The sequence below is a fragment of the Aquarana catesbeiana genome, linkage group LG03 (genome assembly GCF_042186555.1).
Source record: "Aquarana catesbeiana isolate 2022-GZ linkage group LG03, ASM4218655v1, whole genome shotgun sequence".
NCBI classification, from domain to species: Eukaryota; Metazoa; Chordata; class Amphibia; order Anura; family Ranidae; genus Aquarana; species Aquarana catesbeiana.
Genome location: NC_133326.1, coordinates 690692134 through 690836312, shown reverse-complemented (window position 1 = coordinate 690836312; position 144179 = coordinate 690692134). Strand labels below are relative to the sequence as shown.

The window sequence follows — 144179 nt, the reverse complement described above, 5'->3', positions numbered from 1 at the left end:
GGGGCAACCCTTCCCTAATGTTAGGGGCAAATCGCCCCTCCACCCCTGCCCCCATGCTTCGGCATAAATGCCCTTTTTTTTTAAACTGTGATGGTGAAATTACCTTCTACAGAGCTGGAGTCGCTGATTTACGTATTGTGGGAGCAAACTCTGTTGCTGTCAAGATAAATAAATCCGCGCTGCAGCTGAATGGCTTACCTGCTAAGCAAATGATGGTTAACAATAAAACAAAGTAACATTACAGTATAACAGTAAGACATACCATACCTGCAAAGCAAATACAATAAAACATAGTAACAATAAAACATTTTTTAACGCAATCTGTGCCTAAAAAATAAAAAATATGCCGAAGCATGGGGCAATCCGCCCCTAATGTTAGGGGCAAATCGTCCCCCCACCCCTGCCCCCATACTTCGGCATATATGCTTTTTTTTTAACTGTGATGGTGAAATCACCTTCCACAGCGCTGGAGTTGCTGATTTACGTATCGTGGGAGCAAACGCTGTTGCTGTCAAGATAAATAAATCAATGCTGCAGCTGAATGGCATACCTGAAAACAAAAAAATGGTTAACAATAAAACACAGTAAACAGTAAAGTATAAAAGAATTACATACCTGAAAAGCAAACATGTTAAAATGTAGTAACAATAAAACATTGCAGTTAAGTATAGAATACAGTAAAAAAGATCAGAACAAATAGAGGGAGAATAGAGAGAGAGAGAAAAAACAATAAAACGACAACTATTTTTTAAATGTATTTATTTCTTTTATATATATTTTTTTTACTTTTATTTGTAACACCAACGGTTCGGTTGCCGGGTTTGGGTCTCTCAAAAAGTGATGGCATCTCTGTGAAATTGTATCCTAGTCTGTGCAGTGCTGTACCCTACGTCAATACTCCACTAGTGTGGTGTCACACCTATATCTGCGCTTATCCACAACATTTTCTTTGGGGGGGTCGTTAGGTAGGGGTACCAGGGAGGACATACGGAAAATGCCTCTCATGCAGCCGGCTTACTGCATTTGCGTTGGGAAGGTGGGGCACAGCACCGTCTGGAAACAGAAGGGCTCTGATGATCTCTTTCTGGAATTTAAGGAAGGATCCAGTTTGTCCTGAAGCTTTGTATAGCACATGAGCGTTCAGCAGAGCCAATTGGAATAAGAATACAGACACTTTTTTGTACCAGCATCTGGCCTTACGGGCAACTAGGTACGGTGCCAACAACTGGTCGTTGAGGTTCACCCCTCCCATATTAAGGTAATATTCATGGACAGAGGGGTCTCTCCACAACACCAGTCACTGTAGGAATTTGGACCGTTGTGTCAGCGTGAAGGGAGGACAGAATGAAAACATTCTTCTTATCCCTTCACTTCACAGCGAGCAAATTAATACACTTCAAGCAGGCTCTCTCCCCCAGCCTAAGATGGGAATCTACAAGCCGCTAGGGTAAGCCCCGGCGATTAGATCGCACTGCGCCACATGGGCCAATTTGATGATCAAACAAGTGACTAAAAAGTGGCACGCTCATGTAATAATTGTCCATGTATAAGTGGTAGCCCTTTCCAAATAAGGGTGACACCAAGTCCCACACAATCTTACCAGCGCTCCCTATGTAATCCTGGAAGTTCTCCGGCTAACTAACTCTTCCCTCGTAAACCATAAAACTATATGTATAGCCTGTGGCCCTGTCACAGAGCTTATACATCTTGACCCCGTATCTGGCACGCTTGCTGGTAAGATACTGTTTGAAAGACAAGCGGCCAGAAAACTTAATCAGGGACTCATCAATGCAGACAACTTGATCGGGAGTAAAGGCTGCAAACTGTTGGTTGAAGTGGTTTACGAGGGGCCGAATTTTGTAGAGCCGATCATATTTAGGGTCACCCCCAAGGACGACAGAGTTCATTATCATTGAAGTGCATGAACCGCAAGATCTGCTCGTATTGTGCCCTGGCCATGAAGGCAGAGAACACGGCCATATGGTGAATTGGGTCAGTGGACCGATATGACCGCAACTTGTTCTTTTTAGTTATGCCAATGAGGAGGGATAGGCCTAGAAAGGGCTTAAATTCGGAAACCGTAATTGGTTTCCATTCTCTGGCAAGGGTCAGCTGAACATTAGCAGTGATGAATTGCCCAGCATAAAAACTGCTTTGGTCCATAAGAGATCTATAGAGATCTTCGGTGAAAAACAGAGAATAAAAATCGTGACGTAAAATCAACTGTTTCCACCTGAATTCCGGGTTGGCCAGTGAATGGGGGAAGTACGGGTGCTGCAGAAGTGGTAGGCTCCCAATTAGGATTGGCATATTCTGCAGGAAGGGCACTAAGGGCACAACAGGCCTATCTTTGTATTCTTGATGGCAGCGGGACACTAGATGTGCTAGCCACCTCACCAGCTTGAACTGCACTTATGGGATGCGCCACGTCACCAAATGTTACTGCAGTGCTGGATGTACGACCAGGATGTACTAGGCCGCTGGTGCTTGCCAGTTCACCAGAAGGATGAGCGGCACTAGTACTGGCTCTCTGCTCCATACGAGGGACCTGCGGTTCTTGCACCTCAACAACAGCAGAACAACGGGGTCGGGTATGCCTGACCTTAGCAGGGACCACAACTCCGTCGTCAGAGCTATCTGTCATGGAGCCGCTGTCCTCTACAGGATTGTATTCTGAGCCTGAATCTGACAGATGAGTGACTTCCTCTTCACTATCTGTCATGCTCAGAAACGTGTAGGCTTCTTCACTAGTGTACCTTTGATTTGCCATTTTGGTCTCTAAACCAAACCAAACTGGTACACTAGTGAAACTCACAGGAAAAAAATCTCCTGGACTGTCAGCGATTCAAACGCTACCAAAAAAACTGTTTGTGATCGCAGGGATCAGGCCTGACTCTGCGAACGCTGCAGTTATGTGTTTAGTGTTTTTTAAGTGACAGTGATTGATCGATAGATACTGCACTTGGGTGGGCTGGGCTGGGCGGAGGGGCTAAACGCAGGTGCTAGCAGGTATCTGGGCTGATCTCGCTAACGCTGCATTTTTGGGAACCCTAAACTGCTGGGGATGCTAATATAGATCTGATCAGATCAGCTATTAATCCGTTCAGACACTATACCACTAAGGGAGGTGTATGCTGCGTGCAAGGGTGTTAGCGCTACTGGCACTAATATGACGCTGCCTGGGGCGACGTAGACCCTATCTCATGCTAAAACCTAACTGATATCACCCTCTCTCTGGGCGATCAGATTAAACCTTTATTGGGTAAGAAATGGCAGGTGCCCTGAAGCTATAAAAAAACAACTAACTGACCAGCGTCACCCATAACGTTTATACGGTGATCACTGGTGACGGGGTGAAAGGGTTAACTGGGGGGCAATCAGGGTGTTAAAACCTTTATTAGGTAATATATGGGGGTACCTGACTTTATAAAAACCTGACGGTGAAACGAATCAACTAACTGGCTAACTAGCGTCACCCGTGACACTAATACGGCGATCAGAAAAAAGATCTATTAGCGACACTGGTGACGGGGTGAAAGGGTTAACTGGGGGGTGATCAGGGGGTGAAATATGTGCCTAAGTGTACTAGTGTCAGTGTAGTGTTGTGCAACTTATGGTTAGATGTTATCTCTCCTTTCTCTGGAACGAAAAGACTTCCACGAGGAGAGATGACATCACTTCCTCCTGTCTGTGTTTACACTTACAGACAGGGGAAGCATTTTCATTCGTCAGGAGCGATCAGCAGGTTCAGGCCATGAATCATTGGCCTGGACCTGACGACGGATCGCTCCTGAAACGAATTTGAGATCGCGCCCCCCACCTGCTGGGAGGGAGGGAGGGACGTACAGGTACGCCCATTTGCCTGCCCGTGCTATTCTGCCAGCGTATATCGGCGTGCAGCGGTCGGCAACTGGTTAAACTATGATATAAAAACCAAATAAAAAATGCAATCTTAGATAACACACCACAATATGTGCTCATTAATTTATAATGTCCATAAATAAATGATGATGTGCAGCGTGGTGTGCTCGGTTCATACTGTGTTACTAGGATACTACTGAGGTGGGACATTTAACTAAAAACCAGGATGGTCCTAGTGTGCATGCCCTGATTGTGCGAATTGACATCACCCTACGGAGGGGGAGAATTTTGTGAGTGATGTAGCGCTGGTAGATTTTTAATCTACTGCTGATAGGTAAATTTAGTGGGTTATCTGTTTATGTGTAGTTAGATTTGCCTCTGTTCCAGCTTGGCTGAGTTGCGTGTAGTTTTGCACTGTGCCTGTGGGTGTCGTCACCATGGGTCGGTGTTGGAAAAGCAACATGTTGAAGTGTATAAGTGCTCCTCTGTCCCGGAGATAACTCGGTGGAGGTGGTCCTCTGAGTTGCATCCTGGGAGAGGGTATTTATGGGACAGACGCCATGTTTTGAGGTTGTTTTCCGTCCACCTGCTGGCCCTCCTGGCCGACAGGTATGCGCTAAGAGTACTACCTCGTGGTCCTCCGATCGGGAGGCCCACGTCGCTGCGGCGTGTGGGTGGGCCCAGAAGCCTGTCTGGGGCCTACCACAGCAGCAGAGGAATGGTCCTGGGCTGTCTACAACTGAGAAGATCCCAGGGGAGGACCCGTCATGGAAGGATCATGCAGAGTGCTGGCCTGGTGACTCAGTTGGAGGACGTATTCTAAAGTAATCCTACCTCATAGTACTGCCGGGTTGGCTTAAAGGTTCTAGTGCTGTGTTTGCTATTCACCGTAAACCACTACATCCTGTGGCAGAGGATTGTACGGGTTTTGTTCCAATCAAGTCTGTGGCAGAGACTTTTGTTCGTGCTACGTACTGGCTGCTAGGCAAGTGAGAGAGGCCTATCCAGGCAAAGATTCAATTCTACAGAGAGAGTATAATCAGCTACAAGCTTTCAATCCCTAGTGCTACATTAAGAACGCTAAGAAAAGGTATTTGAGCTTCCCTACAACTTTTCTTCTGCCTCTTTCCTGCTACTTCCTTCAACTCAAGTTTATTAAAGCATTGGAAAAGATACTCAAGTGTCCGGTGCCTACATTGTTTGGTGGTAAACTCAATGGGACCCTAGACCCGGTTCTGGTGAAATAAAGGTAACGAAGGTGACGGTAACAGCCCGCTTTAAACCAGCAGCTCCAGCGAGAGTTATTGCTACAGTGACAAAAGTGGGGTTGGGGGTGTGGGCCTCCCTCCTTCTCCATTTGTGTACTTTACTGTGACTGAATTTGAGGAGATGATGACCAGGAGCAGAGGTGGATGGCAGCTGGATGGGGCCTTCATTTCCAGACATGGAATAAGAGGTTTCCCTCCATCTCTCCTCCCTGGGCCAGGGCCCTTGACTTATGAATACTGTCCTGTCTACTACATACTGGCCTTCCTTCTCATACTGTCCTATAAGCTACAGTACATACTGCTACCTACAGTGCCTTGCAAAAGTATTCACCCCCTTGGCATTTTTCGTATTTTCTTGCCTCACAACCTGGAATTAAAATGGATTGTTTGAGGTTTTGCATCATTTAATTTATAGAACATGCCCACAACTTTGAAGATTTTTTTTTTTTTATTGTGAAGCAAACAACAAATAGGACAAAATAACAGAAAAATATGTGCATAACTATTCACCCCCCTAAAGTCAATACTTTGTAGCGCCACCTTTTGCGGCTATCACAGCTCCAAGTCACTTTGGATAAGTCTCTATGAGCTTGTCACATCTTACCACTGGTATTTTTGCCCATTCCTCCTTGCAAAACTGCTCCAGCTCCTTCAAGTTGGATGGTTTGCACTTGTGAACAGCAATCTTTAAGTCTGACCTAGATTTTCTATTGGATTGAGGTCTGGGCTTTAACTAGGCCATTCTAACACATTTATATGTTTCTCCTTAAACCAATCAAGTGTTGCTTTAGCAGTGTGTTTGAGGTCATTGTCCTGCTGGAAGGTGAACCTCCATCCTAGCCTTAAATTACGCACACAGAGTGGTACAGGTTTTGCTCAAGAATATCCCTGTATTTAGCACCATCCATCGTTCCCTCAACTCTGACCAGTTTCCCAGTCCCAACTGCTGAAAAACATCCCCACAGCCTGATGCTGCCACCACCATGTTTCACTGTGGGGATGGTGTTCTTTGGGTGATGTGATGTGTTGGGTTTGTGCCAGACATAGCAATTTCTTTGACCAAAAAGTTCAATTTTAGTCTCATCAGACCAGAGCACCTTCCTCCATACATTTTGGGAGCCTCCCACATGCCTTTTCGCAAACTCAAAATGTGCCATTTTGTTTTTTGCTGAAAGTAATGGCTTTCCTCTAGCCACTCTGCCATAAAGCCCAACTTTATGGAGCGTACGGCTTATTGTTGTCCTATGTACAGATACTCCAGTCTCTGCTGTGGAACTCTGCAGCTCCTTCAGGGTTGCCTTAGGTATCTGTGCTTCCTCTCTGATTAATGCCCTCCATGCCCGGTCTGTGAGTTTTGGTGTGCGGCCGTTTCTTGGCAGGTTTGCTGTTGTGCCATGTTCTTTCCATTTGGTTATGATAGATTTGATGGTGCTCCTAGGGATCATCAAAGATTTGGATTTTTTTTATAACCTAACCCTGACTTGTACTTCTCAACAACATTGTCCCTTACTTGTTTGGAGAGTTCCTTGGTCTTCATGGCAGTGTTTGGTTAGTGGTGCCTCTTGCTTGGGTGTTGCAGCCTCTGGGGCCTTTCAAAAAGGTGTGTATATGTAATGACAGATCATGTGACACTTGGATTGCACACAGGTGGACATCATTTTACTATTTATGTGACTTCTGAAAGAAATTGGTTGCACCAGAGCTTTTTATGGGCTTCATAACTAAGGGGGTGAATACATACGCACATGCCAATTATCAGTTTTTTATTTCTGAAAAATAGTTTTATGTATATAATTTTTCTAATTTTACTTCAACTTAGAATATTGTGTTCTGATCCATCACATATAATTCAGATTAAAAAAAAACATTGAACTAAAGGCTGTAATGTAACAAAATAGGTAAAAAGCCAAGGGGGTGAATACTTTTGCAAGGCACTGTACTACCCTGCATACTACATACTGCTTTGCCATCAACATACTGCCCTATTTACTACTTTCTGAAGCACCTACTGCTACCTTCTCCCATGTCTACTACATACTGTCTTCCCTATTCTGTACTGCCCCCACTATCCTTAAAGTGGAGTTCCACCCAAAAATGGAACTTCCGCTTTTTAAAACTCCCCCGCCTCCGGTGTCACATTTGGCACCTTTCAGGGGGGAGGGGGGAGCATATACCTGTGTAATACAGGTATTTGCTCCCACTTCCGGGCATAGATACCCGAGCCACCCGCGGGTATCCACCCCACTTCCTTTCCCGCTGTCTTTTGGGAGACACACAGGTCCCAGAAGACAGCAGGGACCAGTGGGATCGCGCCACGCGAGTCGCACATGCACAGTAGGAACCAGGAAGTGAAGCCGCAAGCTTAGCTTCTGTTATAAAAATTTGGAAACAGGTAATATTTCTCCTTCACTGATGTGCGCTGATGAGGCAGCACTGATGTGCATGGATTAGTTGCACTGCTTGCACTGTTGAGGCTGCACTGATTATCAGGACAGTGATGATCAGCGCCCTGATTATCAGTATAGATGTCCCCTTTCACACTGGCGGGTTCCTGGCTCTCCTCTCTTTATGCTGTGACAGCACGAGGAGAGGGAGGCTGATAGCTGGCAAGTGTATTTAGCTGTGATTGGACACAGCTGATCACATGGTAAAGGGCCACTGTGATTGGCCCTTTACCCCAATCTGTGATCAGCCATCATTCAGCGTGCTTGGCAAGTGGTTAGGGCTGCATTCACACCCAGGGCTGCTGTTAGAAGTCACGCTCCATACAGCCTATCTGACAGGGCCCCCCTCCTCCAAAAATATAAAAATGCCATGGCTGTGATGCTATGCTTCTCAGCCATGGCAGAAATGATACCCTTAGCGATAAATACCCATTCAATTTATTAATGCTGCTCTGCAAGTGCCCCACATTCACGTGCAAAGCATGCAGTTGTGGAGGGCTAGTGTTGGGTTAAAGCAGGAAGTGAGGGGGCAATATTAAACATTTGAACAAGTTCATAATGTTTTTAAAATATATTTTTTGAATTTTATATATTTTTTTTTTTAGAATTGTATTTTTTATTTATTTATATATATATATAAAAAAAAATATATATATATATATATATATATATTTTTTTTTTTTTAACTGCCCTGTTGGATGGGGAGCTTTGGTGAAATATCAGGGTTCTAAACAGACCCCTGATGTCTCACATTTGAGATAGAGAAAGGGACTGAGGACACAGATTCATCAGTCCCTTTCTCTGCAGCCTCAGTTACACCTGAACTGTACTGCCTTATCAGTGGGCCTCTTCACACTTCCCACAGTGCCTCCAACTCTATGTAAGAGGGATTGTAGTCAGTTCTAAAATAAACAGACAAAGACAATTACAATTAAGATTAAAGTGGTTGTAAACCCAAATAATAAAAAAAACCCTGCAAGACAAAGGCATAATGAGCTAGTATAAATAGCATACTAGCTCATTATGTATTACTTACCTGAGATCGATACTCAGAGATCGATACTCAGACCCTATACTGTTCTTTCCTGGTCCCCCTAATACTGTTCTTTCCTGGTCCCCCTATTACTGTTCTGTCCTGGTCCCCCTATTACTGTTCCCTCCTGGTCCCCCTATTACTGTTCCCTCCTGGTCCCCCTATTACTGTTCCCTCCTGGTCCCCCTATTACTGTTTCCTCCTGGTCCCCCTATTACTGTTCCCTCCTGGTCCCCCTATTACTGTTCTCTCCTGGTCCGCCTATTACTGTTCCCTCCTAGTTCCCCTATACTGTTCTCTCCTGGTCCCCCTATTACTGTTCTTTCCTGGTCCCCCTATTACTGCTCTCTCCTGGTCCCCCTATTACTGTTCCCTCCTGGTCCCCTATTACTGTTCTCTCCTGGTTCCCCTATTACTGTTCCCTCCTGGTCCCCCTATTACTGTTCTCTCCTGCCCCCCTTATTACTGTTCCCTCCTGGTCCCCCTATTACTGTTCCCCCCTGGTCCCCCTATTACTATTCCCTCCTGGTCCCCCTATTACTGTTCTCTTCTGGTCCCCTTATTACTGTTCCCTCCTGGTCCCCCTATTACTATTCCCTCCTGGTCCCCCAATTACTGTTCTCTTCTGGTCCCCCTATTACTGTTCCCTCCTGGTCCCCCTATTACTGTTCCCTCCTGGTCCCCCTATTACTGTTTCCTCCTGGTCCCCCTATTACTGTTCCCTCCTGGTCCCCCTATTACTGTTCTCTCCTGGTCCCCCTATTACTGTTCCCTCCTGGTCCCCCTATTACTGTTCCCTCCTGGTCCCCCTATTACTGTTTCCTCCTGGTCCCCCTATTACTGTTCCCTCCTGGTCCCCCTATCACTGTTCTCTCCTGGTCCGCCTATTACTGTTCCCTCCTGGTCCCCCTATTACTATTCCCTCCTGGTCCCCCAATTACTGTTCTCTTCTGGTCCCCCTATTACTGTTCTCTCCTGGTCCCCCTATTACTGTTCCCTCCTGGTCCCCCTATTACTGTTTCCTCCTGGTCCCCCTATTACTGTTCCCTCCTGGTCCCCCTATTACTGTTTCCTCCTGGTCCCCCTATTACTGTTCCCTCCTGGTCCCCCTATTACTGTTCCCTCCTGGTCCCCCTATTACTGTTTCCTCCTGGTCCCCCTATTACTGTTTCCTCCTGGTCCCCCTATTACTGTTCCCTCCTGGTCCCCCTATTACTGTTCCCTCCTGGTCCCCCTATTACTGTTTCCTCCTGGTCCCCCTATTACTGTTTCCTCCTGGTCCCCCTATTACTGTTCCCTCCTGGTCCCCCTATTACTGTTCTCTCCTGGTCCCCCTATTACTGTTCTCTCCTGGTCCCTCTATACTGTTCCATCTGGCGCTTTTCCTAGCAGAAGCGCCGACCCTGACAAAGTCTATGAAGCAGCTGAAGACAAGTTGTAGCTTATGGAAAACTAATACAAAACGTGTGATAAAAATTTCAGTCTGTAGTGGGAGGCCAGGCTGGAACTGTGAGGGAATGGGGACTGAGTCCTTGAGGGAACTAGGCTGAGTCTGCGTGGTTGTGGAAGGAGTCTGCGTGGTTGTGGAAGGAGTCTGCAGGGAAGCAGGGATGAGTCTGCCAGGGTGTAGGGGAAAGTCTGCCTGAAAGATTGGATGAGTCTGGCAGAGAGAAGAGATAAGGGAAGTGTCCCCCCAGACACCTACCTAGAAGATTTATCTCTTCTCTCTGGCAGACTCATCCCATCTTCCTGGCAGACTTTCCCCTGCAAGAGATAAAGGAAGTGTCCCCCCAGACATTTCCCTAAAAGACTTCTCTCTTCTCTCTGGCAGACTTATTCTATCATCCCTGCAGACTCCTTCCACAACCCAGCAATCTGTTCCCCTGACCTTCTTGCAGACTCGGTCTAGTTCCCGTACAGACTCGGTCCCCATTCCCTCACAGTTCCAGCCTGGCCTCCTACTCTCCTGCAGAAGGACATTTTTGTGACACGTTTTGTGTACGTGTTTCATAAGCTACAATTTGTATTGTCTTCAATTTAGCTTTTTCTTTTTTCTGGTGTTTTTGGTCTTCTTTTTCTGTATGGCTTTCCATTCATCGCTCATAAATGAAAAGCCCATGAACAGTTCCTGTTTCTCGCTACTAATGACTGCTCCATATCTCAGACACCTATACAGATTCAATGTGGTCTTCGTCATTTCTTCGAGGTCCTGAAAAAGAAAAAGAGAGAACAATGAGATTGATGAATGAATAGAAGAAATCCCTCTATGACCTCTGAGGGCCATTTCCCCACCTCTATGGGCCATCTAAGTCCATATGACTGTGAGATGTCAGATACTGGTCACCACTGTGCATAAGCAAGGATATGGATCTTCACTATCAAAGTTGTGCAAACTCCCTTCTGAAAGGTTTATATTTGTCCCCTTATTTCTCTTTACTCACTTCCCATGAGTCTTCAGATTGAGAGTCGTGGTGAGATCTCCCCTGAGGTCTGCCAGTGCACAACACATCAAATAACAGAGCCCTGTAACTAAGTGAAATGTACGTATGTATGGAGCTCTGTTATATGATGCTGTCATACACACTCAGGAATCGTGAGACAGCGCTGTCAGAGCTTAGGTGACTCCTCCCCCCGACTCACAAACTGATGAGTCAGATTCAAGTAAATTTAATGTGGGAAATAAAAATGGTGCACAGTTCTAATAAGGGAAGATGGAATATTCAACCTGCTTTCATGAATCTGGTCCTGACGGCTTCGCTTTAACCACTTCCCTACCGTGTATGGTCATATGACGGTGGCAGGAACCCTTTGTCCCTCCGGGCCGCCGTCATATGATGTCTTTTCTTCCTGAGCCTCTAGGGGGTGCGCGCGTGCGCCCGCCACGTCACTAGGCACCAGATGCGTGTGCCCGGCGGCCGCAATGTCCGCCGGGCACCCGCGATTGCCCGTAAACACAGCAGGACCGTACAGATCCACGTCCTGTCAGACGAGAGGAGACCGATGGTGTGTACCAGTACAGAGGAACACCGATCGGTCTTCTCCCCTTGTGAGTCCCCGCCCCCTACAGTTAGAATCACTCCCTAGGAAACATAATTAACCCCTCGATCACCCTCTAGTGTTAACCCCTTCCCTGCCAGTGACATTTACACAGTAATCAATGCATTTCTTATAGCACTGATCGCTGTACAAATGTGAAGGGTCCCAAAATAGTGTCAAAAGTGTCCGAAGTGTCCGTCGCAATATCGCAGTCATGATAAAAACCGCAGATCGTCGCCATTACTAGTAAAAAAAAATATAACAATAAAAATGCCACAAATTTATTCCCTATTTTGTAGACGCTATAACTTTTGCGCAAACCAATCAATATACGCTTATTGTGATTTTTTTTTTTAACAAAAATATCTAGAATAATACATATTGGCCTAAACTGAGGAAAAAATTATTTTTTTTAAAGGGATATTTATTATAGCAAAAAGTAAAAAATGTGTTTTTTTTTTCAAAATTGTTGCTCTTTTTTTGTTTATAGCGCAAAAAATAAAAAACGCAGAGGTGATCAAATACCACCAAAAGAAAGCTCTATTTGTGGGGAAAAAAATTATCAAAATTTCATATGAGTACAGTGTTGCATGACCGCGCAATTGTCATTCAAAGTGTAACAGCGCTGAAAGCTAAAAATTGATCTGGGCAGGAAGGGGGTGAAAATGCCCGGTATTGAAGTGGTTAAGCACAATGATTCATCTCAGAAACGTAATTTCTTCCTCTATGAACCCCCCAAAGTGTCATGATGGGCCCCAGCCATGTGTAAAGAGACTGGCTAGATGGGCCCCATGCACAATAAATTGTTACTTACCTTACGACATGCAGAAAATGGGGCGTGTGTCTCCCCTGCCTCCAGCTGTTTCCAATTTATTCCTCGGAAAAATCGGTGCTTCCGTATATTAGCAATATACACCTTTCGTTTTTTCTGGTCTTTACAAAGGAGCTATAGGTGAAAAAAGAAAACAGAGACATAAGATGACATTAATGGCATAAAAGTGCTAGGAAGCTGATTTATAACAAAGCACAAACCACATTTATAAAACACACAGACTCATTGGCTGAGCCTATATTTCTCTTTGCCTTGTCCCGCTGGGACTACTTACCTTGTTCAGAAAGTCCACTAAGACATCATCGGCACCGATAGGGTAACGTGGTGATTCCTGGCATATGGAAGCTCGAGGATTTCTTATATTGAATGGATAAATGCCAAAGGCTGCCTCAAATAACGTGACCCCCAATGCGAAATAGTCCACTGCTTTGTCAAATGGCTCGTCCTTAGATATCTATGGGAAAATCAGAGAGAGAAGGATCAGGACATGTCTGGCTGGAAAACAACAACATCATTTACAACAAGGTTCCTCCCAAATGTTTTCATCTTTAATACATTTGACCAGGGCCGCTGTTAGAAATCAAGGGGCCCCGTACAGCGTAACTGACAGGGCCCCTTGGCCCCGCCCACAACCCCACCCCTGGCTCCGCCCCTGACCCCATGCTGTCACAAAATCTGGGGGAATGGTGGCAGGAGCTGTAACATGTAACATGTTCCAAAAGGTGAACCTTTAAAGCAGTGTTTTGCCCCCAAAAAATAAACATTAAAAGCCAGCAGCTTCACATACTGCAGCTGCTGGTTTTTAATAAATGGACACTTACCTGTCCTGGAGTCCAGCGATGTTGGCACCCGCAGCTGATGTTTCCATCAGCTGTCGGGTGCTCCACCGCCATTGCGAGTAAGGGAACCCAGCAGTGTAGCCTTTCGGCTTCACGCCGGAAACCCTGCTGCGCATGCGCGAGGCCCCGCTCCTTTCTCCTATTGACCCAGCGGCCGAGGGAGGAGGAGGGAGCTCTGTGGCAGGGACTCCCGGAAGTGGAAAAGAATAGCTGATACCTTGTCCCCCCTCCTCCCAAAAGGTGCCAATTGTGGCACCGGAGGGGGGGAGGAATAAGATGAGCAGTTTTGGGTGGAATTCCGCTTCAATAACCATTATTATTCTAAACTTTTTACACCATTATAAAGCAGCAGAGATATCTTATTTTAGAAGTTTTTTGACAACTAATTAGCAGGGATGAGCTCAGGCGTGTTCAGACCATAGTTTGAACCCACCTTAGCTTTACCACCAGGAAGCTTTACAGCACCCAACCAATCATAACTGGATCTGAATGAGAGAGATGTCAGTGTTTTGACATCTGTGCCCATTCATTTTGTGTCCCCCCCATACACCACAGACTTGTGTCCATTTACATCAGGCTACCTCTCATCTGTCACATTTAGGTCTGCAAAAATAGAAAAGGGTGTTGTTTTCCTTTTTTTTTTTTGACCTGAATGGACACAAGTCAATTCATATCTGGACTCCTGTAGACCTACATGGAGCTTTTAATCAGGTCCACATCAGTGGCGGCTGGTGCTCAATATTTATAGGGGGGGGGGGGGGGGCGCAAACAAACTGAAAAATTAAGAAAAAAAAAATATCAATTGCGGCCACTGTGCCCATCAAATGCAGCCACTGAACCCATCAATTGCCGCCACTGTGCCATCAAACGCAGCTACTGTGCCCATCCATTGCTGCCACTGTCCCATCATACACAACTACTGTACCCATCAATTGCCGCCACTGTGCCATCAAACGCAGCTACTTTGCCCACTGGTCCACAGGAAAAACTGACAGCCACCTGATTGCAAAGCTTGGGTGAAAATTTCCTAAAGTGGAGTGGTTTGGGGGGTGGTAAAAATGCTGCTTGGCTGTGTGTTTTTACTGTCCCTTCCCCCCATCACGTGTGTAAAGTAGCATCTGACTATGTTGCTCATGGTCATTATCATTATGATGATCAGAGCACAGCAGGTGCTCTATGGCTCAGTGTAACATGCTGTGTGGTGCCGACTTTCTTATGGCTGTGCCGTGTTATAGTCTGTAACACACAGTACAGCCATATATTAAGAAAATTACACTGACAGAGCCATAGAGAACCTGCTGTGCTCTGATCATCATAATGACCATGAGCACACAATGGGGAGTGTGGGGACTGAGCCTCGGCCTGTGTGATATATCAGTGTGTAGGGGGATTGCTTGCTTGTGGACCAGCGTCGGGATTACTCTCAGTGTCTCCTTCAGGCTACAGCACGGCACTTACTGAGGGAAGGGAGCCGCATTAAAATTGAATCCATCCGCCGAGGAAAGCATACAGTGAGCACAAGGTACACTCACTATACAGAGCAGGGATTGTATGTTTCCACCCGAAAATGGAGAAAAAGTCCCTCTCCTTCTCTCACCTCCTGGGCCCCTCTATTAAACTGATGGGGCCCAGGAAGGTACTATATACTTTGCCAATGAAGTAGGTGCAGGTTAATAAAGTTTTTTAGCTAATTTGTTATTTTTAGCTGGAAATCTGCTCGAGCCCCCCCTGGTGGCTGGGCCAGATACAACAGGGCTGGCTGTACTGCCCTATCAGCGGCCCTGCATTTGACTTCATTTAGAAGCATCCTACTTCTATGTGTAGTGGTCACAAAGTAGCCATTACACACTGTCCAGACTCACCCCCTATGCACACAGAGCTAGAAGTGTCTGCCGGGCACAATACCAAAGAAGGAAAACCAATTGAAAGAAGTGATTTTTAGCCTGACAGACCCCCAGGACTGGACAGCTGCTGAGCCATACTACAGGCTCAGTTTTATCTAGAATTGCTTTGTGTATGGAGGTTCTCTTGATTTCTGGACAGACCTAATCTGTTTTTTTTTTGCTCTATGTATACAGGTTCTCTTTAATTCAGGTCTAATCTGGTTGATAATTGCCCTTTGTATGGACACAATGGACAATCAGATGATTAGTCTTTTACTTACCTCAGGGGCCATGTATAATTCTGAGCCAAACTCTCCAGTTCTCGTCTCGGAGCCAAATATGTTGGTTATTGCTATACCAAAGTCTGCTAATCTCACATGTCCGTTACAATCCAGAAGAATGTTATCAGGCTTCACACCACTGTGGAGAAAAAAAAATAGTCAGCTCTGCGGTTCAGATAATTGTCCCCCCCCCCCACCATATCCCAATATTATTGACCCATAGAGGGATCAACATTTACAAAACTCCCTTTCCTAGCACTGCCCATACACAGAATGATACAATTTAGGAAACAATCATATCTTTCATTTACTGATTTTACTACATGAGAAGTATGACCATTAACCACTTCCCTAGCATTGCATGAACCATTGTAGGGACGTTTATAAATGGCGCTTCAGAAGCTGTCAGACAGCTGCCTGGGCACGCGCCTATCAGGAAAAGTTTAGGTGAAGAGGCAGTGCAAAGAAGAGGAGAGAATTGTAAAATGATTGAAGTTTATAGAAAAGATATTTACCCGTAAATTACGCCTTTAGAGTGCACGTACTGCAGACCACATAGGAGTTCTGCTGCCAGACGTCTCATTGTGGGGAGGTCACATAATTTCTTGGATTCGATCTGCTTGCTCAGATCTCCCCCACTATAAATTTCCATCACATAGAATAGATGATCCTGAGGAAGGGAAGACAGGTTAGAAGGTATAAAAGAAAGTACTATGTTATAATTCTTTACCAAAACACACTACATGATGTCTATCCAAAACATCTCTCTATCTATCGCTATTGATCTATATCTATCTATATCCATATCCATCCATCCATCCATCTATCTAAGACAGCTACCTTTCTACATCTATCTATATATACTGTACATCCATCCAAACATATATATCCATCCATCCAACTATCTATCTATCTATCTATCTATCTATCTATCTATCTATCTATCTATCTATCCAAACGTAGACTTACCTCTGACTGGAAAGTGGCGTAGAGCTTGGTACAGTACGGTTGGCCCATAACCATTTGCATAACCTGACGTTCAGTCATGATGGTGTCCCGGTCTAGATAATATAGACGGCTCTTTTTAACGATCTTCACGGCCACCAGTTTGCCGCTATCAATATGGGTTGCCAGCATCACCTATAGGAAAGGGACAATTAGTACATCATCTTTTCCATGTTCTCTAGTTGTAACATCATTACTAGCCATTCCTCATGTTCTGAATTATCTTTCTTCCGCCTTTTTTCTGTCCTGCTGGATTTGTCATTTGTGGAAATATGACCAACTACTGTAAATGTCTTTTACACATCAAACAGAGCCACTGTTGGCCTTGTTCAACACAGCAGACTGATTCTCAGGTGCCATAACCCCCAAGCCACCAATCGGAATTCACTATGTAGAAGTCAGACTTGTACAAGGTGGATTTTGACTGGTTGCTGCACTGGCGGGCACAGTCTGAAGGTGGGTACACCTACAAGAAAATCAGGCAAACGATTGTCTGATTTTCCTCGATGTTTCACAGCAAGTCAAAATCGAGGATGAAACTAATGTATGAAAATCCCCGTACGACAAGAGGCTTTTTTTTAATTTATTGTTTATGATCATAGGCAGTATCTGATTTTTCTCATACGAAAACAGTACACTTTAAACAAAAATCGTTCTGTTCACCTACGAGAACATTTTTGGAGTTTGTCCCTTAAGAAATTTTTGTTTGGAAAGTCTGAATCAGATGTCAAAAGTTGCATACACACTATACAAAAATCAAACGATCATGCCTCATACAGAATGTTTCTTCCAATTATCTCAGTGTGTACCCCACTTGACACTTTGCATTAAAGCTGAACAGTGGGGTCCTTCTTGACACTGCAAGGGTTAATGGGTCATTGTGCCCAGGGAATTATGACTACGGTTATGTACAAACCTTATTCCATACTCCCGCAGGTTTCCTCTGCACAGCACGACTGCTCCCCCCTAAAGTCATCCCATATAGTGCACAATCAGCAGTCCTGCATTGTACGGGAGGATACTAAGGGTCATGGGACAGCAGAGGAGAGTGCCGGCTGCCTGGGATAGGCTAATGATATCACCTCAATCATCACCTCTTAGGAAAAATGATCTGTAATAAGACCTTACACTGGACCCCCTCCCTCCCCCGATCCCACTGTACCCGAGTCCCGCAATCCCCCCACAGTCAGACCCCGGCAAGCTGCTTCGGTCTTGGGATTTCAACTCCCCGTGGCTTGCTCTCCTCCCCTCACTGACAGGATGGGCTAGGCGGATTCTGATTGGTCAGTAGCACCGTCCATGTGACAATTAATGCCTCATACATGCTGAGAGACCGGTGAAGCAGCATCCCGGTGTGTGACTGCGGGGGATGGGGAGGGTGTCCAGTGTAAGGTCACCTTACAGATTTTCTATAAAGGTGAACTTACATTTGAAAATTTCCAGTGGAGAGCGAGATCCACTACAACTGTAACGTTCTCTTATATCCTAGGGTTCATCTTTAAATTGTTGCATAAAGGGTGTACTGCCCCCCTTGCTCAGTACATTATCCCCCTTCCCCTAAAGGCTGAGCTGAGCGTACATGTTTATGCTGCTCCTGTCATGTAGTCTTCAGTGTTAATTTAGACGATTAAAACATTTTAGTCAACTAAATTAATACTATTTTAGTCGACTAAAATATGACTAAAACTAAAACAATTGAGATGACTAAAATACGACTAAAACTAAAAGCCATTTTAGTCAAAAGACTAAAATGAGACTAAAACTAAAATGCCATTTTAGTCAAAGGACTATGACTAAAACTAAATTGCAATTACTGAAATGTACTGGAGATTTTAGTAGACTAAAACATAGAACATTTTAGTCGACTAAAATGCACTGGAGATTTAGTCGACTAAATACGACTAAAACTAAAACAATTGCAGAAGACTAAAATGGGACTAAAACTAAAATGCCATTTTAGTCCCAAGACTAAAATTAACACTGGTAGTATTCCATGGTCATAATGTGTCCCCCCTGTGTTTAAGTACTAATCTTTGGTCACTTACCGTCCCTTGGCTTCCCGATCCAAGTCTTTTATGGAAGATGAAGCTCTCTGGATACAAGCAACCTGGTACACGTGCTGTAGAGAGAGAAAGAGAAAATACATTTATTACCCTGTCCTCATACAAGTCATACTACTCTGCTTATTTCTATTGGCAATGAAGCCCCAAAAATAGAGAAAACAGCTAAACCGCAGATGCACTGCTGACCCTAGTTTCCAGTACCAGAAAGGCTATGCCCAGCATGGCTCCACTACTGTACATGACAGATGCCAAAATGCTGTATTGACCACGGCTCGACAAGAGTCTTGTGACGGGAGGCACTTTGTGCGGGTGTCCAGTGGATGCCAGGTTACCCTAGAAAGGTCAGAAAACTCCTGGTTCAGCTCCCCCAGCCCCTCTTATGAGTTACCCTGTGTGTATTAGGGGCATAGGGTGACCGAGAAAATGATGGACACTTAATGGCTGCTGAGAATGTGGCCTGGATTACTTCAAATGGGACAGTAATATTTGTCAGCAATATCCCTCAATAAATCTATGATGAGAAGTTGATTCCACCTTTTCAGACTGAGAGACTCATGCCAGATGTTAAAATGATCAGCAAGCCATCTGGTGGCTGGTGATCTCCTGCTATTGTCTGTTTATTAAGGTGTTATGTGTTTTCTGCTAAGCTTGTCTGTCCCATGGTTAATCGGTAATTGGGTCACCCATTGTTTGATTAATCACAACATTGTCTGGGTGGGCATTGAGTCACCTAAGCTGGTTTAACCAGTTCCGGACCACCCACCGCATATACTCTGCAACAGGGCGACCGGGCTGCGCAAAACCACGTACAGGTACATGGTTTTGTGCACACAGCTTAAGGGGGTGCATGCGCCGCTCCCGCTGTGATTTGACACAGCAGGAGCCAAGCGGCTGATCCGCCAATCATTCTGTGGAGAGACAGATTTGTCAGGGAGAAAAAGAGAAATCTTATGTTTCAGCTAAGCTGAAACATGGATCTCTTGTTTTCTCCAGTGTATCAGTTCCCTGCACAGTTAGTAGCACCTCCCTAGGACACATTTTACCCTTTGATCGCTTCTGGTGTTAACCCCTTCCCTGCCAGTGTCATTTATACAGTAATCCGTGCATTTTTTTTAGCACTGATCACTGTATTGGTGCCACTGATCCCAAAAAGTGTCACTTGGTGTTAAATTTGTCGGCTGAAATGTCGCACTCCCGCTAAAAATCGCTGAATGCCACCTAAACCAGTAAAAACTATAAAGATAAATAAAAAGCCCCTAAATCTTATCCCTATTTTGTAGATGCTATAACTTTCGCGCAAACCAATCACTATACGCTTATTGGGATTTTTTTACCAAACATATGTAGCAGAATACATATTGGTCTAAACTGATGTAGAAATTAGATTTTTTACATTTGTTTATTCAGAATGTTTTATAGCAGAAAGTAAAAAATATTGTTTTTTATTCAAAATTGTTGCTATTGTTCTGTTTATAGTGAAAAAAATAAAAACTGCAGAGGTGATCAAATACCACCAAAAGAAAGCTCTATTTGTGGGGAAAAAAGGATATCAATTTTATTTGGGTACAGTGTCGCATGACCACGCAATTGTCAATTAAAGCAACGCAGTGCCGTATCACAAAAAATTGCCTGGTCAGAAGGTGGGTAAAACCTTTCGGAGCTGAAGTGGCTAAGTGACTAGTTAATTAGCTCATGTTATGTTTCTGGTTACAGTTTGTATTGTTCAGGTAATATGATCAGGAGGGGACTGTTCTCTTGTGGGGTATAAAGTATGTGTCTGGGTTTCAATAATCAGTTCCAGATCTCATACAAGCTATTGTTGGCTAGTCTTATATGCTATGCAGCTATAATATCTGGTATCTATGTTCAGACTGGAGAAAGCGGTATACTGAGTTTACACAAGTTTGTTTGTTCTTTCACTGGCTTTATTTCCTCATGTCAGAGCCTTCAGCAAGGAGGACAGTGAGCAGCAAAAAAGTGACATCATTAAATGTCCATCCAAATCTGATAAGGCCAGCAGTCATAGGCAGAAAGGTCTTAGATCTCACACTGCAGATGTACAGCTATGAGATATTTTTTCCTCACCTATGTACTATATGACAATTCAAATTATAATAATACTTACCTTCTTTTTCCATTCTTTCCTTCTCCAGTCGAGAGATCTCTTCTTCCATCCTAAATTTAATTAAACGTTCCATTATCTCCTGTTTACGTATCTCTATTTCCTGCTCTCTCCCCCTCTTCATCTGTGCTTTAGCTCTCTTCTCTGCAGGCCTCTTTGCTTTCTCCTCCCTGCTCTTCTTCCTTGGAACCTCATCTGCCTGCTCTGTGGGGCACTCTGTATCCTCCTCTCCTCTCCTCTTTCGCGGTGCTTTGGTTCTCTTCTCTATGGGCCTCTCTTTCTCCTTTCTGCTCTTCTTCTTTGGAACCTCATCTGCCTGCTCTGCGGGGCACTCTGTTTCTGCCTCTCCTCTCCTCTTCCGCAGGGCTTTGGTTTGCTTCTCTATGGGCCTCTCTGCTTTCTCCTTTCTGCTCTTCTTCTTTGGAACCTCATCTGCCTGTTCTGCTGGGCACTCTGTTTCCGCCTCTCCTCTCCTTTTCCGTGGTGCCTTGGCTCTCTTCTCTACAGGCCTCTCTGCTTCTTCCTCTTTGCTCTTCCTCTGAGACTCATCTGCTTGGCACTCTGTTTCCTCCTCTCTTCTCTTTCTTGGTGCCTTAGCTCTCTTCTCTACGGGCCTCTCTAATCCCGCCTCTCTTCTCTTCCTCTGTGCTTTGGCTTTCTTCTCTGCAGGCCTCTCTGATTCCTCCTTTCTGCTCTTCCTTCTCTGAACCTCATCTTCCTGCTTTGTGGGGTACTCTGTTTCTTCCTCTCTTCTCCTCTTCCTCTGTGCCTTGGCTCTCGTCTCTACGGGCCAATCTGATTCCTCCTCTCTTCTCTTCCTCGGTGCCTTGGCTCTCTTTGCAGGTCTCTCCGATTCCTTCTTTCTGCTCTTCTTACTCTGAACCTCATCTTCCTGCTCTGTGGGGCGCTCTATTTCTTCCTCTCTTCTCCTCTTCTTCTGTGCCTTGGCTCTCGTCTCTACGGGTGAATCTGATTCCTCCTCTCTTCTCTTCCTCGGTGCCTTGGCTCTCTTTGCAGGTCTCTCTGATTCCTCCTTTCTGCTCTTCTTCCTCTGACTCTCATCTTCCTGCTCTGTAGGGGACTCTGTTTCCTCCTCTCGTCTCCTCTTCCTCAGTGCCTTGGTTCTCTTCTCTACAAGCCTCTCTATTTCCTCATTTAATGTCTTCCCTATTGCCTGGACTGCGGTCTCATCATAATTCTGCTCCCTGTGGAGCTCATCTAGTTCTCTGTAGAGCCTCATATATTCTTTATAAGGCTTTAAAATGTTTTTCCCTTTCTTGGTCATTTTCATGGTTATTGTCACCATCATTTGTACCTCAGCTGGTCTCTCCTGAAAGGAAAACTTTCGGGTGATTCTTGTAGAATCCACCATCTTTAATATCAAATAATATCTCACAATAAAAGAAAAGTGATGTAGCTAATAATAGATCCTTCTCTTTAATATTGAAACTACTGGCTATATAATGTTTTCACTGTTGTACAATGAATACTCAGGACGCACACAATTACAAGTCTGCTCACTGCAATCTCCAGAGATCAACTGACAGAGAGCCGCGCGCGCGCACTTATCTAGAGTTGTTTACTTGGCCGTTGGAGCACGCCTCTGTGACGTCACAACGCTGCAGCGTCTGATAGTCACGTGACCACGCGCACTTCTATGTCTATTCAGGTGGCCGCCCACGTGACTTCGCATTACTTCTATTGAAAACAGGGCTCCGCCCTCCCCCTGTACGTGATGACGTCACTGGAGAGGCGCGAACGCGCTGAGAAGCTGTGAGGAGAGGTGAGCGAGGAATGGAGGAGAACTGAGAGACCGTCCCGCCTCCTGTTCGTGGCTCCTCCCCCTTACCGGACCGCAAGACTTGTGAGAAGAGGGCTGACAGAACGAACCGGCTCCTCCCCCCTCCATACCGGACCGAGGAGAAGTGAGGAGACCGAGCGGGGAATGAGGAGAGACCTTCCCGCCGCCTGTCTGGTGCCCCTCACCGGACCGAGGAATGAGGGAGATGTGCGGAGACTGATCGGGGAGAAAACTGACAGGACCTCCCGGGACCTCTACCGTCCATACCGGACCGACCGGAGAGAGAGGTGAGAGATTCCCGCCCCCTGTCCGGGGCTCCTCCCCCTCACCGGACCGACCGGGGAAGACTGACAGAGCGAACCGGGACCTTCCATACCGGACCGAGGAGACCGACCGGGGAGGAAGGCTGACAGATTACCGGGACCCCTCCCCCTCCATAACGGACCAGGTAAGAGAGAGATAAATTACCGGCACCCCTCCCCCACCAGGACACCTCCATACCGGGGAACCCCTCCCCCCTCCATACCGGGGAACCCCTCCCCCCTCCATACCGGGACCCCTCCCCCCTCCATACCGGACCAGGTAAGAGAGAGATAAATTACCGGCACCCCTCCCCCACCAGGACACCTCTATACCGGGGAACCCCCTCTCCATACCGGGACCCCATACTGTGACCCCTCCCCCACTAGGACAGCTCCATACCTGGGAACACCCCCCCCCTCCATACCTGGGAACACCCCCCCCCCCTCCATACCTGGGAACACCCCCCCCCCCCTCCATACCTGGGAACACCCCCCCCCTCCATACCTGGGAACACCCCCCCCCCCTCCATACCTGGGAACACCCCCCCCCCCTCCATACCTGGGAACACCCCCCCCCCCTCCATACCTGGGAACACCCCCCCCCCTCCATACCTGGGAACACCCCCCCCTCCATACCTGGGAACACCCCCCCCCCCCTCCATACCTGGGAACACCCCCCCCCCCCTCCATACCTGGGAACACCCCCCCCCCCTCCATACCTGGGAACACCCCCCCCTCCTCCATACCTGGGAACACCCCCCCCTCCATACCTGGGAACACCCCCCCCCCTCCATACCTGGGAACACCCCCCCCCCCTCCATACCTGGGAACACCCCCCCCCCCCTCCATACCTGGGAACACCCCCCCCCCTCCATACCTGGGAACACCCCCCCCTCCATACCTGGGAACACCCCCCCCCCCCTCCATACCTGGGAACACCCCCCCCCCCCTCCATACCTGGGAACACCCCCCCCCCCTCCATACCTGGGAACACCCCCCCCTCCTCCATACCTGGGAACACCCCCCCCTCCATACCTGGGAACACCCCCCCCCTCCATACCTGGGAACACCCCCCCCCCCCTCCATACCTGGGAACACCCCCCCCCCCCTCCATACCTGGGAACACCCCCCCCCCCTCCATACCTGGGAACACCCCCCCCCCCTCCATACCTGGGAACACCCCCCCCCTCCATACCTGGGAACACCCCCCCCCCTCCATACCTGGGAACACCCCCCCCCTCCATACCTGGGAACACCCCCCCCCCCTCCATACCTGGGAACACCCCCCCCCTCCATACCTGGGAACACCCCCCCCCTCCATACCTGGGAACACCCCCCCCTCCATACCTGGGAACACCCCCCCCCCCTCCATACCTGGGAACACCCCCCCCCCTCCATACCTGGGAACACCCCCCCCCCCTCCATACCTGGGAACACCCCCCCCCCTCCATACCTGGGAACACCCCCCCCCCTCCATACCTGGGAACACCCCCCCCCTCCATACCTGGGAACACCCCCCCCCCTCCATACCTGGGAACACCCCCCCCCTCCATACCTGGGAACACCCCCCCCCCCTCCATACCTGGGAACACCCCCCCCCCCTCCATACCTGGGAACACCCCCCCCCCCCTCCATACCTGGGAACACCCCCCCCCCTCCATACCTGGGAACACCCCCCCTCCATACCTGGGAACACCCCCCCCTCCATACCTGGGAACACCCCCCCCCCCCTCCATACCTGGGAACACCCCCCCCCCCTCCATACCTGGGAACACCCCCCCCCCTCCATACCTGGGAACACCCCCCCCCTCCATACCTGGGAACACCCCCCCCCTCCATACCTGGGAACACCCCCCCCCCTCCATACCTGGGAACACCCCCCCCCTCCATACCTGGGAACACCCCCCCCCCCCTCCATACCTGGGAACACCCCCCCCCTCCATACCTGGGAACACCCCCCCCCCCTCCATACCTGGGAACACCCCCCCCTCCTCCATACCTGGGAACACCCCCCCCCCCCCTCCATACCTGGGAACACCCCCCCCCTCCATACCTGGGAACACCCCCCCCCCCCCTCCATACCTGGGAACACCCCCCCCCCCTCCATACCTGGGAACACCCCCCCCCTCCATACCTGGGAACACCCCCCCCCCTCCATACCTGGGAACACCCCCCCCCCTCCATACCTGGGAACACCCCCCCCCCCCTCCATACCTGGGAACACCCCCCCCTCCATACCTGGGAACACCCCCCCCCCTCCATACCTGGGAACACCCCCCCCCCTCCATACCTGGGAACACCCCCCCCCCTCCATACCTGGGAACACCCCCCCCCTCCATACCTGGGAACACCCCCCCCCCCTCCATACCTGGGAACACCCCCCCCCCTCCATACCTGGGAACACCCCCCCCCTCCATACCTGGGAACACCCCCCCCCCTCCATACCTGGGAACACCCCCCCCCCCTCCATACCTGGGAACACCCCCCCCCTCCATACCTGGGAACACCCCCCCCTCCATACCTGGGAACACCCCCCCCCCTCCATACCTGGGAACACCCCCCCCCTCCATACCTGGGAACACCCCCCCCCCTCCATACCTGGGAACACCCCCCCCCCTCCATACCCCCCCCCTCCATACCTGGGAACACCCCCCCCCCCTCCATACCTGGGAACACCCCCCCCCTCCATACCTGGGAACACCCCCCCCTCCATACCTGGGAACACCCCCCCCCCTCCATACCTGGGAACACCCCCCCCCCTCCATACCTGGGAACACCCCCCCCCCTCCATACCTGGGAACACCCCCCCCTCCATACCTGGGAACACCCCCCCCTCCATACCTGGGAACACCCCCCCCTCCATACCTGGGAACACCCCCCCCCCCCCTCCATACCTGGGAACACCCCCCCCCCTTCCATACCTGGGAACACCCCCCCCCCTCCATACCTGGGAACACCCCCCCCCCTTCCATACCTGGGAACACCCCCCCCCCCTCCATACCTGGGAACACCCCCCCCCTCCATACCTGGGAACACCCCCCCCCCTCCATACCTGGGAACACCCCCCCCCCCCCTCCATACCTGGGAACACCCCCCCCCCTCCATACCTGGGAACACCCCCCCCCTCCATACCTGGGAACACCCCCCCCCCTCCATACCTGGGAACACCCCCCCCCCTCCATACCTGGGAACACCCCCCCCCCTCCATACCTGGGAACACCCCCCCCTCCATACCTGGGAACACCCCCCCCTCCATACCTGGGAACACCCCCCCCCTCCATACCTGGGAACACCCCCCCCCCCTCCATACCTGGGAACACCCCCCCCTCCATACCTGGGAACACCCCCCCCTCCATACCTGGGAACACCCCCCCCCCCCTCCATACCTGGGAACACCCCCCCCCCCCTCCATACCTGGGAACACCCCCCCCCCCCATACCTGGGAACACCCCCCCCCCCTCCATACCTGGGAACACCCCCCCCCCTCCATACCTGGGAACACCCCCCCCCCCTCCATACCTGGGAACACCCCCCCCCCCCTCCATACCTGGGAACACCCCCCCCCCCTCCATACCTGGGAACACCCCCCCCCCCTCCATACCTGGGAACACCCCCCCCCCCATACCTGGGAACACCCCCCCCCCCTCCATACCTGGGAACACCCCCCCCCTCCATACCTGGGAACACCCCCCCCCCCTCCATACCTGGGAACACCCCCCCCTCCATACCTGGGAACACCCCCCCCCCTCCATACCTGGGAACACCCCCCCCCCCTCCATACCTGGGAACACCCCCCCCCCTCCATACCTGGGAACACCCCCCCCTCCATACCTGGGAACACCCCCCCCCCCTCCATACCTGGGAACACCCCCCCCCCTCCATACCTGGGAACACCCCCCCCCCTCCATACCTGGGAACACCCCCCCCCTCCATACCTGGGAACACCCCCCCCCCCCTCCATACCTGGGAACACCCCCCCCTCCATACCTGGGAACACCCCCCCCCCTCCATACCTGGGAACACCCCCCCCCTCCATACCTGGGAACACCCCCCCCCCTCCATACCTGGGAACACCCCCCCCCCTCCATACCTGGGAACACCCCCCCCCCTCCATACCTGGGAACACCCCCCCCCTCCATACCTGGGAACACCCCCCCCCCTCCATACCTGGGAACACCCCCCCCCCTCCATACCTGGGAACACCCCCCCTCCATACCTGGGAACACCCCCCCCCTCCATACCTGGGAACACCCCCCCCCTCCATACCTGGGAACACCCCCCCCCTCCATACCTGGGAACACCCCCCCCCTCCATACCTGGGAACACCCCCCCCCCTCCATACCTGGGAACACCCCCCCCCTCCATACCTGGGAACACCCCCCCCCTCCATACCTGGGAACACCCCCCCCCCTCCATACCCCCCCCCTCCATACCTGGGAACACCCCCCCCCCCTCCATACCTGGGAACACCCCCCCCCTCCATACCTGGGAACACCCCCCCCCTCCATACCTGGGAACACCCCCCCCCTCCATACCTGGGAACACCCCCCCCCCCTCCATACCTGGGAACACCCCCCCCCTCCATACCTGGGAACACCCCCCCCTCCATACCTGGGAACACCCCCCCCCCCTCCATACCTGGGAACACCCCCCCCCCCTCCATACCTGGGAACACCCCCCCCCCTTCCATACCTGGGAACACCCCCCCCCTCCATACCTGGGAACACCCCCCCCCCTTCCATACCTGGGAACACCCCCCCCCCCCTCCATACCTGGGAACACCCCCCCCCTCCATACCTGGGAACACCCCCCCCCTCCATACCTGGGAACACCCCCCCCCCCTCCATACCTGGGAACACCCCCCCCTCCTCCATACCTGGGAACACCCCCCCCCCCCTCCATACCTGGGAACACCCCCCCCTCCATACCTGGGAACACCCCCCCCCCCCTCCATACCTGGGAACACCCCCCCCCCTCCATACCTGGGAACACCCCCCCCCCTCCATACCTGGGAACACCCCCCCCCCCTCCATACCTGGGAACACCCCCCCCCCCCTCCATACCTGGGAACACCCCCCCCCCCCTCCATACCTGGGAACACCCCCCCCCTCCATACCTGGGAACACCCCCCCCCCTCCATACCTGGGAACACCCCCCCCCTCCATACCTGGGAACACCCCCCCCCTCCATACCTGGGAACACCCCCCCCCCTCCATACCTGGGAACACCCCCCCCCCTCCATACCTGGGAACACCCCCCCCCTCCATACCTGGGAACACCCCCCCCCTCCATACCTGGGAACACCCCCCCCCCTCCATACCTGGGAACACCCCCCCCCCTCCATACCTGGGAACACCCCCCCCCTCCATACCTGGGAACACCCCCCCCTCCATACCTGGGAACACCCCCCCCCCTCCATACCTGGGAACACCCCCCCCCCCTCCATACCTGGGAACACCCCCCCCCCTCCATACCTGGGAACACCCCCCCCCCTCCATACCCCCCCCCTCCATACCTGGGAACACCCCCCCCCCCTCCATACCTGGGAACACCCCCCCCCCTCCATACCTGGGAACACCCCCCCCCTCCATACCTGGGAACACCCCCCCCCCTCCATACCTGGGAACACCCCCCCCCCCTCCATACCTGGGAACACCCCCCCCCTCCATACCTGGGAACACCCCCCCCTCCATACCTGGGAACACCCCCCCCTCCATACCTGGGAACACCCCCCCCCCCCTCCATACCTGGGAACACCCCCCCCCCTTCCATACCTGGGAACACCCCCCCCCTCCATACCTGGGAACACCCCCCCCCCTTCCATACCTGGGAACACCCCCCCCCCCCTCCATACCTGGGAACACCCCCCCCCTCCATACCTGGGAACACCCCCCCCCCTCCATACCTGGGAACACCCCCCCCCGCCCCCCTCCATACCTGGGAACACCCCCCCCCCCTCCATACCTGGGAACACCCCCCCCCCTCCATACCTGGGAACACCCCCCCCCTCCATACCTGGGAACACCCCCCCCCCCTCCATACCTGGGAACACCCCCCCCCTCCATACCTGGGAACACCCCCCCCTCCATACCTGGGAACACCCCCCCCCTCCATACCTGGGAACACCCCCCCCCCCTCCATACCTGGGAACACCCCCCCCTCCATACCTGGGAACACCCCCCCCTCCATACCTGGGAACACCCCCCCCCCCCTCCATACCTGGGAACACCCCCCCCCCCTCCATACCTGGGAACACCCCCCCCCCCATACCTGGGAACACCCCCCCCCCTCCATACCTGGGAACACCCCCCCCCCCTCCATACCTGGGAACACCCCCCCCCCCCTCCATACCTGGGAACACCCCCCCCCCCCCTCCATACCTGGGAACACCCCCCCCCCTCCATACCTGGGAACACCCCCCCCCCATACCTGGGAACACCCCCCCCCCTCCATACCTGGGAACACCCCCCCCCCCCTCCATACCTGGGAACACCCCCCCCCTCCATACCTGGGAACACCCCCCCCCCTCCATACCTGGGAACACCCCCCCCTCCTCCATACCTGGGAACACCCCCCCCCCCTCCATACCTGGGAACACCCCCCCCCCCCTCCATACCTGGGAACACCCCCCCCCTCCATACCTGGGAACACCCCCCCCCCCTCCATACCTGGGAACACCCCCCCCCCTCCATACCTGGGAACACCCCCCCCCCTCCATACCTGGGAACACCCCCCCCCCTCCATACCTGGGAACACCCCCCCCCCCCTCCATACCTGGGAACACCCCCCCCCTCCATACCTGGGAACACCCCCCCCCCCTCCATACCTGGGAACACCCCCCCCCTCCATACCTGGGAACACCCCCCCCCCTCCATACCTGGGAACACCCCCCCCCCCCTCCATACCTGGGAACACCCCCCCCCCTCCATACCTGGGAACACCCCCCCCCCTCCATACCTGGGAACACCCCCCCCCCTCCATACCTGGGAACACCCCCCCCCCCTCCATACCTGGGAACACCCCCCCCCCTCCATACCTGGGAACACCCCCCCCCTCCATACCTGGGAACACCCCCCCCCTCCATACCTGGGAACACCCCCCCCCTCCATACCTGGGAACACCCCCCCCCCCTCCATACCTGGGAACACCCCCCCCCCCTCCATACCTGGGAACACCCCCCCCCCCTCCATACCCCCCCCTCCATACCTGGGAACACCCCCCCCCCCCTCCATACCTGGGAACACCCCCCCCCTCCATACCTGGGAACACCCCCCCCCTCCATACCTGGGAACACCCCCCCCCCCTCCATACCTGGGAACACCCCCCCCCCTCCATACCTGGGAACACCCCCCCCCTCCATACCTGGGAACACCCCCCCCCTCCATACCTGGGAACACCCCCCCCTCCATACCTGGGAACACCCCCCCCCCTCCATACCTGGGAACACCCCCCCCCCTTCCATACCTGGGAACACCCCCCCCCTCCATACCTGGGAACACCCCCCCCCCCTTCCATACCTGGGAACACCCCCCCCCCCTCCATACCTGGGAACACCCCCCCCCCTCCATACCTGGGAACACCCCCCCCCTCCATACCTGGGAACACCCCCCCCCCCCTCCATACCTGGGAACACCCCCCCCCCTCCATACCTGGGAACACCCCCCCCCCTCCATACCTGGGAACACCCCCCCCCCTCCATACCTGGGAACACCCCCCCCCTCCATACCTGGGAACACCCCCCCCCCCTCCATACCTGGGAACACCCCCCCCTCCATACCTGGGAACACCCCCCCCTCCATACCTGGGAACACCCCCCCCTCCATACCTGGGAACACCCCCCCCTCCATACCTGGGAACACCCCCCCCCCCTCCATACCTGGGAACACCCCCCCCTCCATACCTGGGAACACCCCCCCCTCCATACCTGGGAACACCCCCCCCCCTCCATACCTGGGAACACCCCCCCCCCCTTCCATACCTGGGAACACCCCCCCCCCTCCATACCTGGGAACACCCCCCCCCCTTCCATACCTGGGAACACCCCCCCCCCTCCATACCTGGGAACACCCCCCCCCCCTTCCATACCTGGGAACACCCCCCCCCCCTCCATACCTGGGAACACCCCCCCCCCTCCATACCTGGGAACACCCCCCCCCTCCATACCTGGGAACACCCCCCCCCCCCCTCCATACCTGGGAACACCCCCCCCCCTCCATACCTGGGAACACCCCCCCCCTCCATACCTGGGAACACCCCCCCCCCTCCATACCTGGGAACACCCCCCCCTCCATACCTGGGAACACCCCCCCCCCCTCCATACCTGGGAACACCCCCCCCTCCATACCTGGGAACACCCCCCCCTCCATACCTGGGAACACCCCCCCCCCCTCCATACCTGGGAACACCCCCCCCCTCCATACCTGGGAACACCCCCCCCTCCATACCTGGGAACACCCCCCCCCCCCCTCCATACCTGGGAACACCCCCCCCCCCTCCATACCTGGGAACACCCCCCCCCCCCATACCTGGGAACACCCCCCCCCCCTCCATACCTGGGAACACCCCCCCCCCCCCTCCATACCTGGGAACACCCCCCCCCCCCCTCCATACCTGGGAACACCCCCCCCCCCCCTCCATACCTGGGAACACCCCCCCCCCCATACCTGGGAACACCCCCCCCCCTCCATACCTGGGAACACCCCCCCCCCCTCCATACCTGGGAACAGGTGAGTGTCTGTAATGACTCCGTATATTTCTGCTGCCAGTTTGAAGCTGAATGACTCCACCAGCCGCTGCCGACCTCCGTCACAGACCAGAAGATCTGAGGAGAATGTGTCTGCAATACGAGGAGATCTACCCAGAATCTGCCGCCATCCGGGGCTACTGCCGAGGGGAAGACATCTATTCCAGGTAGGTGATTGTACTGTACTCTAAACCAGGGTTTTCTCAACTGTTCACTGACTGGCTCTGCCATACCGCCAGCTGCCACTACATACAGTGCCTTGCAAAAGTATTCACCCCCCTTGGCATTTTTCGTGTTTTGTTGCCTCACAGCCTGGAATTAACTTGGATTGTTTGAGGATTTGCATCATTTAATTTACAGAACATGCCCACAACTTTGAAGATATTTTTTTTTTTTTTTTTTTACTGTGAAGCAAACAATAGGACAAAATAACAGAAAAAGTCCATGTGCATAACTATTCACCCCCCTAGATACTTTGTAGAGCCACCTTTTGCGGCTATCACAGCTCCAAGTCGCTTTGGATAAGTCTCTATGAGCTGCTCACATCTTACCACTGGGATTTTTGCCCATTCCTCCTTGCAAAACTGCTCCAGCTCCTTCAAGTTGGATGGTTTGCGCTTGTGAACAGCAATCTTTGAGTCTGACCACAGACTTTCTATTGGATTGAGGTCTGGGCTTTGACTAGGCCATTCCAACACATTTACATGTTTCCCCTTAAACCACTCAAGTGTTGCTTTAGCAGTGTGTTTGGGGTCATTGTCCTGCTGGAAGGTGAACCTCCGTCCTAGCCTCAAATCACACACAGAGTAGTACAGGGTTTGCTCAAGAAAATCCCTGTATTTAGCACCATCCATCTTTCCCTCAACTCTGACCAGTTTCCCAGTCCTGACTGCTGAAAAACATCCCCACAGCATGATGCTGCCACCACCATGTTTCACGGTGGGGATGGTGTTCTTTGGGTGATGTGATGTGTTGGGTTTGCTCCAGACATAGTGTTTTCTTTGATGGCCAAAAAGTTCATTTTTAGTCTCATCAGACCAGAGCACCTTCCTCCATACATTTTGGGAGTCTCCCACACGCCTTTTTACAAACTCAAAACGTGCCATGTTGTTTTTTGCTGAAAGTAATGGCTTTCTTCTGGCCACTCTGCCATAAAGCCCAACTCTATGGAGTGTACGGCTTATTGTCAGCTTAATGCCCTCCTTGCCCGGTCCGTGAGTTTTGGTGTGCGGCCGTCTCTTGGCAGGTTTGCTTGTTGTGCCATCTTCTTTCCATTTGGTTATGATAGATTTGATGGTGCTCCTAGGGATCATCAAAGATTTTTTTTTTTTTTTTTATAACCTAACCCTGACTTGTACTTCTCAACAACATTGACCCTTACTTGTTTGGAGAGTTCCTTGGTCTTCATGGCAGTGTTTGGTTAGTGGTGCCTCTTGCTTAGGTGTTGCAGCCTCTGGGGCCTTTCAGAAAGGTGTGTATATGTAATGACAGATCATGTGACACTTAGATTGCACACAGGTGGACATCATTTCACTAATTGTGACTTCTGAAGGTAATTGGTTGCACCAGAGCTTTTTATGAGCTTCATAACAAAGGGGGTGAATACATACACACATGCAAATTATCAGTTTTTTATTTCTGAAAAATAGTTTTATTTTAAAAAAAAAAAAAAACACTTTAATGAATTTTAATGTAAAACAAACCCCAATATATAACACTGTTTTTTTTTTTTTTTTTTTTTTGTAAAATATAAAAGATGTCACCCATTTTATTTTCCATAGGCGACTCTTTAACCACCTCAATACAGGGCACGTACACCCCCTTCCTGCCCAAGCCATTTTTCAGTTTTCAGCGCTGTCGCACTTTGAATGACAATTGCGCGGTCGTGTTACACTGCACCTTAATTAAATTTTTATCATTTTTTTTTCCCACAAATAGAGCTTTCTTTTGGTGGTATTTGATCACCTCTGTGGTTTTTATTTCTTGCGCTATAAACAAAAGAAGAGGGACAAATTTGAAAAAACACAATATTTTTTACTTTTTGCTATAATAAATATCCAATTTTTTTTTTTTTTAACACATTTTTTCCTCAGTTTAGGCCGATATGTATTCTTCTACATATTTTTGGTAAAAAAAAATTGCGATAAGCGTATATTGATTGGTTTGCGCAAAAGTTATAGCGTCTACAAAATACAGGATAGATTTATAGCATTTTTATTATTTATTTATTTTTTACTAGTAATGGCGGCGATCTGCAATTTTTATTGTGACTGCGATATTGCGGCGGACACATCGGACACTTTTGACACATTTTTGGGACCATTCACATTTATACAGCGATCAATGCTATAAAATTGCATTGATTACTGTGTAAATGTGACTGGCAGGGAAGGGGTTAACACTAGGGGGCGCTCGAGGGGTTAATGTATTACCTAAGGAGGTGATTCTAACTGTGGGGGGAGGGGACTGACTGGGGGAGGTGACCGATCGCTGTCCCTATGTACAAGGGACACGCCATCGGTCTCCTCTCCTCTCTGATTACATGCACAGATCCACGCTCCTGCTGTGTTACCCGGCAATCGCGGGTGCCCGGCGGACATCGCGGCCGCCGGGCACGCGCACCGGGTCCCGAGTGACACGGCGGGCGCGCGCCCCCTAGTGGCTCGGGAAGGCGAGGACGTCATATGACGTCCTCCCAGAATAACAGAAGCCTCGTCCAGCCGTCATATGACGGTGGGCGGTGGCTTAGTGGTTAAAATGCTTTACAGGTTACCACTTTAGATTTACAGAGGATGTCTGGTGCTGGAATTACTGCCCATGGTCTGCCATTCACGGAGATACCTCACATGTATGAGTAAATCGCTATTTGCGTGCGCATGGGACCGACGTACTACCACGGGGGGGGGGGCGCCTGGGGCATTTTATATTTGTGTTTTGTTAGACCCCTTTCACACTGAGGCGTTTTTCATGCGTTTTAGCGCTAAAAATTGCGCCTGAAAAACGCCTCCCATGCCACCCCAGTGTAAATCCCCGAGGGCTTGCACACTGGGGCGGTGCGCTTGCAGGACGTTAGAAAAATTCCTGCAAGCAGCATCTTTGGGGCGGTTTGGGAGCGCTCCTAAACTGCCCATACCCATTGAAATGAATGGGCAGTGCTGCCAAAGCGCCTGCAAAGCGTTTAGACAGCGCCGCAACACGGGCGCTTTCAACCCTTTCTTCGGCCGCTAGCGGGGGCAGCTAGTGGCCGAAAAGCATCACTTAAACAGAGGCCCGCTTTTTTTAAAAAAAATTTTATTCATATATATATATATATATATATATATATATATATATATATATATATATATATATATATATATATATATATACTATCTCTATCACTTTTTATTCCTGTCGCTGGGAATGTAAACAAAGGCTGTGACAGATACTCTTTATAGAGAGGTCCAAAAGACCCCCCAAGTTCCTCATCTGCCCTTAAAGTGTAAGTTCACCTTTAGAGAACACGTATGAGGTGAACTTACACTGGACCCCCTCCAGTCCCGCTGTTAGACATCGGGGTCGCTGCTTTACTGGTCAAGGGATTCAAAATCCCAGCGGCTTTCTCTCCTCTTCTCCAGCACTGACAGGACAGGATAGGCGGTTTGTGAACGGTGCCGACCAATTAGAATGCCTCCTATACATTTTATGAGGCTCATTTAGGAGATTCTTTCCAATCCCCGGACCGGTAAAGCGGTGTCTGAATGTATCACAGCGGGTGATTGCGGGACTTCTGTACAGAGGGATGGGGAAGGGGATCCAGTGTAAGTTCACCTTACAGATTTTCTGTAAAAGTAAACTTACACTTTACTTGAGGACCGGAAGGTTTTACCCCCTTCATGGCCAGGCCATTTTTTGCAATATAGCACTGCGTTACTTTAACAATTGAGTGGTCGTGCCCTTTTTTTCCCACAAATAGAGCTTTCTTTTGGTGGTATTTGATCGCCTCTGCAGTTTTTTTATTTTTTGCGCTATAAATGAAAAAAAGACCGACGCTATAAACGAAAAAAAGACCGACCAAAAGAAAAAAAAAAATATATATTTTTTTCATTTCTGCTATAAAACGCATCCAATAAAAAAAAAATGTAAGAAATCTAATATCTTCATCAGTTTAGGCCAATATGTATTCTGCTACATATTTTTGATAACATCACAATAAACGTATATTGATTGGTTTGCACAAAAGTTATAGCATCTACAAAATAGGGGATAGATTTATGGCATTTTTATTTTTACTAGTAATGTCGGCTATCGGCTTTTTTTTTTTTTTTTTTTTTGTGCTGAGTGTCTGTGCTGTGCAGAATCGTGTATAAATAGGTGATTCTGCACTTCTGGGTAGGGGGCGGGCACACCGCTTCTGCTGTGATTTGTCACAGCAGAAGTTGATCAGCGGGTGCCATCCAATGGATGTCCGCCGGCACCCGCTGATCGTCTAGCAGAGACACAGGGTGGAGCTCTGTCTATGTAAACAAGGCAGAGCTCTATCCTGAATGGGGGAGGAGTGATGTATTTTCTTTCCCTGCAAAGTATGGAATAAAATCCTGCACATCCCTAAATAAAAGCTCCTCCCACACTGTACACACACACACTGGATAGTAGAGATGGGCTCGGCGGGCGTGTTCAGGATCCTAGTCCCAACCCACCTGCCCATCGATCCCGCCAGGAAACTGACACTGAACACCACCAATCACAGGCAGAGACACATTTCCCGGTCTGTGCAGCTGTGGACTGGGAAATGTCGCACTGCTTGTGATTAGCCGTGTTCAGTATCAGCTTCCTGGCGGGATCGGGCAGGTGGGTTGGGACTAGGATCCTGAACACGCCCGCCGAGCCCATCTCTACTGGTTAGGCTCACAGTTCCAATTCCCAGCCAGTGTCATTAGTACAGTGACAGTGCATATTTTTAGCACTGATTTACTCTATTCATGTCACTGGTTCCCACAAAGTGTCAAGCATGTCAGTGTCAGCTTGTCCACCGCAATATTGCAGTTCTGCTATAAGTCACTGATCGGCCACCATTACTAGTATTAAAAAGAAAAAAAAAAACATTCCAGTATATATCCCATAGTTTGGTTTACGCAAAAGTTATCAAATATACAATCAATGTACACTTATTGGGATATTTTCTTTACCAAGAAGTAGCAGAATACATTTTGGCCTAAATTTATGAAGAAATTTTTTTTTTTTTTTTTATTTATTTTTGTAGCAGAAAGTAAAAAATTGTGTATTTTATTTTAATTGTTTTTAATTGTCAGTCTTTTGTTTACAGCTCAAAAATGCAGTGGCGATCAAATACCACAAAAAGCTCTTTGTGGGTACAGCGTCCCACCACCACAAAATTGTCAGGTAACTGCTTGCCTACCAGGCTTTTTCTGGCACTTTTTGTTTACAAGTTTAAATCCGTATTTTTTTTTTTTTTGCTAGAAAATTACTTTCTAACCCCCAAACATTATATACCTTTTTTGTTAGCAGAGACCCTAGGGAATAAAATGGGATTGTTGCAATATTTTTATGTTGCGCGGTATTTGCGCAGCAGTTTTGAAAGTGTATAATGTGAAAGATGATGTTACGCGGAGTAAATAGATACCCAACATGTCACGCTTTAAAATTCCACGCCCTCGTTGAATGGCGACAAACTTCAATACTTAGAAATCTCCATAGGTGGCGCTTTAAAAATGTTTACAGGTTACCAGTTTAATGATTTCTCTCGCTCTAACAACCGCAGCAATACCTCACCTGTGTGGTTCAAATACCTTTTACATATACGTGTGCGACTTGTGTATGCATGCAGTTCTGTGTGTGTGTGAGCACGGAGGGATGGGGGCGCTTAAATTTTTTTATCACTTTTTCCTTTTGCAAGGAGAGTAAACATCCCTTGTATTAGAAACAAGGGTGACAGGTCCTCTTTGGGGGGAGATCTGGGGTTAAAAAGACCCCAAATCTCCTCTTTGCCTTTTTGAAAGCAAATGAGAGATTTTTGGATCTTTCGCTTTAACCACTTGCCCTATGGAAGATTTACCCCCCCCCCCCCCCCAAAAAAAAAAAAAAATGACCAGGCCATTTTTTCCAATATGCTCTGCGGTACTTTAACTGACAATTGCGCGGTCATGCGACGTTGTACCCAAAGAAAGTATTCCTTTTTTTTCCCCACAAATAGAGCTTTCTTTTTCTTTTCTTTTTCTTTTCTTTTTCTTTTCTTTTTCTTCTGGCTGTTTTTATTTATTGCGCTATAAACAAAAATAAAATTTTATATTTCTTTGCTATAAAACATCCAATGAAAAAAAAAACATTGAATTTCTTCATCAGTTTAGGCCAGGGATATGCAATTAGCGGACCTCCAGCTGTTGCAGAACTACAAGTCCCATGAGGCATGGCAAGACTCTGACAGCCACAAGCATGACACCCAGAGGCAGAGGCATGATGGGACTTGTAGTTTTGCAACAGCTGGAGGTCCGCTAATTGCATATCCCTGGTTTAGGCCAATATGTATTCTGTTACATATTTTTGGTAAATTAATGGTGGCATAAAGCGACATTCTGGTGGACAAATCGGACACTAACTGACACTTTTTGGGAACCAGTGACACCAATACAGTGATTAGAGCTTAAGGTGGAACTTCAGTCATTTTTTTCCATATATTAAATCTTCTGCTCTTGTTGTTTTAACTTTGGATAGTAAAATGTTTTTTTTTTTCTGCCAGGTAATACCTTAGCCCACTTCCTGCTTCTTGTCTGGTAAAAAGACTAGGCTTATGACATCATGTACATCTCTCTCTCTCACTCTGGTGAGAGTTCCAGGAAAGGAGAGGGTGAGTCATAAGAGGGCCAACAAGAGATTCAGAGCTGGAGGTGATCCTCTGTGTAAATCCAGGAAGTAAACAGGCAGCATCTTCAGCTGCCCACACTTAAAATGGCTGCAGACAGACTTGGTGGAGGGAGATTTCTCTCTCTCTATATAGATAGATATATATATCTCTTACACACACACACTATACAGTTGGAAAGCGGTTAAACAAAAAAAAAATAAACCTTTCTTCCAGCCTGGACTGGAAGTGACGTCACTCCAAACCTCCCAGGCCATAGAGATTATCAGAGAATGTTAACTCTTTGCCTATGATAGCAACCAGCCGCACTGCCAGATCGTTTCTCGGGCGAACCAGCGGAGACGGTGGGGGGGGGGGTCTCCTTGACCGCCACTTTGGAAACCGTTCCACAGCGGCTCATGAGCAGCTCAGACCGGTTTCCTCAGAAAGCCAGCTGCTTGCAGAAAAAAACAGTACCAGAGTTATGGCTGATATCTTCAGCCATAACCCCGGTAAACCACTTGCAACTTGTATATATGTATTGTGGTCGGCAGGTAGTTAAAGTAACGCGGTACTGTATCCCATAAAATGGCCTGGTCATGAGGAGGGGGGGGGGGGGGAGGTTAAAACCTTCCAGAGGTCATGTGGTTAATTGGTTTGTGTGAAAGTTCTAGTCTACAAAGTATGGGATATTACGGAAAATTGATCACACCTGATATTCTGACGACAGATCTAATTTCTTTAGAAATGCCAGGACAGTACAAATACCCCCCAAATTACAACTTTTTGGAAAGTAGACAGGCCAAGGTATTTAGTAAGAGGAATGGCGGGGTTTTTTTTGATGTCTTCTTTCTTCTTCCTTTTTTTTTTTTTTTTTGTGGAAAACTAAGGATTAAATAGTTTTTTTTTTTTTTTTTTTTTTTTTTCTCCCCCCCACAATATTTAGTTTATTTTCTACATATGGTCGCCAGCGCAGTACAGCGTCATGTGGTGGTTATCAGGAACACTAGCTGGTGACAGCATGTTAATAACTTTTTTTTTTTTTTTTAAACGCTTTCCTCAGTGTAGTTAAATGGTATTATCATTTTACTACTCTGGGGGATTTTATTTTTTTAATTTTTCATCATTGTACCAGCAAAGCTTTGCACTGTCATGAATGGGTCAAATTCATGACAGCTGTGATTATTAGTGATCTGTGATTGGCTACAGCTAATCACATGGTACAGGGGGATGTGATTGGCCCAGGTACCATGTGACAGCTGTAGGCCAATCACAGCTCACTAGCTCTAGGAAGCAAAGCTGTTAAGAATCAGATTGATTTATAACTAAGGATGAGCTCAGGTGTGTTTGCATCCACACGTGCAGATCCCGCCAGGAAGTCGCCACTGTTGAGTGCTAATCACAGGCAGTGAGACATTTTCCAATCTCTGCAGCCGCGCATCAGGACAATGTCTCACTGCTTGTGATTAGCGCTCCGCAGCGCCAACTTCCTGTCTGACTCTGCACGTGCCGTTTGCAAACACGCCTGAGCTCATCCTTATTTATAAGACGATCATCGCCCCAAATACCAGGATCCACATTTCACTTCTGGAAGAGAGAGCGGTCGTGTGTGCAGGGGTGCTGTGGTGGCACATAGTGCCACCGTTCCTTTTTTTTTTTTTTGCAAAGGCAAAATGACATGCCATACGGGTACGTGGCTTTGCCTGTATGTGCCGTCCGCAGTGAATGTAACGTGGGTGGTCAGCAAGTGGTAGTTAACTCTACATTTTGATTATTATCTATTTACCGACCCCGCAATTAATATATATATATATATATATATATATATATATATATATATATTATACTCATTTTATGTACAGCATCTCACAAAAGTGAGTACACCCCTCACATTTTTGTAAATATTTTATTCTATCTTTTCATGTGACAACACTATAGAAATTACACTTTTCTACAATGTAAAGTAGTGAGTGTACAGCTTGTATAACAGTGTAAATTTGCTGTCCCCTCAAAATAACTCAACACACAGCCATTAATGTCTAAACTGTTGGCAACAAAAGTGAGTACACCCCTAAGTGAAAATGTCCAAATTGGGCCCAATTAGCCATTTTTCCTCCCCGGTGTCATGTGACTCGTAAGGGTTACAAGGTCTCCGGTGTGAATGGGGAGCAGGTGTGTTAAATTTGGTGTTATCGCTCTCACTCTCTCATACTGGTCACTGGAAGTTCAACATGGCATCTCCTGGCAAAGAACTCTCTGAGGATCTGAAAAAAATAATTGCTGCAATACAAGAAGATGGCCTAGGCTATAAGAAGATTGCCAAGACACTGAAACTGAGCTGCAGCATGGTGGCCAAGACCATACAGAGGTTTAACAGGACAGATTCCACTCAGAACAGGCCTCACCATGGTCAACCAAAGAAGTTGAGTGCACGTACTCATACGTCTATTTCCCAGAGACAACCTCTGGATATGACGCTGAGTGCTGCCAGCATTGCTGCAGAGGTTGAAGGGGTGAGGGCCTAGAGGGTCAGCCTGTCAGGGCTCAGACCATACGCCGCACACTGCATCATATTGGTCTGCATGGCTGTCGTCCCAGAAGGAAGCCTCTTCTAAAGATGATGCACAGGAATGCCCACAAACAGTTTGCTGAAGACAAGACTAAGGACATGGATTAATGGAACCATGTCTTGTGGTCTGATGAGACCAAGATAAACGTATTTGGTTCAGATGGTGTCAAGCGTGTGTGGCGGCAACCAGGTGAGGAGTACAAAGACAAGTGTGTCTTGCCTACAGTCAAGCATGGTGGTGGGAGTGTCATGGTCTGGGGCTGCATGAGTGCTGCCGGCACTGGGGAGCTACAGTTCATTGAGGGAACAAAGAATGCCAACATGTACTGTGACATACTGAAGCAGAGCATGATCCCCTCCCTTCAGAGACTGGGCTGCAGGGCAGTATTCCAACATAACAACCCCAAACACACCTCCAAGACGACCACTGCCTTGCTAACGAAGCTGAGGATAAAGATGATGGACTGGCCAAGCATGTCTCCAGACCTAAACCCTATTGATCATCTGTGGGGCATCCTCATACAGAAGGTGGAGGAGCGCAAGGTCTCTAACATCCACCAGCTCTGTGATGTCATCATGGAGGAGTAGAAGAGGACTCCAGTGGCAACCTGTGAAGCTCTGGTGAACTCCATGCCCAAGAGGGTTAAGGCAGTGCTGGAAAATAATGGTGGCCACACAAAATATTGAGACTTTGGGCCCAATTTGGACGTTTTCACTTAGGGGTGTACTCAGTTTTGTTGCCAGCGGTTTAGACATTAATGGCTGTGTGTTGAGTTATTTTGAGGGGACAGAAAATTTACACTGTTATACAAGCTGTACACTCACTACTTTACATTGTAGCAAAGTGTCATTTCTTCAGTGTTGTCACATGAAAAGATATATTAAAATAGTTGCAAAAATGTGAGGGGTGTACTCACTTTTGTGAGATACTGTATGTTGCAGTTTGCAAGCGGTTTACCTTGAAGCCATCAGCCATAACCTGGGTATTGTGTTTTTTGTTTTGTTTTTTTTTTTTCAGCCGGCGCCTGGTTTTCTCATGAAAGCGGTCCAAGCGACTCAGTAGCCACTGGATTGGTTTCAGAAGCAGCGGGAGGGGTGTTTAGACAGCGTTTCTCAGGCTTACCATTTTTCCCGGCATGCCAGAGAAATGATCAAACGTTGCGGATGGCTGGTCACAGAGGCAAAAGGAGATGAGATTGTCTCTATGGCCTTGGAGGACCTGAGCGATGTCATGGCGTCACTTCTGGTCTAGGGCTGAAGTAAACCAATTTTTTTTTTTTTTTTTTTTTTTTTTTTTTTATACTATTTTTAAGCAAAAGATAAAAAAAAAAAACATTTGTGATCTTTTGCTTATAAAGAGAGATTTGGGGTCTTTTTGACCATAAAAGAGCCCCTGTCATCCATTATTTCTATTTCAAGGGGTGTTTACATTCCTTTGTAATAGGAATAAAAGTTAGAGACAGTGTAAAAATAAATTAAATAAGGGGAAAAAATAAAGAACCCCCATCCATTCGTGCTCACGTGCAGAAGCGAATCCATATGTAAACGACGTTTGCACCACACGTGTGAAGTATCGCCACGAATGTTGGAGCGAGAGCAGTAATTCTAGCGCTAGAACTTCTCTAACTCTAAACGTGTAACCTGTAAGTCTTTTTAAAGCGTCACCTATGGAGATTAAGTACCGTAGTTTGTTGCTATACCATGAGCGTGTGCAATTTTAAAGCAAGGTATGTTGGGTATCTATTTACTGGGCGCAGCATCCTCTTACATATTTAAAAACAATTGCATTTGAAAAACCTTCTGCTCAAATACCACGTGGCATGAAAAAGTGCAACGATCGCCATTTTATGTGCTAGGGTCTCTGCTAAAAAAAAAAAATGTATGTATGCATGTGTGTTTGGAGGTTATAAGTAATTTTCTAGTAAAAAATGATTTAAACTTGTAAACAAAAAGTGCCAGAAAAGGCTCGGTCTTCAAGTGGTTAAAATGATTCTCTCCTAAATGTGCACCGTATAGGAGATATTACACGGAGCAGCAGCCAATGACATCACCAGCGAATGCGCTCTGAAGGAATGGCATACCCGTACTGTTCCTTCAGAGCGCTGTGCCGTGGGCCTAGACTGCATGTGTGGGAGTGATGTCATCGCAGCTCGCCCATTCAAGTCGCTGAACGAAGACCGGGTGAAGATGGAAGCCTCTGCAGAGGTGACAGTCACAGCACATCGCTGGAGGGCTTTGTTTTAAGTTAAGTCATTCCTAATGTGCTAGTAGTATATTATGATATTGGCTCGCAGGAGGTAACTTGTTTTTTTTTTTTTTCCCATTTAAATTGGCAAACACCAATTGTTATAGGAAGGCGGGGAGGAAAGTTTCCACCTATGTAACCCTGTAATGGTATTGTAGGCCATGCTATATTGGAAAGAATATTCAGAGTCCATATTAACCAGTTGCCATCCACGTGATGTCATATGACGTCATGGGCTTGAAGTGGCTATAGCATCATCCAGATATCTTTTTATTCAGCTATCCATTCCCTACAATGTAGAGGCCATCTTAGCGGCCAATTAGCTGGGTTGCTTTTACAGGCAGCGGAAGTGGACGCCACTCCTCCTGCTGCCCTTCTCTGGGCTCTCCCGTGCAATCGGAAAGTTGGAGATCCGATCTGGTGGTGGCTGCGGATTACCACAGAGCTGGCTGAGGACCGGATGGTCCCTGGCCATCTCTATTGCCCTGGGAGGCCAGAAACGACATCATGACTTTCGGCTCTGGCAGATGTAAACACTGCCATTTTTTTTTTTTTTTAGCCCCTAGAAAGCAGAGATTAAAAAAACAAAAAAAAAACATTAATCTCATGCTTTCCAGGGTACAGGAGATATCTCCCAGATGTCGCCATAAAGAGGTCCTGTCATGCCTCTTTTCTATTACAAGGGATGTTTACATTTCTTGTGATGATAATAAATGTGAAAAAAAAAAAAAAAAGAAAGAAAATCGCGTTTAAAAAAAAAAAAAAAGTAAATCCCCCTGTCCCCTCGTGCTCACACGCAGAAGTGAAGGCATATATAAACAGTGTTCGCACCACACACGTGAGATATTGCTAACACCGTTATCATGAGAGCAATAATTCTAGTGCTCAACCTCCTCTGTAACTCTAAACTGATCACCTGTAAAAAAGAAGTCGCCTATGGAGATTTAGAAGTATCGTAATTACGCCATTCTACAAGTGTAAACAATTTTAAAGTGTTAAGATTTATTAAACTGTGCGTTAAAAATTGTGTTAGAAAAATCGCTGAGCAAATACTGTGTGACATAAATTGCAACAATCGCCATTTTTTTTTCCTAGATCATTGATGGTGAACCTTGGCACCCCAGATGTTATGGAAGTACATTTCCCATGATGCTCATGCACTCTGCAGTGTAGGTGAGCATCATGGGAAATGTAGTTACAAAATATCTGGCGTGCCAAGGTTCGCCATCACTGCCCTAGGGTCTCTGCCAAAAAATAAAAAATTGGAGATAGAGAGAATTTTTTTTTTTTTTTTTTTTTGTAGCCGAGTCCCCAGAGGCCTAATGGGGACTTCCCAGTTTTAGGGACAGCTGATATCCTTCTGTGTAGAGTGGGTTACAAGGCATGGTGGGTGTAATTCAAGGTAGATTGTTGGGCGCCAGACACTTCTTGAATGCAAAGAGATTTATTGTCTCTTAAACAGTACTGTGGGAGAGAGGGTTGGGGCCAGGACACCCTTAAAGTGGTTGTAAACCCACAAAAAAAACCTGCAAGACAAAGGCATCATGAGCTAGTATGCATAGCATACCAGCTCATTATGAAATACTCACTCACCTTAGATCGAAGCCCCCTCCCAGTACACTTCTCCGGCTGGCGACATCGCTCCCGGAGTTACTTCCGGGTATCGCAGGCTCCTGCGCTGTGATTGGCTGGAGCCGCAATGACGTCACTCCTGTGCATGCGCCGCCAGTGATGGCACACTAGCTGAAGCAATGGCACTAACGTGCCATTGCTTCAGTGCGCACGTGCCGATGACGTCAGCACATGCTGATACAGGGAATATCTCCTAAGCCTTGCAAGGTTTAGGAGATAGCCGGGGTAGCTACAGGTAAGCCTTATTATAGGCTTACCTGTAGTAAAAAGTGGTCTGTAAGGGTGTACAACCACTTTAAGTAGATGCAATGTTAATTGTCAGACTCTGAGACTTCTATAGGAAGACAGCCATGCAGGGAAAGGTATCTAGACAGACACCACATCTGCATTAATAGGAACGATGTCTCCTATGGTAACAGTTTTTTTTTTTTTTTTAACAGAGGTTGCAATGAACTCTTTCACTTCTACAATCTCCTATTGTAGAATTCCACTGAGCCCTCAGTCTATCACTACACTTACTGATCCCCTGAGCTCTTCCAATTTAGCACTCAGTATCTTCCTCAAGCATCACCTCCGTTTCACTGCTCGATCCCTGGCTTGGCACTCACAGATCCTCCATAAACTTCACCCTTGCTGACACGTTAGGTCCCTGGCTTGGCACTCACAGATCCTCCATAAACTTCACCCTTGCTGACACGTTAGGTCCCTGGCTTGGCACTCCACAATCGGCACCTCTGCTGTCCCGCTGACTCCCTGACTTGGCACTTGCTGAAGTTTTCCCACTTCTTCACCCTCCCCGGCTGCTGAGAAGTCTGCTCTGGTACTGGCCTCAGCTTACTCACAGTGGTCTCCAGTGGTGAGGTGGGTGGTCCCTTAGTGGCGACAGCCTTCCCTCTACCTTCGACCTGGCCGGCAGGACCGTTACTTCTGGTTGGACTACAAGCCCAAAGTCCCAACCCTATGCTGCTCTTTTGCTTCTGGATAGGCTATCAGACAGCCTAGTAGCCAGATGTCCCCGGGATAGGCCATAAGCCTTGGGCCTATCGCAAGATGCAGACATCTCAACTCTCCTGGCAGTCGCGGGAATCTCCTGTATTCAAGTGCGGGCTCCCGGACACCCTAGCGCGCGGGCTCCCGGACACCCTAGCGCGCGGGCTCCCGGACACCCTAGCGCGCGGGCTCCCGGACACCCTAGCGCGCGGGCTCCCGGACACCCTAGCGCGCGGGCTCCCGGACACCCTAGCGCGCGGGCTCCCGGACACCCTAGCGCGCGGGCTCATCTCCCGGCTGAGCCTGTCACTCAGTCACAGACAGAGCAGCCCGGGCGGCTGAATGGAGTACGGCCGCTCGAGCTGCTCTGTCTATGGCTGAGTGAAAGGAGGACTGAGCCGGGAGGAGGGGCAGCGGCGGGCTGGGCTGGGCTGGGGGCAGGGTGGCTGGGTGGCAATCTCCCCCCAGGCCGCTCTAAAGCTTGGTAAAAAGGCTGCACTCATGGCTGGGTAATGAGGGGCCAGTGACACACTGCACAGCCACCGGCTGCCGCTTCCAAATGCTGTGTTTGCAGAGCTGCAGAGGAGCGGTAGGAATACCCCTGCTGGAACTCTGGTTCCAGCCCAGGGACGAACATTGGGAGCCGGGAGGTAAGTGGTGACCGCTGCCTGGACAGGGTTAACGCAGGTCACGGCTGCCGCTCCCCTCCCGCTGTGCGCCCCTGACCTGTGTCTCCTCCGAGGTAGATGGCTGCAGGGCTGAGCTGTGTGTCTCTCGTACACAGCTCAGCCTCAGAGCACACAGGCACGGACGCGAGAAGAGATGGGCTCATCAGCTCCTCCTCCTCCTCCTGGGCCTGCCCCACCCACACTTCCCAGGCATGTTTGAACCCAGAAAAGAAAAGCTGCAGACAGTCTGCGCCTCAGGCTCCATCCTGGGGTGAGTAAGCTCACCCTCTGTCCTTCCTCCCAGTGTATAAAATGATTTTAAGGAGTGCTCTGTTGACTTTGATATGGGAGGGGAGGAGGTGGGACAGGCTTTGGTGAGCAGAGATCCCCTTTACACTAGGGCTGCAACTAACGATTATTTTCATAATCGATTAGTTGGCAGATTTATTGTTTCGATTAATTGGTTAATAACCTTTAAAAAAAAAAAAGTGTGGCGTATAATTTAGTTAATATGTAAAGTTTAAAAAAAAAGGCAATTTATTCTTAAAGCGGGGTTCCACTCAAATTTTTAACTTAATCTTACCCCCTTCAGTTAATTGCATAGATGTTCAAATGCCACACGAAATTTTTTTTTTAATTGTTGTAATTACCTTTATATTGTACTTTATTGTGGCACTTCCTGTCTCTCCTCCCATGGGAGTAGGCGTGCTTATTGCCTTTCCCCGGCGCCGCACTGTCTCCTGGGAGCTTAGTGTCAGGCTTCCCAAAATTCAGTGCGAGACAATGATCATGCGTGTGAACAAGCTGTGAATGAACAGCATTCACCGCATCCAGGAAATCAATGCTTGTGGGCTTCACATGCCCACAAGCAAGATGGAAACAGCCAGCATCACATTTTTTAAGTTATTCTTTAGTATGAAAACAGACAGAGGCGGAAATATTACACCCAAACTGTGAGTATTATTTTGGGGTTAGCAAAGTGTCAAAAAAAAAAAAAAAAAGATTGGTCGCCGGACTCCCATTTTAAATATCTCTATGCAGTGGTAAATATAAATAACCAACTATATGGTTAAGGAGCAAAATCTCTAATCCACTCTGAGAATAACAGACAGAAGAGATATACTGTATAAACTGTTAGAGAAGAGATATACTGTACATACTATTAAAGGGTGAATCTGATAAATATTATCAGACTCAGAGATCAAATGTCTTCCTTCAAAAAAAAAAAAATGTAATTTTAAGAGCGTTCGTTCAATTTTCTAATCATTATTGGGGTCAAGTCGCAGTTCGTTTTCAACCACAGTGACAGGATAATTTGGAAATAGAAAACTTCTTGGTCAAAGGAATTTTCAGACAGTGTATGTGGTTTTCATTCAGAAATTAAATTCATTTTAAAATCAGAATGTTAAAAACAAGTGAAAATATCAAACAATATTCTTTCATTCAGCGAATGTACAAGGATTTTTCATCTGAATATTCTCGTCTGAAAATTAATCCGTGTGGCCAGAATAAGGCTCGGTACACAGCTGGGCAGTTTTCTTTTGATCTGTTTCTGCGGTGCTTTTTGCTGTGCGTTGTGATTTTTGCGTACGTGAATTTGCAGCGATTTGCGTTTTTGCATTTTTTTTTGGCCAGTTTGTTGTTGGGCAGATTAAAAAACACAAATTGCTGCAAAAGCACATTAAATGCTTTTCTGCAGCTTCTCCATTGAAGTATATTGAACCAAAAAAGCACAGTTTTTGCGTTTTAAAAAAAGTCCCTGATCCTTTCCAAATACGCAGCGGTTGAATAAAGCACAGATGTGAACATGTCCCATAGGAAACCATGTAAATGAACTGCAGTGTGCTTCTGCAAAAAAGCACCAAAAAAAACACATAGATGTGAACCAGGTCTAAGACGTTTAGTAACATAATGGGGTTAAAAAAACTAAAATTAGCCCTTTATAGTACAAAAAAAAAAGCAGATAATCACTACTGTAAGGGGTTCATTTTTTTTTTTTTTACTGTAGAACTGTGAAAGTAACATCTACAGTAGCTCTTTTTGTACTATAAAGGGTTGGTTTTAGTTTTTTTTAAACCCATTATGTTACTGGCTGATTAATCGATTATGAAAATAGTAATCGATTAATTTCATAATCGATCAGTTGTTTCAGCCCTACTTTACACCAGAGTCCACAGCATTCCCTCTTAAAACAAGGTTCACAGAACACCCCTTACATCAGATCCCCCTTTAAATCAGGGTTCCCCTTTACATTAGAGTCCACAGAGCTCCCCCCTTACAGTGTAAGTGGAAATTCTGTGCCTCCGTGTCCTTCTCTGCCCCCCCGTTCTCCTCCGCGCCCCCCCCCGTTCTCTTCCGCCCCCCGTCCCCCGCAGCCGGCTCCCCTCCCCTCCTCTCCCGCAGGCTGTGGGGGGGGGAACTAGTAATTGTACACAGTGAGCGAGATCGCTCCTGTGTCCTGTGATTACTGAGCAGAGTAAACTGCTACTGAATACTCTGCTCAGTTTATGAATGGGCAGGAGCCTCTGTCTTCTGTTCATCTTTGGTGCTGAGAAAGGGACTGGGAAATGTGTCCTCAGTCCCTTTGTCTCAAAGGGGAGATGTCAGGGTTCTGTTTAGACCCCTGACATCTCACCAAAGCCCTCCAAAAAATATAAAAAAAAATTAAAAAGTGTAAAAAAATATAAACTGGCACTCTCCAGTATTAGTAAATCAACCCTGGGGGCGTGGCCTAGACATGGCTGAATGAAGACGTGTATCGCTTGAGCTCCCGGTCTCCGTTCGACTGCCCCGGTCTATTACACCATAATTCTGCAGCATGCCCGCTACTAGGAAGGGAACAAAGAGAGCAAGAAGCCAGAAGGTGAAAACCACAGAAGAGAGGGGGGAGAATAGACAGCTATCTTACGGGTTCTCAGATGCCCTCCCTTGCTGTTGAGATGACAGATCCACGCGGCGGGATGCGAGACTCTCTAAGCCCAAGCACTTCATCTGCTTCATCAGCTGTTTCAATTAACCCCGACTCCTCGTTGGTTTCCCGCACAGTTCCCGGACACCCTACACAACTACTTACTTTGAACATGGACTCAGATCTTAGAGCATTGCTTCACTCCTTACCAACGAAAGCTGATATAGAAACTCTTATCGGCCTTATAGAGGAGCAACACCACAAGGATTTTATTGAGATCCGACGAGATGTTCAGGCTCTATCATCTCGGCTGACCACAGGGGAAAGTTCTTTGGAAGCCCTGCAGCAACGAGTTACCAATCTGGAACTCTTTCACGATACACAAGCAGAGGCGAAGCTTCAGCTTCACATGGAAGAAATGGAAGACAGAAGCCGGTGTAATAATTTACGAACCAGAGGTCTGCCGGAGGTTATGGCATCGGATGACCTGGCAGAAACGACCGTAGCGATCTTTCGGAAATTAACCAATGATGCAATACCAGCCGACCTAGAACTAGACCGGATACATCGTGCTTTGGGCCCCCGACAGAGGGCAATTAACCATCCAGGGGATGTGGTTTGCCGGGTACACCACTATACACAGAAGGGGATTATTATCCGAAAAGCCTGGGAAGCAGGAACAGTGGAATTTGGAGCATCGGTGAAGATTCTGCCGGACCTTTCCAGGGCTACACTCTACAGATGTGCATTGTTGCGCCCGATCTTAGACATTGCTCGACGTCAGGCAGCTACTTACCAATGGGGATTTCCCATTTCGGTTGTCTTTAGGAAAGCGCAGAGCTCTTTCACTCTCTCCGCACACCAGGAGACTTACCGGCTTTTTATCTCTTTATGGATGTAGAGCCTATATCAGTTCCGAATTGGCTACAGTTTATACCGCAGCAGGGGGGCCGCCTGGGAACAGCGGTACTGGGAAGGAGCTCTCAACCCGGACTGCAAAGAATTGAGAGGAGATTCAGAAGGCAATCCCCAGCGAGCCCACGTGAGTCCTTATAAGTTGACTGAAAATGTATAATATGAACTTTTACTGCTTCTCCCCGATATTATCATTCCCCTTTGGTAGCGATATAATACCATCAAAAAAATGTTTTTGTGTTGTACCTATAAAGGTCCGCCCCCTCACATGTACAGGCTAACCTAAGAAGATATGAAACAGATCTCAGGACTATACGAGAGGTGGGCTCTTTTCGGTTTGCTGCTATGCGTATACTATATTTCAGCATGTGAATAGAGAAACCCGCTGTTAACGATGGAATGAAACGTTAGAGTCTGTATACTCGCCCTGTTTACAACGTGAAGGAATGGGGCGGTTAGTACTTTATATTTAGAATAACATCTAGAGATGGACTACGAGAGGGGGCTCAGGTAGAAGACTCGGGGTATAGGGGGGGAACAGGGTAAAGTTGATATTGTCTTGAACTCCCCCTTAACAGAGTATAAGTAATATATATATATATATATATATATATATATATATATATATATATATATATATATATATATTAAAAGAAACCGCGCTAAATAAACTTGAGTGGAAAGAGAATAAGTGTACATCAAATTAGTGAGTCCATCATACACGTCCAAACAGTGTCAGTTGTTATCCGGCAGGAGATCACCATAGGACACACATCTTCATCCCCAGCAAAAGTGACATCACCCTCAAATTCATCATAGGAAATAGTGTTGGAGATAGGACAGTCCTTCACCTTCAAAATAACTGCCTCTTACCAGCTCCCTTGATCTCTGGTCAGGAGATCAAATGTGCCTTTTGGCTTATAACCCAGCCACAGTCACAAATCGGGATAGATGTAACATCAGAACAGGTCCTCCTATTGTCTTAAATGACCCCCAAGCAGCTTATCCAATGGCCAGTCATATAAAAGAGAAAGGGGCTCCCATAGTGTAAAAATGTATAAAACGAGCCGGCCGGTGCTCTCTCTCTCCAAGCGCTATATATATATATATATATATATATATATATATATATATATATATATATATATATATATATATATATATATATATATATATATATATATATATATATATATACATACATACATACATACATACATACATACATACATACATACATACATACATACATTATATATCTATCTGACTGTGCAGGTCCGCATGTTACTTGGCAAGCAAGCTGCTTGGGGCGAGGAGGTTAAAGCGGTTGTATACCCGCTGAAATTTTTTATTTTTTTAACTCCTGTAAAGCAAAAGGCATAATGCGCTAGTATGCACCGCATACTAGCTCATTATGAAATACTTACCTTAGAACGAGGTGTCGGTATCTTCCCTGGTCCACGCCGAGGTAGCTGACATGTTGCCTCGGCGTGTCTTCTGGATATCGCGGTTCCAGCGCTGTGAGTGGCTGGAGCCACTTGCAAGGCAAGGTCCGGCAGTTGCCGGGCCTTTAGTCGAGAATCCCCTGTGCGCATGCGCCGCTGCAGTCAGCGGCTCATAGCAAGGGGAATATCTCCTAAGCCGTATAGGTTTAGGAGATATTTTTTTTACCTACAGGTAAGCCTTATTATAGGCTTACCTGTAGGTAAAAGTTAAAAAAAAGACTATACAACCACTTTAAGCTTTCTGCAGCTCAGTAGAGGTGATTAGAGCCAATGGAGGTTTCCCATTCCCTATGTATAATGAATTATACCATTGTGTCAGGGTGATGCCGGGTACCTATGGAGATCTGGAGCTAGAGCCTATGGCTCCGACCACCAAGGCACCGTGGTTGATAGAATGTTAAGACGTTCTTTCTCCAATCAGTATTTGCAGAATGTGGATTGGCACTATTTGGTATATAGTCACTTGTCACATTGCTTGTTACCACTTGTGGATTGTTGTTTGCTGTTACTTGGGGGTTGTCATATATTATGTTATTAACTATGTAATTTACTGAAATTTGCAGAATATACACTTATCACGTTGTTGGTTGTTAACTTTTTATTTTTTTTGTTTGTCACTGTTTTGGATTGGCACTTGACAAGGGGAGGGGGGGGAGGAGAGAGGGAGGGAAAAGGGAGGGGAAAGGGAGGGGGAAAGGAAGAGTAGAGAAAGGGGTAAAAAAGAATGAAGTCAGTTGTCACCGCTGTAGATTTTCACTAGTTATCTCACTTGTCACTAATTGGGGAGGCACATATTAAGTCGTTTTGCACTAACTGTGGATTTTTATTGACTGTCATCTGCAGACATCACTGTAGATTATTTTTTTTTTATACTACCATCCTAGATTTCACTCATTTACATCACCTGTTACTATTCCTAGGAACCTGATATTTGTAGAAAGCCACTTGGCACTATTTGAGGATTTTCACTTGTTATATGTGGAGGTAGTCACTTGTCACAACGCCTGCTAAGCGTTTTTTTTTTTTTTTTTTTTGTCACGTCCAATGTCTGACGTCTGCTGACCGTTATTGGTCACTACCTACGGGTTGGCTTGCTACGTCACTCACCATGATGTCTGCTACTGTTGGTGGAGTGTCACTTGTCATGTTGATTATCATCACTTACGGATTGTTATTTTCCATACCATTTGTCATGGCATTTGTTATCATTAGTGAACTGCCAATTGCTTTTATCCAACCCTGTTCTCAGTGGTGTAGAACTTTGTTAGTTATCTGACACTGAAATGACTTGACGACATCGAGACGGGGGGAAGGGATTAATTGTCTGGGCTACTGGCAGGACATAGGGGGGATTAAAAATATATGAAGGTTGAATATACAAGCTATCATACTTGTGGGATAGATAGGGACATTGTGATATCAGCCTCTTACCATTAGCCCACCATACCCTGTACTCTTCTTTTTTTTTTTTTTTTTTGTTTTTTTCTTTCTTTGAGGCGTGGACGGGGTGACCTCATTGTCCTCATATTTCCATCTAATATTTAGGGGGATATCGATATATGCTAAAGTTTTGAGATGTGGTTTATGGGTAAATAAGATGCTTGCAGCCCCGGTACCATTTTTTTAGAGCCAGTGGTTGGCTTTCTAGTGATACTGACTGATGCGGCTAAAAGCCCCTCGACAATTATCCTAAAGGAGCGGGAGGGGACGTCGCCCCCCCTTCTTCCACTGCTCTTCCCGGCCTCTCGTCCCACTGGGAGACCCGAGCCACTGCCGGCTAGCCTGATGTCACTTTCGGTTTACTCGGCTGCCAATGGCGCAAATTTAAAAAAAAAAACAGTATTCAGAATCTCCCGATTTTGGCGATCTTAAAACTTTTAAGTGCAAAGGAGGGATTTGGGTTCTTTTAGACCCCCCCCGATCCCTCCATAAAGAGTACTTGTCACCACCTATTACTGTGACAAGGGATGTTTACATTCCATGTGACAGCAATAAAAGTGATCAAATCTTTTTTGTTTTTTTTAAGGGACAATGCTAAACCTTTTTTTTAATAAAATAAGTTTTTATATATAATTTTTTTTTTTTTTTTTTTTTTAAGCTTCCTCGCATGCTTGCGCAGCAAAAAACGCATATGTAGGTCGCGCCCGCACATGTGAGGTATCACCGTGATCAATAGAGTGAGAGCAATAATTCTGATATAAACTGAAATAATAAACTGAAAAAAGCCTTAGCTGCAATCCCAGTGTGAAAGCCAGAGTGCTTTCACACTGGGGCGCTGCGCTGGCAGATCGTCAGAAAAATTCCTGCAAGCAACTTCTTTGCAGCGCGTTAGGAGTGGTGAACTCACCGCTCCTAAAGTGCCCCTGCCCATTAAAAACAATGGGGCAGTGCTGCTATACCGCCGGCAAAGCGCCGCTGCAGCGGTGTTTTGCTGGCGGATTGAACCCCTTTTCGGCCGCTAGTGGGGGTTAAAACCGCCCTGCTAGCCGCCAAATAGCGCCGTTAAAACAGTAAAGCGTCGCTAAAAATAGCGCTGCTTTACTGCTGACGCCCCGGGCAGCACGGTGTGAAAGGGCTCTTAAACACATTGCTAATAGTATTAGCAAAATTTCCATTCGATGCACCTCTAGGAGATATGATACAGGAGATGGTCAGAGACTGCAGACATGATACAGGAGATCAATGCAGCCTCACCACTGTCCATCAAATGCAGCTTGCGTGTGCCCAGCGGCCTCGCCAGGGCCCGTCCTATGCGGCCTCGCCAGGGCCCGTCCTATGCGGCCTGCCTGTGCCCAGATCAGAGTGGCAATCTCCGTGTGTCACGGAGCCGGGTTTGAATTGCCCAGGCCAAAGTAACAATGTACTGCCTCCTGTGATCACGTCACACTGATTCAATGTCCCGCCATTGGATCAGTGTGCCGTCTATCATAGGAGGCGGGACATTGTTACCACGGCCCGGACAATTCAGCTCCATGACATGCGGAGATTGCGGCGTGGAGGACTGGGGCACGCCAGGGTGACACTCGCACAATAGGTGGCACCCAGGGCAGACCCCGCCCCCTTTCAGTATCAGCTGTTTTTTTGCTATCGGCTGAATGAAAAAACAGTTTTCGGCCAATTAATTTTTGGCTGCCGAAATTTCGGTGCACCTTCTACTTTCTGTGAATCAAACGTTACTTAGACCAGTATAAACAAAGGTTGTATTCAGTTGTTTGGTATTCACCATTACAAAAGTAATTCAACAGAATCACCCTTTGTTAGGTCTGAGGCTAGGTTCACACTGGTGCGACACGACAGCCATCCTACATTGGATCTGACTTTGCCCTGTGACTTGAAGCCGACATACGTCCGACTTTCAATGAACGGGAATCCGACTTGGATCCCTGCCAATACAAGGCACTGTGTTTGGTATAAATCTTGAGGGGGAACTCCATGGCAAATTTTAAATAAAAAAAGCATGGGTTCCCCCTCCAAGAGCATACCAGGCCCTTCGGTCTGGTATGGATTTTAATGGGGAACCCCCTACGCCGAAAAAAAGGCATAGGGGTCCCCCCCAAATCCATACCAGACCCTTATATGAGCACGCAGCCCGGCCGGTCAGGAATCGGGGTGGGGGCGAGCGAGCGCCCTCCCTCCTGAACCGTACCAGGCCGCATGCCCTTAACATGGGGGGGTGGGTGCTTTGGGGCAGGGGTGCCCTGCGGCCCCCCCACCCCAAAACACCTTGTCCCCATGTTGATGAGGACAAGGGCCTCTTCCCGACAACCCTGGCCGTTGGTTGTCCAGGTCTGCGGGCGGGGGGCTTATCTGAATCCGGGAGCCCCCAGATCCTGGCCCCCCACCCTATGTGAATGAGTATGGGGTACATTGTACCCCTATCCATTCACCAGGGGAAAAAAGTGTCAATAAAAAACACACTAGACAGGTTTTCAAAATAATTTATTTATTAGGCAGCTCCGGGGGTCTTCTCCCGACGTCGGGGGTCTCTTCGTTCTTCTCCGCGCTCTCCGGTATCTTCTGCCGGGCTCCTCCGCTATCTTCTGCTCTTTTGCCGGCTCTTTTGCTAGCGGTGGCCTGGTCTTCTCTGCCATCTTCTTCCTTCTTTTCTTCTTCCGATGTTGACACGACGCTCTCTCCCACTGTAATGCCGTATGCGCGGTCCACAATGACTTGTATAGGGATGGGGCGTGGTCACTGGGTGATGTCACCCTGTGACCCCGCCCCTTATTACGTCACAGTTCCGGGGGCTCCCGGATTCCGATAAGCCCCCTGCCGGCAGACCCTGACAACCAATGGCCAGGGTTGTCGGGAAGAGGCCCTTGTCCTCATCAATAAGGCCCTTGTCCTCATTCCCCTTAAGATCCATACCAGACCGAAGGGCCTGGTATGCTCTTGGAGGGGGAACCCATGCCGGTTTTTTATTTAAAATTTGGTGCGGAGTTCCCCCTCGATCATCTGAGCACAAGTCGCATGCCAAAGTCGGATCATGCGAGACGGCGATCCGACTTTGACCCGACTTCAATGATGGTCAATGGGCTGAAGTAGGATCAAAGTCAGACCAAAGTAGTACAGGGAGCATTTTCAAAGTCGGACCGACTTGTGTCGGACCAGTTAGGACGGCTCCCATAGGGAAAATTTTCACACGTCATGTGACATGAGCTCCCAATGTCAGAGCGTTTGTCGCATTAGTGTGAACCCAGCCTAAACGTTTGCCTTTTGTATGTAGTTTGGATTGATTTCAGCTGAAAACCCCTGTGATCCTGTGGGGACAGAACTTTGGGAGCCACCATCTCTGATTTGTTATTTAAAGGTGTAAGCTCCATGGTGGTTATCGTGACCCTGGGTTGTCTAAGTAGTTAAACTGGAGCAAGCATTGTTACTATTGTCGCTATTTAATGAGTATGCAGTATAGAAATTTTTTTTTCATTTTATTTCCTTGGCGTTCTGTTTAAAATGCCACCTATATGCATTGATGTACCTCATCAGTATAGTCACCTGCTGACTTGGCACCATCCACATGACAGGTCCTCTATGTATATATACATCCCAACTGTCCCGAATTACCCGGTACATTCCCGGGATTTAGACTTTTCCCGATTTTATTGTTCCCTGGGAAATGTCCTGAGAAATCGGGTTTTTCACGATTTTTCGCCGCCGCTAGAGGTCCGCGGCAGGCGGAGACAATGTCTCAGTCGGCCGCCATTTTTAAGAAGACCGGGAATACGACTGGGTGGCTACAATAGATATGGAGCTCCTGCATCACCGCCCGCCCCACTCCTCCCCACTCCGCCCCGCTGACGGTCTGTTATGGAAAGGGGCAGGGGGGGGTGATGGAAGGAAGGGCACCGCTGGAGACACCTGATGGAAGGAAGGGCACCGCTGGAGACATCTCTGATGTAAGGAAGGGCACCGCTGGAGACATCTCTGATGTAAGGAAGGGCACCGCTGGAGACATCTCTGATGTAAGGAAGGGCACCGCTGGAGACATCTCTGATGTAAGGAAGGGCACCGCTGGGGACATCTCTGATGTAAGGAAGGGCACCGCTGGGGACATCTCTGATGTAAGGAAGGGCACCGCTGGGGACATCGCTGATGTAAGCAGGGGCACCGCTGGGGACATCGCTGATGTAAGCAGGGGCACCGCTGGGGACATCGCTGATGTAAGCAGGGGCACCGCTGGGGACATCGCTGATGTAAGCAGGGGCACCGCTGGGGGCACCTGATGGCATCGCTCAGGGGTCCCACTGATTTTGTATTATGGTGAGTTGAATGATTTCATTCTATATTACAATGTAATAATAGAAATAATGCGCTTCAATCGTCCTGACACCATAACAACCATGGTGCTGGGATGATTGAAGCACTAACACCAGGTGTTTGGAGTATCTTTATCTGCTGATTTGTTAAACTCTGGAATACACATTTCTATTGTAGTGTAGAATCTGGGTCTGCTGTCCCTCCATCCCTCTTTCCTTCCTTCTCTCTCCTTCCCTCCTTCTTTCCTTTGCAGGCGTGCTATTTCTCGCCTACAAATGCATGCCCCGCCCCCTAATTATAATAAGACTCCGCCTACAGCCAGAAAAAGTGTCCCCATAATTTTTTTTTACAATGTTGGCAACTATGCAAATATAGAGGCATGACAGGTCCTCCGTATTCTCCTATATACATGTATAGAGGCATGCCAGGTCCTCTATATACTCCTATATACATGTATAGAGCCATGACAGGTCCTCTATATACTCCTATATACATGTATAGAGCCATGACAGGTCCTCTTTTTCCTCCTATATACATGTATAGAGCCATGACAATTGAACTATTTGATGTGATATTTTTAGTTGCACTGCTGCGATATCAGTTGGACTATTTGGTGTGATTTTAGTTGCACTGCTGCGATATCAGTTGGACTATTTGGTGTGATTTTAGTTGCACTGCTGCGATATCAGTTGGACTATTTTAATGTGGTTTTTGTTAGTCGCTCTGCTGCGATATCATTTGGACTATTTGATCTTTTACAAGGAAAAGAGAGTGGGACATAGGGGACAGTGGCTGATGTTGGCCCCATAATGGCTGGACTATACCGGTACAGATAAACAGTGATAGACAATATGTATAAAAGGAATTTATTGCAAAAAGGAAATACATGGTATACTTATTAAAATGCAAAAACAGAAATTCAGGGTACACCAAAGAATATCTGTAAATTACAAAGTATTGACTGGTCTGGTTCTCGACTAGTTTCGCGATATTATCGCTTCCTTAGGAGGACCAATCCTATAATTGGGTGATCATGTGCGGCGCCGGGCCACCTAAAAAAACTCTCCCCCGTGCGGACAAGGGGGATAATGTAGAGCCCTCATAATGGTTGACCAGAGGGTAACAAAGATACTAGCCACGAGAAGACTTGCAATGGCGCGGGGGTCGGGTGGCCCGTAATGAGCAGGAGAGCCAAGCATTTCCAAACACTGGGGCATCATGGAGGGTACAAAGTGTGGAAGCCCACCACTAAGGGTAGATAACCACAGGGTTGCATGGGAGTCTATAGATGTACACCAGTGAGGTGTTGAAGGCCTCCCTTCCATCCCAGCCCCACGTCAGCAGTCTATCACGGAGAGAGCTCAGATGCAAATGCTTGGCTCTCCTGCTCATTACGGGCCACCCGACCCCCGCGCCATTGCAAGTCTTCTCGTGGCTAGTATCTTTGTTACCCTCTGGTCAACCATTATGAGGGCTCTACATTATCCCCCTTGTCCGCCGCGGGGGAGAGTTTTTTAGGCGGCCCGGCGCCGCACACGATCACCCAATTATAGGATTGGTCCTCCTAAGGAAGCGATAATATCGCGAAACTAGTCGAGAACCAGACCAGTCAACACTTTGTAATCTACAGATATTCTTTGGTGTACCCTGAATTTCTGTTTTTGCATTTTAATAAGTATACCATGTATTTCCTTTTTGCAATAAATTCCTTTTATACATATTGTCTATCACTGTTTATCTGTACCGGTATAGTCCAGCCATTTTAGGGTGCGAACATTATGGGGCCAACATCAGCCACTGTCCCCTATGTCCCACTCTCTTTTCCTTGTACATAGTAATTTGGATGATGGTACGGTTTAAATTCTACTACCCTTGACTACATGAGGCTACACTCACAATTTGTGCATATTTGATCTTTTAGTCGCAGTGCTGCGATATCAGATAAAACGTATGTCAAGGGCGCTTAGAATGTCAGGACCAGGCAGATAGTGTATTTATTGGATGGATGAAGTGGTCTGCACTCAAATTTCTTTTATCTGCTGCGATATCGGTTGGACTAATTGATGTGGTTTTTTTTTTTTTTTTTTCTCATTATTTTTGAGTTCAAAATGAAAAAGAGGTTTTAGAAAACAGCACCATACGGGCATACCCTGGCATGATGTACATAACAGTAAAAGAATAGGAATAATAACCTTGTATATCATTGCATTGCTTCGGTGAGTGAGAAATTAAAACGATTTAGAACAAGCATACATATAAACAGAGAATAGCACTGTGAGGAGAGCATTATCGAATAGGGGACAAGTAAACTACTGAAGACATTTGGTAGGTTTGTTGCGGTTATGAGAGGTTTGGATATTATGGCTGCCGCCTAGAAACCTTAAGCAGGTACTTGAATATAGGGGTTGGCGAATATAGGGGTTGGGGAAGTGAAAGAGCTAAGTGGAGAATGATGGGAAGTTAGGCTGGTTGGAGAGTTTGATAAAAGCTCGATAATTTGTCTAATGATAGTAATTGGGACATGTGAGTCCATAATATATATATATATATTTTTTTTCTAACACAAGGGTGCGCTTCTGCGATCAGCGATCCACTTTTGATGATTCGGTAAAGCAGGTTGTAGAAAAATTTGCTTTGGCAAATGAATATTCCATCAGGAAATGGGAGTTGAGTATTCGAATGGCGTCTTTTACAGGGGGGTGAATTGACTTCCACTTTCTTGCAATTGCCAACCAGGCTGCTATTAGGATGTGTGTCACCAGCGTTTGCAAGTGTCTAGGCCAGGAGGGAATTGACAAACCCAGAAGTAAATCTAGTGGAGACATTGCGATGGATATGTCACACAATGAATAGATTAGTTTCTTTACTTTTTCCCAGATCTTTTTGATGGGTGGGCAATCCCACCGGATGTGAGATAGGGATCCAATTTTGTCGCAAACTCTCCAACATTTAGGAGAAGTGGAGGGGTAAATCCTTGCCAATCTTTCCGGGGTAAAATACCATCTATGGAAGAGTTTCTGTAAGGATTCCCAATGAGTAATGCAGTGAGATAGACGTAGGGGAGTTGTGAGAGCCTTCAGCCAAAGGTCCTTCGAAGGTGGCTGAGCTACGTAGGATGACCAGTATTGGATGGCAGAGGATAGTAGATCCGAGGTTGGTATAGTGAGCAGCTTGTAAGAAAGGGAGATTTCTTTCACTTTAGAGTCATTGGTGTTATAAAATTTGAGCAGAGCCTGTGAGAGAGAATCTGTTTTCGACCAACGAAGTTTAGAAAGAAGGGATCTTATCCGGAGGTAAATAAAAAAAAAGATTTAGCGGATAGACCAAAGTGATGTTGCAGGTGGGAGAAGGGGTGCAGGCCCGAGGGGGGGGGAAAAAGCATACCTATATTGGAAATACCAACATTTATCCATTCTGTGAGAGGCAAGTGCGGTGCCAGAAGGGCTATTGCTTCAATAGGTAGTGTTGATAGGGTATCCAGTGATTTGCCTAAGTTGATTTGCGAGAATGCAGCCCATACCCTTAGTGAGGTGGTGATGGTGCCCAATATGTAGTGCTTTATTTAAGATGAATCCAGGTAGCGGCCAAAACATGTTTAGGTTTTGCAAGGAGTATGGTAGCTTCTATTTGCTTCCATGTTGTTTGGTGTTGATCCGACCACCATGCTTTTAGTTGATCAAGTATTGTTGCGCAGTAATATGCTTGAATGTCTGGAGCACCTAGGCCTCCCTGTTGGACTGGGGTTAAGAGTATGGTCTTCTTGACTAGGGCGTTTTTGTTGCAATATAAAGCTGTTAATAATTCCTTGAAGTTTTCTTACTTGGTTTTGTACCAATGGGAGAGGAATTGTACGGAATAGGTATAATCTATGCGGAAGTAGATACATTTTGGCCTGAGCAATCCTTCCAGCCCATGAGGCAGGAATATGGCTCAAGTCTTTTGCTAGCCGCACGAGCCTGCCCACGAGATCTTCCAAATTAGTTCTAAGTAAGATTTGGCTGGGAAATGTTAATTGGATTCCTAGATAAGGTAAAAAAGAGTTGGGGGCCCAAGCGAAGGGAAAAGTGCTGGAGATTGAGTAGTTGGATGGATGGTCTAATCCCAGGTTGAGCATGAGGGATTTACTATGATTTAGCTTGTAGAGGGATATTGAGCTAAATAAGTCTAAGACAGGGCTCGACAAACCCCGGGTGCCAGGTCACATTTGCGACTAGAATTAGCGACCTGGGGCGGCACAGCTGGGGTATCCCGTGTCCATTCGACACCCCCCCTCCCGGCGCGATCGCGTTGGGCCCCGCTGGTAATTGAGGCCGCAGCTTTGCGGCCTACTGCAGTCCTATGGTTCCTTCTGCAATCGGGCGCCCTCTGGTGGTGGCCGTTGGTATGACAAGACATCCACCAATGCTAATGGAGCTTCCCCTACCTGTTTTCACTGCCCGCTCATCTCCTTCCCTTTACTTAGAACCCCAAAACATTATATATATTTTTTATTCTAACACCCTAGAGAATAAAATGGCGGTCATTGCAATACTTTCTGTCACACCGTATTTGCGCAGCGGACTTACAAGCGCACTTTTTTGGGAAAAAAAACTTTAACCACTTGCCGACCGCCGCACGACTATATACGTCGGCAGAATGGCACGGGCAGGCAAAAGGACTTACATGTACGTCCTTGCCTGCCCGCGGGTGGGGGGTCCGATCGGACCCCCCCCCCGGTGCCAGCGGCGGTCGGCAAATCTCCCCCGGCGATCGGAGGTGAGGGGGAGGCCATCCATTCGTGGCCCCCCCCCTCGCGATCGCTCTCAGCCAATGGGATCATTTCCCTGCCTCTGTATTGTACACAGAGGCAGAGGAAATGATGTCATCTCTCCTCGGCTCGGTATTTTCCGTTCCGGGCCGAGGAGAGAAGACTGTAATGTGAGTGCACAACACACACACACACAGTAGAACATGCCAGGCACACAAAACACCCCGATCCCCCCCCCGATCCCCCCCCAATCACCCCCCCCCCTGTCACAAACTGACACCAGCAGGTTTTTTTTTTTTTTTTTTTTTTTTTTTTCTGATTACTGTATTGGTGTCAGTTTGTGACATTTACAGTGTTAGGACAGTTAGTATTACCCCCCTTTAGGTCTAGGATACCCCCCTAACCCCCCCTAATAAAGTTTTAACCCCTTGATCACCCCCCGTCACCAGTGTCGCTAAGCGATCATTTTTCTGATCGCTGTATTAGTGTCGCTGGTGACGCTAGTTAGTGAGGTAAATATTTAGGTTCGCCGTCAGCGTTTTATAGCGACAGGGACCTCCATATACTACCTAATAAATGTTTTAACCCCTTGATTGCCCCCTAGTTAACCCTTTCACCACTGATCACTGTATAACCGTTACGGGTGACGCTGGTTAGTTTGTTTATTTTTTATAGTGTCAGGGCACCCGCCGAATAAAGATTTAGCCCCCTGATCGCCCGGCGGTGATATGCGTCGCCCCAGGCAGCGTCAGATTAGCGCCAGTAACGCTAACACCCACGCACGCAGCATACGCCTCCCTTAGTGGTATAGTATCTGTACGGATCAATATCTGATCCGATCAGATCTATACTAGCGTCCCCAGCAGTTTAGGGTTCCCAAAAACACAGTGTTAGCGGGATCAGCCCAGATACCTGCTAGCACCTGCGTTTTGCCCCTCCGCCCGGCTCGGCCCAGCCCACCCAAGTGCAGTATCGATCGATCACGGTCACTTACAAAACACTAAACGCATAACTGCAGCGTTCGCAGAGTCAGGCCTGATCCCTGCGATCGCTAACAGTTTTTTTGGTAGCGTTTTGGTGAACTGGCAAGCACCAGCCCCAGGCAGCGTCAGGTTAGTGCCAGTAGCGCTAACACCCACGCACGCACCGTACACCTCCCTTAGTGGTATAGTATCTGAACTGATCAATATCTGATCCGATCAGATCTATACTGGCATCCCCAGCAGTTTAGGGTTCCCAAAAACGCAGTGTTAGTGGGATCAGCCCAGATACCTGCTAGCACCTGCGTTTTGCCCCTCCGCCCGGCCCAGCCCAGCCCACCCAAGTGCAGTATCGATCGATCACTGTCACTTACAAAACACTAAACGCATAACTGCAGCGTTCGCAGAGTCAGGCCTGATCCCTGCGATCGTTAACAGTTTTTTTGGTAGCGTTTTGGTGAACTGGCAAGCGCCAGCGGCCTAGTACACCCCGGTCATAGTCAAACCAGCACTGCAGTAACACTTGGTGACGTGGCGAGTCCCATAAGTGCAGTTCAAGCTGGTCAGGTGGCAAGCACAAGTAGTGTCCCGCTGCCACAAAGAAGACAAACACAGGCCGTCGTGCCCATAATGCCCTTCCTGCTGCATTCGCCAATCCTAATTGGGAACCCACCACTTCTGCAGCGCCCGTACTTCCCCCATTCACATCCCCAACCAAATGCAGTCGGCTGCATGAGAGGCATTTTCTTTATGTCCTCCCCCTAGTACCCCTACCCAACGAACCCCCCCAAAAAAGATGTCGTGTCTGCAGTAAGCGCGGATATAGGCGTGACACCCGCTATTATTGTCCCTCCTGTCCTGACAATCCTGGTCTTTGCATTGGTGAATGTTTTGAATGCTACCATTCACTAGCTGAGTATTAGCGTAGGGTACAGCATTGCACAGACTAGGCACACTTTCACAGGGTCTCCCAAGATGCCATCGCATTTTGAGAGACCCAAACCTGGAACCGGTTACAGTTATAAAAGTTACAGTTACAAAAAAAGTGTAAAAAAAAAAAAAAAAAAACAAACAAAAATATAAAATAAAAAGTAATAGTTGTCGTTTTATTGTTCTCTCTCTATTCTCTCTCTCTCTATTCTCTCTATTGTTCTGCTCTTTTTTACTGTATTCTATTCTGCAATGTTTTATTGTTATTATGTTTTATCATGTTTGCTTTTCAGGTATGCAATTTTTTATACTTTACCATTTACTGTGCTTTATTGTTAGCCATATTTTTGTCTTCAGGTACAGCATTCACGACTTTGAGTGGTTATACCAAAATGATGCTTGCAGGTTTAGGTATCATCTTGGTATCATTCTTTTCAGCCAGCGGTCGGCTTTCATGTAAAAGCAATCCTAGCGGCTAATTAGCCTCTAGACTGCTTTTACAAGCAGTGGGAGAGAATGCCCCCCCCCCCCCCCCCCATCGTCTTCCGTGTTTTTCTCTGGCTCTCCTGTCTCAACAGGGAACCTGAGAATGCAGCCGGTGATTCAGCCAGCTGACCATAGAGCTGATCAGAGACCAGAGTGGCTCCAAACATCTCTATGGCCTAAGAAACCGGAAGCTACGAGCATTTTATGACTTAGATTTCGCCGGATGTAAATAGCGCCATTGGGAAATTGGGGAAGCATTTTATCACACCGATCTTGGTGTGGTCAGATGCTTTGAGGGCAGAGGAGAAATCTAGGGTCTAATAGACCCCAATTTTTTCAAAAAAGAGTACCTGTCACTACCTATTGCTATCATAGGGGATATTTACATTCCCTGAGATAACAGTAAAAATGATTAAAAAAAAAAAAAATGAAAGGAACAGTTTTAAAATAAGATAAAAAAGCAAAAAAATAATAAAGAAAAAAAAAAAAAAAAAAAAAAAAAAAGCACCCCTGTCCCCCCTGCTCTCGCGCTAAGGCGAACGCAAGCGTCGGTCTGGCGTCAAATGTAAACAGCAATTGCACCATGCATGTGAGGTATCACCGTGACGGTCAGATCGAGGGCAGTAATTTTAGCAGTAGACCTCCTCTGTAAATCTAAAGTGGTAACCTGTAAAGGCTTTTAAAGGCTTTTAAAAATGTATTTATTTTGTTGCCACTGCACGTTTGTGTGCAATTGTAAAGCATGTCATGTTTGGTATCCATGTACTCGGCCTAAGATCATCTTTTTTATTTCATCAAACATTTGGGCAATATAGTGTGTTTTAGTGCATTAAAATGTAAAAAAGTGTGTTTTTTCCCCAAAAAATGCGTTTGAAAAATCGCTGCGCAAATACTGTGTGAAAAAAAAAAATTAAACACCCACCATTTTAATCTGTAGGGCATTTGCTTTAAAAAAATATATAATGTGTGGGGGTTCAAAGTAATTTTCTTGCAAAAAAAAATAATTTTTTCATGTAATCAAAAAGTGTCAGAAAGGGCTTTGTCTTCAAGTGGTTAGAAGAGTGGGTGATGTGTGACATAAGCTTCTAAATGTTGTGCATAAAATGCCAGGACAGTTCAAACCCCCCCCAAATGACCCCATTTTGGAAAGTAGACACCCCAAGCTATTTGCTGAGAGGCATGTCGAGTCCATGGAATATTTTATATTGTGACACAAGTTGCGGGAAAGAGACAAATTTTTTTTTTTTTTTTTTTTTTTTGCACAAAGTTGTCACTAAATGATATATTGCTCAAACATGCCATGGGAATATGTGAAATTACACCCCAAAATACATTCTGCTGCTTCTCCTGAGTACGGGGATACCACATGTGTGGGACTTTTTGGGAGCCTAGCCGCGTACGGGGCCCCCGAAAACCAAGCACCGCCTTCAGGCTTTCTAAGGGCGTAAATTTTTGATTTCACTCTTCACTGCCTATCACAGTCTCGGAGGCCATGGAATGCCCAGGTGGAACAAACCCCCCCCAAATGACCCCATTTTGGAAAGTAGACACCCAAAGCTATTTGCTGAGCGGTATAGTGAGTATTTTGCAGACCTCACTTTTTGTCACAAAGTTTTGAAAATTAAAAAAAGAAAAAAAAAAATTTTTTTTTTGTCTTTCTTCATTTTCAAAAACAAATGAGAGCTGCAAAATACTCACCATGCCTCTCAGCAAATAGCTTGGGGTGTCTACTTTCCAAAATGGGGTCATTTGGGGGGGGTTTGTGCCACCTGGGCATTCCATGACCTCCGAAACTGTGATAGGCAGTGAAGAGTGAAATCAAAAATGTACACCCTTAGAAATCCTGAAGGCGGTGATTGGTTTTCGGGGTCCCGTACGCGGCTAGGCTCCTAAAAAGTCCCACACATGTGGTATCCCCATACTCAGGAGAAGCAGCAGAATGTATTTTGGGGTGCAATTCCACATATGCCCATGACCTGTGTGAGCAATATATCATTTAGTGACAACTTTGTGCAAAAAAAAATAAATAAATAAATAAATTGTCACTTTCCCGCAACTTGTGTCAAAATATAAAATATTCCATGGACTCAACATGCCTCTCAGCAAATAGCTTGGGGTGTCTACTTTCCAAAATGGGGTCATTTGGGGGGGGTTTGTGCCATCTGGGCATTTTATGGCCTTCAAAACTGTGATAGGTAGTGAGGAGTAAAATCAAAAATGTACGCCCTTAGAAATCCTGAAGGCGGTGATTGGTTTTCGGGGCCCCGTATGCGGCTAGGCTCCCAAAAAGTCCCACACATGTGGTATCCCCGTACTCAGGAGAAGCAGCTAAATGTATTTTGGGGTGTAATTCCACATATGCCTATGGCCTGTGTGAGCAATATATCATTTAGTGACAACTTTTTGTAATTTTTTTTTTTTTTTTTGTCATTATTCAATCACTTGGGACAAAAAAAATGAATATTCAATGGGCTCAACATGCCTCTCAGCAATTTCCTTGGGGTGTCTACTTTCCAAAATGGGGTCATTTGTGGGGGTTTTGTACTGCCCTGCCATTTTAGCACCTCAAGAAACGACATAGGCAGTCATAAACTAAAAGCTGTGTAAATTCCAGAAAATGTACCCTAGATTGTAGGCGCTATAACTTTTGCGCAAACCAATAAATATACACTTATTGACATTTTTTTTACCAAAGACATGTGGCCAAATACATTTTGGCCTAAATGTATGACTAAAATTGAGTTTATTGGATTTTTTTTAGAACAAAAAGTAGAAAATATCTTTTTTTTTCAAAATTTTCGGTCTTTTTCCGTGTATAGCGCAAAAAATAAAAACGGCAGAGGTGATCAAATACCATCAAAAGAAAGCTCTATTTGTGGGAAGAAAAGGACGCAAATTTCGTTTGGTTACAGCATTGCATGACCGCGCAATTAGCAGTTAAAGCGACGCAGTGCCAATTTGTAAAAAGTGCTCTGGTCAGGAAGGGGGTAAATCCTTCCGGGGCTGAAGTGGTTAAAAAATAAGAAAACAGTAAAGTTAGCACAATTTTTTTTATATTGTGAAAGATAATGTTACGCCGAGTAAATTGATTCCCAACATGTCACGCTTCAAAATTTCGTCCGCTCGTGGAATGGCGACAAACTTTTACCCTTTAAAATCTCCATAGACGATGTTTAAAAAATTCTACAGGTTGTATGTTTTGAGTTACAGAGGAGGTCTAGGACTAGAATTATTGCTCTCGCTCTAACGATTATGGCAATACCTCACGTGTGGTTTGAACACCGCTTTCATATGCGGGCGCTACTCACATATGCGTTCGCTTCTGCAAGCGAGCTCGGCGGGACGGGGCGCGTTTAAAAAATTTATTTTTTTTTCTTATATATTTTACCTTTTTTTACACTGTTTAAAAAAAAAAAAAAAAAAAAAATTGTCACTTTTATTTCTATTACAAGGGATGGGGCACATTTAATTTTTTTTTTTTTTTTTTTTATTTTAACTTTCATTTTTTCATTGTTCTTTTAAAAAAAAAAAAAGTCACTTTTATTCCTATTACAAGGAATATAAACATCCCTTGTAATAGAAAAAAAGCATGACAGGACCTCTTAAATATGAGATCTGGGGTCAAAAAGACCTCAGATCTCATATTTGCACTAAAATGCATTAAAAAAAAAATAAAATAAAAAAAATTGCCATTTGAAAAAAAAATAATAAAATGTCCCTTTTAAGAGCTAGGAGTGGAAGTGACGATTTGACGTCGCTTCTGCCCTGCAATGACTTGGAGATGGACGTGGGGGCCATCTTCCCCTCACTCGTCTCCATGTCAGGCCAGGGACAGATCCGGTTCGCCTCCTCCGTTACCGACGGCTACGGTAAGCGGTGAAGGGCACCGGAGCGCGTGGGGGGGCCCTCTCCTGCCGCCGATAAAAGTGATCTCGCTGCGAATCTGCTGCAGAGACCACTTTTATCTGAAAGAGAACTGCCGGCTCTTGAAGAAGATACCGGGGTTATGTTAGCTAGCTGCTACCATAACAACGGTATTTCTCTTCAAAGACAGGACGTATATAGTCGTCCTGCGGGAAGAAAGTGGTTAATTAAAATGAATTTATTATTTGTCATCTCCCTGCTTGGCCCCTTTCACACGGGCTGTCTGATCAGGTTCGCCTGTCAGTTTTTCAGGCGGACCTGATTGGATCCTTAGCGGGAATATGGTGGTCTTGTTTCCCTGCATGGCACGAAATAAAAGCAGTCACATTCGTTCTAGTCGTCTCTGTGTAAATTTTAAGATTGGTTAATTTTTATATTGAAAATAAAGCTTTGTCGGTCGTTAAAAAAAAAAAAAAAAAAAAAACCTGGATTCTAACTTTTTTTAGCTGGCTCCTAGATTCCAAGCAAATTTCTCAAGCCCTGGTCTAAGATGTCTTGGACTGCAGGGAGGAAAACCTTGGGATTTGTCAGGGCAATAATGACATCGGCGTAGAGGCCAATTTTGATCAGTATTTCCAGTTGTTGTTCCTGATATCAACGGTTCCAATCTAATGGCCTGTGCTAACGGTTACCGTGGCAAATATTAAGGGGGACATGGGGCAGCCCTATCTGGTGCCATTGGTGATTTTAAATGGGGTAGATAGAACACCAGAAGTCCCATACGCGTGCAGATGGTTGAGTATATAGACTTAGTGTGGCTGATAGGAAGGTACCTGATATTCCAAACTTACGGAGGACCGCATCCATGTAGGGCCAGTAGACTCTATCGAACGCCTTCTCTGCATCCAAAGATAGGAAGAGAGAATGCATTCGGTTCCACCCATTGTATTAGGTTGATAAACCGCCTGGTGCCATCTGAGGCCTGCCTGGCACAAAGCCAACTTGGTCTGGGTGTATAAGTAAGGGGATAATGGTTGCGAGGGGTTGTGCTAGAAGTTTAGCATAAAGCTTAGTGTCTGTATTTAGTAGGGATTGTGGTCTGTAGTTAGCGGGGTTATCTGTTGCTTTTTCTGGTTTAGGAATGGTAACCACTAACGCATCTAGGGACTCCTTGGGGATGTTGCCAGTGCTGGCGAACTGGTTATATGTGTTGCAAAGATGAGGGACTAGCAGTTTGCTAAAGTGTTTATAGTATTCATAAGAGCCCTTTCACACTGGGGCGGGGGGGGGGGGGGGGGGGGGCGGCGTCGGTATGCGGCCGCTAGCAGGGCAGTTTTACCCCCCGCTAGCGGCCGAGAAAGGGTTGAATACCACCGCAAAGCGTCTCTGCAGAGGCGCTTTGCCGGCGGTATAGCCGCGCCGTCCCATTGATTTCAATGGGCAGGAGCGGTATACACTCCGCTCCTTCACTGCTCCGAAGATGCTGCTGGCAGGACTTTTTTTACTGTCCTGCCAGCGCATCTCTCCAGTGTGAAAGCCCTCGGGGCTTTCACACTGGAGACAAAGCAGCGGCACTTTCGGGTCGGTTTGCAGGCGCTATTATTAGCGCAATAGCGCCTGCAAACCGCCCCAGTGTGAAAGGGCTCTTAGGGAATCCATCAGGACCCGGGGCCTTGTGTAGAGGTAGTTGTTTGATGAGTTTATGAATTTCCGTGGGCGAAAAAGGCTCTGCAAGCAGATAGAGTTGTTCTGGGGGAAATAGAGGGCAGGGAAATGGAGGATAAAAATTTTAAGATGGCTGTTTGACTGGGGGGGGGGGTTGGTTCATTTTCTGTGAGATTGTAGAGTTTGGTATAGAAGTTGCTAAATTTAATTTGCGATATCTAAGGGATTAGTTATGCGTTTGCTTTGAGAGTTTGTGAGAAATGCAATTTTTTTTTAGAAAGTTGTCTTTTAAACTGTCTAGCCATAAAGGCACCTGCTTAATGTAATAATCGCAGTTCTTTTTAAGATGCCCACTGAGTTGGTATCTAAGAAGTTTTAGTTCTGAGTAAATAGCCTCGGAAGAGGACTTTTTATTGGTTGTTTCTAGAGTACGGATTCAGTTTAGTAGGGACTCTGTGATGAAAGAGTGATATTTTTTTTTTTTTTGGATCGGGCGCCAAGTTTTGTAAACAGACCTCTTAGGCAAGCTTTGTGGGTGTTCCAAGTAATAGCATGATCGGTTACAGAGTCGACATTATTTTGGAAATAAGTCTCAATTTCGGATTTTATTTGAGTCTCAAGTGTGGGATTGTTAAGGAGGGAAGTATTTAGTCTCCAAATTGTGTGCCTGGGAGTTTGGGAAAGCGAGGCTAATTTGATTGTGACCGGTGCGTGGTCAGACCAGGAAATTGTTCCTATACTGGATTCAGTGATAGATTGAAGTAGATATTTATCTATGACGAAAAGATCAATCCAAAAGTAAGACTGATGTGGGGGAGAGAAAAAGGTGTAGTCTCTTTCCACATCATGTAGGCACCTCCATGAGTCATATAGGCCTTCTCTTTTGAGTAGGGCAGATAATATAGAGGGCCTACGCCTAATAATGTTAGAGGTATCTAGGTCTGGGTCGACAACATCATTAAAGTCTCCACAAATTATTAAGGGTGAGGATCTGTAAGGTTCTAGTTTGGCAAAGAGGGATGTGTAGAATTTTTTTCTGGGCTGTATTAGGGGAATATATATTAACCCCTTCCCGCCGACCATACGCAGATATGTGTACTCGGCTTTCCGGGGTTATACCGGGATGATGCCCGCAGCTGCAGGCATCATCCCGGTATCGTTGTTTACAGCGGGCGATCGGCTACCCGTTTATAACAACCGATGCGGCTAAAAGCCCCTCGGCTGTTATACCGGAGGAGCGGGAGGGGACACCCGCCCCCCCCTCCCGCCGCTGTTACCGGGCCTCCCGTGCGATCGGGAGGCCCGGTGTCCGTTCGGCTGCCTTCGGCGGCTGGGGGCGGGCTGGAACGAAGCTGCGAGCGGCTTCGTTCCAGCCTTCTTGTTGTAAACGCGGAAGCGACGTCATGACGTCACTTCCCGTTTACTAGGCTGCCAATGGCGCCGAATTTAAAAAAGTACACAGTATTCAGAATCGCCGTTTTCGGCGATCTGAATACTTTGAAGTGTAAAGGAGGGATCAGGGGTCTTTTAGACTCCCGATCCCTCCATAAAGAGTACCTGTCACCACATATTACTGTCACAAGGGATGTTTACATTGCTTGTGACAGCAATAAAAGTAAAAAAAAAAAAAATTTTAAACACAATTTATAAAGTACAAAAATAAATAAATTAAATTAAAAAAAAAAAAAATTTAAAGTGCCCCTGTCCCCGCGAGCTCGCGCAGCGAAGAAAACGCATACGGAAGTCGCGCCCGCATATGTAAACGGTGTTCAAACCACACATGTGAGGTATCGCCGCGATCGTCAGAGCGAGAGCAATAATTCTAGCCCTAGACCTCCTCTGTAGCTCAAACCTGGTAACCGTAAAAATTTTTTAAAGCGTCGCCTATGGAAATTCATAGGTACCGTAGTTCGTCGCCATTCCACGAGTGCGTGCAATTATAAAGGGTGACATGTTTGGTATCTATTTACTCGGCGTAACATCATCTTTCATATTATACAAAAAAATTGGGGTAACTTTACTGTTTGGATTTTTTAAAATTCATGAGTGTCACTTTTCCAAAAATTAGCGTTTAAAACACCGCTGCACAAATACCGTGCGATAAAAAATATTGCAACAATTGCCATTTTATTCTCTAGATTCTCTGCTAAAAAAATATATATAATGTTTGGGGGTTCTAAGTAATTTTCTAGCAAAAAATACGGATTTTAACTTGTAAACACCAAATTTCAAAAATAGGCTTGGTCATGAAAGGGTTAACTATGGTGAGGGGGCAGTTATCAATTGTGGCGGAGAGGATTAGATATCTGCCATCCTCATCAGATTCACTGTGATGTAATAAGTTTACTGCAGTTTTTTTTTTTTTTTTTTTTTTTTTTTTTTAAGGGCATTTGCAAAGAAATAATGAGGGTATTTTTTATTAGGGATGCACCGAATGGGATTTTTAGTGCCGAAACCGATACCGAAAATAAATCTTCCTTGATCCCGAAAACCGATATCGAAAGTGACTGTTTTTAAAAATATTTTTATACAGGAGATGGTCAGCGACTGGGGACATGGTACAGGAGATGGTCAGCGACTGCAGAGATGGTACAGGAGATGGTCAGCGACTGAGGACATGGTACAGGAGATGGTCAGAGACTGAGGACATGGTACAGGAGATGGTCAGAGACTGAGGACATGGTACAGGAGATGGTCAGAGACTGAGGACATGGTACAGGAGATGGTCAGAGACTGAGGACATGGTACAGGAGATGGTCAGAGACTGCGGACATGGTACAGGAGATGGTCAGAGAGTCAGACTGCGGACATGGTACAGGAGATGGTCAGAGAGTCAGACTGCGGACATGGTACAGGAGATGGTCAGAGAGTCAGACTGCGGACACGGTACAGGAGATGGTCAGAGAGTCAGACTGCGGACACGGTACAGGAGATGGTCAGAGAGTCAGACTGCGGACATGGTACAGGAGATGGTCAGAGAGTCAGACTGCGGACATGTTACAAGAGATCAGTGCAACCTCACCAGTGCCCGTCAGATGCAGCCAGCCAGTGAAGAGGAGAGCTGCTGCCGCCGCCTGTTTGCATCGCTGGGAACATCACAGCTTTCATTTTAATAGCCGTGTGTTCCCCGCTGCGCGCCATCACATACAGCCCCTCCCCCTTGTCTGGGCACTTTGATAGACAGATCACCCGTCCCAGGATTGGATGGGTGATCTGTCTATCAGAGTGCCCGGACAAGGGGGAGGGACTATGTGACGACACGCAGCGGGGATACACAGCTATTGAAATGAAAGCTGTAATCAAACAGGCGGCAAGCGGCTCTCCTCTCTTCTACGATATAGGAAGCCCCCCTATTAGGCGGCATCAGGCCCTGCGCCATTTTCGGCGCCAGTATCAGCAAGAATTCTCTTTCGGCTTTTTGGCGAAAGGGCCATTTTTGGCCGATATGTTTCGGTGCATCCCTAATTTTTATGGCTACGTGAGGGTTGTTTGAGTTTCGAGAAGTGAGCAAAGGAGTGATGAGTTGCTGTAGATAGGGAGTTAATTAGTTTGGTTTAATTGACTCCGGGATAAACAAGAGAGAGGTTCCCCCAAAATGGGGTTTTTAGGCAGCACAATGATAAAGAAAATCAAATTCAGTATCAAAAATATAACAAATTTATTAAAGTATACCATAAAAGTTAAAACAATGAGCTCCAGTGGGGGGCATTAGAGATAAAATTACATTACATATTAATAGGCTGAACATATATTGGCAGACATATATTCACAACAACATTCGGTAGCATGAATATTTGAACCTGACGCGTTTCAACCCCTGTACTTGGGGTCTTCTTCAGAGGATTGGTCTGCTGAGAAATATACATAGATGAAATTGATACATGTAAATTACATTAGTATAATGGTAGTTACATTCACCATATAGGATATGGATACAATAGTAATAATTTACCCAGTAATATATGTTCGGCAGAAAAGAGAACGAGGCCTCCCATATGGAGATCCCTTGGAACGACTGTCCTCCTGTCCCCCCAAGAGAAGGGCACCGGGCACCCCTACCGCCAACCGCGGTTCGGGCCGGGGTAGTGAAAGCAGCGACGTGGCTTGCGAGAGGTCACACTCTTGGATACCACCCACCAGACTAACAAAAACAACAACAACCAGGGAGCACAGAGGGTTACACCTGTGAGGGTAATCAAAAAGTTCCTCATAATAAACTCAGTCATTTACATGGTACTGATTATATGTCCAAGAAGGGACAAGAAAACAGAAATTATATATATATATATATATATATATATATATATATATATATATATATATATATATATATATATATATATATATATATATATATATATATATATATGAAATTTTCCAGAGGCAGTATAAGGTATGGGCAGCACCTCAGTGTGTGCTCAATGTGATGACGATCCGTGTGAAAACGTGATATATAAGAAGATCAGAGTGAAGTGAAAGGATGAAAAATAGGTAATGGCTAGTGAGGACTGAGTGTAGGAATATGGTGAAAGGAAGTGAATGCACCGAAATTGCTGGGAGAAAAGATGTGGAAAAAGAGAGGGGAAAAGGAGAGAGAAAATGGGAAGGGGAGGAGGGGGAAAAAAGGAAGGGGAAGGGGGATTTGGGGTGTTTTGGGGTAAAAAGGGGAAGAAAAGGAGATTGCACAAAAAGTAAAATTTAATTAATTACCTCAAGGGGTACTAAAGGACACGTGTTTAGGCACTGTGTTGCCCCATATATAAGACTGGTGCCTGTTAACCAAACCCGGGATTGGTCATAGGGTATAGCGGGCTCGGTGGATTGGTATCCCACACTGAGTCCACCAGTCTGAAAAATAGGTAAACATCAAAGTGTAAGTTATAGGTAACGAATGGTGGCCAAGTCATTGTACAGCAAGGCCACTATGAATAAACGGGGGTCAATGCAGAATCAAATAATGTTCGCATGAGCCCCCATTATATAGGACAAAAAGTAGTGCCTAGGCAAGGACCAAATACGGAGTAATAAAAGTGATACTTACTTGGTGTAAGTTGAAAAGTGCCTGCTGTTCACCAGGGAGAAAGAGACTGAGGGTGTGCTGCGAATATACCTCTTATATACTGCCTACTGGAGGTGTATACTCACTTATGATCAATCCAGGTGTGTGCGCCATCCCTGATTGCTCTGCGGTGGGCGGCGTGACCGCCATATAGGCAGTCGAGCGTGGCTTCCCCGGCGTTCCGGAAGAGCATGGCTCCGGCTCAGCGTCACTCTCGTCGGAATCTCGCGATGCCGATGACGTCACGCCGCATGCGCGGGACCCCGCGCATGCGCAGTGGCGAGCGGCATCCGAGAGTGTTCCGGAATGCCGCCGGCAAGGAGGAAGTAATCCCCAATGCAGCACCCGGTGGCCATCCGGGTATCCAATGGGGAAACATGGGGGGGAGGAGCCACCTATAGGGGCCGGCTCGTTCCCCCCCCCACCTTGCCGGGAAGCCAGATCGCGGATCACCCTCGATCCCAAAATGGGGGCGGAGACAGCACCGCAGGACTCCCTCAATCAGGAGGGGAGGGGGGGGGGGCAGTTCCAAGTGGAAAAGAGTATACAAAAAAAAGATTGAAAAATTGTACATAACATATATCTGTTAATTCATAGCAATGTCATTCATACTAACATTGGCATGTATGTCTATACGTAAGGAGCATCAGTACAGAAGGAAAGCTTCAAATGCATATGTTGGTATCTACATAACATCCCGATAAGGGAAAAAGTGATAATGGATAAGTGGGATATATGAATTGATAACACATACTAATATAATAAAATATCCAATTATTAGGAGAGATAACCGGGGAATAGGAAGCAAAAAAAAAAAAATGAAATGAAATGAAAATAAAATAAAATAAAGTAAAATAAAATAAATTAAATAATGTAAAATGAAACAAAACAAAATAAAATAAAACAGAACAATAAAGAACAGGGCTTATTGTCACCAATTTTTGTGAGCTATATATAGTTTCATTGGAGACTAACTATTGTGTTTTTCCAGAAACGAAACCCTTTAAAAAGGGGGCAAATGAGATAGCCTCATTGAGTCCTGGAAACGAGGTGGAGTTGAGCATAAAGATCCACCTCTGTTCGCGTTGCAACAAAGTTTTGTTCCAATCGCCGCCTCGAACGGGTATATGAACTCGATCGAGTGCGGCGAAGGATACCTTAGGCATTATAGAGTTGTGGATTTCCATTACATGGCGTCCAAGGGGTAAATATGGATTACTAATTTGCATATGGTCTCTGGTGATAGCTCCTTTATCAAGAGCAGACTGAATTAAATCATAAAATTGGGTATAGGATTATCCGTTTTCACACGGATCGTCATCACATTGAGCACACACTGAGGTGCTGCCCATACCTTATACTGCCTCTGGAAAATTTCATATATATATATATATATATATATATATATATATATATATATATATATATATATATATATATATATATATATATATATATATATATATATATATATATATATATATATATATATATATATAATTTCTGTTTTCTTGTCCCTTCTTGGACATATAATCAGTACCATGTAAATGACTGAGTTTATTATGAGGAACTTTTTGATTACCCTCACAGGTGTAACCCTCTGTGCTCCCTGGTTGTTGTTGTTTTTGTTAGTCTGGTGGGTGGTATCCAAGAGTGTGACCTCTCGCAAGCCACGTCGCTGCTTTCACTACCCCGGCCCGAACCGCGGTTGGCGGTAGGGGTGCCCGGTGCCCTTCTCTTGGGGGGACAGGAGGACAGTCGTTCCAAGGGATCTCCATATGGGAGGCCTCGTTCTCTTTTCTGCCGAACATATATTACTGGGTAAATTATTACTATTGTATCCATATCCTATATGGTGAATGTAACTACCATTATACTAATGTAATTTATTTACATGTATCAATTTCATCTATGTATATTTCTCAGCAGACCAATCCTCTGAAGAAGACCCCAAGTACAGGGGTTGAAACGCGTCAGGTTCAAATATTCATGCTACCGAATGTTGTTGTGAATATATGTCTGCCAATATATGTTCAGCCTATTAATATGTAATGTAATTTTATCTCTAATGCCCCCCACTGGAGCTCATTGTTTTTTAACTTTTATGGTATACTTTAATAAATTTGTTATATTTTTGATACTGAATTTGATTTTCTTTATCATTGTGCTGCCTAAAAACCCCATTTTGGGGGAACCTCTCTCTTGTTTATAACTTTCAAGGGGTGAGCAGCAAATTCCTGGTTTCCCCTCTGGTGTCTCTCTATATCGTAATTGACTCCGGGATACCTCTGAATTCAATAATATTCGGCCTGGAGCGGTCTTCTAAATCTGCGAGCTTCATTTTAATGTGGTGGATTTCTTCTGTATGATGATCATGTGCATCTAACAGTTCATTATGTGCTTTAGAATAGTCCTGCAGGTTTTCCTCTAAAGCATCTGTTCTCTCCTCTAGGCAATCTATTCTGTCGTATATTTGGGACATAGAGATTTGCAGTTCTCTGTGTAAATCTTGTTGCAGAGTGAGAAGCATTGATTTCAGCGTTGCTTCTGAGATAGTGTTGTATGTGACAGGAATAGCTGCTAGGGAGGGAGCTTGCTGACTGCCATGTGGGCCTGCCACCACAGAGGACCAAATCCTGCTTTTTGGCCTGGGGGTTCCTTGTTAGGGGAGTTAACGGGGGAGGTAGCCAGTCTCTTACCTCTATCTGGCTGCTGCCCAGCTGTGCCATCCTCTGGGGGAGGGAGAGTATCCATGCTGTCTCTCCTTTTGATTGCTGGAAGGTCCCCTTGCTGGTGTAAAAGAAAAGAGAAAAAAAAAGCGCCTCTGAGTGCAGGTATTTATTAACAACAACAGGTTATCCACACTTACAGCAGAGTAAGGAGAAGACAACTTCAGTGACAATCCTGGCGTCCGTGGCGTGGATACGGCATGATAAGCAGTGGAGATAGTCTCGATTCCCCTCGGAAGGAAGGCAGACAAGCCGCTGCGCTGGATGGAAGTCCCGTGACCTAAGACAAGGGCGTGTGACGTCACCGAAGTGGAGAGAACCACAACGCGTTTCTGAGCATGCGCGAAGTTCCCACTGGGCATGCGCGCTCCTTTATCAAGTGTAGGGCGAATGGGGAAGAGTACTACAACGGTTTGGCAAACGTAGATTCATTGAGAAAGGTTGCGATGAACATAGCGTTCCTCGCCACTTCTTGGAGCATCACAATCAATCTACTGTGGGCTTACAGGTGTGGGTCCTAGAGTCGATACCCCGTAACTTGTCTGAGGCTGAACGGTTCTCCAAGTTATGCGAACGCAAGACTTTTTGGATATACACCCTTGGCACTCTTGCTCCCAATGGGTTAAATGAAGAACTAGACATTAAAACCATCATATAACCCTTTAGCCCTGATCTTTGTTTCCATCCCAGTTTGGATCTTTCTATATGTATCTTTGATATATATTTTTTTCATATACACATCCCTATAGAATCATCTGTATTATAAAGGAATATATGTATGATGCTTTGCGCCTACACATACATTATAATTGTCACTGAGAGCCCCCATTATTATTTTTAGTTATTTATCAGTTTAGTGGTAATGTACCTTTAGTTCTTTGTTTTTAAAATATCTTTAATAGGCCATATTGGTCTGAAATATATTTAAAAAAAAAACTAATAATGTTTTATCTCTATTTACCCACTATCCAGTTCCAGATAGAAGTCGCTGTCATGTGACTTATTATTTTTCGGTTCATTTTTGGTTTTTCCTTAGTTGGATAATCATTCTTGTTCCCTCTTAAGCATTGTAATTCATATATGCATGTGTTTTTTTTTTTTTTTTTTTTTTTTTTTTTCATGATATATGTGTATGTATAATGTTCACTGCCACCACATCCCCCAAAATATTGGTTTATTTTTATTATTATTTTTATTTTATTAGTTTTATTATTATTGTCTTTTTTCCTTTCTTCTTTTTTTTTTTTTTTTTTTTTATATTATCATTATTTTTTTATTATTTTGTCTTAATAATAATAATATTTATTTTTAAGTATATATAAATGGGGGTGTATGTATGTATGTATGTGTGTGTGTGTGTGTGTATATATATATATATATATATATATATATATATATATATATATATATATATATATATATATATAATATTGGTTTTTTGGGGGGTTTTTCACACATCCCTTTTACACTTAGATTTAGTTAATCCTGTCTCTTCCATCAGCTGTTGGTGTGTTTTGTTTTGTTTTTTTTCTTCTATGCGGAGCTATAAAGGTAGTACTCTTCCCCATCCGCCCTACACTTGATAAAGGAGCGCGCATGCCCAGTGGGAACTTCGCGCATGCTCAGAAATGCGTTGTGGTTCTCTCCACTTCGGTGACGTCACACGCCCTTGTCTTGGGTCACGAGACTTCCATCCAGCGCAGCGGCTTGTCTGCCTTCCTTCCGAGGGGGATCGAGACTATCTCCACTGCTTATCATGCCGTATCCATGCCACGGACGCCAGGATTGTCACTGAAGTTGTGTCCCGTCTTGTAGCCGGTCTTCTCCTTACTCTGCTGTAAGTGTGGATAACCTGTTGTTGTTAATAATAAATACCTGCACTCAGGTGCTTTTTTTCTCTTTTCTTTTTCATGGTTATTGGAGAGCTGACTCTGCTCATGTGGAAAGCTTGCCCTCAGCGCTGGTCATCGATTATAGACATTTTAGTTAGAGACATTTTCAGCCTTGTTTTATCTTTGTTGTTATCCCTTTGACATAAGTTTTTATTGCCATTTCTTGGCTGTAGCCATGGACTAGCAATGAGACTACTCTGCAGTTGCAGCGATACTGTTGCCTTGGATTATTGATCACATCATCCTGCAGTCTTTTTGTCCTTATTTTTGGTTTATTGATTGAATTTATAATTTTTCGTAATAGTGCACCTTCTTATTTGTCCTGAGCGCTTGCACGCACCTGTTATATAACCCTGGCTGGTGTAGTGGAGGTATCAGACGATTTGCCTGTGCTGGTATGATTCGTGTTGCTGGGGCCGGCGCAATCTTGGGGATTCTGCATGGCCGCGGCTGGCGGGCATTAGTCTGTCAGACGGCGTGCAGCAGGCGGGTTGTACCGCCGCCTAGACATGCCCTGGGGTGTCCCCGAGTCCTCCCTGCTTTGTTAGGATGAGAGGCAGGGAGGATTAGTCGCAGTGAGTTGCTGCAATCCAGGCCATGGAGCAGGAGCTCGGGCTTTAGGTGTCCATCCCGGTCTGCAGCAGCCCTCGCCCCTCCAAAATGATGTGGGTTTTTTGTAGTCGCACTGCTGCGATATGAGTTGGACTATTTGATATGATTCTGCTGCAATATCAGATTTGTGTGTTAGGAAAGCCGCTAGAGGTGCGCATCTTCACTGGTCTCATGATTCGATTACGATTATCCTGTCAATGATTTGATTCTGCAATGCATCACAATTACTGCCCATGCACCATTTTTTTTTTTTTATTTGATCTGTTCTTTAAAAAAAAACAGCAGACAACTTAAAGAGGAGCTCCAAGCTCCCCCAAAATACTAGAGGAGATGGTCAGGGACTGCAGACATGGTACAAGAAATGGTCAGGGACTGCAGACATGGTACAGGAGATGGTCAGAGACTGCAGACGTGGTACAGGAGATGGACAGAGACTGCAGACATGGTACAGGAGATGGACAGAGACTGCAGACATGGTACAGGAGATGGACAGAGACTGCAGACTAGAGGTCGACCGATATGGGTTTTTCTCTGGCCGATGCTGATGCCGATATTTAGAAATCGCAGTGGCCGATGGCCGATATGTGATGCCGATTTTTTTGGGCCGATATATTAGGCCGATTTTTTTTTTTTTTTTTCCCCTTCATCTCATAAAATCTAACATTTAGACCCCTTTCACACTGGGGCTTTTTTCAGGCGCTTTTGGGCTAAAAATAGCGCCTGTAAAGTGCCTGTAAAACGGCTCCCCTGCAGTCTCAGTGTGATATCCCGAGTGCTTTCACACTGAGGCGATGCGCTGGCAGGATGTTAAAAAAAAGTCCTGCAAGCAGCATCTTTGGAGCGGTGTATACCACCACTCCTGCCCATTGAAATGAATGCACACCGCTGCCAAAGCGCCTGCAAAGCGTTTCGGCAGCGGCGCTTCAGGCGCGCATTTAACCTCTTCCTCGGCTGCTGCTGGGTGATAAGCTCCCCGCTAGCAGCCGAATAGCGCCGCTAAAATGACGGTAAAGCGCCGCTAAAACTAGCAGCGTTTTACCGTCAACGCATGCCCGCTCCAGTGTGAAAGCAACCTAAAGTGATACAGAAATTTTTTTTACATTTAAACATTTATTAAACAAAACAAACCTCCAATCAGTTCACTTGTATGTAGAATTTAGATTAAAAAAAATATAAAAAAAAAACTATATCTTAAAAATTAATACACAAAAACAGGTAATCAAAACTTTTGGACAAAAAAAAATGGGCTAACTTTACTGCTTAGTTTTTTTTTTTAATTTATTAGTGTATTTTTTTTTTAAATTGCGTTTGAAAGACCGCTGCGCAAATACCGTGTGACATAAAATATTGCAACAACCGCTATTTTATTCCCTAGGGTCTCTGCTAAAAAAAATATATATAATGTTTGGGGGTTCTAAGTGATTTTCTAGCAGAAAATACAGGATTTTTACTTGTAAGCAACAAGTGTCAGAAAAGATTTAGTCTTTAAATGGTTAAACTGAAAACTTCTCCACGGAGTTCAGTCTATTGATAAAAAAGAACTTGAAGAGATACAAATGTATCTTCTTATCAGACTTGGCAGGCTGCCCAGAGAAGGAGAGAAGATAACTTTCAGGCAACTTGCATTGACTTATATTACAGAAGTCATTTGCAAGTCACGGCTGAAGTTATAATCGGCCTTTTTTATCAGCACAATCGGCCGATGCCGATTAAGTAAAAAACGCCAAATATCGGCCGATATATCGGCCGGCCGATATATCGGCCGGCCGATATATCGGTCGACCTCTACTGCAGACATGGTACAGGAGATGGACAGAAACTGCAGACAATGGTACAGGAGATGGACAGAGACTGCAGACAATGGTACAGGAGATGGACAGAGACTGCAGACATGGTACAGGAGATGGACAGAGACTGCAGACAATGGTACAGGAGATGGACAGAGACTGCAGACAATGGTACAGGAGATGGACAGAGACTGCAGACATGGTACAGGAGATGGACAGAGACTGCAGACAATGGTACAGGAGATGGACAGAGACTGCAGACATGGTACAGGAGATGGACAGAGACTGCAGACAATGGTACAGGAGATGGACAGAGACTGCAGACATGGTACAGGAGATGGACAGAGACTGCAGACATGGTACAGGAGATGGACAGAGACTGCAGACATGGTACAGGAGATGGACAGAGACCGCATAACGTCCCCCCAAAGGACAATGTATGCCATTTCATCAATTATGGTTTATGTATGTCTTATTGTCTTGGTAATTCACATCACAACGTCATTGATGCCTTTTTTTTTTTTTTTTTTTTTGGTATGATTTATGGTTTTGCTCATGGCTGAATGTGTGGGGCAGTGATGAGCAAAACCATAAATCATACAAAAAAAAAAAAAGGTATCAATGAAGTTGTGATGTGAATCAATCACTAAGACATACATAAACCATAATTAATAAAAATGGTCACTTTTAATGTTTAGGTCCGCCATCAAGTTTATTATTTTTATTAAGGTCAATCGGTCACAGTTTGGCAAATTTGCACATAAATGGTGCATCAGATATAAACTGTCAGTGTCTGACAAGTACGTGATCTTCTCTGGTCTAATGCAGCAGCCTGTGTGACAGTGAGCCGAGGAGGACTCTCTGGAGACTGGGAGTCGGGGATACTTGCTCCACATGTCTCCTCTCCTGTAGCAGCCAGCTCAACATATGGCGATGCCGGGTGGCTGGGGATGACGTCAGCGGGAGGCAGGATAAGAGGGCGCGGCTAGTGCTCACAGCTCACTTTGGCTCCGTTTGCAGAGGCAGGGCACAGTGCCTTTCGGCTGCCTTTTGCGGCTCATGCCCGCGGCTCCATTCGGAGTGGCAGGGCACAGCGCGGATGACGTCATCCAAACATCGATTATTTTGGTTGCTGCGTCGATGCTGAATCGCAGACGGCAAAACTCGATGCATCGATGCTGCGATTAAATTCAACACCCCTATAAGGCGCGATCCGGCGCTGAGAGGAGTTGGTGTAGTTAGTTTTTATGTCACAGTCTGACGTGAAGAAGAAACCCCTTCCCGCACATGTGCAGTACACGCGGTTGGACTTTTTGACATATTGGAGCTTTTGATAGAACACCGTGAGTGGGCACGTAAACAGGCTCCCTGTAGCACTAACCGATGTGACGTCACAGAGCTTGGTGCTGTTCTGTCAGATTAACTCTCTAATTCGCTAATCTGATAGAAATTTGCACTTCTGTTTCACTTGCGAACAATCTGCCCTTTTCCAACATGGCCACCGTAGTGTTTCCCCCTATATGTCATCGCTCGTCCTATCTGCATAGGGGTCTGCCTCCTCCTGTTGTCTATGCAAACTAAGGGAATCCCCCCCCCCCCCCCCACCGCCCTCAGAACTAGTGTCCCCACTCAAATTCCAAATTTCAGGGCGGGTCTTAAACAGCAAGGGGTGTCGCCTTGGCAGGAATGGGTTGGGTCATTTTTTAAATTAGGAGGTGCACAAGTTTAGTCAGGCCTAGGGCAGCACAAAACCTAAATGCACTACTGCCTACGTCCTGTAACGTGGAGAGCTGAGGGTACCAGAGAGAATGGAGAACAGAGCTCCACCCCGGAAGAAATGAAGGCGGGGTCATTCCATGACTCCTCCCACCTGACTGACTGCCAGCTAAGTCCTACATGGAGTGACCAATCCAGGACACCGGGGACCGCCCTTCCCCATGAGATGGATATACAGATCTGCAAGTGTGTTAACCGTCCACCCACCGACCAACCAACTCAATACCACTCCAACCACCAACCCGACAAACCCAACCACTGACAGACCCTTCCAACAAACCAACCAGCTTACAGTGGCGGTGTGTCCATTATTGGCACACGGGCACCGCCCCCTCTATGTATAGATTTGTGCATTGCATTAATCTATCCATGTCTGCCACCCCCTATTCAGGTGTCTGCCCCTTTCAGGATGCCGGGCACATGAATTACAGCGGCGGGGGGGGGGGTATTTTTGAAACACCTGATTAGCCAGAGGCTCTAATAGGCTTCAAAAAAGGTGAACTCGGAGCGCAGAGCATTGCACTTGCAGTCCACCCAGATGTGTTAGAAAAGTGAATATTCATTTTCTTTTCTAACACTGAACTGCCTCTCCGCCAATCAGGAGGCGCGAGTCTGATACCCGTCACCTGATTGGCTGAAGGCACAGGTGCCCTTATTGGACGCCTAGCAGAACTAAGACACATGGAGGACACAGGAGCCGTCCCACGGGGTAGATGGCGGGCACGGGGCACAGTTTTTGTTTTGTTTTTTTTTTAAAGTATTTTTAGGTTTGTTTGCACCCCCTCAAAAATGTTGTGCACCAGCCGCCACTGCTAACAGACCCTCCGCCCACCGACTGACCAGGTGACCAACCCACCAATAGACTGACCCACAGGCTAGCCCACCCATAGACGGATGGGGACTGTTGTGGGGTGGGGTTGGAGAGTCAGGGGAGGGGACTGTTGTGGTGGGGCAGGATTGGGGAGTGGGGGCGGAGACTGTTGCGAAGGGGCGGGGTTGGTGAGTCAGGGGGAGGGGGCTGTTGGAGAGTCAAGGGAAGGGGACTGTTGTGAAGGGGTGGGTTTGAGAGTCAGGGGGAGGGGACTGTTGTGAAGGGGCGGGGTTGGAGAGTAGGGGGAGGGGACTGTTGTGAAGGGGCGGGTTGGAGAGTAGGGGGAGGGGACTGTTGTGAAGGGGCGGGGTTGATGTTGTGTTTCTTTCTATTTTCAGAACGTTGTGTCTGTCGGTGTCATTGTGTCTGTCGGTTGTGTGCAGTCCATGTCATCTCTGGAGCAGCGTGCGTTGTGCTGTGACCTCACACCTTTTGGCGTCTCCTCCGGCGTTCAGGAAGGATGACCTCCAACCCGCCAGCCCGGAACCTGGATGACAGCGAGCTGTCAGCTCTGCGGGTGAGAAGAGGGGGTTCTGGGCTCCTGTGGAAGTTGTGTTATTGTACATAGATGGATGGAAGCTCGGCTGGTTGAGCGGGGATCGGTGGAGATTCGATCCATCTATGGGCAGGCTGGTTGTACTGAGGTTGATCCACCTCTGTACAATGAACCTGTCAGATTTGTTTCATGCTTTCTCTGTCGGCAGTTATTGCCACCAGCGGTGATCATTGTGTTCTGCAGGGAAGGCTCTATGGCGGCAGAACACAATATCCCTGTTGGAGGGATTCCCCCGTTAACACTGACTGTGCTGATGGGGGAATCGAGTGACTTTCTTTCCTGGAATCTGTTGTGTAATGTATGTCCTTCCTAAGTGTAGCCATAGCGGATTAGGTGACCGGTTTTATGGGTCCTGGCAGTGCTGAGGACCAAATCATGGCTCAAAGCTGCTGTGACACCAATCTGTCCAATCCACAATAAAAGACTTCTTCTTCCATTACACATGGAGGTGTGGGGACCTCTCTACAAAAACCAATCGATCCCTTCTTCCTATTCCCATCTGTCATTTACAGGACAGGCTGGACACTAAAATTGTGTGCTGAGTAGTGGCCACTCCAGGGGGGTGTACAAACTGCGCATGCACAGTGCAAGCTTTCATTCTTTAGATGAGCTCAATAGCGGCCTCTCCAGGCCAATCCAACTACTGCAGCTGGAGAAGAAGAGCGCACACACTCAGATTGAACAGCCCAGAGTGACCACTAGAGGGCACACAATTGTATATCCATTAGAAGGAAGAACGTCCCTTACATTGGTGTCAGTGAGAGGAAGAATGTATTATAGGGTCATTGTGTTATATGCTCTGTGCCTTTCCCTGTGATGAGAGGACAGGGTCACAGGCACATAGAGGATGTATTCTATGTGATAGCAGTGTTCTATACGGACACATGGAGGATGTATTCTATGTGATGAAAGCAGTGTTGTACACGGACACATGGGGGTGATGAGATCTGGGGGTGTGTTCCTCCCTGGCTCTGCCCACATCCGGTGTAGTTCAGATTCTTATGAAGTAGGGAAGCTTTTCTTGGTAGAAGGGGAGGAGCTAGTGAGTTTTAGCATTCTCGGACCAGCCCCCCATTGCATAACTTCTGGTTACTGGACCTCAGGACGAGGTTGCGATGTGATGATACGGAATTGGTATAGTAGGAGGTAGCTGTACGGGGAAAGTGGATCACCGGCTAGAAAGGCAATGTGTGATCCCTCCATCTCCCATGTCACCGCCTGAACCCTGACCTGTCATATCATTCCTTTTACTGATGTCCTCCCCCATGAACCCAAAACACCTGGCAGTCACCAGCCCCCCGTTTTACTTGCCTGAGCCCCTTCATCTCCTCGGCGGGGACGCGCCGTCCTCTCCATGGTGTCCCGGCTCTTGATTTGATAGATTGATAGCCATTGGCTCCCACTGCTGTCAATCGAATCCAATGCTGGACTCGGGAGCGCACCCGCAAGGTAACTCCCTCGGGAGAGCGCTTCTAGGGGGTTATCTAATGGCGGGAGGAGCCGCCGAGGGACCCCAGAAGAGGATGTTCAGGGCCACTCTGTGCAAAAGGAGCTGCACAGTGGAGGTAAGTATGACATGTTTGTAAAGGATCATTTTTTAAATTTTTTTAAGGGGACTGTTCCATTACAGGATTTAATCGTATATCCTGTTCTTGGGGTGAAGCTAGAAGACCCCTGATATCTCCATTGAGAGGACCTTGTCACTACTGTCACATAAGGGGCTTGTCATTACATACATGTATACATGGTTAGGACACATGTTAATACATAAACACCTATTACACATCCCTACACACACCAGAAGTGGAAGAAGTAGCCATAGAGCCCTTTCCAGCCTTGCAAATGTGGCCTGTGCATCCAAGTGGTAATGACCCCCGGTCATGAAAGGATTAAATAAAAGAGGAAGCAATTCAAATGTAAATATACCAAATTTTTATTGTTTGTTTATGAAAGTATAATTATGGACCTATACACATTTTTTCGTTTTCCAACTATATATACTCTGATTAAACCAAGAGTCCTTTGGTAAAATCAGTTGGCCAGAAGTGAAGATCAAGTGATCCTCTCGCCCATTCGCTGACACACTTTTGACCACGAGATTCCAAGCCTGCCCACCACGGCAAGGTAGACTCTTCTAGGGCAGGACCTACACTAACTACACTAAGCTACCCTACTGGATGCTAGTCATCCTTTTTCTAATGTTGGATGTATGTTTGTAGTAGGCCTCATCCTATAATCTGTGTGTGCGATCTACTCTCTCCTAATTTGATTGTCTGTGTACATCTATCTAAAGCATGGACCAGTCAGTTTATGTACATCTGGACGTCCTCTGTTAGTGTGTAGGTCAGTGCATGCCAGTCATTGTATGTTGACCAGTGTGTGTCAGTAAATAAATGTTAGTCCTGTTTTTACCTGGGCACGTAGCCAAACTCATCTGCAATTCGTGGTTAATCTTGCCTTCGGTCAAAAAATCTAGGTCCTCCCGATTTGAGGATAAAGGACTCGCATGCTCTGTCCATCTGTGCATACATCTTCAGCCTAAAGATCTCCTCCTTCCTTTCAGGTGGAAATGCTTTTGAAATCTCCGGGTTGTTATTTGGTTTAATACCTTCATGTCCCCTCTTGTCTATGCCCCCTTCCCCCATGGTTAATGGAAGATCCATGTTCTGTGGTCTTCTTTAAAATCCTTTTTCCTGATGTAGATGGTTTAAATTCGTACAACCCCAAACCCTGTGAGTCCACCTATCACATTCCTCCTATGGTATCACTATTACCCCTCTACCCCCATCATGGTCCCCTCTTGCCTATGTCACTCCCCCCACCCATGGTCCATGGAAGATCCATGTTCTGTGGTCTTCTTTGGAATCCTTTTTCCTGATCTAGATGGTGTAGATCCGTACAACCCCACACCCTATGTGTCCACCCATCACATTCCTCCTATGGTATCACTGTTTACCTCCCTACCCCCATCATGGTCCCCTCTTGCCTATGTCACTCCCCCCAAACCCCCCCCCCCCACCACCACCCATGGTCCATAGAAGATCCATGTTCTGTGGTGGTCTTTGGAATTCTTTTTTCTGATCTAGATGATGTAGATCCGTACAACCCCACACCCCTGTGTGTCCACCTATCCCATTCCTCCTATATTATCCCCATTACTCCGAAAACCCATTATGTCCTCTTGTCCGCTCTTGTCTATTTCCCCTTGTCCCCCCCCCCCCATGGTCCATGGAAGGTCCCTGTTCTGTGGCCTTCTTCTTTGGAAACCTCTTCTTTGATGTAGATCTGTAGGGCAGCCATTCTTCTGTAATAAATGAGACAATGATATTTAGTAAATGGATGTTACTTTCCTCCTGATCAATGATGAAGACAAATTTCACACTCTTTTTACTTTCATTAGTATAAAATCCCAGCGGTGACCTTGGGACATCATCCTCAGACAGAAAGAATGTCACATTATGGCATTCTCTATAATATCTATTCAACATGGAGAATAAAGCCGGACATACATGGATAGATTTTTCTTCAGCCTGGAGGCCAAATGAAACAAACCGGTTTCTTCCTGCCATGCTATTGAGTGCGGAAGACTGAATCCCCTGCTGTGGATGGTGTATTTTGACAGCCAGCCCAATCAGCGTCTTGGATGGAGCCACTGGACAGGTGAAAATTTTCTGGTTGTTTCCTTTAACAGAAGTCAATTGAATCAACTTTTGTTAAATGGAGCGTGTCTGGCCGGACCGCACACTGAATGACATTCTCCCAATGTATGGCCAGTGTACACCCCCCGCCCCGGTCACTATTGACACCCCATCCAGTACAGAGGGGTCTCCAGGAATCCCTAATAATGGACACCTGTGACTGTCTTCTACTATTCCATCTGATTTCCATCATGCTCATCATCAATGTATCTACTTCTTGTCTCTATGGGGGTATGTTAGGAGGCTGACAGCAGCGATGGCTTATGGGTGCCGGCTTCTCAACAACTGGCTAAATGTGCAAAGAACATTGTATATTTCTATCCTGAAATACAGCAGAAATAGCACATGGCCGATATTAGTGGTTTTAATGGATTGATAACATTTTTGAAAAATACTACGTGCTCTTTTATCGCAATTTTGGATTTCATGTTTAGTGAATTGAGCCTTGTATGTGAAATTGGTCTGAAATGGTGCGTTTTATGTCAGATTTTCATAATTTACTTTCGTACCTCTTGTGTTTTTGGATGTTACCGTCCATGCCTATTCCTGCATGGCTATCCATTCCTCACTGATGAATGAGAACCCATTGAACAAGGCCTGTTCTCTGGCTGAGATGGCCTCGTCTTTGTACATGATGTCCTGCAGATTTATTTTTTTCTTTGCTTGATTCCTGTGGCACTGAAAAAAAGAGAGCGAGAGAACAATGAGATCCATGAACGGGTAGAAGAAATCCCTCTATGACCTCTGGGAACCATTTCCCCCTCTATGGGTCATCCAAGCCCATATGATTGTGAGATGTCAGATACCGGCCACCACTGTGCAGAAGCGAGGATCTGGATCTTCACTATTATAATTGTGCAAACTCATTTCTGAAAGGTTTATATTTGTCCCCCCAGTCTTCATATTGAGAGTTGGGGTGAGAGCTCTCCTGAGGTCTGTCAGTGCACAACCTATCCTATAACAGAGCCCTAAGAGAAATGGGAGTATGTACAGAGCTCTGTTATTTGTTGTTGTCATGCTGAGATATATATATATATATATATATATATATATATATATATATATATATATATATATATATATATATTTATATATATATATATATAATTTTAGAGCTGCACAATTCAGGCCAAAATGAGAATCACAATTTTTTTTTGCTTTAAATAAAGATCGATCATTGCGGTATAGCATCATCTTTCACATTATATAAAAAAATTGGGCTAACTATATATATATATATATATATATATATATATATATATATATATATATATATATATACACATACATACACACACACAATGATGTACAGGACTTGTAGGTTTAGTCTGTGTCCTTTCTCCATGGAACCCCCCCAGTATTTGCTGCAACTGCCTGAAAGTGAGACTGTGCAGCAAACTGGGTAAAGGTGTCCCCGATATCTGATCATGGAGAGGATTGGGGACAGATGGATAGATAGATGGCAATATATAAGCAGATAGAAGTAGATATAGGGAGATGTCATGCAGGGTATTCTGGTAGAGAATTAGAATTTTACATTCATTTGAACCTTCTAATGGATCCATTCACTGACCTGTCTATTTCTTTCCCCAGAAACATTTATTCTTTGTGTTGGAATATATGGGACAAGGAGATCTGGCAGGCCAAATAGAGGAGACTTGGTTAAGCCTCCCCACCATCAGACGCATGTGTGGTTTACAACTCTTACACTCCAGTGGAATAATTCACAGGTAAGTATCTTTACTATAAACTTCAATCGATGAACCTGTAATATTGGGATAAGGGGGGGGGGGGGGGGATTGTCTGAACCACAGAGCTGACACTCTTTTTTTCTCCATAGGGATAGGGACCTGAAGCCTGCAAACATCCGAATACATCTCAACCGTCATGTGAAAATTGCGGACTTCGGAGCGGCAGCGACTGGAATGTTTGGACGCTACCTGGAGGAAGACGATGGAACATTCCTATACTATGCGCCGGAGGTAAGTAAAGGTCCAGTGATCGGCTGGTGCAATGTGCTCATACACAGGACAAATATCAGACAATCTATGTAAAATTATGCTGGAAATTAATCCATCTCTCTCTGATTTTCCTACAGCTGATCAACGAAGAGCCATACAATCAACGGCAAGATTATTTCTCCCTGGGGGTCCTACTATATGAGGCGGCCTTTTGTGCCCATCCATTCTTAAGAGGTGATATTTCACGCCTGCTGGACTCTATAGGGAATGAGACACCATTTTACCCGGACGACGCCGACCCCAACCTGGTGGATTTTCTACAGAGGGTAAGTAGTGACAGTCTCAGCGGGACAAGGACAGTAGACAAATAGGCTCAACCAATGAGTCCGTCTGCTTTATAAATAGAAGATGCCGGTCTTTTTTCTACCATTACGGTCATCTTATATTTTCCTGTTCTCTTTTTCCCCATAGATCCTGTGAAAGAGCCATCGCCGACATTTAACACAACCCTTTTTTCCAAGGAATAAATTGGGTGGAGCTGGCCGCAGGGGTGACAGACCCCCCATTTCTTGTCCTTCGCAAGGTAAGTAGAACTTTAGGTTCACCTGATCTGATTCCATACACATAGCTGGGGCCCATCAGAAAAGAAATGACGTTTGTGTGAGATGTATCATTGTGCTTATAGAGAAGCCGTCTGGCTCGCTCCTGAGACCCGCTGCTACGTTCATTGACACAGACAGCAGGACTCGGCCCTGCCCCCGCTCTTTTGTCACAGGAGTTGATTAACATGAGCAGGAGCCAATGGCTCCCACTGCGATCGATCTCCCTGGGGAGGAGGGACAAAGCCAGTAGAGCCGCAGCTTCCATGCTCAGCGCTGGATCGAGGTGGGGCTCAGGTAAGTATGGGGGGAGTCTGTGACATGGAAGGTTTTTGTTTTACCCTAAAGTGATTGTAAAGCTTTGATTTATTAAAAAAAAAATAGCAAACCTGTCATACTTGCCTCCACTGAGCAGTTCGTTTTGCACAGAGTGGCCCTGAACATCCTCTTCTGGGGGCTCTCGTGGCTCCTCCCTGCATCAGCTAACCCCCTAGGAGAAGCGCTCCCCCTGGGGGTTAGCTTGCGGGGACATTCCCGAGTACATAATTCGGTGTCCATAGCCACCAAATGTATGACTCAGCCCCGGTGCCCGCATCATTGCATTTGATTGACAGCAGTGGGAGCCAATTGCTGCGCTGCTATCAATCTATCCAGTCAAGAGCCGGGACCCTGTGGAGAGAGGGACAGCACGTCACCGCCGAGGGAAATTTGGGGCTCAGGTAAGTAAAACGGGGGGGGGGGGGGGGGTCACTGCATAGGATGCATTAAGGTGAAAAAACACGAGGGTTTACAAACCCTTTAACGCGTAGAATACATTTAGGTGAAACACCTTGAGGCTTTAGGACCACTTTTATATAGCCAATAAAAATACCAAAAGCTGTTTGTATGTTGGCTTCCCTTTAACCACTTGCATACCGAGCCATTTCTGACACTTCTCTCCTACATGTAAAAATCTGCATTTTTTTTATTGTTTGAAAACTACTTAGAGGCCCCAAATATATGTTTTTTTTTTTTTTGTTTTTTGAGGCCCTAGAGAATAAAATGGTGGCTGTTGTATATTTTTAAGTCGCATAATATTTGTACAGCGATATTTCAAAACACAATTTAATGAGTTTTAATGTGCAAAAACAAAATATAACCAATTGTTTGGTAAAATATAAAAGATAATGTTATGCCGACAAGGTCCTCTTTATAGAGGTTATCAGGGATCTATTAGACCCCAGATCTCTCTTCTGGCCTCCAAAGCAGCCGATCAGAGCGATCTGTGCCTGCACCCGGCCAGTAAACACAAAGCCGAAAGTGACAAAATACTTGTTACTTCCTGGTAGACTATAGAGGTCTTTGTGGACCTTCTATGGTCAGCTGGCTGCAATCCTGGGTTGACCAGTGAGACGGGCGTGCCCATGGTGGTGGTGGGGAGACATGACCTTCACCTCCCTGCCTCCCGCCTGATGCCCAGGTATCATCCCAGTATAATCACTGCAGCTGAAGGACGTACAGGGACATCCTTGGGTGGCAAGTGGTGAAATGCAGATATCCTGATGTTCTTCTATAAATTACATTTTCCAACAATAGACTTACCTCTGTCTGGAATGTGGTGTAGGCCTGGGCACAGAATGGGTTGTCCTGCACCATTTCCAGGACTTCTCTTTCATTCAGGGTGGAGGTGGGGTTTCCTACCATCGACTCCTTCTTTACCATCTTCACTGCTACCCGTGTAAGAGTATCACGGTGGGTCGCCAGGTACACCTATAGGAGAGAAACAATTAGTACATCATCTTTTCTATGTGGTGTAGCAGTAACATCATTATTAGACATTCTCATGTTCTGTGATTATCTCTTTGCCCTCTTTGTGTAAAGCAAACTATTTTTATATTGCAACTTAACCTAAGTCTTACCGTAGGGTCACACCTATGTGGCTGTGTGGGTCGCACTTTGCATGGGGCACGAGAGCCCATTCATTTGTCCCCCCTCCTGCTACCCTCCGTGACTTTAACATTCTGTCCCGTCCCACCAGCTGATCATAGAGGTGAACAAAGACCGGAATGGCTGTGATTGCCTCTCTGATAAAGGAACCTGGAAGCGATGAGCTTACATCACTTCTGGTTTCCCCGGAAGTAAACGGCGATGTTTTTAAAAAAAATTATGTAATCCAATGCTTTGAAGGGCAGAAGAAGGATCCTATAAACCCCAGATCTCTACATAAAGAGTACCTGTCACATGTCTATTGCTGTCACTTTATTGAATTTTAATGCAAAAACAACACTATAATAGCCAGTTTTTTGGTAAAACATAAAATGATATAATACCGAGTTACTTTATACCTAACAAGTCATGCTTTAAAATTGCGCACGCTCGTGAAATGTTGCCAAACCAAGGTACTTAAAAATATCCATAGATAGAATATCCATAGACGCTTTAAACATTATTACAGGTTAGCAGTTTAGAGTCACAGGAGGTCTGGCGCTGGAATTATTGCTCTCGCTATGTTTGTGGAGATACCTCACGTGGGGTGTGAACACCGTTTACATATACGGGCGCAACCTACGTATGTGTTCACTTTTGCGTGTGAGCACAAGGGGACGGAGGGGCGCTTTAATTTTTTTACACTGTAAACATCCCTTGGGTTAGAAATAAGGGATGACAGGTCCTCTTTATGGAAAGGTCTGGGATCTATAAGATCCCAAATCTCTCTTCTACCCTGGAAAGCCTCAGATCAAAAAAAACATAGATCTCTGATTTCCAGTCATATGATATCCTATGGGCGGGAAGCGGTTCAAAATCTCCACAGGCAACGCTTTAAACATGTTTTATAGGTTACCAGTTTAGAGTTACAGAGGAGATCCAGTGTTAGAATTGTCGCTCTCACTATAACGTTCGTGGTGATACCTCATGTGTACTATGAACACTGTTTACATGTGTGTGACCTACGGATGGGGGCGCTTTCATTTGTTTTTAATTTAAAAAAAAAAAAAAATGATTTTGACACTGTCCCTTTAAATTTTTATTACTTTTTTTATTGTTATCACAGGAAATGTAAACCTCATTTGTGATGGCAATAAAGCATGACAGGTCCTAATTTACCACAAAAAACTGGGATAAACATATTGACCCGAGTATAAGACGAGGGTGAGAAATGCAGCAGATACTGTAAGTGGAAAAAGAGGGTCAACAATGCCCATCTGCAGCTGTATACCTCCCTGTGTCCTGTGTATGTGTGCATCCTACCTGTGTCCTGTGCATCCTACCTGTGTCCTGTGCATGTGTCCTGTGTATGTGTGCATCCTACCTGTGTCCTGTGCATGCCTCTGTGTGGCAATCTCCATCCTCCGTGTGCTGTTCTGCACCAATCAGCGTGTCATAATGCAATTCGGCCATTTTACTGTTCAAAAGCCGTGCCTCCTCCTCGTCCATGATAGGCAGAAAAGTCAATTTCCCAGCAGTCAGTGTACAGCCTATCACAGATAAGGAGGAGGCGCGGCTTTTGAACAGTGAATGGCCGCCGAATGGTAATATCACACGCTGGCCACCGTCTGCCTGCATGACACGCTGATCATATAGGCAGACGGCGGTGACTCGAGTATAAGTCGAGGGGGGCACTCAGCCCAAAAAAAGGCTGAAAATCTGGACTTATCCTCGAGTATATACGGTATGTGTGGAGATTATATGTGTGTATATATATATATATGTGTATATATATATATATATATATATATATATATATATATATATATATATATATATATTTTAGAGCTGCACAATTCAGGCCAAAATGAGAATCACAATTTTATTTGCTTTAAATAAAGATCACGATTATCGCGGCATAGCATCATCTTTCACATTATATAAAAAAATTGGGCTAACTTTACGGTTTCGTTTTTTTTCTTTTAATTCATTAAAGTGTATTTTTTGCCAAAAAAAATTGTTTTTGAAAGACCCGCTGCGCAAATGCAGTGCGACATAAAATATTGCATCAATCGCCATTTTATTTTGTAGGGTCTCTGCTAAAAAAATAAAATATATATATATATATATATATAATGTGTATGTGTGTGTTTATATAAAATATAATGTTTGGGGGGTTCTATTTCTAGGAAAAAAATGATTTTAACTTGAAACCAACAAGTGTTCTAAAAAGGTTCAGTATTTAAGAGGTTAAACTTCTTTATTTTACACACAGAATTTATTCCTTTTGATCTACAGAACTAAAACTACAAAGTTTATATTTAACTCAAAGGCTCAATGTCTGAGGAATGTTCGGACACTTGGCTGACTGCCAATTTTTTATTTATTTATTAACAGCTGTGACTTGTGCAGAGAATTGCATAGAAAAAATCGGGGGGAATGCTTTAAGATTATAAGGGGGGGGGGGGGGATTGTGATCTTGATTCTTATTGATTAATTGTACAGCTCTAATACATAGAGAGAGAGATGGATTGTGGTCTTGAAGTGAAGCTTTCTGCCCCTAAGAAGCTCTTGCTCCTTTTTTTAGACCAGCTTCACAGCGATTGCCGTGCGATAATATGATGGCAAAACTGCACATTGATAATAAAGACACTTGACTCTGCGTTTTGTAACTGTAGTGTGTTATGAGATATCAGGCAGAAAACGCTCCGGGTGTGAATGGAGCCTTCTGGTGATTTAATGGTTAATATTCTAAACTACCTTCCCATAAGCTCCTACTCCAAGCTCTTCATGGAAGTCAAAGTCTTCCAGTCTAATTCTCATTGCTCTAGTAATTCTTCTCGTTGTCATCTTTTTTGCTTTTATCTTCTTTATAGAAATAAAAGTCTTTTTTTTCCTTGTAATCTGTATAATAATCTACTCGCTCAAATACTCTGTACAGTAATCAGGGAGACTCACTCAGACACGTCTGCTCTCTTCGCTCTCTGATCATCAACTGACAAACATCTGTTGTGTGCTTGATTATAACAGCTGTGGCTATGATGTCATAGAGGCTGCTTAGGCTCCGTCATCATAGCGACGGCTCAGGCTACACTCCCTGTCTCTAAGTTGTAAACAAGTATGAGCTGTGGCTCTGCCATCATAGTGACTGCTTAGGCTCCGCTCCCTTTGCATAAACCCCACCCCCTGTCTCTAAGTTGTAAGCAAGTATGTGGTCTCCATTGATAAACAAGACAGTCTAACCATGGGGGGGGGAATTCAGTTATAAATCAGTGATGTGTCTGTCTATGGTTTTGTATGAAGTAGGGGGAGGGGCATACACTGGATTTCTCTTGTAGACTGACAGTTGGTGGGGGAGGGAGGGGGGTTTACAAACTGATCTCCTGTTACATTTTATTGTAATGATCTGAGGGGAAGATCGAAATGAGGGGAAGCTCCGCTGATTTCTATCATCCAATCATGTGCAAGCAAAAATGCTGTTTTTAATTTTCCTTGTAGATCCGATGTCCCCCTCGGATCTACAGCGACTGCACTTCAAAGTGCACTTGTAGTGCAGAGTGGATTTGCCTTTAGTTAATAAACCCCTATGTTTGTATATAGAAATGAAATTCATTGCTATATGCAAGCTTTTTCAGAATGAAATCAATTCATTCAGGTTTTTTTGTGATTTGCTGTGATTGGCCCAGTTTGTACCATGTGATCACTGTGACCAATCACAACTAGCAACACAATTGTACACAATGGATGGCTTGAAAGGAAGCCATCCATTGTTTAACACTGTCATGTGACCTTCTATGATTGGTTACAGCAGTCACATGGTATCGACAGCGGGTAGGTAGAGTGATCAGTCAGGTGGCAGATCACGCCGTTGTGCGGCCCCTGCGACTTCCAATGGGGGTCAGTGTGTGTGTGGGGGTGACCCCTTCCAATGGGGGTCAGTGTGTGTGTGGGGGTGACCCCTTCCAATGGTGGGGTCAGTGTGTGGAGGTGACCCATTCCAATGGTGGGGGTCAGTGTGTGGAGGTGACCCATTCCAATGGTGGGGGTCAGTGTGTGGGGGTGACCCATTCCAATGGTGGGGGTCAGTGTGTGGGGGTGACCCCTACCAATGGGGGGGTCAGTGTGTGGGGGTGACCCCTACCAATGGGGGGGTCAGTGTGTGGGGGTGACCCCTACCAATGGGGGGGTCAGTGTGTGGGGGTGACCCCTTCCAATGGTGGGGGTCAGTGTGTGGGGGTGACCCGTGGGGGGGTCAGTGTGTGGGGGTGACCCCTTCCAATGGGGGGGGTCAGTGTGTGGGGGTGACCCGTGGGGGGGTCAGTGTGTGGGGGTGACCCCTTCCAATGGGGGGGGTCAGTGTGTGGGGGTGACCTCTTCCAATGGGGGGGGTCAGTGTGTGGGGGTGACCCCTTCCAATGGGGGGGGTCAGTGTGTGGGGGTGACCCCTTCCAATGGGGGGGGTCAGTGTGTGGGGGTGACCCCTTCCAGTGGTGGGGGTCAGTGTGTGGGGGTGACCCGTGGGGGGGTCAGTGTGTGGGGGTGACCCCTTCCAATGGGGGGTCAGTGTGTGGGGAACTACAAGTCCCGGTATTTCTCTGCCTGTGGGAGTCATACTTGTAACTGTCAGCTTTTGCAATGCCTCATGGGACTTGTAGTTCCGCAACAGCTGGAGGGCCACCAGTTTGAGACTTCTGCCTTAGTGTGTTTCTATTTGTGTGGGGGATGGGCTGCCTGGGACAACACACAGATCCGTCATCCTTCATAGCAGAAAGATCAGATCTCTGTGTCCTCCCCTGACAGAACAGAGATTTGTCTTCTTTACACAGGCAGATCCCCGTTCTGTCTCTGCGGGGGGGAGCGACCGGCAGACATCGAGTCGGCTCGACCTGCTGATTGACTTCCCCCTGCTGGCCAATCGGCACGTACGCATGCCCACAGAACCTCGTGGATGAACAGACGTACACCTATGGCGATTCAAGCAGCCAAACCAACCTGACACAATATAACTGCGGTGGCTGGTTGGGAAGACGTTAAGCCGCATTACAGCCAGTCGGGGGAAATGACAAGCTGGACCAAGGACACCGGGCACTGCGGAGTGGGGAGATCCTCCGGGCAGCTGTGATGTGGTTTCCCCTATTCACCCCCCACCGGTGTGGTATGTAAAGTGTAGGCAGACACAGAGCCAACCCCGCTGTCAGTATGGGGTCAGTACTGGTTCACTCCATATGAGAAAGTGGAACATTCCTGAAACTCTTTGTGTGCCAGTCCATTCTCCTTGAAGTAAGGATCCATTCCAGTTATCTGCCGACTCTTCAATTGTCATGGAGTAATGAAGATGTGCAGCCATTATCAGTTTGTTATAAGGACTGGTTACTGACTGATCATCATACCAATGATTCCATCTTCCTCTAATCAGGGAAGGTTCTTTTGGTAATCTGATAAGGGACTATGAGAGCTGTATATACAGGACTTGGGGAATGATTCCAACATTTCCCTGATTTGGCTGGACACAAATCATTTGACACAATCTTATACTCTGTGTTTAATTATTCATCCCCCTATGGAGACAAATCTGGGATTGCTAAGAGAGGCTAATTAGCTGCAGTTTATGAATTGATCTAATCGATAATACATTGTATTTCTTCCTATTATGTATCGATGGGCTGAGAGCCGTGACGTCATGGAAGTGTCAATGGTAGTAGAGGTGTCAGTGGTGCTAGTTGCTTACAACCAGCCCTGTACAGGGCAAGAATTGCTTGGCACTTACTGACCCCCCTACCCAGACCTCTAAGAATTGGATACTAGGAGGTTCATGGTGATTGATGTGATATGCTTGCATGTGTAAGTGGCGTCCTGGTGTGCTGAGTATCAGTGACAACCTTGTCATTTTAACCTTTTTTTTTAATTGGTGTTTGGAGGGGCGGGCCATTTAGCATGCTATTTTTTTATATATATTTTGTATACAAATAAAGTTTTTACTATGCAATTCAATACCGTTGTAGGTTCTCCAGCTGACTGACAGTACATGCCGCTCACTGACTTCAACTCCCAGGTCTTCCCAAAGTTGTGAAGAATTCTAATGGATGCCTTGATATAAAACAAATTCGTAAACATTGCTCTGATCTTTGCAGGTCACATGACATGTCTGAGTGTCTGTAATGACTCCGTGTATTTCTGCTGCCAGTTTGAAGCTGAATGACTCCACCAGACACTGCCGACCTCCGTCACAGACCAGAAGATCTGAGGAGACATCGTCTGCAATACGAGGTGATCTACTCAGAATCTGCCGCCATCTATTCCAGGTAGGTGATTGTACTGTACTCTACACCAGGGATTTCTCACCCGCCTGCTGAGTGGCACTACATACCATATACTTCTCACTGCCTGCACCTACCGCACCGCTTACTGCCTGCACACCGACACTACCATACTGACTGACCAGGCTTTTTCTGGCTCTTTTTCTGTTACAATGTTAAATCTCTATTTTTTTGCTAGAAAATTGATTATAACCCCCCCCCCCCACCCAACATTTATATATTCTTGTTAGTAGAGACCCTAGATAATAAAATTGCAATATATTATTATGTCATGCTGTGTTCACGCAGCGGATTTTCAAACACAATTTTTTTTGGGGGGGGGGGGGGGGGGACACTTTATTAAATTGTAATGTAAAAAAAAAGTGCAATATATTATCCTGTTTTTTGGTAAAAATAAAAGATGATGTCACACCGAGTAAATGGATCCCTAACATGTCATGCTTAAAAATTGGAATGTCAACAATGTCAATGTTTTTTTTCATAGGCGACACTTTAAAATCCTTAAGGCTACCTCCACATTGAAAGCACTCGAGCTCTCACACTGGGGTGGCAGGGGAGGCGTTTTTCATGAGTTATTTTTAGCGCCTGAAAAACGCCTCCCCTGCCACCCCAGTGTGAGAGCTCGAGTGCTTTCATACTGGGGCGGTACGTTTGCAAGACGGGAGAAAAAGTCCTGCAAGCAGCATCTTTGGGGCGTTGGGGGAGAGGTGAATACACCGCTCCTAAAACACCCCAGCCATTGAAATCAATGGCCAGCGCTGCCAAAAGTGCCGCTTTGCGAGCACTTTTAACCCTTTTTCGGCTGCTAGCGGGGGTTAAAAGTGCCTGCTAGCGTCCAAAAAGCACCGCTAAAACAACGGTAAAGTGCCGCTAAAAATAGCAGCGCTTTACCGCCGATGCCCCCCGCCCCAGTATGAAAGTGCCCTTACAGGTTACCGCTTTATATTTACAGAAGAGTTCTGGAGCTAGAATTACTGCCCACGGTCTGACGTTCATGGAGATACCTCACGTGTGAGCTGATCGGTCCCATGCAAATATCTATTACGGGGGACTTTATATTTGTTTTTTGTTTTAATTATTACTATTTTTTTATTTCTTTTTTTTTTTTTCACTTTTATTCCTGTCGCTAGGAATATAAACGTTGTGACAGCAATAGTCATGTGACAGGTACTCTTTATGGAGAGATCTGAGGTCTATAAGACCCCCAAGTTCCTCATCTGCCCCTTTAAGTGTAAGTTCACTTTTACAGAAAATTTATGAGGTGAATTTACCCCCCCTCCAGTCCCGCTGTGAGACATCGGGGTCGCTGCTTTACTGGTCCAGGGATTGTAAATCCCTGCGGATTTCTCTCCTTCTCCAGCACTGACAGGACGGGCTAGTCGGGTTGTGGACGGCACCGACCAATTAGAACGCCTCCTATACATTCCTTTTATGAGGTTCGTTTAGGAGATTAAGTCACAGGGATTTCAAATCCCCGGCGATTGAATGTGTCACAGTGGGTGATCGCGGGACTTCTGTACAGAGGGATGGGGAGGGTTCCAGTGTAAGTTCACCTTACTGATTTTCTGTAAAGGTGAACTTATACTTTAACTACTTAAGGACTGGAAGATTTTACCCCCTTCATGACCAGGCCATTTTTGCGATACGGCACTGCGTTACTTTAACTAGTTGCCGACCAGCCACCATCGTTATACGGCGACAGGTCAACTGTGTGAATCACCATAGCTGTACAGAGGCCGCTGATCACGTGATTATATAAAATAATAGTGATTTTATTATTATTAGACTCACGCTGATAGCATGAGTATAAAAGTAGGTATCGAAGCAGCTTTTTTGCATGGTGACTATGTCCCCAAGAGGTAAAAAAATATTTCCTCATAATCTGTGCCCACCACTAACCACACTGACACAAATCAGTGCACACCAGTTGAAAACTGCCACCCATGAATGCCACTAATAAATGCTAAAAAAAAAGATTACAAACAGTAACTCCTCATTGCCACCTATCAGAGCTGCCTATCAGGGTCAAGAACTAGTGCTGATCATTGCCCCTCAGTCAATGCCCAGCAGTGACCTTCAGTGCTAACCATCGCTGACACCTCAAATTGCCCACCAGTTGCACGTAACAGTGCACCCCATTCGTGACTATCAGTGCTCACCAATGCGGTCTTATCAGTTCTTGTCAGTGCAGGCCATCGGTGCCCATCAGTCCCGCCTTATTGTTGATAATCAATGCATTCATTTTGTATACGTCATAGAAGCCTCTTCACATAACATAAATGATGCTCAAAACGTGCTTGTTTGCTAAATTTTAAAATTAAAAAAATGTAATTAATTAAAAAAATTATTCTAATATACTTTTTTTTTTTTTTTTTTTTTTTTTTTTTTTTTGATTGTGTACTCATAGCGAAGATTACTTACAAAGAAAATCTGGGCTAGGTATCAAACACGAGAAAATGATCTGGCTTTCCCAAATAATCCCACCATATCCTCGACTAGCGATGGATCTTCAACAGAAGACACTGAAATAACCGAAACTGACAGAATAGGAAATATTTATTGGTGTTCCTGTGAAAGGTGCATAAAAATGCCCACACAAGTTGAGTCCATCTGTTGCCGTGAAGTTGACGCGGTTGATGCTTGTATACCAGAGGGACATCAATGCATTACACAGGCAGATACATTTCTTTCTCAAATTGTGCACCATGAACATGTGAGGATAGCGAATATCGCGATTCATCTGGATAATATCCCGATTGTAGATGCCAATAACAACAGGTCATTAGTTATCTTTCATGTATTTTTTCTCTTTTGAAATATAGATTTAGAGTAAATCCATAAACTGATAAATTTTATATTTTGGAATTTAATGACTTTGTATTAAAAAACTTTATTCTTTTATTTTTAGCTAATAATTTTACATGTATTTTTTTATTTATTCCGGGAGATTACGTAAAACGGCATATCGAATCGCTTGGATTTATGGGATTTTAGGAAAGGGAAACAGAAGGGTTATACCTTCTTGTGCTGTTAATGCAGTGCGACGTGTTTTTCCTGATCCAAATGGATCATATGTTGGATTTCTTTATTCCAATGATTATGATGCTTCTGAAATGGCTTTCTATTAAATAAAAAAAATTATTTATCTTATTAATTGTAAAAAAAATTTTTTGTTTTATTAATTAAAATGTTGTTCAAAAAATTTGTGTGCTTTATTTAATGCTAATGTTTATTAATTTTATTGATGTTTTAGTTCTAATTTTAAAATTAAAAAAAACATATTAAATTTATTAATAACATTTTTAGATTTATTTTAAATAAATACATTGATATAGTTTTTGTTTTTTTTAATCATTATATACAAAGTTCAGTGTGCAAACACTATAAACCAATTTATTTTTTACCCATCAATAACAAAAAACCATAAACTTTAATAATAAAATAATAAAAATGTATATACAGTTGAAAAATATATTTGATATCTTAAACAATGGGAAAACATGTTCTGTGCTTTGCAATTGCAGCACTGGTTTCAGGCCTTTCTTCTGTAGCAATGTTTTTTGGAAACAGTACATTTTTAGATTTCCATGTAGTAATTAAGGTTCCTTCTATGATAGCCATCATGTTTGCTAAAATAGTTTTGGCATGTTCATCAGACATTTTTTCATACACATTTCTGACTATCCATTTTTTCCGTCCTCTAGGGAATTCCAAATTTTTAAGTTCCTCTTGAAACATCTCACCACTGTCATCAATTTTTTTTTTTACTGTTGCAATTTTTCTTCCTACCCTGTTTCCCCAAAAATAAGACCTAGCGTGATTGTCGGTGATGGCTGCAATATAAGCCCTACCCCCCAAATAAGCCCTACCCTGTTTCCCCGAAAATAATCCCTACCCTGAAAATAAGACCTACAAGGACTTTAACTAGGGCTTATTTGGTGGGTAGGGCTTATATTGCAGCCATCACCGACAATCACGCTAGGTCTTATTTTCAGGGAAACCGGGTACATTGTTGTTGTGTTGCAATGCAGCCAATCGGGTTCTAGCCTCCATGGAATCGTATTTATAGTGAATCCTCTTAGGTCTATATTTGAGCATCATGCTGTGGTATGTTTCAATACTACCAGTTTGGCAGAAATATGTCAGATTCTTTAAATCTTTATCTATTTGTGGGTCCATTATAATTGCAGATAATGAATCAAATGCAGGTGTGGGGTTTTTTTTTTAGCCATTGAATCTTTGGAAAATGAATACCAAGATCATGTAGACAATGATGTTGCATTTCTCCAACTGTCCACGTATGTTCATTTACTATATGATGTAGCAGAAATTCCCATCAATTTTTGAAAACATCCTCTTTTCCATCACACTTTCTGCTACACCAATAGAAATGGGTCAATATGGCTCCAATCCACGGTTTAATTGGACGAAAATCTTTTTTTTTTTTTTTTTTTTTTTGAGATTTGCATCAATTTCCTTTTTAAATATTTAACGTAATGCCAAATATCAAATTGATGATGAATTTTTTCATATTTAGCTGTAGTCAATAGTTTCCGAATTCCCGTGTACCTACAAATTGAACATCAAATCCATTTTCCAGTATTCTGTCTAGAGTTTTGGTAAAGGCCAATTTTTTCCATGGCAACCAAGGATGTTGTTTGGGACACCTGCACCAATTCAAAATCCACACTTTTTTTTTTTTTTTTTAGAATATATATCCATAAACGTATATGTAGTATATTTAGCACAAAACCTGGGGCTGTCACATTGTCCATCCCCGATGTCAATTCCTCTTACCTCTTTACAATTTTCATTCCAGCTGTAATCAATGGAAGGATAAACTGATGATTTTTTAGATGTTTTTTGGCTCTGTTATTAGATGATTTTCCAAACGTCAAAGTTCCACGTAGATTAAACATTTCTTTTACCTTTTGAAAGCTTCCACCTGACAAACAAATTGCGCCCGCAAGTAACATATTGCCTGCAGTGTAATTTTTTTATCTTTGGCTGGCTTTCCCAAAGTTTCATGCGATGCATTACAGGTCGAAAACACTGACAGCATTGTACCCATTTTCTTCAAGTGTTTTAATTTTTGAAAAGCATGTGTGGTCGGGACTTCGCATTTGAATAAGCAATGTATCGAGACTACTTTCAAATACAATACATTTTTTTTCGTTAACCATGTTAAGAGGATCATTAATTGTTTCTATAGTTTGTGTATCAATTACACTTATTTAAGGTGTAGTCACTTTTTTGAGGGGTGTCAAAATCTGATAAGTGAAAACTCGTGTCTTCTTCATATGCCAGTTTTCTTTTGTTGACATTGATTGGACTCTCGATATCTATAGCAACAATTGCCTTTTCTTTATTTCCAGGTTGTGATGGAAAATCATATACTGTAGGTGATAGTAGGAGCAATGGATCCAAATCTCCTGTATCATTAGTTTCAATAATTTCTGAAGATCTGAGACTTTTATATTTGGAATGAAAGTCTGGTGTTGAGGCATCAAGTGGTCGCATTAACTCTTGATCAAAATATAAATGATCTAAATTAACTAACCTTTCATCCGCTATTTTACTGTATGTTTCATCAGACTCAAAAGATGGAAAATCAAACATGCCTGTTTGCGTACCCACATCATCCTTTGTCACTATTTTCGATTCTTTTTATGACCGTCACAGTTGCATGTTTTTTGGGAAAATGAAGCTGATGTTGAACTGGCCGACATCATTAACTCTTTACGAGCTATTTTTGACAGTCTTTTTTTTCCCATTTTTCTTCATAACTTTTGGATGTTGTTGGTTGGTATGGCAGTAAAAATTGTAGGTATTGATCCTGTTTTTAATTTTCTTCTTGTTCCCTCGATATTAAAACAATCAGATGAGAAATGTTGGGAACATATGCGAAAAGAATCTCCTTTTTTGTCTGCCAATATCAGCGCAGAAAATTTCTCAATCAAAGAATGTTCCATGCCTGTGTTCTCCAACCAAATTTTGATTTCATCGCAATCCTTTGGGAAACGATATAATGTTATATTTGCTGGACTAGATATTTTACCACTGACATGGCTGCAATTCGGTACAAAGCAGCTTGGCATTTCTAGGAATAAAAAAGTAGAAAAAACATATTTTTATTTAAAATATATAAAAGGTGTTTTCAATTATATCAAAAAATAATTAAAAAAAAAAAATTATATACCGTATTTATCGGCGTATAACACGCACTTTTTTCCCCTTAAAATCAGGGGAAAATCGCGGGTGCGTGTTATACGCCGATCCCCCCCCCCCCGATTTAGCGGAGCGATTGTTGACCGCGATTTGAAAATGGTGCTGAAATACACAGAGCCAGTTCTCGGCCACTTTCGGCTTCACTCGAGCACCGCCCGAACCTAGCCGAGTACACTTCGGCTAGCTCCGCTCACAGTCACGCCCATCCCGGGCAGGACTACGAGTGGAGCCGAAAGTGAACGAGAGCCCCCGAGAACCGGCTCTGTGTATTTCGGCGCTGGCGGCGCCATTTCCAAACTGCAGTGACACTGACATGTCACTACAGTTTAACTGCAGCCTGGGCAAGGCTGCAAAAGGACACAGGCAAGGCTGCAAATGACACTGGACAAGCATGCAGATGGACGCTGTGCAAGGCTGCATTGATGGGCATTTAAATGTAAGTTTTTTTTTTTCCTTAAAATTCCCTCCTAAACTTGGGGTGCGTGTTATACCGTGTGTGTGTATATGTGTATGTATATGTGTGTGTGTGTGTGTATGTATGTATATATATATGTGTGTGTGTGTGTATGTGTATGTATATACACAAATAACATACTTATATGTAAACACACTGACAAACGTTTAAAAACAAACACATAAAAATAAAAAAAAAATTACCTTTTTGATGTCTAATTTTGAATAAATATAAAAGGAATTAGAAACGCTCTAAATTTTTATATTACCATGACAAAGTAGATTTATGTAAGAAAAATATAGTAATAGTAAATTTTTGGGTTGGATTATAAAAGATTTATGTAAAATATACATATTTCTATAATATGTTTTATTTAAAATCTATATATGTATTAACATTAAAGTGTATATTCTAATTTTATTTGTGTTGTATTTAAAGATTGAATTTAGATTAATAAGTTTTGTGTATTATAATTTAAAAAATTATAAATTATGGTATAATGTCAAAGAAAAATACATATAAAATAAATTTACATGTAAATATGAACATAAAAAGACAAAATACAAACAAACACAATATATCATAAATTAAAGTATATTTTATTAAATTTTAAATGCAATATATTTATAATATTTATTCATTAAAACACTAACAAGATTGATAAATATTTGTAAAGCGAAAAAGATAGAGAGAATACAATAAATAACTAAAGTAAAATAAATATATCTAAAAATACAATTTTAAGAAAAGAAATAATAAAAAAATGCATACCGAGCAATTTAAAAGAACAGCTGATAGAGTGAAATAAAAAATAAGAGATAAGAGCCAAACTAATTAAGATAGAGACAGAATAGCGATCGATTGATGAACGATGCAGAGAAGACATAGCTAGCTAAAAAAATTGTGAAAAAGTCAAGATAAAGAAAAAAAAATGTAGAGTGATTGAGTTTCACTAAGTGATCCTAAATATACAAACATAAAAAGTAAATAGTGATCTAGAGAAGACCGAGAATGAAAGATAAAAAGAGCAAGCTAGAGAAATAGAGAGAAGACCGAGCAAGAGAAAGAATTACAAGTAAAGAAGAGCAAGACAGACATAAAATAATACAATTTTAGAAAAAAGAAAACGTAAAAAACCAAGTAATCCCTCTTTCACACGAACAATCCGTAAAGGTCCGCCTTTCACTTTTTTTTTGCGTACCTGAACAGACCCTCCATAGACCTCTATGAAGCATCGGATGTCAGTGGTGATATGCCCGCTAACATCCGAGCCGCTCTCATAAGAAAAAGTGTAAGACCTCTTTCACACGGGACGGATCCATGATGATCCACCCTGTGAACATCCGCTTGCTCAGCGGGGATCGATCCCCCATAGAGGAGAGCGGCGCTCTGACAGGTCCGTCCCTGCACAGTGTGCAAAGACAGACCTGTCATCTGCCTGCTCAGCGGGTATCCACAGAGCGATCCCCCGCAGAGCAGAGGGGGCTCTACACACGGACACGTCCGTGTGAAAGAGCCCTAAGAGAAAACCAAAGATAGGTTTGAGCGACCAAAATAAAATTCGAGAGAAGAGTGTGTAAAAATAAAAGGGGGAGAAGAGCAAGCTAAAGAAAGTGAAAGAGAAAAGACCAAGTAATATAAGGAAAGAAAAGTAGAGAAGAGCAAGCGATAGAACGAAAAATGCAAGCACTATTTATCAAAATAAAAACTTTAGATAATCAAACAGGCTAGAGACTAATAACGTAAGAGTAGAGCAATCAAGAGAAACTGAAAAGAACAACATAGAAAATAAAAAAGATCACGTGAGAAAAGAAAATCAGAGAAAGACATAAATATAGAAGATCAAAAGAGAGAATGAGAAATGAGTGAGCCAAAACATTTTTTCAAGTTAGAAGATCAAGTGCGCTAAGGAAAGAGAGAATAGTGAGTCAGATAAATAACAAGCAATTTAAAATTAATAAAAATGTAGAGAGAGAAAAGTGAGTGAGCCAAAAAAAAAAAAGCCCGATGAACAAATAAATATGAAAAGGAGAGTAATATAAAAAAATAAAGGAAAATAATAATTGAATACCGACCAATAGAAAAAAAAAGAAGAGAGAAGTGCTTTGTAGAGAGAAAGGATCTAGAATAAAAAATATAAATATAACATAAAAAATATCATTACATATTGCAGGTATAAGTATATTCAACATTATTATATAATATACAATTCCCTTTAGCTTGGTTTTGATAAAAATCAAATCCAATTGTTTTTTCAATCTAGAGAATAAGAAAGAAAAATAAAAAATAATTTTATCGTAAAAAATTATTAATAATAAAACAATCTTAAAAATATGCTATTAGAGATATAAAAATAAATAAAATTCCTACCTGGAATGTAAAGTGAAGAAATGTGATCAAAGTTGTAAAATAACAGTGGCTTAGGATCTGTATTAAAAAAAAAAAAAAAAAATCTAGTGAAAATACATAAAACTATATAAATATTTAACATTTGGAAGGATTAGAGCCAAGATGGTTAGGAGTAATAGGTAATTGTGAAGAGGAAGAGAAGCAGTGTGTATGAGAGATGTGTTAGGGAGGGTAGAAAAAAATAAGCATGGCAGTGAGAGAGGAGACTTTGTAGAGGAATTGGGTTATAGTAAGCAGGAAGGTGGGTGGTATTGAGCATGATTGTGATTTGTAATAGAGACAGTTGGTGGATTGTAGTGAGCATGGAGGTGTGTGGTCGTGGGCAGACTGTTGGGTGGGAGTGGGTAGGCTGGTGCAAGGAAGTGAGCTGAGTGGTGGTAGCAAGTGAGCAAGATGGTGCAAGGAAGTGAGCAGGCTGGTGGGAGCAAGTGAGTAGAGTGGTGTGAGCAAGTGGGCAGGATGGTGCAAGAAAGTCAGCTGAGTGGTGGGAGCAAGTATGCAGGCTGGTGGAAGGAAGTGAGCAGGCTGGTGGGAGGAATTGAGTTGAGTGGTGGGAGCAAGTGGGCAGGCTGGTGGAAGGAAGTGAGCTGAGTGGTGGGAGTGAGTGGTGGGTGCAAGTGAGCTGAGTGGTGGGAGGAAGTGAGCTGAGTGGTGGGAGGAAGTGGGCAGGATGGTGCAAGAAAGTTAGCTGAGTGGTGGGTGCAAGTGGGCAGGATGGTGGAAGGAAGTGGGTAGGATGGTGCAAGAAAGTGAGCTGAGTGGTGGGTGCAAGTGGGCAGGATGGTGCAAGAAAGTGAGCTGAGTGGTGGGTGCAAGTGGGCAGGATGGTGCAAGAAAGTGAGCGGAGTGGTGGGAGCAAGTGGGCAGGATGGTGGAAGAAAGTTAGCTGAGTGGTGGAAGCAAGTGGGCAGGATGGTGGAAGCAAGTGGGCAGGATGGTGGAAGCAAGTGGGCTGAGTGGTGGGAGCAAGTGGGCTGAGTGGTGGGAGCAAGTGGGCTGAGTGGTGGGAGCAAGTGGGCTGAGTGGTGGGAGCAAGTGGGCTGAGTGGTGGTTGGGAGTGAACAGGGAGGAAGTGAGCAGGGAGGTAGGAGTGAATGAGAAATGGTGGAATAGAGGAGACCAGATCTAAAATATGTACTGTAACAACACCAAAAAAAAAATATTATATAGTTTTAAAAATGATTACCTGCAAATTGAAGCACTTTGTTATTTTTCTTGAAAAAAAAACACTGTATTGAGTATTGGATAGAAAATCAGTCTGGAATATAAAATGTAAAAAATATGCTGAATATAATAAAAAAAATAAATAAAAATAGAAGAGAATGTAAAAAAAAAATTTTTATACATATATATCAAGACAAAAATACATCGCTTTAAAAAAAAAAAAAAAAAAAAAAAACAGTAAAGGGAATAGAAAATCACTTTTAAAAACAAAGGCATACATATAACTGCGATGAAAAAATTACTCATTAATATAAATTTGTGAATAAAAAAAAAATAATAATATTGTGAACGCTATTAAAAAAAAAAAAATTTAGAAAATAAAATAATTTAAACCTTTAAAAAAATATATACTAAATAAATACACCGAAATAATAAAAAAAAGTTATAACTTACCTTTAGTTGGTTTAAAAATGCTGCTAATGAAAAAGCAATAGATTTTGCTATTTGCTGGAGCCCCTCGGCACACGTCCTTCTAAGCTGGTTGCTCTGTTTCTGCTAGCGCATGTTCCCTTGTTCACATGAAAACAAAGGGATTCCCATTTTAAACATGGCGCCAGAATACACATAAAATCGCGTCACTTCCGGTTTTGAAGTAACGCGATTCTAGCCCTTAGCTCTGCCCAGTGCCTCCTGGGAAATGGTGACACACATCTCCCAGGGGCATTAGCGAACGGATGAGCAGAGGGAAGTGACGTCTTCACCCCAGGCACTGGAAGAGGCAGATTTCGAGGAACCACATAGCAACAGGGAAAACAAGATAAGTAAAACATTTTTTTTATCCAATTCATTATTTGTGCTTGATTTCCAGCACAGTAAAGCATTTTATGTTTTATGGGTGGAACACCACTTTGATTTGTTTTTGCTTCTTCATACAAAGCCATACAGAGGAGATCTTGTGTGTTGTGAAAATCTCCAGTACAAATAAAGTTGTGTAGAAGTATAATAAAGCACGTGTGTATTGTATACAGAACTCTAGATCCTTTGTAACACCTAAACAATGTGTAAGGTGGAAATACCTCCCATTTCTATCACATGTCTCATGTATAATCCAATGATAAGAATTCTATGCTGGGCACAGATGCCTCTATATAGAGACACATAGAAATGATATGTTTTATATAATACAGATCATTACAATAAAATGTAACAGGAGATCAGTTTGTAACCCCCCCTCCCTCCCCCTCCAACTGTCAGTCTACAAGAGAAATCCAGTGTATGCCCCTCCCCCTCCTTCATACAAAACCATAGACAGACACATCACTGATTTATAACTGAATTCCCCCCCCCCCATGGTTAGACTGTCTTGTTTATCAATGGAGAGCACATACTTCCTTACAGCTTAGAGACGGGGTGGGGTTTATGCAAAGGGAGCGGAGCCTAAGCCGTCACTATGACGACAGAGGCACAGTGGGGGAGCCTAAGCAGCCTCAGCTCATACTTCTTTACAACTTAGACAGGGAGTGTAGCCTGAGCCGTCACCATGATGACAGAGCCACAGGGGGCGGAGCCTAAGCAGCCTCTATGACATCATAGCCACAGCTGCTACAATCAAGCACACAACAGCTGATCAGAGAGCAGACGTGTCTGAGTGACTCTCCCTGATTACTGTACAGAGTATTTGAGCGAGGAGATTATTATACAGATTATTACAAGGAAAAAAAAAAAGACTTTTATTTTTATAAAGAAGATAAAAGCAAAAGAGATGACAACGAGAAGAATTACTAGAGCAATGAGAATTAGACTGGAAGACTTTGACTTCCATGAAGAGCTTGGAAAAGGAGCTTATGGGAAGGTAGTTTAGATTATTAACCATTAAATCACCAGAAGGCTCCATTCACACCCGGAGCGTTTTCTGCCTGATATCTCATAACACACTACAGTTACAAAACGCAGAGTCAAGTGTCTTTATTATCAATGTGCCGTTTTGCCATCATATTATCGCATGGCAATCGCTGTGATGCTGGTCTAAAAGGAGCAAGAGCTTCTTAGGGGCAGAAAGCTTCACTTCAAGACCACAATCCATATATCTCTCAAATATAAATATATATATATATCTATAGATAGAGAGAGAGAGATCTATATCTATGTATTAGAGCTGCACAATTAATCAATAAGAATCAAGATCACAATTCCCCCCCCCTTATAATCTTAAAGCGTTCCCCCCGATTTTTTCTATGTAATTCTCTGCACAGGTCACAGCTGTTAATAATAAATAAATAAAACATTGGCAGTCAGCCAAGTGCCAGAACATTCCTCAGACATTGAGCCTTTGAGTTAAATATAAACTTTGTAGTTTTAGTTCTGTAGATCAAAAGGAATAAATTCTGCGTGTAAAATAAAGAAGTTTAACCTCTTAAATACTGAACCTTTTTATAACACTTGTTGGTTTCAAGTTAAAATATTTTTTTTCCTAGAAATTTTTAGCAGAGACCCTACAAAATAAAATGGCGATTGATGCAATATTTTATGTCGCACTGTATTTGCGCAGCGGATCTTTCAAATACAATTTTTTTTGGAAAAAAATACGCTTTAAAAAATTGTAAAGTTAGCCCAATTTTTTTATATAATGTGAAAGATGATGCTATGCCGTGATAATCGTGATCTTTATTTAAAGCAAAAAAAAATAGTGATTCTCATTTTGGCCCAAATTGTGCAGCTCTAAATATATATATATCTCCACACATACCGTATATACTCGAGTAGAAGTCGAGATTTTCAGCCCTATTTTTTGGGCTGAGGGTGCCCCCCTCGACTTATACTCGAGTCACCGCCGTCTGCCTACATGATCAGCGTATGATATTACCATTCGGCGGCCGTTTACTGTTCAAAAGTCACGCCGCCTCCTCGTCTGTGATACACTGACTGCTGGGAAATGGAGTCTTCTGCCTATCACGGACGAGGAGGAGGCACGGCTTTTGAACAGTAGAATAGCCGAATTGCATTATGACACGCTGATCTGTGCAGAACAGCACACGGAGGATGGAGATTGCCACACAGAGGCATGCACAGGACACAGGTAGGATGCACACATGCACAGGAACACATGCACAGGACACATGCATACACAGGGACACATGCACAGGACACAGGGAGGTATACAGCTGCAGATGGGCATTGTTGACCCTCTTTTTCCACTTACAGTAGCTGTTGCATTTCTCACCCTCGTCTTATACTCGGGTCAATATGTTTATCCCAGTTTTTTGTGGTAAATTAGGACCTGTCATGCTTTATTGCTATCACAAATGAGGTTTACATTTCCTGTGTTAACAATAAAAAATGTGATAATAAAAATTTAAAAGGGACAGTGTCAAAATCATTTTTTTTTTAAAATAAAAACAAAAAAAAGCGCCCCCATCCGTAGGTCACACACACATATGTAAACAGCGTTCATAGTACACATGTGAGGTATCACCACGAACGTTATAGTGAGAGCGACAATTCTAACACTGGATCTCCTCTGTAACTCTAAACTGGTAACCTATAAAACATTTTTAAAGCGTTGCCTATGGAGATTTTGAACCGCTTCCCGCCGTAGGACATCATATGACTGGAAATCAGAGATCTATGTTTTTTTTGATCTGAGGCTTTCCAGGGTAGAAGAGAGATTTGGGATCTTATAGACCCCAGACCTTTCCATAAAGAGGACCTGTCATCCCTTATTTCTATCCCAAGGGATGTTTACAGTGTAAAAAATAAATAAAATTAAAGCGCCCCTCCGCCCCCTTGTGCTCACACGCAAAAGCGAACACATACGTAGGTTGCGCCCGTATATGTAAACGGTGTTCACACCCCACGTGAGGTATCTCCACAAACATAGCGAGAGCAATAATTCCAGCGCCAGACCTCCTGTGACTCTAAACTGCTAACCTGTAATAATGTTTATAAGTACCTTGGTTTGACAACATTCCACGAGCGTGCGCAATTTTAAAGCATGACTTGTTGGGTATAAAGTAACTCGGTATTATATCATATTTTATGTTTTACCAAAAAACTGGCTATTATAGTGTTGTTTTTGCATTAAAATTCAATAAAGTGGCAGTAATAGACATGTGACAGGTACTCTTTATGTAGAGATCTGGGGTTTATAGGATCCTTCCTCTGCCCTTCAAAGCATTGGATTACATAATTTTTTTTAAAAAACATCGCCGTTTACTTCCAGTGATGCACATGGAAAAGATGATGTACTAATTGTTTCTCTCCTATAGGTGTACCTGGTGACTCACCGTGATACTCTTACACGGGTGGCAGTGAAGATGGTGAAGAAAGAGTCGATGGTTGGAAACCCCATCTCCACCCTGAATGAAAGAGAAGTCCTGGAAATGGTGCAGGACAACCCATTCTGTGCCCAGGCCTACGCCACATTCCAGGCAGAGGTAAGTCTATTGTTGGAAACTGTAATGTAGAGAACATCAGGATATCTTCATTTCACCACTTGCCGCCCAAGGATGTCCCTGTATGTCATTCAGCTGCAGTGATTATACCGGGATGATACCCGGGCATCAGGCGGTAACTTTTTTTTTTTTTTACAAGCAGGGAGGTGAAGGTCGTGTCTCCCCCACCACCACCATCCTGGGCACGTCCGTCTCACCGGTCAACCCAGGATTGCAGCCAGCTGACCATAGAAGGTCCACAAAGACCTCTATAGTCTAACAGGAAGTAACAAATATTGTGTCACTTTCGGCTTTGTGTTTACTGGCCGGGTGCAGGCACAGATCGGTCTGATCGGCTGCTTTGGAGGCCAGAACAGAGGTACCTCTCTCCATAGGGTCCTGGCTCTTGACTGGATAGATTGATAGCAGCGCAGCCATTGGCTCCCACTGCTGTCAATCAAATCCAATGATGCGGGCACCGGGGCCAAGTCATACATTTGGCGGCTATAGACACCGAATTATGAACTCGGGAACGTCCCCGCAAGCTAACCCCCAGGGAGAGCGCTTCTCCTAAGGGGTTAGCTGATGCGGGGAGGAGCCACGAGAGCCCCCAGAAGCAATGTATAAGCAGACAGAAGTAGATATAGGGAGATGTCATGCAGGGTATTCTGGTAGAGAATTAGAATTTAACATTCATTTGAACCTTCTAATGGATCCATTCACTGACCTGTCTGTTTCTTTCCCCAGAAACATTTATCCTTTGTGTTAGAATATATGGGACAAGGAGATCTGGCAGGCCAAATAGAGGAGACATGGTTAACCCTCCCCACCATCAGACGCATGTCGGCAGAACTCCTGTGCGGTGTACAACTCTTACATTCCAGAGGAATAATTCACAGGTAAGTATCTTTACTATAAACTTCAATCGATGAACCTGTAATATTGGGATAAGGGGGGGAATTGTCTGAACCACAGAGCTAACACTCTTTTTCTCCATAGGGACCTGAAGCCTGCAAACATCCTAATACATCTCAATGGTCATGTGAAAATTGCAGACTTCGGAGCGGCAGCGACTGGAATGTTTGGACAACCTGGAGGAAGACGATGGAACGTTCCTATACTATGCGCCGGAGGTAAGTAAAGGTCCAGTGATTGGCTGGTGCCATGTGCTCATACACAGGACAAATATCAGACAATCTATGTAAAATTATGCTGGAAATTAATCCATCTCTCTCTGATTTTCCTACAGCTGATCAACGAAGCGCCATACAATCAATGGCAAGATTATTTCTCCCTGGGGGTCCTACTATATGAGGCAGCCTTTCGTGTCCTTCCATTCTTAAGAGGTGGTATTTCACGCCTGCTGGACTCTATAGTGAATGAGACACCATTTTACCCGGACGACGCCGACCCCAACCTGGTGGATTTTCTACAGAGGATAAGTAGTGACAGTAGACATATAGGCTCAACCAATGAGTCCGTCTGCTTTATAAATGGAAGATGCCAGTCTTTTTTCTACCATTATGGTCATCTTATATTTTCCTGTTCTCTTTTTCCCCATAGCTCCTGTGCAAAAAACCTGATGAGCGTTAAAGAGCCATCGCCATTCAACACCACCGTTTTTTTTCCAAGAAATTGGGTGGAGCTGGCCGCAGGGGAGACAGACCCCCCATTTCTTGTCCTTCGCAAGGTAAGTAGAAATTTGGGTTCACCTGATCTGATTCCATACACACAGCTGGGGCCCATCAGAAAAGAAATGACGTTTGTGAGATGTATCATTGTGCTTACAGAGAAGCCGTCAGGACCAAATTCATGAAAAAAGCTGAATATTCCATCTTCCCTTATTAGAATTGTGCAGCAATGTTATTTCCCACATTAGATTTACTGAAATCTGATTCGTCAGTTTGAGGGGAGGAGTCACCTAAGCTCTGACAGCGCTGTCTCCCAACTCCTGAGTGTGCATGATAACAGAGCTCTGTACATACTCCCATTTCTCTTAGGGCTCTGTTATAGGATAGGTTGTACACTGGTAGACCTCAGGAGAGCTCTCACCCCGACTCTCAATATGAAGACTGAGGGGACAAATATAAACCTTTCAGAAATGAGTTTGCACAATTATAATAGTGAAGATCCAGATCCTCAAGTCTGCACAGTGGTGGCCGGTATCTGACATCTCAGTCATATGGGCTTGGATGACCCATAGAGGGGGAAATGGTTCCCAGAGGTCATAGAGGGATTTCTTCTACCCGTTCATGGATCTCATTGTTCTCTCTCTCTCTTTTTTTTTTTAGTGCCACAGAAATCAAGCAAAGAAAAAAATAAATCTGCAGGACATCATGGACAAAGACGAGGCCATCGGAATGGATAGCCATGCAGGAATAGGAATGGACAGTAACATCCAAAGACACAAGAGGTACGAAAGTAAATTATGGAAATCTGACATAAAACGCACCATTTCAGACCAATTTCACAGCATCCACAACCATTATAACCAGCAAACATCATATATCCCGGGACATACAAGGCTCAATTCACTGAACATGAAATCCAAAATTGCGATAAAAGAGCACGTGGTATTTTTCAAAAATGTTATCAATCCATTAAAACCACTAATATCGGCCGTGTGCTATTTCTGCGGTATTTCAGGATAGAAATATACAATGTTCTTTGCACATTTAGCTGGTTGTTGAGAAGCCGGCACCCATAAGCCATCGCTGCTGTCAGCCTCCTAACATACCCCCATAGAGATAACAAGAAGTAGATACATTGATGATGGAAATCAGATGGAATAGTAGAAGACAGTCACATGTGTCCATTATTAGGGATTCCTGGAGACCCCTCTGTACTGGATGGGGTGTCAATAGTGACCGGGGCGGGGGGGGGTGTACATTGGGAGAATGTCACTCAGTGTGCGGTCCGGCCAGACACGCTCCATTTAACAAAAGTCGATTCAATTAACTTCTGTTAAAGGAAACAACCAGAAAATTTTCACCTGTCCAGTGGCTGCATCTAATCAGACAGACGCTGTTTGGGCTGGCTGTCAAAATACACCATCCACAGCAGGGGATTCAGTCTTCCGCACTCAATAGCATGGCAGGAAGAAAGGCTGAAGAAAAATCTATCCATGTATGTCCGGCTTTATTCTCCATGTTGAATAGATATTATAGAGAATGCCATAATGTGACATTCTGTCTGAGGATGATGTCCCAAGGTCAACGCTGGGATTTTATACTAATGAAAGTAAACAGAGTGTGAAATTTGTCTTCATCATTGATCAGGCGGAAAGTAACATCCATTTACTAAATATCACTGTCTCATTTATTACAGAAGAATGGCTGCCCTACAGATCTACATCAAGGAAGAGGTTTCCAAAGAAGAAGGCCACAGAACAGGGACCTTCCATGGACCATGGGGGAGGGGCGGACAAGGTGAAATAGACAAGAGAGGACAAGGGGATACAATGGGTTTTCGGGTAATAGGGATACCATTGGAGGAACGTGATAGGTTGTCACTTAAAGTGTGGCGTTGGACAGATCTATGCCATCTACATCTAAAAAAAAAAGATTCCAAAGAAGAAGACCACAGAACATGGATCTTCCATGGGGGGGTGTGGGGTGGGGGTTTGGGGGAAGTGACATAGGCAAGAGGGGACCATGATGGGGGTAGGGGATAATAGTGTGATGGGTGGACACATAGGGTGTGGGGTTGTACGGATATACACCATCTAGATCAGGAAAAAGGATTCCAAAGAAGAAGACCACAGAACATGGATCTTCCATGGATGGGGGGGTGGGGCGGGGGGAGTGACATAGGCAAGAGGGGACCATGATGGGGGTAGAGGGGTAATAGTGATACCATAGGAGGAATGTGATAGGTGGACACACAGGGTGTGGGGTTGTACAGATCTAAACCATCTACATCAGGAAAAAGGATTTTAAAGAAGACCACAGAACATGGATCTTCCATTAACCATGGGGGAAGGGGACATGAAGACCTTGAACCCAATAACAACCCGGAGATTTCAAAAGCATTTCCACCTGAAAGGAAGGAGGAGATCTTTAGACTGAAGATGTATGCACAGATAGACAGAGCATGTGAGTCGTTTATCCTTAAATCGGGAGGACCGAGATTTTTTTGACCGAAGGCAAGATTAACTCCGAATTGCAGATGAGTTTGGCTACTTGCCCAGGTAAAAACAGGACTAACATATATTTACTGACACACACTGGTCAACATACAATGACTGGCATGCACTGACCTACACACTAACAGAGGACGTCCAGATGTACATAAACTGACCGGTCCATGCTTTAGATAGATGTAGACAGACAATCAAATAAGGAGAGAGTAGATCGCACACACAGATTATAGGATGAGGCATACTACAAACATACATCCAACATTAGAAAAAGGATGACTAGCATCCAGTAGGGTAGCTTAGTGTAGTTAGTGTAGGTCCTGCCCTAGAAGAGTCTACCTTGCCGTGGTGGGCAGGCTTGGAATCTCTTGGTCAAAAGTGTGTCAGCGAATGGGCGAGAGGATCACTAGATCTTCACTTCTGGCCAACTGATTTTACCAAAGGACTCTTGGTTTAATCAAAGTGTATATAGTTGGAAAACGAAAAGATGTGTATAGGTCCATAATTATACTTTCATAAACAATAAAAATTTGGTATATTTACATTTGAATTGCTTCCTCTTTTATTTAATCCTTTCATGACCGGGGGTCATTACCACTTGGATGCACAGTAGGGGTGCGCATCTTCACTGGTCTCACGATTCGATTACGATTATCTGGTCTTCGATTCGATTCCGCGATGCATCGCGATTACCGACGAGCGCAAACAAACTGAAAAATACTGAACCTCCCCCATCAAATGCAGCCTCACTGTGCCCCTCAAACGCAGCCACTTGTGCCCGTCAAACGCAGCCACTTGTGCCCATCAAACGCAGCCACTTGTGCCCATCAAACGCAGCCACTTGTGCCCATCAAACGCAGTCACTTGTGCCCATCAAACGCAGTCACTTGTGCCCATCAAACGCAGTCACCTGTGCCCAAACGCAGCCACTTGTGCCCATCAAACGCAGCCACTTGTGCCCATCAAACGCAGCCACCTGTGCCCAAACGCAGCCACCTGTGCCTGTCAAACCCAGCAATCTGTGCCCAAACAATGCAGCCATCACTAACCCCCCCACAATTACTTTATTTTAATTAATGTTATGTTACAGTAGATGCTGTGCCCCCGCTGTATGTGCTTTTAAAAAAACAATGTCACCTCATACCGAATTTCTCCGTAGTACGATCATGTTACCCCTGGCTCGTCCCGTCCCGCCCCTCTCCGCTCTCCTCTCACGTGTCACCTGAGTCCTGACGTCAGTGGGGAATTCTCAGTCCCGCCCGCTGACTATAGTTATCGCATCAGAAGAGATGCGGGCGGGACTGAGAAATCCCCGCTGACGTCAGGACTCAGGAGACGGAAGAGGAGAGCGGAGAGGGAAGAGCAGAGTGAAGAGGGGCGGGACGGGCCGGGAGTCACATGATCGTAATACTACGGCGAAATTCGGTATAAAGCGACATTTTTTTTTAAAAAAACACATATAGCGGGGGCACAGCATCTATTGTAATATAACATTAATTAAAATAAAGTCTTTTTAAAAATACGCTCGGAGCGCTTTCCCGGGAGGGGCGGGGCTAGTAATGACGTCACAGAACATCTATTTTTCCGGTCCTTATGCATCGATGCCGCATCGGGGACACCCGAATCGCTATGCATCGATGCAACGATTAATTTCAGCACCCCTAATGCACAGGCCACATTTGCAAGGCTGGAAAGGGCTCTATGGCTACTTCCACTTCTGGTGTGTGTAGGGATGTGTAATAGGTGTTTATGTATTAACATGTGTCCTAAACATGTAATGACAAGCCCCCTATGTGACAGTAGTGACAAGGTCCTCTCAATGGAGATATCAGGGGTCTTCTAGCTTCACCCCAAGAACAGGATATGCGATTAAATCCTGTAATGAAACATTCCCCTTAAAGTAAAAAAATAAAAAATGATCCTTTACAAACATGTCATACTTACCTCCACTGTGCAGCTCATTTTGCACAGAGTGGCCCTGAACATCCTCTTTTGGGGTCCATCGGCGGCTCCTCCAGGCATTAGAAAACCCCTAAAAGCGCTCTCCCGAGGGGGTTACCTTGCGGGCTCGCTCCCAAGTCCAGCATTTGCATCCATAGAAACGAATGCTGGACTCGGCCCCGCCCCCCAGTCATTGGATTCAAATGAAATCAAGAGCTGGGACCCCGTGGAGAGAAGGATGGCGCATCCCCGCCGAGGAGATGAAGGGGCTCAGGCGCATAAAACGGGGGGCTGGTGACTGCCAGGTGTTTTGGGATCATGGGGGAGATCAGTAAAAGGAATGATATGACAGGTCAGGGTTCAGGCGGTGACATGAGAGATGGAGGGATCACACATTGCCTTTCTAGCCGGTGATCCACTTTCCCCGTACAGCTGCCTCCTACACCAATTCCGTATCATCACATCGCAACCTCGCCCTGAGGTCCAGTAACCAGAAGTTGTGGGGTGGGGGGGGCTGGTCCGAGAATGCTAAAACTCACTAGCTCCTCCCCTTCCACCAAGAAAAGCTTCCCTACTTCATAAGAATCTGCACTACACCGGATGTGGGAGGAGCCAGGGAGGGACACACCCCCAGATCTCATCACCCCCATGTGCCCGTATATAACACTATCATCACATAGAATACATCCTCCATATGCCTGTGACCCTGTCCTCTCATCACAGGGGAAGGCACAGATCATATAAAACAATGACCCTATAATACATTCTTCCTCTCACTGATACTAATGTAAGGGACGTTCTTCCTTCTAATGGATATACACTTGTGTGCCCTCTAGTGGTCACTCTGGGCTGTTCAATCTGAGTGTGTGCGCTCTTCTTCTCCAGCTGTAGTAGTTGGATTGGCCTGGAGAGGCCGCTATTGAGCTCAGCTAGAGAAGGAAAGCATGCACTGTGCATGCGCAGTTTATACACCCCCCTGGAGTGGCCACTACTCAGTACACAATTTTAGTGTCTAGACTGTCCTGTAAATGACAGATGGGAATAGGAAGAAGGGATTGATTGGTTTTTGTAGAGAGGTCCCCACACCTCCATGTGTAATGGAAGAAGGAGAAGTCTTTTATTGTGGATTGGACAGATTGGTGTCATAGCAGCTTTGAGCCGTGATTTGGTCCTCAGCACTGCCAGGACCCATAAAACCGGTCACCTAATCCACTATGGCTACACTTAGGAAGGACATACATTACACAACAGATTCCAGGAAAGAAAGTCGCTCGATTCCCCCCATCAGCACAGTTGGTGTTAACGGGGGAATCCCTCCAACAGTGATATTGTGTTCTGCCGCCATAGAGCCTTCCCTGCAGAACACAATGATCACCGCTGGTGGCAATAACTGCCGGCAGAGAAAGCATGAAATAAATCTGACAGGTTCATTGTACAGAGGTGGATCAACCTAAGTACAACCAGCCTGCCCATAGATGGATCGAATCTCCGCCGATCCCCGCTCAACCAGCCGAGCTTCCATCCATCTATGTACAATAACACAACTTCCACAGGAGCCCAGAACCCCCCCTTCTCACCCGCAGAGCTGACAGCTCGCTGTCATCCAGGTTCCGGGCTGGCGGGTCGGAGGTCATCCTTCCTGAACGCCGGAGCCAAAAGGTGTGAGGTCACAGCACAACGCAGGCTGCTCCAGAGATGACATGGACTGCGCACAACCGGAGACACCGACAGACAACGTTCTGAAATTAGAAAGAAACACAACATCCACCCCGCCCCTTCACAATAGTCCCCTCCCCCTGACTCTCCAACCCCACCCCTTAACAAGTCTCCTCCCCCTGACCCTCCAACCCCGCCCCTTCACAACAGTCCCCTCCCCCTGACTCTCCAACCCCGCCCCTTCACAACAATCCCCTCCCCCTGACTCTCCAACCCAGCCCCTTCACAATAATCCCCCCCCTGAGTCTCCAACCCCACCCCTTCACAATTGTCCCCTCCCCCTGACTCTCCAACCCCACCCCGTCACAATAGTCCCCTCCCCCTGACTCTCCAACCCCGCCCCTTCACAACAGTTCCCTCCCCCTGACTCTCCAACCCCGCCCCTTCACAATAATCCCCCCTGAGTCTCCAACCCCACCCCTTCACAATAGTCCCCTCCCCCTGACTCTCCAACCCCACCCCTTCACAATAGTCCCCTTCCCCTGAGTCTACAACCCCACCCCTTCACAACAGCCCCCTCCTCTGACTCCCCAATCCTGCCCCTTCACAACAGTCCCCTCCCCCGACTCTCCAATCCTGCCCCTTCACAAGCCCCCTACCCCGACTCTCCAACCCTGCCCCACCACAACAGTCCCCATCCGTCTATGGGTGGGCTAGCCTGTCGGTCAGTCTATTGGTGGGTTGGTCGCTCGGTCAGTCGGTGGGCGGAAGGCCTGTTAGCAGTGGCGGCTGGTGCACAACATTTTTGGGGGGGTGCAAACAAACTGAAAAATACTTTAAAAAAAAACAAAAACTGTGCCCCGTGCCCGCCATCTGCCCGGCACTTACCCCGTGGGACGGCTCCTGTGTCCTCCATGTGTCTTAGTTCTGCTAGGCGTCCAATAAGGGCACCTGTGCCATCAGCTAATCAGGTGACAGGTATCAGACTCGCGCCTCCTGATTGGCGGAGAGGCAGTTCAGTGTTCGAAAAGAAAATAAACATTCACTTTTCTAACACGTCTGGGTGGACTGCGAGTGCAATGCTCTGAGTTCACCTTTTTTGAAGCCTATTAGAGCCTCTGGCTAATCAGGTGCTTCAAAAATACACCCCACTCCCCCCGCCGCTGTAATTCATGTGCCCGGCATCCTGAAAGGGGCAGACACCTGAATAGGGGGTGGCAGACATGGATAGATTAATGCAATGCACAAATCTATACATAGAGGGGGCGGAGCCCGTGTGCCAATAATGGACACACCGCCACTGTAAGCTGGTTGGTTGGTGGGTTGGAAGGGCCTGTCAGTGGGTGGGTTTGTCGGGTTGGTGGTTGGATCGATCTGTGGGTGGGGGGTGTGGTATTGAGTTGGTTGGTCGGTCGGTGGACGGGTAACACACTTGCAGATCTGTACATCCATCTCATGGGGGAAGGGCGGTCCCCGGTGTCCTGGATTGGTCGCTCCATGTAGGACTCAGCTGGCAGTCAGTCAGGTGGGAGGAGTCATGGAATGACCCCGCCTTCATTTCTTCCAGGGTGGAGCTCTGTTCTCCATTCTCTCTGGTCTCCTCAGCTCTCCACGTTACAGGACGTAGGCAGTAGTGCATTTAGGTTTTGTGCTGCCCTAGGCCTGACTAAACTTGTACACCCCCTAATTTAAAAAATGACCCAACCCATCCCTGCCAAGGCCACACCCCTTGCTGTTTAAGACCCGCCCTGAAATTTGGAATTTTCGAGTGGGGACACTAATACTGAGGGCGGGGATAATGGATTCCCTTAGTTTGCATAGACAACAGAAGGAGGCAGACCCCTATGCAGATAGGACGAGTGATTACATATAGGGGGAAACACTACGGTGAACATGTTGGAAAAGGGCAGATTGTTCGCAAGTGAAACAGAAGTGCAAAGTTCTATCAGATTAGCGAATTAGAGAGTTAATCTGACAGAACAGCACCAAGCTCTGTGATGTCACAGCGCTTAGTGCTACAGGGAGCCTGTTTACGTGCCCACTCACGATATTCTGTCAAAAGCTCCAACATGTCAAAATGTCCAACCGCGTGTACTGCACATGTGCGGGAAGGGGTTTCTTCTTCACGTCAGACTGTGACATAAAAGCTAACTACACCAACTCCTCTCAGCGCCGGATCGCACCTTTTAGGGGTGTTGAATTTAATCGCAGCATCGATGTGTCAAGTTTTGCCGTCTGAGATTCAGTATCGATGCGGCGACCAAAATAATCGATGTTTGGATGACGTCACCCGCGCTGTGCCCTGCCACTCCGAATGGAGCCAAAATGAGCCGTGGGCATGAGCCGCAAACGCAGCCGAAAGGCACTGTGCCCTGCCTCTGCAAAATGAGCTGAAGTGAGCTGTGAGCACTAGCCGCGCCCTCTTTTCCTGCCTCCCGCTGACGTCATCCCCAGCCACCCGGCATCGCCATATGTTGAGCTGGCTGCTACAGGAGAGGAGACATGTGGAGCAAGTATCCCCGACTCCCAGTCTCCAGAGAGTCCTCCTCGGCTCACTGTCACACAGGCTGCTGCATTAGACCAGAGAAGATCACGTACTTGTCAGACACTGACAGTTTATATCTGATGCACCATTTATGTGCAAATTTGCCAAACTGTGACCGATTGACCTTAATAAAAAATAATAAACTTGATGGTGGACCTAAACATTAAAAGTGACCATTTTTTTAAATTATGGTTTATGTATGTCTTAGTGATTGATTCACATCAGAACTTCATTGATACCTTTTTTTTTTTTTTTTTTGTATGATTTATGGTTTTGCTCATCACTGCCCCACACATTCAGCCATGAGCAAAACCATAAATCATACCAAAGAAAAGGCATCAACGAAGTTGTGATGTGAATCAATCACCAAGACAATAAGACATACATAAACCATAATTAATGAAATGGCATACATTGTCGTTTGGGGGGACGTTATGGGGACATTATCCGCGGTCTGTGTCCATCTCTTGTACCATGTCTGCAGTCTCTGACCATCTCTTGTACAATGTCTGCAGTCTCTGACCATCTCTTGTACCATGACTGCAGTCTCTGTCCATCTCTTGTACCATGACTGCAGTCCCTGACCATCTCTTGTACCATGACTGCAGTCTCTGACCATCTCTTGTATCATGACTGCAGTCTCTGTCCATCTCTTGTACCATGTCTGCAGTCTCTGTCCATCTCTTGTACCATGTCTGCAGTCTCTGTCCATCTCTTGTACCATGACAGCAGTCTCTGTCCATCTCCTGTACCATGTCTGCAGTCTCTGACCATCTCCTGTACCATGTCTGCAGTCTCTGTCCATCTCTTGTACCATGAAAGCAGTCTCTGTCCATCTCCTGTACCATGTCTGCAGTCTCTGTCCATCTCCTGTACCATGACTGCAGTCTCTGTCCATCTCTTGTACCATGTCTGCAGTCTCTTACCATGTCTGCAGTCTCTGACCATCTCTAGTACCATGTCTGCAGTCTCTGACCATCACTTGTATCATGACTGCAGTCTTTCCATCTCTTGTACAATGTCTGCAGTCTCTGACCATCTCTTGTACAATGTCTGCAGTCTCTGACCATCTCTTGTACCATGACTGCAGTCTCTGTCCATCTCTTGTACCATGTCTGCAGTCTCTGACCATCTCTTGTACCATATCTGCAGTCTCTGTCCATCTCTTGTACCATGACTGCAGTCTCTGTCCATCTCTTGTACCATGACTGCAGTCTCTGTCCATCTCTTGTATCATGACTGCAGTCTCTGTCCATCTCTTGTACCATGTCTGCAGTCTCTGACCATCTCTTGTACCAAGTCTGCAGTCTCTGACCATCTCTTGTACAATGTCTGCAGTCTCTGACCATCTCTTGTACCATGACTGCAGTCTCTGTCCATCTCTTGTACCATGACTGCAGTCTCTGACCATCTCTTGTACCATGACTGCAGTCTCTGACCATCTCTTGTATCATGACTTCAGTCTCTGTCCATCTCTTGTACCATGTCTGCAGTCTCTGTCCATCTCTTGTACCATGTCTGCAGTCTCTGTCCATCTCCTGTACCATGTCTGCAGTCTCTGTCCATCTCTTGTACCATGACAGCAGTCTCTGACCATCTCCTGTACCATGTCGGCAGTCTCTGTCCATCTCCTGTACCATGACTGCAGTCTCTGTCCATCTCTTGTACCATGACTGCAGTCTCTGACCATGTCTGCAGTCTCTGACCATCTCTAGTACCATGTCTGCAGTCTCTGACCATCTCTAGTACCATGTCTGCAGTCTCTGACCATCACTTGTATCATGACTGCAGTCTTTCCATCTCTTGTACAATGTCTGTAGTCTCTGACCATCTCTTGTACAATGTCTGCAGTCTCTGACCATCTCTTGTACAATGTCTGCAGTCTCTGACCATCTCTTGTACCATGACTGCAGTCTCTGTCCATCTCTTGTACCATGACTGCAGTCTCTGTCCATCTCTTGTACCATGTCTGCAGTCTCTGACCATCTCTTGTACCATGACTGCAGTCTCTGACCATCTCTTGTACCATATCTGCAGTCTCTGACCATCTCCTGTACCATGTCTGCAGTCTCTGACAATCTCTTGTACCATGACTGCAGTCTCTGACCATCTCTTGTACCATGTCTGCAGTCTCTGTCCATCTCTTGTACCATGACTGCAGTCTTTGTCCATCTCTTGTATCATGACTGCAGTCTCTGTCCATCTCTTGTATCATGACTGCAGTCTCTGTCCATCTCTTGTACCATGACTGCAGTCTCTGTCCATCTCTTGTACCATGTCTTCAGTCTCTGACCATGTCTTGTACCATGACTGCAGTCTCTGTCCATCTCTTGTACCATGTCTGCAGTCTCTGACCATGTCTTGTACCATGTCTGCAGTCTCTGACCATCTCCTGTACCATGTCTGCAGTCTCTGTCCATCTCTTGTACCATGTCTGCAGTCTCTGACCGTCTCCTCTAGTATTTTGGGGGAGCCTGGAGCTCCTCTTTAAGTTGTCTGCTGTGTTTTTTATTAAAGAACAAATCAAATAAAAAAAATGGTGCATGAGCAGTAATCGTGATGCATTGCGGAATTGAATCATTGACAGGATAATCGTAATTGAATCATGAGACCGGTGAGGATGCGCACCTCTAGCGGCTTTCCTAACACACATCAAATAGTCCAACTGATATTGCAGCAGAATCACATCAAATAGTCCAACCCATATCGCAGCACTGCGACTAAAAAAAACCCACATCATTTTGGAGGGGCGAGGGCTGCTGCTGACCGGGATGGATGCCTAAAGCCCGAGGTCCTGCTCCACAGCCTGGATTGCAGCAACTCACTGCGACTAATCCTCCCTGCCTCTCATCCTAACAAAGCAGGGAGGACTCGGGGACACCCCAGGGCATGTCTAGGTGGCGGTACAACCCGCCTGCTCCACGCCATCTGACAGACTTCTACCCGCCAGCCGCAGCCATGCAGAATCCCCAAGATGGCGCCGGCCCCAGCAACACAAGTCATACCAGCACAGGCAAATCATCCGATATCTCCACTACACCATCCAGGGGACCTTCCAGCGATCAATAGGAGAGACAGCATGGATACTCTCCCTCCCCCAGAGGATGGCACAGCTGGGCAGCAGCCAGATAGAGGTAAGAGACTGGCTACCTCCCCCGTTAACTCCCCTAACAAGGAACCCCCAGGCCAAAAAGCAGCTTTGGTCCTCTGTGGTGGCAGGCCCACATGGCAGTCAGCAAGCTCCCTCCCTAGCAGCTATTCCTGTCACAGACAACACTGTCACAGAAGCAACGCTGAAATCAATGCTTCTCACTCTGCAACAAGATTTACACAGAGAACAGCAAATCTCTATGTCCCAAATATACGACAGAATAGATTGCCTAGAGGAGAGAACAGATGCTTTAGAGAAAAACCTGCAGGACTATTCTAAAGCACATAATGAACTGTTAGATGCACATGATCATCATACAGAAGAAATCCACCACATTAAAATGAAGCTCGCAGATTTAGAAGACTGCGCCAAACTTCCCTACTTAAAAATCCCCATAGGCGATGCTTTAAAATTTTTTACTGGTTACAGGTTTTGAATTACAGAGGAGGTCTAGGGCCAAAATTATTGCTCTCGCTCTACCGATCGCAGCGATACCTCACATGTGTGGTTTGAACACCGTTTTCATATGTGGGCAGGACTTACGTATGCGTTCACTTCTGCATGCGAGCACACGGGGACAGGGGCGCTTTAAAAAAAATTTCTTTTTATTGTTCATTTTACTTTATTTTAGTTTGACACTTTTTTCCAAAAAATGTATTTTTTGATCACTTTTATTCCTATTACAAGGAATGTAAACATCCCTTGTAATAGGAATATGGCATGACAGGTGCTCTTTACAGTGAGATATGGGGTCAATGAGACCCCACATCTCACCTCTAGGTTGGGAAGCTTGAAATAATAATAATTAAAAAAAACGATCCTGGCTTCGATCGTAGCAGGGAGTCGGTAGAAGCACCAGAGGGAGGCGGGAGGGGGGACGTCCCCTCTCGCCTCCTGTAAGAACAATCAAACAGCGGAACATCCACTATGATCATTCTTATGGTGTAGGGAATCGCTGGCTGAAAAAGCTGATATCTGAATGATGCCTGTAGCTGCACCCATCATTCAGATATCCTCACACAAAGTCAAGAACGTCGTATGACGGCGGGCAGGAAGTGGTTAAAACACATTTTTTTTTTTTTTTACACAAAGTTGTCCATTTATACAATATTTCTAACACATAGCATGTACATACCAAAAATAACACCCCAAAATAGATTCTCCTCCTCCTCCTGAGTACAGCGATACCACATGTGTGAGACTTCCACAGCCTGGCCACATACAGAGGCCGAGTATGGCTGGGTATGGCAGAGTATTGCAGGGTATTTCGGGGTATTGTAGAGTACTGCAGGGTATTGCAGAGTAGTGCTGAGCATGGAGGGATGGCTGAGCATGGATAGATGGATCCATGGATGTGACTGCACATGTCACAGAGCAGCGCTGTCGACACTACACATCCAGCCCACAGCGCTGCTGCCATCCGATCCCTCCCCCTCTGTGTACCGATTGGTACACAGAGGGGAGAGAGGAACCGGCGTCATGACATGATGCCGGTTTACATGTGATCGCTCTGTCATTTGACGGAGCGCTCATATGGTAAACGGTCGCGATGCGCCGGGTCCTCTGTACCCGGCGGTCACGGATGTTCTCGGATGCACGCCCCAGGGGGCGCACGATAGCGGAATTCTGGGAGGACGTCACTGTACGCCCTCCCAGAGTTAGGCAACCGCCCTGTGGACGTCATTCGGCTATGGGCAGGTTGTTAAGTGGTTAAAAGACTTTTTTCTAAGGACTTTGACATATATATTTTTTTCAGCACTAATGAATTTTTTGGTCTGTTCACTTTTAGTTCTGATATATATCAACTTATGGTTACTGCACTTTGTACTTAAGCTTTTTTAGTACCTAACATATTTAAGTAATATTAAGTACAGGTTTACTCCCTCAGATAAGGGAGGCAGCACATATATTTTGGTACACTTATGAAGCACAGATGACCCTTTAATTACGGGAGAATAATTTGATTGCACTTTATTATGGGTATGGTATGCTAATAAGGGGAGTTTTACACCTACACATATTATCTATACCAGTGGAGACACACCCTATGAAGAGCGATCTGGGTATTACCCTTTAGGATACAGGTAGCGCCACCAACCCCATTCTCATAACCTGCAGTTCTTTAGATGTTCTTCTGGGTTCTTTTATGACCTCCTGGATGAGCCGTCGTTGTGCTCTTGGAGTAATTTTGGTTGGCCGGCCACTCCTGGGAAGGTTCCCCACTGTTCCAAGTTATCTCCGTTTGTGGATAATGGCTCTCACCGTGGTTCGCTGGAGTCCCAAAGCCTTAGAAATGGCTTTGTAACCCTTTCCAGACTGATACACGTCAATTACTTTGTAACAATCATGTTATACTTACCTGCTCTGTTGCAGTGGATTTGCACAGAGCAGCCCAGATCCTCTTCTTGAATCCCTCTTCTGTGCTCCTGGCCCCTCCCTCCTGTCGAGTGCCCCCACAGCAACCAGATTACTATGGGGGGCACCTGAGCTGAGTCACAGCTCCCTATGTCTATTCAGACACAGAGCCCAGCCCCGACCCGGCCCCCTTTCTCTTCTTATTGGCTGGCTGACTTTAATTGACAGCAGCAGGAGCCAATGGTGCCACGCTGCTGTCTCAGCCATTGAGGAGGGGCAGTCCCGGGCAGCCAAGACGTTGCTGCAATATCGCTGGATCTAGATGGAGCTAAGGTAAGTATTAGGGTGGCTGGAGGGGGATACTGCACACAGGTGGTCTTTTATTTTAAAGCATGCAATGCATTATGATAAAAAAAAAACACCTTCTACCTTAAAGTGTGACAAATATGCAAAAAAAAACAGGAAGGGAGCCAATACTTTTTCATAGCACTGTAAATTATAACTGGAGAGCAATGAGGTCACATTATACAGGAGTGATATCATTGCTCTCCAGATATGTTATATTATACAGGAGTGATATCATTGCTCTCTAGGTACAACTTATATCTGGAGAGCGGTGATGTCACTCCTGTATAATATAATTTGTATCTGGAGAGCAATGAGGTCACTTCTGCATAATATAACTTATATCTGGAGAGCGGTGATGTCACTCCTGTATAATATAACCTGTTACATAGCTGTAGTTCTTTGGCCATACATTTGCTCCCAGGGAAACAACGGTTATCCAGACACTGGATGTACAAAGCAATCTAGGTGATGCATTATATGTTTCTAAAGATTGCTCAGGTATTTCTCACCTTCAAAAAGCCCCGCCCCTTTCAGAATGTGGGCGGAGTACGTACTGAGAATCAGACATGGGCGTACTCATACTGGGTTCCCTTACTCAGCGATCCTGAAGACTTCTTCTAAAATCTCTGAAAAACACAAACAGGTTGGTCAGCTTACCAAACAAAAAAATGTTGATAGTCCGAATATGAAAACACAGGACATCACAGCTGCCTGCCCTGACCTTAGATACACAAAGTGATTGTAAAGGCAAAAGTTGTTTTTTTTTTATCTTAATACATTCTATACATTATAATAAAAAGCCTTCTGTGTGTAGCAGCCCCATCAGCCACCCCTAATAGTTACCTGAGCCCCATCCCTATCCAGCGATGTCCACGAGCGCCTTAGCCATCACGAGATTCTCCCTCCTGATTGGCTGAGACACAGCAGCGGCTACTATGTAAACCTGTGCATTTATTGAAGATTTAATGACAGCCATCTCCCCAGTGCCTTTACCTGACATGCAGCCCCATATCATAATTGACTGTGGAAATTTGCATGTTTTCTTCAGACAGTCGTCTGCATAAATCTCATTGGAAGGGCACCAAACAAAAGTTCCAGCATCATCACCTTGCCCAATGCAGATTCGAGATTCATCACTGAATATGACTTTCATCCAATCATCCACAGTCCACAATTGCCTTTCCTTAGCCCATTGTAACCTTGTTTTTTTGTGTTTAGGTGTTAGAGATAGCTTTCTTTTAGCTTTTCTGTATGTAAATCCCATTTCCTTTAGGCGGTTTCTTACAGTTCGGTCCCAGATGTTGACTCCAGTTTCCTCCCAATTGTTCCTCATTTGTTTTGTTGTACATTTTCTGTTTTCAAGGCATATTGCTTTATGTTTTCTGTCTTGACGCTTTGATGTCTTCCTTGGTCTACCAATATGCTTGCCTTTAACCACCTTCCCATGTTGTTTGTATTTGGTCCATGTTTTAGACACAGCCGACTGTGAACAACCAACATCTTGTGCAACACTGCGTGATGATTTACCCTCTTTACCTACATACTAACAAGCAGATTTAATCTGATGCAGGTGTTAGTGTTTGTAATGAAAATTTACAGGGTGATTCCATAATTTTTTCCTCAGAATTGAGTGATTCCATAATTTATTACCTGTGCTTGTTCTATAAATGTAACTGTTACTGGCCACCACAATTATTTTTCTTGATTTCTTTTAGGGTTTCTTAAAGCCAGAAAGTTGCCATTTGAAATGCCTTTAGTTTTTGGCCATGTCTGTGATCTGCTTTTTTTCTATAACAATAAACAACTGAAGGAACATCCTCAGGGACTGGTGATTCCATAATTTTTGCCAGGGGTTGTAAGTATGACATGTTTGTTTTTTTATAGGAAAAAAAAAAAAACGAGACTTTACAATGACTAGAATGGATACTTCTCCTGTCTGCCGCCTGCCCTGATCTTTCCTGAGTCCACAGATTTCAACCATTGCCAGCCTCCAACCCCGACTTCTCCAGAGTGACTTTCTTCCATTGCAGTACATCTCCTCTCTTCCACCTTGGGTAATCGAGTGATATTCTGCAGCCAGAGTATATAGCTTGTAAGATTGGGGTGATTAAACTCAAGTTGTAGATGTCTTTGCAATGAGTTGCACCGGTCCAAAATGCTATTTTAGGGCATGGCAGCCCAAGTTTATTCAATAAAAGGCAAAAGTTCATATGTATATCAGTTGCCCATGCAGAGGTTTCTTCAACACAATATACACAACCGGAAATAGCAAGCCCACCTGGCTCACTTGTTGGCAGCACTGCTGCCCCCTTTACCAGTCCTGATTTTGTTGTCCATCTCTCCTGGAACACTTAGCTCTCTTAGCCTTTAGTTGCAGAGTCCTGCTGCATGGCCCACCTCTAGCCTATGGATTGGGGTTCTCCTGACTCCTGCTGTCCCTTCTGACCCCTCAATGAGACCTTCCATCTCCCACACTGGGGGGGCGGATCTCCAACTGGGAGCTCTGAACAATTCTCAGACCTGAGTATATAATGACCCCCTTTACACCTGGGCACTACTAAGCCAGGTTACAGGTGTCCGGCAAAACCCAGATACAGGATTGTCTGCTGCGATCCAGAACTACAGAATCCATAGAAAGCCAAATAAACAGCTTTCTCTATTCAGAAACACTAGTCTGGATCATCATACACGAATCCTGTGTTACATTTTCCTACAGTCCCTTGCAATTTTCCACATTTTGTCATGTTACAACCAAAAAACATAAAATGTATTTTATTGGGATTAAATTAAATAGGTACGATGCCCGGCGGGTGTGGAGAGGCGACTTGTTGTACATCTTGCGGCATGTATGCATTTCTTGATCATCCAATTGAGGGCGAATACTGCTGTGCAAAATGTAAGCACATTGTTTCCCTGGAAGCCCAGGTTCTGAATCTGGGGAAGCAACTGTCAGCACTGAGAAGTCCCTCCATACTAAAGGAGAGCCAGGAACATACACAGTAGGTGTCGGGAGGGGCCAGTACAGAGGCGGGTGGAGACAAAGAGGTGCAGGCACTAGCAAACAGTAGATGGGTGACAGTCAGCAAGGGTAGAGGGGGGAAGTGCCAGGGAGGCCGATCCAGGGCTGGAGCATCCCAATAAGTACGCTCCATTGAGTGACATTGGTGAAACCAGTCAGGGACCAGCACTGCTGGAGCTGAGGGACTCTCCTAGCTGCCAGGGGAAGAACTCCAGTGAGAGTGGGGGGGAAGCGAAGGGAAAGGAAAGACAGATTCTGGTGGTAGGGGACTCAATTCTTAGAAGGACAGAGAGGGCAATCTGTAAGGAAGACCTGAAGCCGAACAATTTTAGGGACTTAGGAGCTAAATTGAGGAAAAGGACCTCCAAGGTAGTATTCGCAGGAATACTGCCGGTACATCGAGCCACACCAGAAAGGCAGAGGGAGATTAGGGAAGTAAACAAGTGGCTGAAGAGCTGGTGTAGTAAGGAGGGGTTTAGGTTCCTGGAGGACTGGGTCGACTTCTCAGTCGATAACCGGTACTATAGAAGGGACGGACTGCATCTAAATGAGGAGGGTGCAGATCAGCTGGGAATGAAGATGGCCAAAAAGTTAGAAGGATTTTTAAACTAGGTGATGGGGGGAGGATCCAGAGGTAGAGATAGTCAGCACGGAACATATTCCAGAAGGCAGTATTGGGAGCATTAATGATAAGTTGACCAAAGCACAAAAACCCAAGGTAAGTATAGTAGCAATCCTAGTTGCAATCTCGGAACACCCAATACGAGGACACTATGCGACCAGTCTAAACTATGTGGCATGTTCACCAGTGCCAGGAGCATGGCGGACAAGATGGGTGAACTAGAGATACTGTTGCACGAAGGAGGATTTGGATTTTGTGGGAATTTCAGAGACTTGGTTCAACAGCTCTCATGATTGGCTGGCAAACATTCAAGGGTATACCCTTTACCGCAAGGATAGAGAGGGTAAAAAAGGGGGAAGGGTATGGCTATATATCAAGAATAATGTACAAGTGAATGTGAGAGATGATATCACTAAGGGAGCTAGGGAGGAGGTGGAATCCTTATGGGTAGAGCTCCAAAGGGATGAAGCTAAGGGGAAAATAATACTGGGAGTATGCTATAGGTCCCCTAACCTGAGGGAGGAAGTGGAGACAGATCTCCTATCACAATTTAGATTAGCAGCAAGGATGGGAAGTGTTATAATGGGGGATTTTAATTATCCAGACATAGACTGGGCGGAGGGAACCGCACATTCATTTAAGGCTTGCCAGTTCCTTAATGTCTTGCAGGACAATTTTATGGGTCAGATGGTAGACGCACCAACTAGAAATAAAGCATTACTGGATCTACTGATTACCAACAATACAAACTTGATCACGGATGTGCAAATACGGGGCAATTTGGGTAACAGCGAGCACAGGTCAATTAGTTTTAGTATAAATCACACTAATAGAAAACATAAAGGGAATACAAAGACACTGAATTTCAAAAGAGCCAACTTCCCTAAACTACAAACCTTGCTAAAAGGCATAAATTGGGATAAAATATTAGGAACAAAGAACACGGAGAAGAGATGGGTTTGCTTTAAGAGCATATTAAATAAGGGCATTAGCCAATGCATCCCATTGGGTAATAAATTTAAAAGAGCGAACAAAAGTCCTGGATGGCTTAACTCCAATGTAAAAATGCATATAAAAGCAAAGGAGAAGGTCTTCAAAAAATACAAGGTTGAGGGATCATCATCAGCATTCAGACTTTATAAAGAATGCAACAGGAAATGTAAGGGTTCTCTCTGGAGAAGAGACGCTTGAGAGGGGATATGATTTCAATATACAAACACCGTACTGGTGACCCCACAATAGGAGAGTTTAACAAGACTCGTGGCCACTCATTAAAATTAGAAGAAAAAAGGTTTAACCTTAAACTACGTAGAGGGTAATTTACTGTAAGAGCGGCAAGGATGTGGAATTCCCTTCCACAGACTGTGGCCTCAGCGGGGAGCATCGATAGCTTCAAGAAACTATTAGATAAGCACCCGAATGACCGCAACATACAGGCATATACAATGTAATACTGACATATAATCAAACATAGGTTGGACTTGATGGACTTGTGTCTTTTTTCAACCTCACCTACTATGTAAACAAAGTGGCACATAATTGTGAAAAGGAAGGAAAATAATAAATGGTTTTCCACTTTTTTTACAAATAAATATGTGAAAAGTGTGGGGTGCATTTGTATTCAGCCCCCTTTACTCTGATACCCCTAACTAAAATCTAGTGGAACCAATCGCCTTCAGAAGTCACCTAATTAGTAAATAGAGTCCACCTGTGTGCAATTTAATCTCAGTAGAATTACAGCTGTTCTGTGAAGCCTTCAGAGGTTTGTTAGAGAACCTTTGTGAACAATCATCATCATGAAGGCCTTCAAGGAACACACCAGACAGGTCAGTGATAAAGTTGTGGAGAAGTTTAAAGAGGGGTTAGGTTATAAAAAACATATCCCAAGCTTTGAACATCTCTTGGAGCACTGTTCAATCCATCATCTGAAAATGGAAAGAGTATGACAACTGCAAACCTACCAAGACATGGCCGTCCACCTAAACTGGCAGGCCGGACAAGAAGAGCATTAAAAGGATATGTAAAGGTTCATTTTTTTAAACAAACATGTTATGCTTACCTCCTCTGTGCACAGAGTGGCCCCTGATCCTCCTCTTCTGGGGTCCCTCAGTGGTGCTCCTGGCTCCTCCACTTCTCGAGTGCCAAGTTCGAGAAGCGATCTCCCTCGGGGCACCCATGCAGGCGTGCTTCCGTGTTCTTAAGCACAGTAAAGTGGACTAAACATGTGAGGAACCAAAAGTCAATAAACCGAAGGGCAGATGTGTGAGGGATATAGTATCCCACTGTGTGTAAACACGGATACAGTCACTGAGGAGGGTGGTTGTTCCAAATGTAGGCAAAAAGCTGTGTTGATCCATAGAAGGAAACCACATCAAACGGAAAAGGGCATCAATGAGAAAATGATAAGTATAAACTCTTACCAGATCGAATGGACTCCCCTGTCAGCGACATGGAGTCTTAAAGTCAGTGTGTCACCCTGGGCATGTGGAAAGATATCCTGACAGTCCGAACCTCTAAGTTGAACTCCGCGGTGACCCAAGTAGATCCTCACGATAGGTACACACTCACTGAACAGAGCTTCTAATCTAGGAGTTGACCCTGCTCGGGTGTGCGCTCCTATCATTGGGAAAGGAAGACAGTACGTTGGCCTGCCTGAAGTTTGTTCTCTTGTTTTACTTGCACATTTTTTCTTTCCACATCCCCGGATGGGAGTGAATGCCTAGCTTCTGCCATATGAGGGACACCCCACCTTCCAGACTCTTATCGTGTGTACCTTCAACTTAGCGGTTCGGACTGTCGGGATATCTTTCCACATGCTCAGGGTGGCACACTGCCTTTAAGACTCCATGTCGCTGACAGGGGAGTCCATTCGATCTGGTAAGAGTTTATACTTATCATTTTCTCATTGATGCCGTTTTCCATTTGATGTGGTTTCCTTCTACTGATCAACACAGCTTCTTGCCTACATTTGGAACAACCACCCTCCTCAGTTACTGTATCCGTGTTTACACACAGTGGGATACTATATCCCTCACACATCTGCCCTTCGGTTTATTGACTTTTGGTTCCTCACATGTTTAGTCCACTTTACTGTGCTTAAGGACTTATTCTTTTTGGACTTGAATACAATTTATCACCATCATTTTGCCATTTTGGTTTGTACACTATGCGCTACATTTTTTCACTATCACCTTAATGCATAGAATGCACTGAGGTGAAAAACCACTACGGTTTACAACCCCTTCAATCAGAGAAGCAGCTAAGAGGCCCATGGTAATTCTGGAGGAGCTGCAGAGATCCACAGCTCAAGTGGGAGAATCTGTCCACAGGAAAACTATTAGTCGTGCACTCCACAAATCTGGCCTTTATGGAAGAGTGGCAAGAAGAAAGCCATAAGAAGTCCCGTTTGTAGCGTGAGAGAAGCCATGTGGGGGACACAGCAAATGTGTCGAAGGTACTCTGGTCAGATGAGACCAAAATTGAAGTTTTTGGCCTAAAAGCAAAACACTATGTGTGGTCGAAAACTAACACTGCACATCACTCTGAACACACCATCCCCACCGTGAAACATGGTGGTGGCAGCATCATGTTGTCAGGATGCTTTTCTTCAGCAGGGACAGGGAAGCTGGTCAGAGTTGATGGGAAGATGGATGGAGCCAAATACAGGACAATCTTAGAAGAAAACCTGTTAGTCTAAAGACTTGAGACTGGGGCGGAGGTTCACCTTCAAGCAGGACAATGACCCTAAACATACAGCCAGCGCTGCAATATAATGGTTTAGATCAAAACATATTCATGTGTTATATAAAAATGTATAAGAGCGCAACCATCGTGTCATTCATAGCTATATAGCAGAAAGTATATCTGTGTTGAATCTTTAAACTGAAAATTCAATCAAAAAAAGTATTAATAAACCAATTTAGTCAACAAAAAGTCCAAGGTTGGATCTCAGGTTATAGAGATCAAATTCACTTAGCACATATGTGTCAGCCGACAGATGTTCCACTCATCTACAGAGTTCTGGGCACTCCTTCCTGATGAGGTTAGGATTCCAATTTATGTTGCTAATATTCATTGCGAATGTTGGATCCATCACAAACACTCTCATATATGGAGGGCAACAGAGGAGAGACTTCATGGTGGAGTACATAAAAACAGCATTTAAAAAGGTTCCAGGCACTCACATGAACAAGACGTTTAACCACTTCATTACCGGCGTATAGCTTAATGACGTCTGCAGGAGGGATCTCCCATCCTGGGTGGGTGCCATATGAAGTCCTCCGCTTCTCGACGCTCCTGCAAGCCCCCAGCGATCGGGGATTAGGCGTGTCCCTCGGACACAGCCCATCCCAGATCCGTATAAAGAGCCAATAAAAAATGGCTCTTTACCACATGACCGGTTACGTCCAATCACAGCCAGTCAGAGAATGTCAACAAAGCGCGGTAACGAGATGTTACCGGGTTCTCCTCCTCACACACCAATCGTGTGCGAGAAGGAGATTGCGGTAACAGCTCATTACCATTCACAATGTGCACCAATCACACTAATTGCCCCCCCTAATAAAGAGGACCTGTCACCACCCATCAAGGTACCCAAGTACCTGTTACCAGCCCATATGAGTACCCAAGTACCTGTCACCGGCACATCAGTGTACCCGATTACCTGTCACAGCCCATCAGAGTACCTGAGTACCTGTCACCGACCTTCAGAGTACATGTCCCCACCCATCAGAGGACCCATCACCAGTCCATCAGAGTACCCAAGTACCCGTCACTAGCCCATCAGAGTACTTGACACCAGCACACCAGTGTACCCGATTACCTGTCACCACCCATCAGAGTACCTGTCACAGTCCATACGAGTACCCAAGTTCCTGAGTACCTGTTACAGCCCATATGAGTACCTGTCAAAGTCCATCTGAGTACCGGTCACCGCCCTTCAGATAACATGTCCCCACCCATCAGAGTACCCATCACCAGTCCATCAGAGTACCCAAGTACCCATCACTAGCCCATCAGAGTACTTGACACCAGCACACCAGTGTACCCGATTACCTGTCACTGCCCATCAGAGTACCTGTCACAGTCCATACGAGTACCCAAGTTCCCGAGTACCTGTCACAGCCCATATGAGTACCTGTCCATGTCCATCGAGTACCCAAGTTCCCGAGTACCGGTCACCGCCCTTCAGATAACATGTCCTCACCCATCAGAGTATCTGTCACTAGCCCATCAGAGTACCCATCACCAGCCCATCTGAGTACCTGTCACAGTCCATACGAGTACCCTTCACATATGCGTACCAAAGAACCTGATTACCTGTCACAACCCACCTGAGTACCTGTCACCACCCTTCAGAGCACATGTCCCCACCAATCAGAGTACCTGTCACCAGCCCATCTGAGTAACTGTCACCAGCCCATCTGAGTACCTGTCACAGCCCATCAGAGTACCCGAGTACCTGTCACCAGCCCATCAGTGTACCCAGGGACCTGTCACCAACCCATCTGAGTACCTGTCACCAGCCCATCTGAGTACCTGTCACAGCCCATCAGAGTACCTGAGTACCTATCTGCAGCTTATCAGGTTACCGAAGTAGCTATAAGCAGCCCATCAGAGTAGCCGAGTACCTATCTGCAGCCCATCAGAGTACCCGAGTACCTATCTGCAGGCCATGCCTCATAGAATATACATTAGGGTGTTGGCTTTCCAAAATGGGGTCATTTTGTGGGTAATTCCATTGTCCTGGTTCTCCAGGACCTTCAAAAGTGTAATAGGTAGGAGTGAAATTAGATGTGTAATTTATGCTCCTAAAACCCCTGATGATGCTCCCTGCATGTTGGGCCTCTGTATGTGGCCAGGCTGTGAAAAAGTCTCACACATGTGGTATTGCCGTACTCAGGAGGTGTAGCAGAATATATTTTGGGGTGTAATTGGAACTATGCATATTGCTGTGTGTGAGAAATAACTTGTTATTTATGACAATTTTGTGAAAAATAAAAAAAAACATTTCTTAATTTTCCCAAGAATTGTGGGAAAAAATTACAAACTTCAAAAAAACCCATTATGCCTCTTACTAAATACCTTGGATTGTCTACTTTTCAAAAAGGGGGTAATTTGGGGGGTATTTGTACTTTCCTGACATTTCAGGGCCTCAAGAAATGATAGGCCGTCAGCATGTCAGGTGTGATCAATTTTCAAAGATTTGCACCATAGTTTTTTAGACTCTATAACTGTGACACAGACCCAATAATATACACCAATTTGGGTTATTTTTACCAAAGAGATGTAGCAGTATAAATTTTTACCTAAATTTATGAACAAAAAATTACTTATTTGCAAAATGTTATCATAGAAACTAAAAAAAAAGTGTTTTTTTTTTTCCTCAAAATTTTTGCTCTTTTTTTTCATTTATGTCGCAAAAATTTTAAAACCCAGCAGTGATTAAATACCACCAAAAGAAAGCTCCATTTGTATGAAAAAAATAAAAGTTAATAAAAATTTTGTCTGGGTACAGTGTTGCATGACTGAGAAATTGGCATTCAAAGCGTGAGAGCACTGAAAGCTGAAAATTGGTCTGGGCAGGAAGGGTGTATAAATGCCCGGTACTGAAGTGGTTAAACAGCGAGATGTATAATCCACACAGCCGCGGCTTAGCCTGCAGGCTGGTACATTAGTTATGTTTCACATACCGGCTCTACCCAATGCTTTTCCCCCGTAAGAGGCAACGACTGGGAAAGAAGCCTCCGTCCAGACCTAAATCCAATTGAGAATCTGTGGCAAGACTTGAAAATTGCTGTTCACAAACGCTCTCCATCCAATCTGACAGAGCTTGAGATATTCTGCAAAGAAGAATGGGCAAAAATGTCACTCTCTAGATGTGCAAAGCTGGTAGAGACATCCCCAAAAAGACTTGCAGCTGTAATTGCAGAGAAAGTTGGTTCTACAAAGTATTGACTCCGGGGGGCTGAATACAAATGTACCCCACACTTTTCACATATTTGTAAAAAAATGTTGAAAACCATTTATCATTTTCCTTCCACTTCACACTTATGTGCCACTTTGTGTTGGTCTATCACATAAAATATCAATAAAATACATTTACGTTTTTGGTTATAACATGACAAAATGTGGGAAATTCCAAGGGGTATGAATACTTTTTCAAGGCACTGTATATTCTCACAGTGACATTCTGGTCTGGTCACAAGCGTCTTGTATTAACCCGTGAGAGCAACCCAGTACTGGAAGTCCTACGAGCCTTAAAGTGATTGTAAAGTCTCTCGTTTTTGTTATTTTAAATAGCAAACATGTTCTACTTCTCTGTGCAGTTGGTTTTGCACAGGGCAGCCCGGATCCTCCTCTTCTCGGGTCCTTCTTCGCTGCTCCTGGTCCCTCCCTCCTTTTCAGAGCCCCCACAGCAGCTTCTTATGGGGGGGCAGCCGAACCGAGTCACAGCTCCCTGTGTCCATTCGTACACGGAGCCCTGGCCCGGCCCCGCCCCACTCTCCCCTAACTGGCTGACTGACAGCTGTGGGAGCCAATGGCACCATTGCTGTGTCTCAGTCAATAAGGAGGAGAGTCCCGGACAGCTTAGACATTCGTGGACATCGCTGGAGAGAGATGGGGCTCAGGTAAGTAATTAGGGGGTGCTGGTGAGGCTGCTACACACACAGAAGTTTTTTTTTATCTTAATGCATTCAAATAAAAAAGACTTTCTGCGTTTACAATCCCTTTAACCACTTCCGGACCGCCGCACGCCGGTGTACATCCTCACTTTGAGGACGGATATTGTTATGGCAACAGCTAGCTGGCATAACCCCGGTATCGGCGTGTTCAGCCGGCGGTCCGGTACAAGATAAAAGTGGTCTCTGCGGCGGATTCGCCGCAAGATCACTTTTATGGACAGCGGGAGAGGCCCCCCCCAAGCCGCGATCCGGTGCCTTCTGCTGCTTACCGGAGCCGTCGGCAGCGGCAGAGGCGATCTGGTCCTGCATGGAGACGAGTGAGGGGAAGATGGCCCCCCACCCGTCTCCATGACACTGCAGGGCGGAAAACATCACTTCCGCCCATAGCGCTTAAAAGGGCCATTTTTTCCCCCATTTTTTTTTGTGACACATTTTTTTTTATTGCATTTTAGTCTAAATATGAGATCTGAGGTCTTTTTGTCCCCAGATCTCATATTTAAAAAAGAACAGTGTACAAATAAAAAAAAAAAAAAAAAAAAAAAGGTAAAATAAGAAAAACATTTTTTTTTTAAACGCGCCCCGTCCTGCATAGCTCGCGTGCAGAAGCGAACGCATACGAAAACGGTGTTCAAACCACACATGTGAGGTATCGCCACGATCGGTAGAGCGAGAGCAATAATTCTAGCCCTAGACCTCCTCTGTAACGCAAAACATGCAACCTGTAGAATTTTTTTAAATGATGCCTATGGAGATTTGTAAGGGTAAAAGTTTGTCGCCATTCCACGAGCAGGCACAATTTTGAAGTGTGACATGTTGGGTATCAATTTATTCGCCCGGCCTGTAGCAAAATGACGGCCGGGCGGTGGTTCAGTTATCCTGACTGGGCGTCATATGACATCCGGCAGGATAACAGCCGCCTCGGCGATCGGTGGTGCAGTGTGTCAAGTCTGACACCCCGCTACACCAAACTTGGTAAAGAGCCTCCGATCAGGCTCTTCACCACGTGATCAGCCGTGTCCAATCACAGCTGATCACGATGTAAACAGGAAGAGCCGTTGAACGGCTTTTCCTCACTCGCGTCTGTCAGACGTGAGGAGAGCCAATCGGCGGCTCTCCTGACAGGGGGGGTCTGTGATGATTGTTTATCAGCGCAGCCCTGCCTCGGATGCCCACACTGGACCACCAGATAAGCCGCCAGCATGTAGATGGCCAGGTATGTAGCCCATGGCCATCCACATAAAAAAAAATATGCCCAATACATGCCAATCAGTGCCCACAAATGGGAACTGTCTGGCAACATTATGGATCAGTACAGACAAGTGATGCCCAGCAATGCCACCCATCAGTGGCCCCTCTCAGTGCCCATCCATGCTCATCAGTGCCACCTATCAGTTCCGCCCATAAGTACCCATCAGTGCCGCCCATAAGTACCCATCAGTCCCGCCATAAGTACCCATCAGTGCCACCTATGAGTGCCCATCAGTGCCACATACCAGTGCCACCTTATCAGTGCCCGTCAGTGCAGCCATATCAGTGCCCATCATTGAAGAAGAAAAAACTCACTTTTTTACAAAACATGTTAACAGAAACAAAGAAAAACTTTTTTTTTTCTAAATTTTTGGTCTTTTTTTATTTGTTGCGCAAAAAATAAAAAATAAAAATTGCAGAGGTGATCAAATACCACCAAAAGAAAGCTCTATTTGTGGGAACAAATGATAAAAAAATTTGTTTGGGTACAGTGTAGCATGACTGACCGCGCAATTGTCATTCAAATTGCGACAGCTCTGAAAGCTGAAAATTGGCCTGGGCGGGAAGGTGTCTAAGTGCCTGGTATTGAAGTGGTTAATCTTTGTGGGGTTTGTACGGATGGAAGGGTTCCCATGCAGTGATCCATAGAGGATTGTTTACCCCAACATCACAGCTCCCAACTGTCCCTGAACAGTGGAATGGGAAGTGGTTACTGTGCTAAACTCTAAAACACAAAGAAAAGTAAGCAGCTACAAAAAATGTGACAAACATATAAATACAAGAAATGGCAAAATGTAGCGCTAATAAATGAA

The 144179-nt window shown here is 45.8% G+C and overlaps 2 protein-coding genes and 1 long non-coding RNA gene across 3 annotated transcripts; all 3 read left to right on the top strand.

Moving 5' to 3' along the window:
* The first annotated feature begins 22748 nt into the window (after positions 1–22748).
* LOC141131161 (protein kinase C delta type-like) lies at positions 22749–115800 on the top strand. Its single transcript, XM_073618205.1, has 5 exons — positions 22749–22916; positions 99789–99959; positions 114495–114662; positions 115407–115558; positions 115659–115800. Exons 2-5 carry the CDS (start codon positions 99816–99818, stop codon positions 115798–115800), a joined length of 606 nt encoding a protein of 201 aa, XP_073474306.1. The 5' UTR covers positions 22749–22916; positions 99789–99815.
* LOC141131162 (protein kinase C delta type-like) lies at positions 85281–91633 on the top strand. The gene is made up of 5 exons (XM_073618206.1): positions 85281–85455; positions 90786–90922; positions 91033–91174; positions 91291–91479; positions 91625–91633. Exons 1-5 carry the CDS (start codon positions 85399–85401, stop codon positions 91631–91633), a joined length of 534 nt encoding a protein of 177 aa, XP_073474307.1. The 5' UTR covers positions 85281–85398.
* Positions 115801–115928: 128 nt separating the features above from the next.
* On the top strand, positions 115929–118247 carry LOC141133576 (uncharacterized). Its single transcript, XR_012243095.1, has 3 exons — positions 115929–116349; positions 116951–117072; positions 117987–118247. It is a non-coding gene; the product is annotated as an uncharacterized lncRNA (long non-coding RNA).
* The last annotated feature ends 25932 nt before the right edge of the window (positions 118248–144179 follow it).

Excerpts from the sequence above, each read along its gene's own strand:
- LOC141131162 (XM_073618206.1), top strand. The coding sequence starts at position 85,399 with ATGACCTCCAACCCGCCAGCCCGGAACCTGGATGACAGCGAGCTGTCA. Across the intron at positions 90,923-91,032 it reads TCCAGTGGAATAATTCACAG|GGATAGGGACCTGAAGCCTG; the intron begins GTAAGTATCTTT and ends TTTTCTCCATAG. Across the intron at positions 91,175-91,290 it reads TCCTATACTATGCGCCGGAG|CTGATCAACGAAGAGCCATA; the intron begins GTAAGTAAAGGT and ends ATTTTCCTACAG.
- LOC141131161 (XM_073618205.1), top strand. The coding sequence starts at position 99,816 with ATGACTCCGTGTATTTCTGCTGCCAGTTTGAAGCTGAATGACTCCACC. Across the intron at positions 99,960-114,494 it reads TCTGCCGCCATCTATTCCAG|GTGTACCTGGTGACTCACCG; the intron begins GTAGGTGATTGT and ends TCTCTCCTATAG. Across the intron at positions 115,559-115,658 it reads TCCAGAGGAATAATTCACAG|GGACCTGAAGCCTGCAAACA; the intron begins GTAAGTATCTTT and ends TTTTCTCCATAG.